Below are 129,530 nucleotides of genomic sequence, written 5' to 3' on the forward strand. Positions count from 1 at the left end.
GCAAGGCTGTGGTGTTTTAAGTTCAGGAGGAAGTTGTGGGGGGGGGGGTGGAGATTACTCGGCAAAAAAAAGCCACCACCATCATCGTGAGCATCGAGCCGGTCAAGCCACTGTTGGAGCGCCTCCTGAAACCGTCGCCGGCATCTCTCGCGATCCTGCGACGTTAATAACCCACCCAGCATTTCATCGCTCCATCTCCTCCCTGCTCGGAACCCCCGGCGGACGCGTTCCATGACATTGGCTGCCCGCGCTCCCGTCTAGCCGTGCCGCGCCGTGCCCGAGAGCCCTCAGGGCTCTTTGCTGCAGGGGGTTTGGGGTGATGCCGGGCAAACCTCGAGTCCAACGCGATCCTTCGTTCTGGATCCCAATTTAACCCCCCCCCCCCCCCCCGTGCACGCATCTCTGCGCTGTGCATGTGCAATGTTAAACAAAAAAACATTCGATGCCTTGGGACATTGGTGGAAGGCGCCTTACACAAATGTAAAGTATTATTAATTAAAAACCAAATGGCAGTTTAATTGTTTCACTTTTCCAGTGTGTCGCGTTCCCATTACAATTGCAGCACGTGACTTGGCAAAAATGATCACAGGGACAATCTCGCTCAGTGGATGAATACGTATATTTTCGTTTTACCAACTCCATTGTATGTACGATTTACAGAAAGGGGGAGGCGGAGAGGGAGGGGAGCGATTGCGTAAACCCGATGCGAAACAAAATAACGAAACCGTGTCGTATGAATTTGTCAAACAAAAAGAAAAAAAAACCACAGGCCCCAGCACAACTGTGAATATGCCAAGTCAAAAAGAAAACGGGAGGGAAAGAGTTACGGGAATTAAAATCACCTAGAATACCAACTACAACGTACTGCACGTCAACGCAAAGATGATAATGACGACGATGATGACTATACAATAATATACTGACACATTCTATAGTCAAAAAATTATTAACGGGCAAGGGGAGGCGTAAAAGCAAGTGGCTTGATTCAAATCTTAAAAACAGGGGGAAACGGTTTTACCAAACCATTAAAAAATAATCCATCTCTTTTTTTCACGATCAAGCGACGCAAACAGTCCACGTGTCGCAGGATCGCGATGCCTCCATCCAGCAGTGGGATTATCACGGCTGCTGATGGTGGCGGTGGTGCTGATAATGGTGGTGGTGATGATGATGATGAAAAGCCACGGCCATCGGTAACATTGTGGACAATGAAGGCAGTGGCGAGGGAGAGTTTCGCACACGGCATTCGCATCACGTGCGCCCCTTAACATTCCCGTGAGACTGAACGGAGCCGCCGCTTTCTTACTAAGCAGTAACCAGGACCTCTCCAAAAGGAGTAAAAATTACAAAGTCCCGTCTATGTTCACGTTAGCATATATATTGTTATCCTATAATTTAAAACAAGTGTGTCCGATGAAAGGAGGAATAATAAATTAATCGGTGAGATAATTGGGCTTCGTGAGCGTGCGTCATTGATGAGTTAGTGCCAGTCGCGGGCAGCTAACGTTTTTAACATACCGTCGGTGTGTGTGCGCGTGTGTGCGAGTGTGTGTGCGCGTACTCATTGCACCTGCTGCTACGTTGGCAGCACTCGCTTGGGCGATTAATAACGTGAAACAAGGTGAACGAAACATCCTCGTTTATCTGCCAATACAGCAACACCAACAACAATAATTTTTGTTTAGTTAAAATAATAATCATTAAATCACTTTGGCAGGCCGCGCACAGCCAGCACTTACATACACAGTACATAATATATAAAGGGCTGCTGTCTTTGTAAATGCTCGCCGCGGATGGATGGACGGTAGAATGGCCGGATTAGTGAACTTATTTGTGGCGCTGCAAATCCAACGACAGTGTAAATGATGAGAAGCCCACCCCACCATCAGAACCGGGGGTGGGGGGATGCATGCCCGGCTGTGCGCCCCGGCAGCGCACGACGAGACTGAACACACGCAAAGCTGTGCGAACAGCAGGAAGGCACAACTCCCATCACACCTTGCGTTGCCATGTGACCTGCCACATTGCTTGTACAATGATCTCAGCCTTGTCCAGACCAGCAACCCCCCCCCGCCCGCACGTCCGCACCCACCCACACACACACAAAAAGCTGCACGTGGCCGTATTGGGGTTTTTTTGTTAGACCATGACCATTAATTCAGTGATGGGCGAAATGGTTTATCTTGCTTTTATTTGGGAACAGTTCTTAAAGTCCTCTGCCGTGTGCTTCATAAACGCAATGCAGCTGCGAAAACGTGGGTGTACCTGTGTTTGCGACTTAGAAAAAACGACTTGGGGGCGCCTCCATCCAGCAGTGGATCGATCATGACGGATGATGAGAATAACGTATTATAAAAGTGACGCCAATTTACAAAGCAGCAGCTGATTTTTTTTCCTACACGTGACCAACACGCGGCCCGCCCCAACCCCTCCGCAATACCCATAATTATATATACTGTACGTACATATACTTATAGTCTTAAATAGCCGGCACCAAGCCATTAAAAGGCATACTTTCTCCGTACACTCAGCAGGTTTACGAGAATAACCTACGCACGTGTTGCTGGTGAGCGTGTGTGATTTGTTGAATATACTTTACACGCATTTCCCCCCTTGCAGCAAGTTTCCACAAGAGCCAATTGACAATGATGCTTCCCCTCCTCCCCCTCCCTTAGCTGGATACAATACTGCCGAATCCAGTGACGGGCAATGCCGACCATAGAACTACAACTCGCGCGTGAACTTTGAAGGAATATTTAAATTATGGCTTTTTTTGTTTGTTTTATATTAACGTTACACTGATATTAAATACTTAACATAACAAAGGTTTAGCGGTTAAACACAGAAATAATAACGCATCTTCTACTGCATTTTAAATTAAGCATTTGTTGCTGTAACATACCCGCATATATATACTGAACTCAGATGTATAACAGTATTTTCTTGTATACCAACGTGCATGCGGGTCAAATGTTAGTTTTGGTTTATAGGGACAATCTTTTATCAGGACGGGGCAGATGCCTGAAGGGCATTCTCTTGAAATGAGCGCTTCCAAAAGGCAGGCATTTGGGTCTCCTGCACATCGCTAACGGGGTGGGGGGGGGATGTAATAAAGTCCCATCACTACACATCTCGTACAGACGACGCCGTCTCGTGGACAGGCTGAATCGTTGTGCCAAGTCAGTTCCGAGGGACTCGTGTTTTATTTCTTTGAGCACTTCAGCCGGCGGTTGGGATCATATCCACAAGATAAGAACCCTAACCGAGTTAAGCACCCGACGAGTTCAGATGTGTCCGCACAGACCTGGTCACATCACCTGTCGGGAAATCACAGGCGTGGGACTCATAAAAGCCACAGAGTTGTTGACGCGTTCGTTGCTGGCCAGACATTCCAATCAATTCGCCCATTTCGCCATTGCACGTCACTGCCTCCTCTTGCAATCGCTTGGGAGTAGAAAACAGACTTGTTTAATGGAGACATGCACACCCCCCCTTCCGCCCCCCCGCCCCCCTATTGGCGTAGATTTCTGTGCGCCGTCGCATGCAAGTTTTTTTTTTAAACGTAGAAAATATACTCTGCGAATTCAAACACTGCTGGCGACTTCCGACTATTTGGTAGTGGCGGTCCGGGAGGAGGGGGGATCAGTTTAATCGTTTGTTTTTTCGCGCGGGCATGTCTTCCCTCTCTCATTGTAGAGACGAAACACACGCAGCAGCAGCAGTCTCGCACATCCCCTGTCAGTCATCACGTGCAAAGGACAGCCCGTCGCTCCGCCAAACTGATTGCCGCCACGCGAATTGCGCAAAAGCCAGTGACAGGCAAACTACAACAATGCGATGCGCGCGTCTCGAGAGGCTGGATTCCGTTATATCAAGTAGGGGCGGACGCGCAGTGGTCGTGGCGAGACGCGGAAGAGGACTGTGCTTGGCTGGAGCCGCCGCTGCTTTGCGAGACGCAGATGGCTCAACTTCTCACGGGACAACCCCCCCATCCCCGCGCCCCCAGGGCTCGCTCGCAATAGACTGGAGAGGTGGCACGCGACTACAGTAGCCAAAGCCGTAGCGACGAGGTATACTGGATGTGGTGCACCGGCTGGCGTGCGGGAATATAACATATTCCGGGTTGCCGACGCGGGATAAACCCGGCTAAAAATTAAGCCCCCGATTAAATAAATACCATTTTGTGGGGGGGAGACGAGCTTACAAACACTGGAACGGGGGGGGGGGTGTTCACGTATTTCTTCTGGCCGCTGTGCCCGTGGTGCTCGGAAGGCCGTGAATCGAGGGCCATGGAGCAACGCGCACCCCCTTCCACGGCGCTGCTGCTCGGCCCGTCGCGATATGCAGAGGACACTAGCTGCGTCGCTTAACACTCGACGCCTCACCGACGGACGCTCTCTCACCAAGCCATTAATGGGAATTATTTAAAAAAAGAAAAAATCGAAAAAAACGTCTTTGGTTAAGACCCAGTGGTAAATGAATGATAACATTATATAAACAAAACAAACAAAAAACGTGTAAGGAAATAAAAACACAAAAACGTACAGCAAAGAAAATTATATCATTTAAAATCTTAAAACTGTGAGCGAGAGAGAGAAACAAAAAAAAATACACGAAATCAATTTTCCTTCTCGGACTTCCGGCAGAGAAACCAGTCATGAACAGTAACTGAGATTTAACACCACAATCGCTGTGCCACGTAGCCAACACCTTAACGCACCGACATTAAATACGAACCGACAAGCAGGGGAGCCCGCCTGCCTCCTGTTCTCGGAGGCCTGGACTGCTTCCCCCTGGCACAAGTAAAACACAGCCAAATTGTAAAACATTCCCTTTGTAAATACATAAACATATATACACTTGCACGTACAATTTACTGGAAAGCCAGTCGTCTTCTGTAATTCTATATAAAAAAAACAAAAATGGAAAGGGGGGAAAAAAATGATTTTTTTTAAAACAATATAAGCCACTAGCAAGATTTTTTTTTTAAAATGCATTACATGCCTGGGAAATTCCAAGGTTGAACACAAAATATACACAAAATGGCAGTTTAGTCGATAACGATGGAAATAATTTCACCCCCCGAAATAAAAAAAAATACTTTTCTTGTATTTTTTTTGTATCCCATTTCTCTAGCATAATGTCACTTGTGTTCTCGTCTTGCTTTGAACCAGGCTGGGATTGCGACGGCATAAGCTTGTCCGCAACGCAGCGTCGACAGCCAATGGCACATCAGGAAGGAGGGTTAACAGAGACGCTGCGAGACAGCACAAGTTCAACGTTGAAACTCGGCGAGTGCGGGGAAAATAAAAACTCAGTGTCCTTGAGTAGAGCCCATCGCTGCGCACCCCCCCCCCCACCCCATTTCGTTTTTCGTAGATATTTGTTTTCCCTATAATCTCAATACAACGCAACATTAATCTCAGAAACTAAGCGTATATTTACATGTACAAATGCGTGAATGCACACGACCCTTGTGCATAAGCTACCGCGCACGCGCGCTTTCACAACAGGGCACGCGCGCGTGTGCACGCGCGCGCACACACACACACAATCCCAGCCCTCGGTGACCCAACCTACACGGATAAAATGACAAGCTAAGCCGAAGGCAACGTTTTGTACTACATGATATACACAGTGATGCAATGCTGACGGATTTTCTATGCCTTGTGTTGTGTTCGCGCTACCGCCGCCGCCGCCGCCACCGCCGCCACCACCACCGTTTCTTCTTAGTCTTCTTCTGCCGCTCACCCACCCACCCACCCGGCAGGCACAGTCACTCTACAATAGTGTTTGCCACAAATTCACATGTGCAGGATTCAGCACCCTGCTGCAGTGGACAGCAACCGCTCCGATGCTTTCAAACACCGCAAAGTAACAAGCCGTCCCCCGTCAGTTCCTTTCCTTCCTCGGCGAACAAAAACAAAAAAAACTGTGAACCTTCCGCGCTTTCTTTCTTCCATACCGTGTAAAAGGTGGACGGGGATGAGTGAATAGCTTTTCCCTCCGCGACTAATATAGTCTATCTATTACCAACAGGTGGATGCAATTGTCCTCTCACCATAAACACCTGTTCGTGTTGACAATACAGCAACGGTGTTGTGTATTCCTTTACTGTCAGTGGCCCACCAAGTGAGATTTACATTAATGCAAGTCATCCCGGTTTTTTTTAATCAAAATGCAGCTCGGATAGGTAAAGTTCAAATCGTTAAGTATGCATCCGTCACGCAAGCTTACAGATTTGTTAACCTGGTCTGAAAGGAAATGTATAAATAAACTGTCATCAAATGAAATTACGGATACACAAATCTTCTACCCTACAGCTATCGTGTAAAATAGCACTTGTACTGTAAAACATTCACGCCATCAGACCCCTCCCGAGGCAAGTTCACAAATGTACACGCGAAGAACGCTTCATTTCCACCACCGCGGCGACGATTCCACTGGCCGAACAACGCCGGCGATCGCCAGCTGGCGGGGGGGGGCCCATGACCGACCCTCCGTGTGGTTAGCGCGGCCGTTTCGTATATATTTACAAGTGTCATTCGCGCAACGTGCTCGCACGTCCGAAACAAAAAGCCCAACAAACGTTAACTCCGCTACGATGTGGAAGCATAAACCTAAGTGACGAAGCTAAACGATGACTGGACACCGGACAGCGGGTGAGAGGGGAGGTGGGTCGGGGACGTTAAAATCACCTTGTTGTCCTGGCACGGTCAAACAGAGTCCTCGCGAGCACTTAAGTTTATTTTGTTGTGTTTAGGAAATTGCAGACCGTTAAACGACCCCCCTTTCCTGTTTACACGAGGTCAACACGGCGCACCCAATAGTAAAAAATAATTGTAGTCTGTCGTATAACTCTGTAGCAGTTCAGCAAGGGCTCCTTCAAAAGAGGTTCTCTTCAAAGCTGGCCATGATGTCACTCTGAAGGTTCATATCAATGGTCCCGGTGAGCTGATGGAAGGAACACACACACAAGAGCTCACGTTAGTCGAGGCAGAGGCTTCACGATCACAAAGTGCAACGCGCGGCCGTGGCAAAATAATAAATGTGTGAACATGCGCAAAAGCTCTGGGGGAGGGTGATAAGCGAGTTATATAAAGTATGAACTTAAGTCAATAACACTACCGGAAATGAGAATATCTAATACTCGATATTTCAGGTAATGCCCCTTTCTTCACTGCAGAGAAACCAACTGCTATTTACGGCCGCTATCCAACATATTGGACTGTCGTCTATGAAAGCCTTTACCTGGAAGACAGGGCGTAGTGTTACTGCATTGTCTGGTTAAACGTGTTGTTAAGGACGAGCAGCAGCAGGTGGCGTCTGGCTGCGAAGGACCCATTTTTAGGTGGCACTAATGCAGGGGTCGGCAACCTATGGGCTCGCGAGCCAGATGTGGCTCTTTTGATGGACTGCATCTGGCTCGCAATTAAATCTTAGCTGACATTTCTTAACACGATAAGTCTTATAAGTCTCATCATGATAAGAAATGTCAGCTAAGATTTATTTGCGAGCCACATGCAGCCATCAAAAGAGCCGCATCTGGCTCGCGAGCCAAAGGTTGCCGACCCCTGCATTGGTGCATGGGGTGGGCAAAACCGCGGCTCCGGAGCCGCGTGCGGCACTTCAACTGCTTCGTGACGTTACTTAAGGACCGCCATCTCGTAACCAACACGTGCAATTCTCATATCGGGGGGGTGGGGGTTTACCGAAATCGAAAAATAAAATGCCTCCTCTTTTGTTATTTTGGTGGCCGACCCCCTGCACTGATGGAACACCCGCAGCACACATCTCATGCCAACCATGCGCGTCAAGTAAGAGCCACAGCTGGGGCTTACACAGCGAACAAGACGGACGGAACAGAGTTGAGGGGATGAACGGCGCCAGCGCGGGGAAGGGCGGGGGGGGGGAGCTCACCGCTTCTCTCCGCCGGCGCTCCTGCTCCCGCTTGCGCGCCAGCTCGCGGTTGCGCGCGGCCTGCGCCGACTGCTGCGCCGCCTGCTCGCGGGCCACCATCTCCTGCGCCGCCTGAGCCGCCTGCGCCGCCACCTGCTCCTCGTGCTGCCTCCGAAGCAGCGCCTCCTCCTGCGCACGCTGCGCCCGCTCGAGCGCCTCCTCCTCGTCGCGCTCCCTGCGTCCAGAGGGCACAGGCGCAAGAGGTTTTCCTTCGGCGTTAATCTCATTGGCCGCAACAGGGGGGGGGGGGGGGGGCGGGGTTGGACACGGGGGTGGGGGGGGGGGCGCCGTCGCGTTTCGGAAGACGCTCGCAACCGAGGTGGTCGAGCGTCTTACTTTTGGTGACCGTTTCACTCTTTTTTTTTCATTGGCATACTGATCGACAACTTAATGAACTGGAAATGCCAGCTCTATTGGAAACAAAGTGAGTGTAGCCACAAGGGCAGTTTGCGTTCGTTTCTTTCTGGGTCTCGCATTCCTGTGAATTGTACAGCTCTTGGTATGCGTTTCATGCCAAGAAGCGCAGGATAACCTCTCTCAGTGTAAGCATACCTACATATTTTGTTAACTAATTACAGGCGTTTGTATATTCTCTACCCCCCCCCCGGTTCTGCACGGGCTCATCCGGGTTCCATTTGCTCCCATAGATAAACAAACACATGTACAACGTAGCTGCCGGTATAAACGAAACTATTTTTTATTTTACCAGGTAAGGCCCTCTGAGCTACATAACCTCTTTTCCAGAAGCAACCTGACCACAAACGATAGCTCAACTGATATCACGTGGAAATGTATAAGGAGCAGCCCAACACACGAAACACAGGTTGCTTCTAAATGTGGAGGGGAAAAACTGTTGGACCCGGAGAAAAATCCACGTGACCACAGGGAGAACACACAAACTCGAAATAAACAGGTGCCAGGGTCGGGATCAAACCCACGACCTCCTGCATACCAGGCGAGGTAGTTAACATCTCGCCACTGTGGTTAATAGGTGGTGCCAACTGCGTAAACCCGCACACAAGTAATACAACCCATCGATGTGGCGCGTTTCAAATGTAAAATTCAAAACGACGCACGAACGATGCGACAGGCCGGTTTCCGAGTTACCACCGGTTTCGCCGCTCACCTCTGCCGCTCCTGCTCGAGGCGCATCCGCTCGCGCTCCGCCTGCACCATCTGCATGCGCCGTTGCTCCTCCAGCAGCTTGAGAGCACGCTCGCGCTCCTCCTTCTCCCGCGCCGCACGCCGGAACTGCTCGAAGCTGTCGCTGCTGGTCTTGGCGCCGCCGCTGCCCGACGATGCCGGCGCCTTGCCCAGGCTGGCCCAGGAGCCCATGTTCTTGATGCGCAGGTCCTGTTGTGGGCAGGACGGCGCTCCTCGCTTTTGCAGGATTGAAAGGAGAAACGTGGAGGGGGTTCAAGTCAGGGACTCCCTCTCGTTGACGCACGACAGACATCGCCACGATATTGTGGATACCCCCGTCGTCATACGACCATTATCGTCATCTCACCGCCATCATACGATCACCATCACCACCATCTTCATAAGACTATCACCACCATCTTTATACGACCACAAAAAACACCATTTTTATTTTGTTTTTGACCATCATCATACAACTTCCATCATCATCATCTTGTTCATCAACTGCCCCATTATGACCACCATTAGCACAATCATCACGATAAACACATGCAAAATCATCATAAAAAAACATTACTGTTAGCAACAATTCCACGCTCAATAACCTTTTGTCAAAGTAAGAGAGCGTCGTGCATGTAAAGCTCTCCTAGGTAAGTGTGTTTGGGTCGTATCACGTCTTTTTGTGCGTGACGTCCGACATTCGATCCACGTGCTGGGAGCTTCTTCAGGAAAAACAGGCTCCCAGGACGTGGAGCAAAACGTCGGACAATGTGCCAAACAACACGTGCAGCACAAGCTAAAAACACATGGGAGCGCTATGCAGAAAAAAACTAAGTATTTGCTGATAACGATAAAAAATGTATTCTTGAGCAAGTACACGCACAAAACATTTTGATCGTGCAGGCGGCTTTGTAAACCGCGAAGCCACCTTTTTTGGAGCAACGGAGATTTTGGGGTCCTGCTGTTTGGGCCGGTTCAGGTTGAGGGCCTGGGGGGGCGGCTGTCCAGGGGGCATGCTGGCAACGGGTCCCCGCTCCTGCAGCTCTCGCTCGGGCTCTGCAACGCGGACACGGGCGCCCAACACACACGCGCTCATCACAAAAACATCCCCCGTGTAGCCTCAACAGCGGCAAGTGCCGCTGGCGAGCGCCTATGAAGGCAAGGTACGGGACACGAGGGGGTGGGTGGAATTGTTTGCGTGCGCGTGCCCCATACTGTGCATGCCGGGCGGCTTGTGGCCTTCGCCCCTGTCCGTGCCGCCGGGGTGCATCTGTGGCAGGTGGGCGGCCGGCGCGTCGGAGCGGAGCGCCGGCGAGCGCCGCTCCTCCTCGCCCAGGTAGGCGGCGCGCGGGGCGCCCAGCGGCTCGGGCCCGCCGGCGCGGAGGCCCCCCGGGGGCATCATGCGTTGCCCGCCGGGGCTGGCGCGCACCTGGTGCGGCTGGGACAGCGGGGACTGTGCCTGTGGCGAGGGGTGGCCTGCGGGGGTCGGGGCACGGGACACACGGGGGAGGGGGGGGGGCGTCACACTCGGGAGCGTTGCGCGGCCATCAACGCCTGTGGCTGGATTTGCCACGGTGTAAGTTTCCCCGGATACGACATTGAATTTTACGATGACCATTATCTCGATAACAGTTTCCCAAGGTTCATGATTACGCGATTCATAATTACGTTTTTTGACGAGGCCACGTGACGATCCAACCAGATGTGTCGTTAAAACCGTCCGCGATCCCACACAGACAAACAAATTAAATTGTGATGTGGACAAGCATTTTAACGTGCCAATTGTTACTGTTTACGCTCAACGGTAAGTTTAAGTACAATCCTTGCAACTAAATTTAGCATTTGGATATGTCAAGCATCATGAGGACAAGATGACGGTATCATAATTATTTTGTAGGTTCGCTTTGTTGTACAACTACAGTACATTCAACATTATAAAAACTTAGTGTTTTTACCAGGTAAGGCCTACTGAGCTATGCAGCTCTTTTTCAGAAGTGACCTGGCCACAAATGATAGCGCAACGAAGTTGCATATCACGTGGAAGTTTATGGACGCCAATTATTCCTAAACGCATGTTTCTAAATGTGAAGGGAAAAAAACGGAGAACCGGAAAAAAATCCACATGACCACGGGGAGAACATGCAAACCCCGAATATACAGCAGGCGTCAAGGTTTGGGATTGAACCCACGACCTCCTGTATTCGTGGCCGTGCTTTAGTCTTATGATCACCGACGCTAACTGTAGCAGGAATTTACACACTGTATTGACGTCAGAGGGAGGCAAAACCTGCATGGCATGTGACATCATCGCCTTGGTAGAAAGCGCTGGTTTATTAGCACCAGGTTTTAAGCGCCAGGTTTTGCCCAAACAGTTTGTTTGCTGGGTGGGTTAATCTCTAACAAACAGGAACGCAACTTTACACAGAATTTCGGTTTGTAAAGGGTGACTGTTACGAGAGTTATCAAGAACTCTCAACCAGTGCCACCCCCCCCGCCCCCCGCTACCAACAGCCAGACAGACAGAGCCAACGCATTAACGCGTTCAACCCTCGCTAAAACTCGCTAATCGAAATCTCGCCACGGGTGCCTCCACGTTTCATCACACGCCGTCATCCAACACACGCACCAGCCACGGACACCGGGTGGGCTGGCTTGCTGGCAGTCTGCGGCTGGTGCGGCCCCGTCTGGTGGTGCTGGATGACCTGCTGCGCCCTGGGCTGGTGGAGGAGCTGCCTCTGACCAGGAGCAGCAAACTGCGCAGCCGCCGACACCGGCTGCGGCGGAGGCGGCGGCGACTGCACCGAACGCAGCGCTGACGACACCGGCGGCTGCTGGAAATGCTGCTGCTGCTGTTGCTGCGGGGAAGGTGGTATTTGCTGGTGCTGCTGCTGCTGCTGTTGCTGCTGCTGCGACCTCTGCTGTGGAGAGCGCTGAGCCCAGGCTGGTGGCGAAGGCTGAGGAGGCGACATCGGTGAAGGGTGCTGCTGATGCTGCTGCTGAGGCTGCTGCTGTTGAGGCGGCGGTTTAACACCGACCCCTCGCCCAGCCATCCCATGCAGGTGCTGAGCAGCTGCTTGTGGCGGCAGCTGGTACTGTGCAGGAGTTCGACCACTCTGCTGCTGCTGCTGCATGGGCCGCCCCTGCTGCTGTTGCTGCTGAGGCGACTGCTGCTGCATGCGCGAGTAAACGTTCTGTGGCGGCTGCTGCTGCTGTTGCTGCTGCAGCTGCCCTCGCTGTTGCTGCACAACGGCGTTTTGATGCTGAAGCTGTTGCTGCTGCTGTGGCGAGGGGGTGACGCGTGACTGCTGCTGCTGCTGTGAAATCGGCGACTGCTGCATGCGCGGCTGTGCCTGCGGGGAAGGGTACTGCGGCGAGAGTTCCGGCGGCGAGCCGTGCTGCGGGGACAGGTGAGGTCGATGCATCACGTGGAGGTGCTGCTGCTGCTGGTGGTGGTGCTGTTGCTGCTGCTGGTGATGGTGCTGCTGCTGCGAAGGAGGAGGAGGCAGAGAGTGCAGCATGTGATGCTGCGGTGAAGGCGGCCGCCCCATGTGATGATGCGCTGGCACCTGCGTGCTGTGCGGGGCTGATGGTCTACCCACTCCATGCTGCTGCTGCTGTTGCGGCGACAGGTGCGGCAGGGCTCTCTGCTGCGGTGGCGACTGCAGAGGGGTCTGGTGCGGTGACGGCATGGACTGGTGGAAGCCATGGTGAGCGTGGCTCTGAGCGTGGAATGACATCTCCTGCATCATCGCTTGCACTCTCGCCTGCTGCTGCTGCTGTTGCTGCTGCTGCTGCTGAGAAGAGTTCTGCATGTGGTGATGTGGCAACGAAGCAAAGGTGGGGAACATGAACTGCTGCTGCGGCTGCATTTGCGGAGGCTGCTGCTGCTGCATCTGCTGCTGCTGCTGCTGCAACAGTGAGTGCGGGAAAAGCTGTGTGGGCTGGATGATGTTGCCCGGTGAAAGGAGCTGCTGTTCTGAAGGTTGTGGCAGCGACTGCCCATATACTTTCTGCTGCTGCTGCTGTTGTTGCTGCTGCTGTTGCTGCTGCTGCTGCTGTTGCTGCTGCAGATGTTGCTTCATGGTCATCGGAGCATCGGCCTCCGGCTGGTGTGACAGCACCCCAGGAAAACCTGCGAGGTAGTGCCACACAAAAGAGTTACCACACACGCTGCGCAAACGACGACAGCGGGAGTGCACTGCAGCCCCGACACCACACGTTCGACATATTAATCATTACAAATGTTTGTCACGGTTGATACACAAGCTAATGAACTTATTGATTTTAGTGATTATTTTTTTAACATTCAGTAAATGACAATTGATTTATTATGTGCCCTATGCCAGACATTACATAGAACTGGATAGGCTCTAGCCCCAATGAATCCAGGTGCGAGCATTATTTACCAGATAACAAGAGTTTCCATTGCATTGCCACAGACCAATGAAGCACGGTTAATCCGCAGGCCGGATAAGCCGCATACAAGTGATGAGGAGAGTCAACTATTGTTGTTACTCTGCCATAGCATTTGATACAGAGGGGATTGATGCCTCCCGTCCCGGCACGCAGGCTTTCCACACCGCTGGGCTCATCCGCGCACAGTACCCGAGGGCATGGCGTCAGCGAGCGGCGATGGCAGCGGCTGCTGGATGACCGACTTGCTGAAGCTGGACAGCCCCTCCAGGCAGCACACGTTGGGCAGCAGCGACTGCATCTGGGGACCCGCCTCGGGAGATGGATCGCACGCCTTCAAATCCTGGAATGCACGCACGAACGCAAGGCCGCGACGGTTAACTCCGTGTGTGTACTGCTCCACCGCCATGGTAACCCCATCACCGAATAAGATCGGGAGGGAGGCGCATTGTCTTGTTTATTTATCTTGTTATTTATATTCTCAACAAGCTCTTGAGATTCCTTCAGTACACAGTGCAGCAACTTTTCCATCACGTACCCTGCCACACAGAGTAATGCTCTTCGCGTGACAGTGAAACATGTTTAAATTCCCAGAGCTTCAAATTTTGAAACAATTAAGTGCGCAGAACCAAATTTCATGTGACAGATGTGTTTTTAGCGCAGTCATTGGGTGACCGTGCCGAGACCATAAACTCACTTGCACTCGACAATGCGGTTTAATAATGGGCAGTGGCTAAAACCTGGATTCGAAGCCAGGATCTGAAGAGTGAGAGATCAGCGCCGTTGCCTGCGAGCCCTCCGACCAGGCTTCCTTTGTCAGTAATAATGTCACTGTGTGTTGCTTCAGTTCGTCTACTCACGGCCATGTGGTTCACCTGCATCATATCCAGGTCGACGCCACCTGCCTGTATGGCCGGCATTACCTTGGCAGTCATTTCTGTTGAAGCAGAGAGAGACAGGGGATCATAGTTAAAATAAGTAAAGCATTTATATAACAAGCTGTTCTCCACAACAAAATCCTCCTTGATTCAAAGCTTAAAATCAAACATCTCAGTTGCACAATATCCAAAAACGGTTTTCTTAATTTCCAAAACGGTTTTCTTAAATTAATCCACAGGTTAAATTTTTATTTAAAGCTTTCGTGACTGCAGTAATTCATATTCTTAGCTCTTTCGGTAAAGTCACGTTGAAGGGAAACAATAAAATAATAATATATATAAAACAAAAAAAATTCTCACGACGTTTGCGTTATGATCGAAACGTCATGAGAATTTTTATTGTTTTTATATATATTTTATTATTTTATTGTTTCCCTTCAACGTGACTTTACCGAAAGAGCTAAGGATATAATCCACAGGTTGTTATATTTTTTTCACTTTGCTTTATTTTACGTGAAGCTTTTATTTCAATACACAGATTCAAACTTGATTTCAAGTTTGAACTTGATTTCAAGTTTGAACCACCTCTACGGGGAGGATGTACGTTTGTTTTCTCTCTCTCTCTGTGTCTCTGTTTGTCAAATTTCGCACTTAACATCTCATTTAGCAATCTCTGGAGAACGTAATCAACCAGGTTATGTGTTAACTGTATGTTGGCCGATTCTCTGCGTTGCATTGCATTTACAAAAAATTGCTAAGTTTTTTTCTCAAACTGCCTATTTCTCTCTCTAAAATTTACCAGGCTCTCATAGGTCCATTTGCTCTTTCTCTCTCCCGGCCACGTCGGGGTGGATTTCCACACAACACACTCTAAAATTCACCAGACTTGCTGGGACTTTCTCTCCCCCGGCCGCTTCGAGGTGGATTTCAACACAGCTCTCTCATTGACATGCTAATTTCTCTGCTCCAGCAGACCCATCTCTCTCTCTCTGCCCCCCACCCCCCTCTCTCCCGAAACACAGAGGCATTGGGTCTCTGTGTGTCTCTGTGTTGTCTCTCTCTGCTTGTGTGTCTGTGTGTCTCCGTGTCTGTGTTTTGTCTCTCAAATTTAGTTCTACCTGATGACGATTGCTTGTTTTGCAATCGAAACATCGTATTCTATTATTACATTTATTTTCTTTCTACGTGACTTTACCGAACGAACCAAAGAGTACACAGACTCAATGACGATGTTTTTGGGTTCCAGGAATGTTTATATATCAAATGAACTTTGAATAAAACGAGGTGGCAAATGAAGGTACAGAAAAAAAGTCCTAAGCCTCACAATTTAGGGCAACAATTCCACCCTCCTTCCCCTACCGTCAATCTTTCACAGGGTAAAAAAAAAGCGGAGAAACTCTGATTAGAACAATTCACATTCTTTACGATGACGCGGTAAATCTTCAAGATTCTAAAGTCGCAGCCTAGCAGCTCGCACACACTGCACTACAAACCTGGCAATCAAGAGTTTGCGTCAAGGTCCAAATTTGCCAAAGAATAGAAGGAACCCGCTGTGCAAAGGTTAATTGGTAAAACCACACAGCAACATCATCCCCTCCCCGCTACTGGCAGACTACACTCGTCTGCCAAACACAGCGCGCCTAGGCGATCGCCTTGCCCTACGTATGTATGTTGAACTTCTTTCGCACCGTACGTAGCCAACCGTGCTAATCGTTGGTGCAGGGGGAAGGATAACAAGAGAGCGGTGCGCAAACACCATGTGTACCACCGAGGTGATTGAACCGATTGAATCGTCACGCCCCTCGGAGGAGAAACGTCATTCCGCTGCGAGTGAGGCCGTCGCAGTGACCTGTCTCGGAGTCGCTCTCCGAAGAGCTGGTGCTCTCGCTGCTGCTCTCTGAGCCCGACGAGCTGCTCGAGCTGCCGCTGAGCCGAGGGGCGCCGACTCCCTCCGCGCTGGGGTCCCTCCGCTCTGCCGGTGGAGAAAAGCGCACGGGCACGCCAGCACGCGTGAGATCGACTCGCACGCACGCACGCCAACACGCGTGAGGCTAGGCTCGAACGCAAGCAAGCACACACGCATGCCAGCGCGCGTGAGCTCGGCTCGTACGTACGCACACCGCGCCTGCCATCCAGCGCTGTAGAGGATAAGGGCTGGTGGACCGCGTGGAATTGTTAACGACTCAAACTAGAACTGTCGCGACAGACCACAGTTGGTATCGTGAATACCGTCATACCCCGCAAACTGATATTGTATGGCACGGTGTGAAAATGTTATCGTGGCAACCTTCAGTGTTATTATCTGGAAGAAAATGATACAAATCGATTCCGTACTCATCGTGTAGAATTATCCACTAGCTAAATATGCAAATGGTTAAATGTACAATTTCTCTAAGGCATTCTTCACTTCAAAAAGTGATGCTTGGCCAGATACCTTTTTGGGGTTTTTTCATGAAGTGCCCACTCGGGTCCAGTAACCGCTTGTCTGCATCCTTCTTGTCATCGGAATCTCTCCGCTTACGTTTTTTTGCTGCAAATGACAAGAAATCAGGCCGAACTTGAAATATATGTTTAAAAATCACCAATACACCAGGTTAAAAAAAATCAATATTAACTTTTTTTTTTGCATAGCCACATTTTTCAAGTCTTACAAAGCCCCATGCCATTGGCTTTAAGACGGACGCCACACAAAGATATAAAAAGCTGTTGAGTATATATGTTGAACGTATTTCACATCGCACGAAGCCAACCACGCTAATCGGAGGTGCGCGTGAAGGATAACAAACTAAATACAGACAGGCACATATGCTGTTTGTCCCTGGGCTGTAGACCAGTACCTATCCATGTCAGGTCATTGGGTCTACAGAGCAGTGCGCTTAACCACCGCGCAGCCACCGCTCCACCCTGACGTGAGCACGAAGCTTCATTAATGACGCTCTCGGTGACAGACGCGTAAACACGTCTGCTTCCAAGCGGTGCGCCCCCCTGTGACCGACCGCAGGCCGTGTGCGAGCCAAATCCGGGCCAAAGGAGCCTGCAAGTTCCCCACTGCCGCTTCCAAACCTAACCACGGGGGGGGGGGGGGGGGGGGGGGATCCGTGTTCCGCGCGAATAAAGGAGAGACGCACAGAAGGGCTTGGGCTGCTTCTTGCGCAGGCACGACACGACGTATCGCTCGAGCTCGCGCAGCGTCGACGGCTTGAGCGTCTCGAAGTCGATCTCGATCTCGTCCGGGTTGGACTCGCGCAGCGAGGGCTCGCGCGCCTGGATGATGTGCACCACGCGGCCCAGCTTGTCGCCCGGCAGCTTGTTGATGTCCAGGCTCAGCTGCCGCTTCTCGTCGTAGGTCATGGGCTGCGAGTCCTCCACGCCGCCGGCGCCAATGGCGGCGACGGCGCCGATGACGCCGCCGCTGATGACGCCGCTGCCGACGCCAACACCGCCGGCATCTTCGCTCAGGGGCGCCTCCTCCTCGGATTCAAACTGCAGAGCGCCAGACTTGAGCTTCTTTGGAGGCCTGTGACAGTGCGGGCGGAGGAGGGGGCAGCAGTTTCATTGTAATTTGTCTCGTCACCATCATCATCAGCCATCATTGATCCACTGACGGATGAAAGCCACCCAAAAGCTGTTGTCATTCCTCGCGCTCCTGCGAGGCAGCAATTATCCAGGCACCTACGTATGTCGTTATTCTCGCCCACAGGCCATCATTCCTTCTCCATGACATGTTCTACCCAAGCTCACTTACATTTTTGAATGGCCAATATGACGTATATCACTCTACGTCCGTCCTTGTGGAAGAGGTACGTAGATGACACGTTCGTCATCTTGCCACATGGCTGACCAGCTCTGAACCAATTCCTCAACCACATTAATTCCATACACCCAGCCATCAAATTCACCATGGAGGTGGAAAAGGATGGCAAGTTACTATTTTTGGATGTTCTATTCAAAAAGAGACCAGATGGCTCAATGGGACAGTCTACAGGAAAGCCACACATACGGATGCCTACCTAAAACCTGACTTCCACCACCATCCATCCCAGAAGAATTCCCTCATCAAAACTCTACACCATAGAGCTCGATGCATCTCCAACCATCGTCACCTACTTTGGTTATTTCGGTAAAGTCACGTAGAACGAGAATAAAATAATAAAATAACACAATAAAATTCTCAGAGATAATTTTGTTGTGTTATTTTATTATTTTATTCGTGACTTTACCGAAAGAACCAAAGAAGATGAATCCTTGCAGTCACGAAAGCTTTAAATCTAAATTTCATCGTCACCTAGCCAGTGAACTGAAACACGTGCACCAAACTCTCAAGATAAATGGATATCCGGACCATACAATCCGTAAAGCTACCACCCCAACCGTTGAGAAAGAACCATCTGAGGACCCAATCAAAACCATCACCTTGCCATACATAGCAGGGGTCACCAAAAATATTTCAAAAATCTTGAGCAAACACAAGATCCAGGCTCGATTTAACACAGTACATAAAATTCGTGATCTGATCCCATCTGTGAAGGGCAGGATCCCTGATAGGCAATACCCTGGCGTGTCTACAATCTAAGCTGTGTCTGCGGCAGCAATTACATTGGGGAAATTAAGCGACATGTCTCGGACCGTGTTCGTGAACATAAGGCAGATCTGAAATACGGTAGGACCAATACCTCAGCCGTGGCTGATCATTGTTCTAATGCGGTGGGCTCATACGAAATTGATTTCTCTAAGACGAAGGTACTTTATAAGCCCAGTGGCTTTCAACAAAGATTTGTTCATGAAGCCATCCATATATACAAAAACAATTTCAAACGAGATAGGTAAAAACTCAGCAATCATTGGGAAGACGTTATTTAAGTCATAACTGGCTCTGATGTTCCCATCCTGCCACGTTCCGATGTAAAAAATTTATTTTTTCCCCGTGGCTTCGGCTCTCCGATTTCACATTAACAGGTTGAATATCTCGCGCCAACGTGGCCACCTCCGGACGCCGACCTCTACGTCGCGGTGGCTCATGCGATCTCACATTAACACGATAATCTCTCACATTAACATGCTAACCCCTCACATTAACACGCTAATCTATCACATTAACACGCTAATTTATCACATTAACATAGCCACCCACGCACTTGTCGCGGATGCCGCTCTCCGGTCTCACATTAACATGCTCATTTCTCACATTAACATCACTCACCCCGCCCACTTCGTTTATGACCCGAGGACTACACCCTATAAAACAGTCTGCATTCAGCAGCTTTCTCCCTCTTTCCTCCTGATGACGATCGCTTGTGTTGTGATCGAAATGTCGTAGTTTTTATTTTACATGTATTCTTTTTATTAATTTATACCTATCTACGTGACTTTACCGAAAGACCCAAATAATTTGTGTAAGGTCTCCACTCCATGCTTAAATCTTCCTCAGTAGAATTCCGAGCACGCACCTAACATTAATAATAATATAACATTCCAAAACACTATTGATACACAACATGCCCAATAAATTACACTCCTATGCCCTGGCCAGCACCCACACCTGGCCAACTTCATCACCATAGTGCTAACGTTTACATACCCCAGCAGGTACTCATTTAAGGTTGCGTCGACCTACAGGAAGCTCAAGCCCAGTAGAGATATTGATCAGTGATGTCAGTTACGAGTGGGCGGGAATCAACCTTGGGTCGACAGGTTTGTAGGGCAGCGCACTAACCACTGGACTGCCGCTTCTCCATCCCCTAATACAACAACCACAGTCGTCATTCGCCACCGAGTGCCGATGACTCCACCACAGCACTTGTGCCAAGCTAGGTGAGTTTTCGAGTCCATCACCCGAAGCGCGGAAGGGCTCGCTGGCAGGGCACCGTGACAGACCCCGACGGCGATCACAATGCGCACACGCACACACAGAGGCACCTGCGCAGGAAGCACGGCAGTGCACCAAATCGAGGGCCTTACTTGCCACTGTTGCTGTTGGGCTTTGCCGCTGGCTTCTTCGGCTGACCCAGGGGCTTGTTCTTCTGCAGCTTAAGCTTCTTGTCGTCCTCTTCAGCGCCCTCCTCCTTCCTGCGGGGTTTCTCCGTGCGCTCGCGATCCTTCTCTTTCTTCTTCTTCTCTTTCTTCTCCTTCTTCTTCTTGGGCTTGGAGATGGGCGCCTGGGACAGCGAGGCCAGCTGCTCGTGCAGTGCCTTCAGCTGTCACAAGACAGAGGTGATTTAACATTTAAAGATGACGGTGAATGCTGCATCGTGGGTACAAAACACTTCGTGACGATCGCACAACCGGCAGGAGAAATCAAGCGAGTCGCGTGCTTTCCAGCGACGCGCGATCGTCCTCAAAATAATTAATTTACCGAGAATGCTACACTCATGGCCGCGACTCGGGACGACGGGTTGAAAATACTACACCCTCAGCCACGCGGGCGAGATGACGTAACACGGCGCGTGGCGTTTGTCGAGTTATTATCTTTGTTCACAACAACTTGGGACAGGAGGCTGCAAAGTCAGGCTAAAGCAAGATGTCATCGGGCAAACAAAAGTTGAGTACGCGTTCACTGAACAAAACGAAGTGATTCTTGGGGGGACACGACATGATGCTTTCCGTATGAAGAGGGCAATAATTGTAGGTGGATCAGGATAAAATTTAAGAAATAACCACTAGGCCACAGCTCCCCAAGTGATCACAACACACCGACACACACACCCTATTTCCACTGCCACAACCGCTGTACGGTTCCTTTTCCATCGGTTATATTCGGAATCAAAAAAAAGACACCTGAATCCAACTGGGGTCGAAGCAGGTCTAGAGCTGGGGCTAATCACGCGTTCATTGTGTGCGACGTCAGTCAGTACGACCACGCGTCGTCTTCGGTGCGCGCAACGTCAACTCGCGCAGTAAAAAAAAAACGAACCTGGCGCCTTCTTGAACCGCGCCGGGCTGGCACGGGCAAGGGCCCGCCGAGGCTCGGCCGTGCAATGGAAAAAGCAGTTAAGAGATAACATTGTTACAGCACCTGCTCCTGCAGCTCGGCGAGCCGATTGGCTCTCTCCTTCTCGGACTCGTCCGAGCTGTCGCTCTCCGAGGTGCTGGGGCTGCTGCTCTCGCTGGACGAGGGCACCACGACCTCGGGGGCAGGCGGCGGAGGGGCGGCCGTGGGGGCGGCAGTCGCGGCGGCGGCGGGTGCCACAGGAGCAGGAGCAGCAGGAGCGGCAGCAGGGGCAGCAGCAGGAGCAGCAGCAGGAGCAGCAGCAGGAGCAGCAGCAGGAGCAGGAGCAGCAGGAGGAGGAGGAGGCTGGGCGACCACCACCGGCTCATCGGGCATCTTAGCGAAGCGCATCTCAAACACGTCCTGCGAGCAAACATTTGAGATTAACGTGAGGACGCAGCCCTGGGTCCCAGAGACCCAGCCAAGACGATGTCTTTGGTATCATAACACACCCTATAAGCTCTTGCAAGACGTTATACTCAAAATTTAACATCATATTACATAAAGGGATGAGTCATATATTGTGAGGCATCATATATTATTGCTTGTAGAGTGTTGTGCGCTTGCATCCTCACGTTAAACATGGTTCAATGTGAGCTTAAAGGGTCTATCAATATAATGATGGTAAATGATAAGTTATCATTTGTCACAGGCATTTCATTTTCATGAAGGACCATTATTATTAGAACCCTCTTGTACACTAGATGTTGATTGTACACATGTATTCATAGATAGCGAAGAGAGGGGAATGCTATTTATCATTGCAAATATAGAAACATAAAATCACTATATTTTGATTTAAAGCTTTCGTGACTGCAGTAATTCATATTCTTAGCTCTTTCGGTAAAGTCACGTTGAAGGGAAACAATAAAATAATAAAATATATAAAACAATAAAAATTCTCACGACGTTTCGACCATAACACAAACGGTCGTCACCTGAAAATTCTCACGACGTTTCGACCATAACACAAATGGTCGTCACCTGATGACGACCGTTTGTGTTATGGTCGAAACGTCGTGAGAATTTTTATTGTTTTATATATATTTTATTATTTTATTGTTTCCCTTCAACGTGACTTTACCGAAAGAGCTAAGAATATAAAATCACTATCTTTCCAATGTTGTCCGTTTGGATAAGCACTGCCGATTCAATTAAACATTCTTTTAAAAACCAACAGATAATCCGCGACTACACAAGACACGGCGTGCCGGGCCGAGAGTGGGAGGTGGGCCGTTACCTGCAGCTTGCGCGCCATAGCCACCACCTCGTGGTCAGGGGGGTTGTACTTGTAGCAGTTGGAGAACATGAGCCTCATGTCGTCTGCAAATTCGTGGGCCGCGGCATATTCCCGATTGTCCAGCTTCACCTGAGCACAGGGGCATTTGCGGGAACAAATCGCAACGCGTCATCGTCGACACCCCTAAGCCTTTTCTAGATTTAAAGCTTTCGCGACTGCTAGGATCCACTCTTTGGTTCTATTGGGTAAAGTCACGTAGGTGAAAATAAAATAACAAAAAATCACGACGTTTCGGCCGCAACACAAGCGGCCTCCATCAGGTGATGTCCTCCAGACAGTCTCGTCCCTTCACCTGATGAAGGCCGCTTGTGTTGTGGCCGAAACGTCATGAGTTTTTGTTATTTTATTTTCACCTACGTGACTTTACCCAATAGAACCAAAGAGTATGGACCCCCAAGCCTCCCGTGAAGCGGTACATCTCGCGGGTGCCGGAACACGTGGGGGTATTTAATTACTCAGTAAGGAAGTGTGATTGCAGAGCAGAATACAATGTTGAAATACAAACAGTGTATACAATACACAGAACAAACGAAAATGCACTAAACTGAAAATGTAAACTTGAGGCTAACTCTTGTTTTGTGTTCACTTCACGAGTCATTAATACGCTATCTGAATATAATGTCTGTAATTTAGTCTTAAACTATTGATTGGTGGCAGCATTCATAATATAATATTTCTGGTACATCTCACCAACCATTCTTGCAATAAAATAGCTCTCATCAGCGGAGCATGATTTGCAGCTTGGAACACAATTTTGCACAATTTCTGCCAATGTAGCATCACAGCTACATATGATCGACATTTTAAATGCATATCTTCTAGATAATTTCCAGCAAAATTTGCAGCTCGCATAGCAGACGAGTGGCTCGATCGTTTTGTTGCATTTTAAGATGAGACTCACCACGTGACATTTTAAACACTTTGCAGCCAGTGGCTGGTTGGCCTGTGGAGAGGGGTGTCCCAAATGCACGTATTTGTAGGAGGGCAATGCATTAAGCCAGCTGTCAAAACTCTGGATTTGAGCCTCAGCAGAAAGACTCTCACTTGCTACCAGATTTCTAGCCATCAATGCCCAACAACAATAACCACCATTCGCCACGAAGTGGCGGTGGACGTCATCACGGCGCTTGTGCCAGGCTGTGTGCACGTTAAGGCCACGTGAAGTGTCGAACTTCCGCTGGTAGGTCACGGGACAGACCCAGGTGCCATGGGTCGACTGACTAAGATGACTGGCCTATGCACCACCTGTGCCCCACAAGTTTAGCTGGATATTTTTCCCGTGGTTTTCTGGTAATTAATTGAAGCTGGAGAGGTTACCAGCCCCTTGCACCCATCCAGAGCCCCCATCAATGCCCACACACACAGAAAAAAAAACCCATTGTTAAAAAGCAGTAACTTTAGCTAAGCCTATCTCAATAAATTACCAAATGTGTCAACCGCATCGGCTGTGGAGAGAGTTCCCCCCCCATCACATCCGCAGCCTCGTGCCCTCACGTAAATCCTGGATCCCCTCCTAATCGCCGATTATGGGCGATGCGGATTTGGCGGTGACACAGCTGCACAATAGCCGGCTCTTGTTAAAATTGCAGAGGATGTGTAACCTTGGCGAGGAGCAAAAGGAATGGCTTTGTTTGGCATCGCCCGCGGATGAAGGGTCGATTCATGACAAAATACCGATGGCATTTGGACGAGCTTTAGATTTACAAAGTGCGCGCGCACACTTTCCTTACTCCCATTCAATAACAGATTTACAACTTGTGACAACATTGGATTTTTGTTAGAGCCACAAATAAACAACATCTCAAGCTTGTCTCCATTAGAGAGTACTCAAGAAAGCACCTACCCTCCAAAAAGGTGGCTTTGGCCTACTCTTCCACACTGGCCAGACATCTAGGCACAGGTGGTAAAAATACCTACATTATACCCTACCACACGCAACCTGCCACTTCACCGTGTTGTGCCCATTTAAAATACTGGGCAAACAGGAGCGGTGAGGATTAAAAGAAACGTGCCCAGATTTTAACCGCCTCGCCGGAAAACGGAATCAAACCGGCGACCTCTGGAATCCAAGTCCAGCGTGATGACCATCACACCGCGGCAGCATCCCTGTGATAAAGGTGCGCGCTGGCCATTATTATAGCTACGTGCCTGCGACAGGGTCCCACCTGCGCTTACCTTAATGGTGCTCAGGTCCATGGGGTGCTTGATAATGTCGTGGTAGTCGTGAAGGCCGAGGGACTCAGCGTCGACCGGCTTGTAAAAGGGCCACGCGTATGCCGCATGCTTCTTCGCAAGCATTTCCTGCAGAGCAAAACACGGTCCATAGGGAATATCGACCGTCACTAACCTCGTGCCATGCGTTCCACTGTGGAAACGTTGGGTCAATGAGATTCTCTATACAAGTGGATCCGTTTACAGTTAGCCTATCGACTTCGAACGATCCCTCTTAATGATTAGAATGTTGTTCGCGAATCAGACGAGCTGTTAGATAAAGCATATCGGTCAAGTGTTCAAAGATTTAGCGAGTGCATTGAGATTGGTGACAGACATGCAGATGCTTTTAAAGACAAAATGTTACTTTCTCCATTGTATTTCCCCATTATTTGAGCGGGGGTATCTATAAACGGACCACTCTGCATTTCAGCCAAGGAATGTTTAAAGCTCGGCAATCGTCCACGAAAAGCCAACCCCTGGCAATTTAGAGACTTAGGCTAAACCTTTTGCATGTAGGCGTGCAGCTCAACAACAATGGCCTACTGTGGTGAGAAATCTAATTGGAATAATAAAGACTGCGAAAGAGACGACTTTTTTGTCGTTAAACAAATGCGTCGCCGATGGATTAACTGGGAACAATGTTGACCGTCGTGTAATGCACACTCAGAGTGGATTTTTAACACTCGTGTTTGTTTAAAAATTTCCGATTTGTGTTAGACTACTAACAGAGACACTGCCACATTACTTTCTCAAAACTAAGTGCCTTTGACACTCAATGAGGCATGAAAGTAAGGCAAATTTTACTCCTAACCCACTCAAGCCCATGGGCCCATGAGGCATGTGGCTTGCTTGGTACCACCTGGGCTGAAATATACTACTAGTGTCCAACCGAGGGAATTGTCCACCACAGGCAGACATATACACCATATGTTTCCCATACACACTTCATATGCCATGCCATACTCCGTTGTGTGTTTCATATCATGTGATTTTTCTATCAAACGAAAAAGAGGTACCCTTCTTTTAACTAAATTTTTCTGCTAAAAAGAAGATACCATGCTGACCTTGTTATCAGACATGTTTCTGATCCAGACATAAAACAAAATTCAAGGAAATAATGGTTAGCATAAGCAGCCCCATGTGGTATCGTTAAATAACTTTTGGCCCAATGCCTCAAGGGAACTAACCGTGCACGTTCGAGATGCTCAGCCGGTACGCCTTCACGAGGCTGATATCTCTTGGCCTACACCGGCAACTGCTCAGCGACACAGTGCGGTCCTGGCGTCAACTAAGCGGGTGTCTGACATCGGGGGTCATTTGAACATCGAGGTCGCGCAAAGGTGGCATCAACGTCGTTGACAGCAAGCGTGGTCAACGTCGGCCCAGTCCTTACTGCCCTACACGCATCCCCCCTTCTCCCACCTTGATGATGGAGCTGCAGTGCTTGAGCTGTTCCGACATCTGCCGCACGCGTCTGCCGTGCCCCGGCTGCTGCGGCGTCTGCTGCGGCGTCGCGTTGGTGACGGTGGCCACCGTCGCTGTTGGCGTGGTGGTGGTGGTCATTGTCATGGTTTTCGTGGAAGCCGCCTGCTGCTGCTGCTGCTGCTGCACCGCAACCACCTGCTGGGGAGCAGCAGCAGCAGCAGCCGCCTGCACCTGTTGCGAGTCGGGGAGGTCTTTGTGCAGCATCTTGGCGGGGCGCGCACTCTCGCGTCGCGCCAGCACCCTGGGCGGCGTGGGCTCTTCGCTGTCTGCCAGCGCCAAGGGCACCGGCGTGGTGGTGTCTGCTTTCCTCTTGACGCCTTTGCGCTGCGCCTGCCCAATTGGTACCACGGGGCGAAAGCGAGATCGTTAAGGGGAAAGCCACACGCTTAACAACAGGGCTCTTATGCTGTGGGAACTGCGGTGCTGTAAATTGGTTAACACGCTGGACTTGTAATCCAAAGGTCGCCGGTTCAATTTAATCTCCCGGAGGGGCAGATGAAATGATGGGGCAGCTCCATTGGAACATCCTTTGCCAGTAGCAAAATATGATAATTGGTTTTTTACCCTTTTATCTGGCAACAAACTGACACCTTTTTAACAAGGAGTCATGTTTGCATTGACCACAATAATGTATATTATCAGAGTTATGAAAGCTGTCTCGGGTGTGGACCAATCAATTTCAAGGACAGTGCATACATCATCAGAGTTATGTTTTTTGTTTGCATTCCGACTGCAGGTATTGTGGTCAATGCAAACATGACTCCTTGTAAAAAAGGTGTCATTTTGTTGCCAGATAAAAGGGTAAAAAAAACAATTATCGATGGAGCAGCTCTCTTAAATATCCCTCTGCCTCTGTCCACCCAGCAGCAGCAGCAGTATATATGGGTTCACCAAGATCAGCCGATCTGAAGGTAGCACGTGGTGAGGTAAAGTGTGGGTGCTCCACGTCTTCCAGGATGCCTGGCTGGCATGGAAGAGTAGGCTGAAGGCCCTCTGACGGGGCTCTCTAGAGCTCGGACCCTTCCTCCAGCAATGACGTGAGCAAGCACCGAGCGCCATGTGAAAAACAAGCGTGAGAAGCGAGCTTGAAATGAAAGATACAGGATTAACAGGTTATGCAATGTTTGACAGGGAACATGTTCATATGCAAAGTTGTCCGACTGCACTCTGGGCACAACTTATGTGATGAACCATGCTTCCTCTAAGTCAGACGTAATGATAACATGTTCCAGTGTCTCCTCAATACCAACAGCGAGTCATGTTTTTTGCCGATTTCATTGAGATATAAATCTGGCCCCAAGTGTTATTAATGTGAAGTAATCTCTGTTTTGTATGGCATGTCATTTATATCGGGAGTCTGTATAGTGCTAGGGGCACCTGCGATACAAGCAAAACACACACAAAACACGGGCAGAACAGAGCTCTGTTTTTTTTGTTTCAATAATCACGGTTCCGGATTACAGGCCCAAAAAAAATGACAAACGCCCAGCACCAAACAGCCAGCCTAAAGATGTAAAACATAAGAATGAAAGTATGTCTTAAAATTGAGCAAGGTTATAAGAACTTGGTAAAAGACATTTAGAGGGAACTCCAAATTCACAGTGATTTCCAAGACTGAATTTCCTCATCTCTTCCGATTCGTGCACAGCCAAGCACTAAATGTATTCTCTATTACTACACAGTTACAATTAGAATTTTGCATATCACCTACCTATATGGAGGGAATTATTCCAGGCTTTTGGAGCAGCCAAGGAGAATGAGCGACCACCCACCAGGGCAGAGTTTGGATGAGGGTGAGATTACAGTCCAAAAAACATTTCTCTAATTGAATCGCAACTCCGGCAAATTGTGAGGATTCTCACTGTGGTCCATAGTCGGCAAGTACAACATAATCACGGCAAACGGAGGGGCCCCGAGGTGGGGGGGGCAAGCCGCCTCACCTTGGACGCTGGCGGTGTGGCGACAGACGGCACCGGCTGCGGCAAGGCTTGGATATTGAGCGGCGTGAGCGACACCATGGGCTGCGACATGAGCTGCGTCTGCGAGGCCGGCTGACTGGACACGGCGCTCGCCACCACGGCGCTGCCCACGCCGGCAGGCACACTGGGGCCCCTCGGTCCGGCCGGCTGGTGCTGCTGCTAGCGCCGCGTACACACAGGATGGAGCCGCAAGTAACGGTTACGAGCGCGCCACAGCTTCGCGCGATCAGTTTTCAGTTCTCTTGACGCGTTTACGTAACGCAGCGGTACGCCGGACTATAGGTGTGGTGAGTGACCAGACTCCTGAAACAACCCTGAAATGCAACTGTGTTATCTCCTTCTGTTAATGTTTAAAAATGGTATTTGTGCAGTTTGTCTGTCTGGGAAAGCCTCACTCTCAATACACTTATTTTCAGTAAAGTCCCGCATTGGGATCTTTATCCAATTCCTTTTCAAGGCGTCTTATGCATGTGGGAGAAAACTGGAATGCCCAGACTACACCGATGTTCATTTCAAAGCATTCAGACGTCTCAATACGCACCTCCGATTAGCATGTGGCTAGGTACGGTGTGATAGAAGTTCAACATACATACATGTAATACACAAATTCATTCTTATTACACTCTCCTCTGTAAGGCACGGAGGAGCTATATCTTTCACAATATTCAATCAGCTGCAGAGAAATCATATGGTCTTTAAAATCAGTGGGGTTATCTATAAATGGGTCACCCTGCACCCTGTGCTGGGATAACTCTCAAGGTCAGCACATACAGGTTCATGAACCCATTAGTGCTGAGTTACAGGTTAGTGCCACCATAGCCGACAAACATTTTAGTCACCCAAGACATTATCATCAAGATCATCATCAGCCAGTCAATCCACTGCTGGATGAATGTCTCCCCAAGCCAGCAAAGTCTCTCTCGATCCTGCGATCTAATAATCCACCTAGTACCTGCACAAGAATGGGTTTATCGCTCCATCTCCTCGGTGGATCTCCTCTTCGACACGTCCCATTACGAAACCCAAGAAATCAGTTGTTTCATTAAAGGATAAAGGCATAGAAAACATGTATTTCTTTCAGTAAGGTGTCCTGAATACTGTGGCTGCCACTAGCAAAACACCCGGTAACTCTACAGCACATAAACCTCAATCTTAATGTTATATCTTATGCCGAACGTTACACATGCATTAGGTTATTACAGCACAACAAATGTTCGGTATAAAAACAAATGGCTGTACATATGGTGAACTTCTTTTGCACCGTATGTAGCCAACCGTGCTAATCGGTGGTGCGGAAAGCTGTCTTTAAAGCTGCAGCTGATGTGAATCACTCAATGAATGACACGATTTAAATCTTTTTCGATTTAAAGCTTTCGTGACTGCAGGAATTCATATTCTTGGTTCTTTCGGTAAAGTCACGTAGAAGGGAAATAATAAAATAATACTGGTAAACCAATTAAATTATTTCACTTCTACGTGACTTTACCGAAAGAACCAAGAATACGATTTAAATCCTCCCAAAATTATGTTTCGAGTGCTCATGATGTCAGAGGAACCCCCCCCCCTCGCGCATTTGTCAATCTGATCATTCCAAATAAAAAAATGTTGTCCACGTGTCCAAAGTATTGTGGTGAGAAGCATGAACATGAAAAAACACACGGAACATTTGGTGCTGGCAAGCAACCCACTTATTATTACCACAAGCATAGACGTTTAGCATCCAGCTAATGGAACACATCGAGTTCGGTTGTGATACAAATGTTCTCTGTGTAGAGGGAAAGGAACAAGTAAAATAAGGGTGTGGGCCATGTTATTAACCCCACGAAGCAAACCTGATCCTCCGTAAGATGCACCACCCAAGTTTAATCGTTATATTTTATTTTAAACAGAGTTGCCGAACAAAGCCCCAGACGGCCAAAACATCAAGCAGTCAGCAACAATCAACACAATCAAACTTTCAACAGATCAATAGTTAACAAGTTTCTCCTTGCAATGGGCAAGGTAATACAAGCTTGGGAAGATTAACTATGGGAGGGAATTCCAAAGTGGAGCAAGTGCTTAGGAAGAAGCAGAAATAGTCACCGTGACTTACAGTGTGGCGAGTGTGTGGGTGGTTGAGTATGTTGTTGTGACTTGCAGTGTAGTGATTAAACACAATGTGGGCGAGACAAAACGGTCGGTCTGGTAGACAGTCCTCAACATGGGTGTCGGAATCAATGAGTGAAGTTGATGTGGACAGTAGCCATGGCAGTAATGATAAAAGAGTGATGTTTACCAATATACGATGTAATGAAGTCAATTTCGGTCCTAGTTGTAGCGTCACGACAAATTATTGTCTTGCAACTGAAAATATTATAGCTTAAAAGTCTATTCGATCTCCGAATTTCAAAAAGTAAAACAATAATCAGCCTCTTGGATTTCCATACCAATATTAACGTTCAACAAAATGTGTTTAAACATACAAACGCTGGGCCAGTTTCAACCTTCCAGGTCTAATCTGCCGAGTGGGGCTTATTATTGGCAAGTGCACACCGTATAAAATCTGGGAGCCCGTAGATCATTATCGAAAATGTATAAAAACAAAGACATAAGGCATAGAAGATTTAAAATACTTTTATCGGCCAGGGTAAGAGTGTTCGTACTGGGAGAACTATTCGAGGCATGTGTAGTAATAACATAACCCAAAAGTAACCAGTCCCAGCTTGAGTCATAACAGTGTAATGCACATTTGTAATGACAATGCTTTTTAAAAAAACAGCTAAACAGGAAGAGCAAGACTTACAGTAACGAACACATTACATCACTGTTATTATCAGTCAGAACCACTTAATGTAATATTAAACTTCCCAAACATCAGTGTTATTGCAGAGTGAAAAACCCAATGTGAAGTTCAGATTGCTTATCAGCACGTGCGCTTGCCGATTTGTGATATACCATTGTCAGAGATGCGTTAAACAAGCACTGGTCATCACTTACTTGAAAACACTTACAAGACCTGTTTCCTTACACACTATCCAAGAGCTTAGCAAATGAGTCACTGAAATATTCCCTGAAAGCAGAATATCATGGTGACGAGTCATCACCCCAAACAGTGCAGACGCGGCTCATGGAGTCCTGCAGAAGCTGACTCACTTCTTCTCTATGCTTGACGTAGGTGACATGTCAAGAAAATATACAATAAACCTGTGACTCATGCGGTTATTACACCAGCGCTCCATACTACTGATGAACAGAGAACAGTACGTGGGGACCAAACCCACATATCAATTATGAATCAGAACTGTGGCTCCAGAACCTGAATAACAAAACACTTCTTCGATGACCAATACTGTAATGTATCTACAATAATAATTTACGATGAATCGAAAACTAAAACTAAACCATTTTTATTTTACCAGGTTAGGCCGCCTGAGCTATGAAACTCTTTTTCAGAAGTCACCTGGCCACAAATTATCGCTCAATGAAATGGCTCATCATGTGGAAATGTATATCAGGTAAATACTCTAAAACGCATGTTTCTAAATGTAAAAGGAATAAACGGAGGACCCAGAGAGAAATCCACGTCACCAGGGGGAGAACATGCAAACTCCCAATCCATACGCTTTGGTTCTTTCGATAAAGTCACGTAGATAGAAAATGAATAGATCACGGCGTTTAGATCGCAACACAAGCAACCGTCATCAGGTGAAACAAACACAGCAGGAGAACTGCTGACGTAGGATAAAGAGCCGCTGCAACAAGAGTCTATATAGGATTTTGGTGGGCCCAACACAAGGGTAAGTGGTCGGAGCTAGAGAAGGAATTTGAACGTAAATGTAAATACGAGAGAGATTAGCATGTCAATGCGAGACGCCCCAGCCAATATATACGCAGAGTCGGGATCGAACCCACAACCTCCTGCATACCAGGCGAGGTAGTTTACATCTTGCCACCGTGGCACCCCAATCCCAAATGAAGGCTTTCCCACACCAATCATGGGGGGCTAGTTGATCAAAATTGTCCATGCTGGTCAATGCGGGAATGTGTTTGAAGCTTATTATATTTAACCTGGTGAGAACTCGAGAGACCAGGATAGTCCACATTGCAATTGTGATTTGCTTCACTAGAATTATAAAGAGAAAACAAACAAAACAAAGGAGAACTGGGCGAGATAGAAACAGTTTGGATATCACTCGCCTCTGATGTTAGCCGTGGCTGGGAATCGAACTCATGTCGCCAGGTTCGCAGCAGTGTGCTAACCACTGCGCCACTGCTCCACCCCAACATCTCTACACTTTTATACGTGATGAAAACATAATAGACAACATATGGTTTGACAAAAGGCAAATACTACTCGGCTATGTACGTTGAACTTCTTTCGCACCGTACATAGCCAACCATGCTAATCGGAGGTGTGGGGAAACTAAACGTAGGCTGCCGCTCCAGCCCATCAATGTACTTGCTGATGCACATGTGCATCCCCCCCTTCCCTTCACGGTGACCTGCAAGGGCACTCGAAACCGCTAATAAGAACCCACCGCACAGCTTTCAAAAAGCTTAATGGGAGGTGAATCCAGTGCGATGACCTCAACCCTTTCCGCATCTGAGAAGCCACCTGCCTTTCATTCTTTCTATTTTAACAGAAATCATGAAAGGACATCAAGCTTTGTGTGAGATTTTATAGTCTAACCGAAAAATCTTGGCTTTTGGTTCAGTCAAAAGCACAATAATCCACATGATGAAATGCGCCTTAAAACTGTACATTATTATTTTATTACTGCTGCTGTGTCTATTTCACATTCCATGGCATCGTAGTGGTTACACTGTGCCTTACAATAAGGGTCTTCAGTTTGGTTCCGGACTCGGGTGCCTTCCTGTAAAGGCGTTTTAGTCCATTCTCTTCCCCCGTGTTCTCCTATGGGTTTCCTCTGGGCTCGCTAGTGTGTCTCCTAAGGTTTAAGCAGCATATGGTATTGAACATCCCAAACGAAAAAAAATTAGCAGAAAAAATCACTCCAATGGAATTACACAACAGCAACATCACCCTCTACTGTGAAACACCTCGCTAGACCCTCCTGAAAAATTATTGAGACTCAGTGAGGCTTTCTTGGATAAACAAGCGTCATAATAATAATGGGTATGATCTGTTATGTAATGCGCATCCCATACCATTAGCGCGATAACACGCGTTGCCTCTTAATGCAATGCTGCATCTGCCCAGCTACTTACAGTACAAAAGCCAGCATCAGGTTTCACACAGTAGTTGGTGAGACCTGTTTGGGACCACGACCAGCCCCCCGTCACCCTCCCCTATTCGTATGGAGAACTCAAAGGTTCTCAAATGAAGAGTTCATTATCCCTTCAGGACTTGAGTTTCTTACTAACTTTGTTATATTACTTAAAATATCATCTCATCGACAGTGTTGTAAAATGAATCACATTCTCTTGCAAATTATAACATGGATATATAATATACACATACTAGGAGTGGCCAACACAAAAGCACATGAAAAGCAGGACACGCACACATACAACAAACCTGTACACACAATAACAAATACACATGTTCACACACAGAACGAGTTGTACACACAGATCACAATACATTTTAGACACACAGATACACACACATAACTACCATGTAAATACACAACTGCACCACACAGACACCTGTCACTCACACATACACAGCTACCCTGCAACAATAACAGCCGCAATTTGCCACGAAGTGGCGGCGACGTCACCACGGCGCTTGTGTCTGCACACACACATACACACACACAGCTCCCTGTACACACATACTCGCCTACACCACCCACACACAGCGCTAACCTGTACAGGCTGGAAGTTAGGATGAGTCTGTATCAGCGGGGCTGGATGCCTTATTGGTGGGACGCCTTGTCGGGGCGGCACAGGTTGCCGGGGTCCCGGAGCAGGCTGCCGGATCGGCGCAGCTTGCCGGATCGGCGCAGCCTGCCTTGGCGGGCCCGGTTGCCTCGGCGGCGCCGGTTGACGGGCCACACTCGGGGCGGGCTGGCGCAGCGGCGCCGGTTGCCTTGGGGGCACCTGCTGCCGCGGCGGCGTGGCCGGCCTCAGCGGTGCGGGCTGCCGAGGAGGGGGCGCGACCTGCCGAGGAGGAGGGGGGGCCAGCGGCGGGGCGATCGCTTGCCGTGGCGTGGCCGGCTGCCGCGGAGGTGCCGGCTGCCGCGGAGGGGCGGGCTGGCGCGGCGGGGTGGCGGCCGGTGGGATGGCGGGGGTGGGGGGAGCGACGGGACGGGCCGGCGTCGAGCGCTGCACCACCTGCGGGAGGGACCGATACGCGACAACCATTACCGCCAACTCGCGACGCGGCAAGCTTGTGTCAAGAAAGTACGGTACTTCGCGGAAGGGCCTTTGCTAGAGGTCCCCTCAGAAGGGTAATTTTGGCCTATGCTTCCACGCTAGCCAGATGTCTTGGTAGAGATGGGAGTGCCCGCACTTTACCCCACCACATGCCACCTGCCGAGCAAGTGCCGAGTGGTAGAGGCGAGAGGATTTAAGAAACTCGCCCCTTTCTTTCAAATATTGCTCCGGGAGGTCAATCGAACCGGTGACCCCAAGATTGCCAGTCCAGTTTTGCCGAAGGCAAATTAGCTCAACGTTGCACTGAAACTAGTACGTTGGAGGATGGAATAGAGAAGATATTTGGGAAATGTTTTTTAGACATTTTGAAGGAGGGATGCCGCAACCATGGGAACTGAAACAAAATAATATTGTACACACAAGGAACGTACGAACAAACCCCGACTATTTCATTAATGTGATTTTACACGTTTCACATTCATGTTGTTGAGCCTAGGCCGCGAGTTACAAGTTGAACCCATGAAAATATTTAAGCAAATTTTTTCGACTTGTGCTTTCTGAGTAATTTAGCATGTAAAGGCACATTTCATGCCAACTACAGCAGCTTTATTTAAAATTTATAAATGGCATACAAACTTTATCAGAAGCCTCTTCCTGATAAACTGGGAGCACTGGTAATGTACATTACTCGTATCTTGACCTGCATTTCACTTCGTTTTAGTGAAAAAAATATCCATGGCATTCTCAACCCACAGCAAACCTCTGTTTAAAGAAATAATCTACCGCAGTTGGATAGTATGTTTATATGGGCTATTGATTCGTTTTAGATCGGCTATCAATTTTAATATATTTTAATACGCAATGGTGCTGTCATATGGGATATTAAAACTCATTACAATTCTTTTGGTCAAAGTAAACCGTAAATGGATGGCAAAAATTATACAGATTTTACGACTCAAATGTAGACCATTACCCATCTGCCCAACTCAAGTCCAGATTTTTGTTACATCATCCACCCCTTCCATAAAGTACTGAATAATACATTTTGCATCTGAGGAGCAGGATTGGTGAAGACCATGGTGCGTGACCAAATGGGGAAAACAAGGACAGGACTTGATATAGGCCTGACTCAGGATGTGATACTGCATACACACACAAAAAAGGCGAGTCAAAAATGCGCTATAAAGGATTTAACTGCTGTGAAATGTGATGTTAGCGAGCACCTATTAAGGCTGGCAAGGCGCAAGAGGGCGTTGTGCGGCCAGCAACCATGCGTGGCCACCTTTGTCTTCCCAGTACTGATGTTTACACAAAACATCATGCAGTGTTGACCTAGGGCAGGCTGATGATCGGTTGAAACATCACTCGTCACCAACCCTGGCTATGGCCTAGAACTCAACATGAGGTCACTGGATTAGGAAGTGCGTGAACGACTACGCCGTCCCTCCACCTCCCACAAAGACAAAGATCACCTCCCGTATAGCCTACATTGGTTATTGGGCCAATCTCTATTTGCGAGCACCTATCGAGTTCAACATGGCGCACGAGGGGGGCGGTGTACCCAGCACCACGCCAGCCGACATACGCACCTCCACACAAATATGCACACGCGCGCGCACACACACACACACACAATCGACCCCTGGGAGGGACCTACATGAGGGGGAGAGTATCCAGACGGGGGCGAGTCTGCGTTGGAGACTTGCTGAGCGCTGGCTGCCGCTGCCGCCAGTGCGGCTGCCCTGGGAGGCCGCTGGGGCGTTGTCTGGCCCGGCAACCGCGTCCCCGCCACTCCGCCCGCCGGCACCGCCTGCTGCTGGCCTAGCCCGCCCGGCGACATGGCGGCTGGGAGGGCGCGAGGGAAAGGTACGTGTTGTTGACAACGCTCACGGCTAGTACGAGTACAAGACACGGCGCTCCCGCTCGTTAATGAAAGTCCGCACAGGGTGAGTCGTTTTCCAATGCCTCAGTTTTTATTTGCCTTAAGCACAGCGACACACAATAGCGACACGAATACACTTGCGCGTTGTAATACCGAGTAAGCCTACACACTACGGCCGAGTAGGTTGTCGCGGGCTGCGCTCTATAGATCTCCGATGTGTTTCCGGACTACAGAGCGTGTCGTTCGGCAAGACGTCCGGCGTTTCGCACCCACGTCAAGGCATCGTGACGAAAAAGCTCCCAGCACGTGGAGCAAAACGTCAGACATTGTGTCGAAGAACGTGCCGTACAATCCAAACAGACACCGGAGAGCTAAGCCTAGAGATGGATTTTCTCTTAATAACTGCATATGAGAGAGTTAAGAACGTAATAGAACCAACTAAAAAAGGTACGTTTCTACAGATAGAAGCACCCATGTTTACAACACTATAGAATCAGTACCAAGTGACAATTACACGCACCTGACAATTCTGTAAGCTACGTTACGTGCAGGAATATAGCTAAAAAGATTTAAAAGTTAAGCGTAAAAAAAAACATCATCCCAGGTTTGTCTGGGTCTGCCACAAAAGTCCTACACTCGAAATTAGAGCTGGGCTATTCAGTCAAAAAGTAGAAATTTATAGATCTGGACAGCAACACTGAGTGGCTTTGACTGAGCTGTGTGGTCAGGATCAAGGTACATATTGCTGTCAGTGTCAATTTAAACATCGTTTAGTGTGCAATGCTAATACACGGAGTGACAATGTCTCAGTATAACGCAACTGAGAATCAATGCCAAACAGGTCAACTTTCAACAATATCCTCAAGTATAAAATTGTACAATATGAATATACATGTGTTTTGAGCTATGTTAACAATTATACTTTGGGTGTATTTTCAAACACGTTAATGCCGTGCACATGATTGTTCAACAGTTCACATAAAAAAGGACGGTTAATTCTTTATTTTGTTTTAACTACATATTTCTTGCTTCTATCGACCAAACATGTTTTCATACGTTTGGATTTTGTTTTGCCATGCTTTGAATCATTACATTATTATTATTTTCTAAAATGATTACAATCGCTGTAATTTATCAATCTAAAGTTTCTACTTATTTAACCCAGATCTCGTTTAAAAAAGTAGATGTTCAGTCTCAATGGTCTGTCGGTTACATGTAAAGCCCTTTTTTGTTATTAATCCATAAGCATTGGTCCCCCCCGAAGCATTTAATTCGTAGTGACAGTAACGTTCCCTCCCGAGCCAGATGGAGATGACGTCACGCGTCACGTACCGTGGGCAAGCGAAGACAGAACATGGCGTGTGACATCAACGCCTTGGCTGAAAGGGCTTAACCATTCAGCCTTTGATCAATAGGGAAGTCCCTAATAGCAACACAACTTTACACAAACATTTTGAGTTGCGTTGGATCATCTTTATGAGTTACCGTGACCCCATGTTAGAGGCAGGCAGGCAGACAGCGCTAATGTAATAATACTGTCAACCTTAATTGTAAAAGCGTTAAAAGGGAAATGTATGCGTGCGTTTGTGTGTATGTGTGTGTTTGTATGCCCAGCGCAGCTCTGACTGGGCAGTAAGGTATCCTGTGTGCCCAGTGTGTGCTGAAAGGGTGGGAAATAGTGGGTGGAGGAGGAGACCATCACGGGGTTTTACCTGTCGACTTGCGACCCCGGCCTCTGGGCCCACGTGGCACGGGCTGCGCCAGCTCTATCTCCTCCACAGGCATCTCGGCCACCTTCTGCAGGAAGAACTTCTCCAGCGTCTGCGCCATGAGCACAATGTCGTCGTTGGGCTGTTGGGCACACGCGCGCGCAAGAAACGCTGCGTGCGTGAGATGCGCGGATATCGCAGAAGCAACGTGTTGGTTCATTGCTGTTGGTAACCAGCTGCAGCGAAGGCGCAGCAAACCCAATGGAAGCACTGTGACAATGCACTGCTGGTGAAACACGTGACAGTTAATCTGGTCAAGTGTGTTTTTTTTGCAAATATGCTACTAGGAAAGGTGAACCTATAACACATTGGAGGAATAAACAATCTCTTCTAACGATTTAATCAATTGCTCTTTCCATGCGTTTTGTACAGTATCTTGAGATGCAGTTGCAATCAGATGCTACATACATCGAAATTATATTGTATCACGATTGCAGTAATTAACTACATTACTTATTTTTTTTTACAAAATGTATCTTTCAAATAATTGTCAAATATCATACATGGGCAGAAAGTATGTCAGTATATGCACTGACATTGCTTTTGCCAGTAGTTAAAAAGTAAATATTGCTATGATGTGAGGAACACAAAGATGCACCGATTAATCCAGGAAATGTGTTTTTGAGATCAATTATTTATGATTCCATGCAAGTGAGGTGTAATGTATAAGCCAAGTTTTAACACTACATTTTGGCCACTGGAGCTAATCCCGCCATATAAGAGATACAGTAAAATCGAAATGGTAAAAAAATAACAAAAACATAAATGTTCCTTGAACAGAATCCAGACACATAATTGTGACAATGTACCAAATATCCGTGAATGAGAAAAGGAGTAACTCGCTACATTCTGAATAGCTATTGTCGCTTTGAAAATATGCTAAGGGATCTGCGAGTCTATACGTTTTAATACATTTCAATTAATTGGATCAAATGAAACGTTGTGCTTAAAATGCAACCTGGAGTAGCAGTACACTACTAGCATGGCATTTCAGTGATCTGAGGAACATTGCAAGCTGCAGGCACTTGTTCACTGCAGTTCCACAAAACAACTTTCTCGCAGCCAGCAAACGGCACGAAAACATTGTTCTCAGCAGAACGTCATTTTCACGAATACAAATTTAAAGCGTTTTTGCGCCACACCATAATTTTTTTCTCAACAACTGCATTTCACCCCAACACAAACATGCCAAATTTCATTCCAGTCAGCGGCAAGCTCCGACGGGAGAAATAATCGTGCCGCGCGTGATGTCACGCACCCACGGCCACAAGCACACACGCGCTCCAATGTTCTCTCGCCTGCTGTCGACAAACACGCGAAGCTAAAATGTTTTCAAGAGGGCCGCGAGAAGCTGTCTGGAGGGGCAAAAATGCGGGTTTGTTAAAAAAATATAAAAATCGCCGAGTGATCCACGCAAAACGTTTCCAAAAGCTGTCGGGAAGCACGACTCGAGATCTCACCGAAACATTTGAAGGACCAATGCATACCACCAAGCCTTATCGTGTGTGAAAGGCATCACAGTCATGCATAACCACTGACTGCAAAGATCGCAAGGAAAAAAAACAGCCTTCTAGGACACCCAAGCTCTCAAACTTATCTTTTATGTATCCTCACTTGTTTGGCAAATAATGTGTCATGTTTTCTCTAACTGAACTTTACTGCGAATGTTTTACGAACTCAACTTGTGTTCCAGAACATTTAATTTAATTTAAGTTGATACACATTTGTGAACAATTTTTTTATTTCTCCTGCGATTGTTTTTATTTTCCTTGCTCTATTTTATCATTATGGAGACACAGGTCACTCTTGTGAATAAAACTCCGATCATGGAAGAATCCTGCCTCTCTTCCGTTCCCACCTGGTTAAACACAGAAATCTAAAGACTGAATGCAATCGACCCATTCTAAACCCATGAAAGGACTGAGCTGATGCAACTTCAAACTGCTAGATCGGCCACTTGATTTTGCTGGAAATGTTCACCATCCATGATTTTTACATCTCAGTGACCAACAAATAAAGTATAATCCATAATAGAGGTTTTGGGGTTAGATCGCGTAAATATATAAATGTGTCGTTAAAACCCGCCACCACACGTTGTCACGTAAACAGAAAGTGGCCAATTCGTCACTAATACAGCACACCGGTGTGTTGGAGAACCAAGCCACAACATTTACAATCTGAATACGACGTTTCGCCAGTAATTACAACTAGCTTCATCAGGCGACAGCCAGATTTACTAGATGACTGTGTCGGGTGGTAGGCGGGTTTTAACGACATTTATATATTTACGCGATCCAACCCAAAAACCTCTATCATGGATGATATTGGTCGCGAAAGCCTACGTGTTAAATAAAGTATATATTCAAACTCCCAAAGGGTTATTCTTTCAGAAAAAAACAAGCAAGAGCAATTTGTCCACATCAGACCATCTTTGTCTTGGATTATTATTATTTGGAATAAATGCAATACATGTAACTTGGATATTTTAGATTTCATTTGGATGTTTAATGTCAATTATGTGACCAGGAAAGCCTCAATTTCCAGACATGTTCGTTCAGGAGGGTGCTGCATTGATAAATTTGGCCAATTCCATTTTAACGAGCATCTAAACACTGAAATCTCCCGGCACGTAGGGGAACTACGTCAACCATCGTGCCGAACACAGCTTGGTGCAAAATGGAAAAAAAAATTAATCGAGTTATTTTACAGCAGAACAATTTGGGAAAATCTACATGGTAGTATTTGTACATTGAGTAAACTAGAACACAGGGAAGGCCCAATCATAGGAATGGCAAAAACACAAAAGCTAACACAGGTGATCAAACCCACTTTCTGTACTACGATCTGCCAAGCCATGTTGGGGAGTTTTACCCCCCTCCGTGACCCACCTATCCCTTCAAGGCAGTGGCTTGCAGGAGTGTACATCAAAGCCTGGCAAAGTAACGTCAAGCAGCCCATAAGTCAATGAAAGGCGTGAAGCTGCACCATGCCCCACTGACCCGATTGTAGATGTAGCAGTTTGTAAACATGGTGCTGAAGTCCTGGATGCACTCCACAGCTGTGAAGTAAAAGTTTGACTCCAGTCTCTTCTTGATGGTTCCCATGTCCATCGGGTTCTTGATAATGTTGTAGTAATCCTTTAAAAACAGAAGACAGTTGCGTGTTAAACGAAGAACAACAAACACTTGTTCTGTGACATGTAAGTTCGCAACTCAGTTTAGCTCAACTAATCGTATCCGATATGTGCAGTAAACAGAAGTGTGTTCAATTGCAAAATAGTATTTTTCAATTCTATAAAACAAAACAATAATGTAAGGCCCTTTGTCAATCTGCTGCTGGATCAATGCCTCCACATGCTTTTCTGTCATGGAGGTTCTATGAATATATTTTACTATGCTGGTCAGTGTTCATTGTATGTATGTTGAAGTTGTTTCGCACCGTATGTAGCCAATCGTGTGAATCGGAGGTGTGGGAGGAGAACAAACAAAACTAGTGAGGGGTACAAACATCAAATATCATTAACCAATTAACTGGGTTCATAGCAGTGCGCTAACCAATCTGCAACTGCTGCACTATCTTACATGAATTAAATAATCACAATCAACTATTAACATTCCGCTGCTAGATTAAGGCCTACAGCAAAGCTCATGTCATGTACAAATAATATTTACTATCCTAATAGCCGATACATGTTTTCGTATACATTACATAACATTCAATATTTTGATGATACTAGCGCTTCTGGTTTGATAAACATTATCTCAATATACGCCTTCTTATCACCTTCCAGTGGTACACTGAACATTTCAAGTGTACCAAGAGCACAGATAATCCAAGCCCATTAGACAGAGGCTAGCGTGTAAATTATTTAGGAGCTACAGTATCTCTCAATAAGCATCGGACAGGGGCACACGAGCTGAGGGAAGTGACACATGTAATCACGCCTCGAACTTTTAACGCAACATCGGATCACACGGAGAACATTGCAGCCCAGGGAGGGGGGCAGGCGGCCAGGGGTTAGAACCAGACATGGCTGTTTGCACACAATCACTGGCAGATAACGGAGAATTAGGTAACAGGAGGTCGTGTAAGCTGCCTGCGCACTAACGACCCTGGGAAAAGCGTCGGCGGTAGAGGCGGTGTTGTCTGCGCACAGGACAAGGTCACTGGCAGAGCAAACGAGGCTGGCCACATCCCCAAGCTGTTTTTTCTCTGCACCGGTTACACTATCTTACAGAGCCGCTGTTACGCGAGCTATAAAACACCACCCGACTCTCCGAGCCACTGCAAAACGGGCGTAGGTGTGTACGTGCACCTGTTGCCCCCCTGAAAAGGTACAGCTCACGATGGGGCGCTCGGTCAATGCGCACGAGACACAGCTTGCCGTAAAGCTGCGTTCAAATTATATAACCGGGCTGTATTACATGACATATCCGAGTCGCTTTGTCAAATTGTAAGTAAACATACATGGAGTATGTCGGCTGCTTTATGAAGCAGAGCGTGAACACCCTCAAAATTGTTTAAAAAGAAAAATCGGAAAGTGCTGCTGCTGTCGAGAGCGTAACTTTCACCGGGTCCAAAGAGCACTGGCCAATGTTCTGAAGAAAGCCTGTCATCATTTCACGCCGGCTGCACCCAGGGAAATGTTGTTAATAGTTGAACACGCCAGGTTTTGTAACACTTCGATTTTGGCAGCAAATGAGTAAAAATTCTCCACACAAAGTGAGGGAACATTCCTACGCAGAGGGGGTAAAAATTTGGCAAAGCGCACTTGGCACATCCACACGACAAGCTTGGCGAAATATTCTAAGTTGGTGAATGCAAATATTATGGGGGCTGGGAGAGGTGAAGCTAAGCGGGGCGCCCCCTTTAGTGCCGCACGGCGTGAAGTGCGTCAAGCAACCTGTCCAGTGTCTCATTTACAGAGAGACGCAAACGATCACAACAGATGCTTGCTATGTGTGCAATCAATTTTTATTTAGAACAGTGCGACAACATATTCCCCTGATCATTGCAAAAATGACAAGAGCTGGGCAAAAACCACACCTCTCACTCGGGAAATCACGTTGTCTATCAGATAAACTGTTAGCCCAACTCAAATTGTACTTTTTAGGGCACCAATGTAAAGTGTCATATTCAACTTTAAGTCAGTCAATCTGTGCCCTCTCTTCTAAAAGGACACTTGCCTGGAATATCAGTCTATTGTATTAATAATTGTGTATACTCTATTATAATACAATGTTATTGGCAGCAGAGAACAGTGGAACAAAACCCTCTGTTGCGCTGTAATGCTATGCTTCCTTTCATCCATCCGCATTGAGCAAGGGAGCAGTGTGTGGTCAAACAACCCCCACGACTTACAGGAGTAGATTACAAAAGAGGTATACATATACATAATGCAATGTTAGTGATGGATCTTATGTACATCTGCCAAACCAGCACTTTGATATTTATTTTGATAAATGTTGCCTATTACTGTAGCGGATAACACACATGATAGCAAGGCTGGAGCATGTTTTACGATAAACACACAACACTATGTACCAGAATGCACTACCCTCACTCCGTTCTTTACCTAATTGGTCAGGATAGATATGCAATGGTCAGATGTGTAATATTGTACTGTATACAATGTTAACTTGTCGCACCTCCGATTTGCACGGTTGGCTACGTACGGTGCGAAGTTCAACATACATACATAGTCAAATGCTCTTTCCTGGCTAACCTAGGATATATCTGGGGTGGTGTGTCCAGTCCCTATCTCACGGTGCTTGATAGAATGCAACATAAGGCAGTCACAGGGTGATTGATGATCCAGCACTCACCGAGTCACTCTGGTCACTCGCTCACTCCAGTTAGTTGCCTCATTTATTCCTCGATCGCTATGGCCATCATTACTATTTCCGTGAGCTTCGCTCTCCCATTCCGCAACCCCATGTTGAGGACTGTCTACCAGAACAACAGTTGTGTCTCATCCGCAGTGTGTTCAGTTACCACAATGCGGGAAAAAACGACTCTCTTTCTGCTTCATGCCTTGCACCGCTCGCCTTTGGAATTCCCTTCCATCATCTATTTTAAGCTTTTATAACCTTGCTCAATTCAAGAAATGTGTCAACTCTCATCTATTACAACCATGATTGTGCTGCTTGTTGCTTGTTGTTTTACATTTTGGCCCTTTGCTCAGCAAAACAAAGACACTCGGTGAACAGAGAAATACTCAGTTGCTTACCGGCAGGTTGAGCTTGGCAGCATCGACGGGATGATGGAAGGGCCAGGCAAACTGATGCTTCCACAAGGCCTTCATGACCACCTTCTGCAGGTACTGCAGCTGATTGGTGAGCCGGCCTGGCTTGACAGGGCTGGATGTCTCGGGGGGAGCCGGGTTGGCACTCTGGCTGGCGGTGGTGGCCGCTGCGGTGGCAGGCTGAGCGCCCTGCGGCGCGGCTGGTATCGCAGACATGCTCTCCTGAGTGTCAGTCAGCCTCTCTCTGGCGCCCGTGCCGTTCAGATGAAGAGCCAGCTGAAAGGTTCACTCACGCCTTGTAGAGATCGACACTTGGTATCCTTGTTATTTTTGTAACTCCGCGGCTTGGATTACATTATCACCAACCTCCCCCTGATGGACAAGTAAAAACAACACAAGGTACGTAGGTTAGAGTTACAGGTGGTGAAGGTGCAGCCCTTTTGCCACTGCTGAATCAAGAACCTCTACTGGAGGGAGCTGTAGAGGACCCCTCTAGCGGGTATTTTGGCCTACTCATATTTGAGGTGATGGTGGATACCAACACTTTACCCCTCCACACTCGACCTGCCAGTCGACTGATGTACCCAATGATAGTCCTGGATGGGCAGAAGTGGGGGCGCGGATTTAAGAAACATGCATAAGAAGCAGACATCACTACCGCGCCGTTAGATCTAACCGGCGACCTCTGGATTGCAGGTTCAGTGTACTAATCCACTGCAAAGCGGCAGCATTCCTCAGTTACATCACTGCACTATTGCTATTATTACACAAGCTGTGTGTAGCAATGTTGAAATCATGTTGCTAAGGTAGCAAGCCATTCAACAAGGAACCTATTTACTTCACAATATTAACGTAAATAATAATGAAAACAGAACCAGAGACGAATGCGATTTCTTATAATATACGGTACGTGGAAAAGCACTCGTGCAACTTAAATAGCTGAAACATAGTTCACCACTGTGGAAGGCTATACCATCGCATCAAGCATGCTTTCAAAGTCCCCTCTGTAACTGACCGATCTCGTCAATTGTGCTAATGCAATATATGTATCACTTCCGTTGTCCGTCTCGACAACAAGATAGCAATAACGCGTTTCGTGGCAGTAAACACTGGATCGCGCAAAACAACAAGACGGCACGGCCATTCTGCCCTGCGAGTCTCTCTCCTCGTGTAGTACGTTAATAACACGTGCGCGCATACAAACACAACCGCTGCTGCACAACATAACAAACCCTGCCACAGCAGGCGAACACAAAACACTCCACCGGACCACCAACACGTGCACAGCCACCACAAGTGAACACACCAACGGTCAGGAAACCTACTTAGGAGACCGTCTGGCGCGTGTGTGCGGGCGTCAGTGTATGTCTGTGTATGTTTAAGTATGTGACAGCACTTACCAAAACAAAATATGTAAGCGATACCGGGGGAATCTGTGCCTTTATAGGTGCTCGGTAACAGCTCTCGTTACAATAGTTTAAGCATACAGGCGCGACGCGTGTTTGTATGTGCGCGTATGCATGCGCATCCAAACGTTTGTTATGAGTTGTCTGTCCGTATGTGATTATATTAAAGTATATATGCGTGCATGCTTATGCGAACATTCCATTTAATTGCTCTGTGGGTTTTCTGCTGTTTTTGGAGGGAAAATAGGAAGCACAAGCGGGGAATGCCAGTCCCCTGAGTCGGTCAACCCAAAAAACCTGGCTGGGTCTGTCCCGTTACCTGCTAGCAATCCTTCGACTTTTCACGTGGCCTCAAGGGGCACCGAGACTGGCACAAGTGCCTGTAGTGACGTCCCGCCACTTAGTGACGACTGGCGGCTGTTTTGTTGTGTGCTTATTTATGTGATTAGGAACACGTGTTTGTGTCTGTCCTGTGTTTCAACATGTGTGATTGTATGTGTTCATCTAAGTACGTACAGTACCTGTATTGTGTCCATTCGTTTGTGTACATCAGCTTTGACGTGTATAAGTTAATGTTTGCGTTTATATGCACGTGTATATCTTTGTTTTTGTTAGTGTTTGTGATTATAGAATACTAAGATGCATGTATTTGTGTATATGTGCATGTTTGTACGTATGTACGTATGTACAAACATCGGAGGTCCAGGAAAAAAAGACAACAAACTAAACCATAAAACGCAGTTTTGTTTATATGTGCTTGCGTTTGTGTGGATGTTTTTTTTGTAAGCATGTGAATGCACGGTGCGTGTGTATGTGAGCGCGTGGGTTTGTGTGCACTGGAAGCGTTTGTGTAAGCACGGCAACTCCCGCGTTTATCGGAAATGTTACGTCTCTGTTGAGACTTGCCGTTTCCTCGCTTGCCATGTTTACAACACGTATTGAGTACCTTTCGGCTATGAATGCTCGGAGACGAGCAGTAAAGGCTCAACTAAGGTCGAGGAAGACTGGCACGCTTACATGCACTTTATTTACAACAACCTATTTTTAAAGTTTATTTTAGAGACACTTGATTTGAATATGGATGCGGTTCAGTTTGTTTCAATATTTATTATAGCGGTTTTATTAAGAGCTCTAGTAAGACCCGGAATTGAATGTCTTAAATGTTGAATATTTGTTACAATTGCAAGCGGTAACACCTTGCGTTATGTGTAATCGGAAGTGAAAGGCGCTCCCAATGCCTAACACGAGTTATAAATACTATAAATACAGAATATAACGTTAATGCATATGCACAACAAACAAAATACGTTAACTATAAAGTAAAATATCAGCCACGATAAATCCACTGCTGGATGAAGGCCTCACTTAAAATGTGCAATATATGCATAATACACGTTCAAAGCACGTACACCTACCTATACATGAAAATATTACATACTAGGAAATACTGATGTACGCTGTGCATGCACGAATGCTTGTGCTCAGCACCAATTCCTTTTAACTATAAATGCGGCTAGGGCGCGAAGTTTACATCTCGGGCCGGATAACGGGAGTCAGAACGAGGACGCGGATACCCTTCTCGGCTCAGCCGGGGCTGGGGCGTACCTTAACCGGCAGTAAAACCAGGCAAACAGAAAGGCTTTGGCCTAGATGCGGGCCTGCGCCCAATAGCAGCGAGCGTCGGCTTCGCGGCACCATGCGCTCCCATCTACCATCTCGACTAACAATTAAACCACCCAGTCACCAAACGACGATCACGGTTACACGTCAACATCGGCGCGAAAACGGGACGGACAAAACCCGCCTTTGCGCTGAGCCGTGCCGATTAAAATGGCGGGCGCGCTGTGGCCCCCGCCAAACCGACGGCGGCCTCGACCCCTCTCATCCCGCGCGCGGCAGCCTCCCTGCGCCCCAACAACCGCAACAAAAGCGCGCACGCAACGGCGCGAGCGACGCGAAAGAAAAGGCCGCGCGCCGAAGGGAAACGCGGCGCCACTTACACCGCCTCGGACTCCCGAACAACGGGGCTCAACCAGTGCTCTCCCTCCCGTGCGCAGCGCCCACCTGATTGGTCCTGGCGGCATCACGTGGGGGTGCTTCGTCAACGCGTACGGGGGGGCTGCGTCATCGCGTAGGTGCGTCTTGACGTCATCGCGCACGGGCCTGTTCCGCCCCTTACGTCAGAGAATCTCGCGCAATTCTGCGGACGCGGAGTGAATCGACGTCATTACGCATGTAGTCCGACGTCATCGCGCAAGAGTGCACGCTTTAAAAGTGGCGTCGGCACCCGCGCGGGTGGCTGCGTCATTACGCGCGGCACGCGGCCTCCTCCGTCCGAGAAACGAGGTCTGTGGAAATTGACGTCACGTCGTAAGCTGGAAGACTTCAACGCGTATGCCCTGACGTCATCGCGTTAGATGCACACTTAATTACATCAATACGCACGCTTGGTTCATGTGGAGAGATGCTGCCAATCAGGTCTGTAAATATAAAAGGTCAAAACCGGTACGGAGTTTGCTTTCTTAAAGGAACGTTGTTGCATAACTTTGGTGTGGAAAGCCGATATAGGCTGATGGACTAAATATTTGTATTTGGAGACAGAACGGAGTAAAAATTTGTTTGCAGATGGCTCTTAACAATAGGTCGTTCCTTTATCTGCTCAAACTTAAAATTGTATTTCCCCCTCCCAAACCGTCCGTGCTCTCGACTCTCTTTGCTCCAGCTCCAGGTGCAGCGACCTCGCTGGAAACCAGCTGCATAAATCTGGCCTTGTTCGCGGTGAATTGACCACGTGGTGTGCAGACCTGTGCGTCGTGACGTCATCGCGCAAGCTCACCTCCCCCACGCCTCGTCACGTATGGCGTCATCGCTCTCGCTTTTGCGGACTGACGTCAAAACGGCATTGATCAATCTTAGTGGGGATGGCGTCACCCACGCAACGACAGCGCGTGAATGAGGGAGGGGGGGGGTGGTGACGTATGACGTTTCGTGCGTGGTGACGTCACTTCTCGTGGCCGGGGAAGAAGGGGGAGAGAAGCCGTGTGGGCTGCGCGCGTCCTCCGCTGTTTGGTTATCGAGGCCGAGAGAGAAGAAGAAGAAGAACAACTCTTCGCACACGCGGCGTGGTGGGAGAATGGCGCGATACGAGAACCTGGATTTCCCTTACTGCGACGAGGTGTCCAAGTACGAGAAGCTGGCGAAGATCGGCCAGGGAACGTTCGGGTAAGCCGGGTGGGTGGCGGGGGAGTGGGTAGGGAGCAGGCGGCCATTGTGGCGTGCGGGACTTGTGGACACGGCGACTTTTCGTCACGAATTGCGGAAGGTTTTTTTTGTGTTCCCCCTCGGTTTATTGTGACTGTGGTGACGGGTACGGTTTAACGCGCACACGATGGGGGCAAGTGGCTTCGCCGACCAGCGGCGATCGGCGTGGTTGAAGGTAGCGGGGGGGTCCGCTGGTGCGTTGACAAAATGGCTGGGCAGTTACGAACAGTGCACTATAGCTTAATGAATATATACTGTACGTGAACTACCATTATTCTATCCCGGGTTGTGTTGTAAAACATATAGTCACGCGAGTGAACACATTACGATAACTTAAATCATATGCTGGTTTAACAATTAAATGTAATGTAGAATTGTGACGTCTCTTACGATAGACATTGTTTTCATATTTGATTGATAATTGTCTTGTGCAGCGTTGTTGAGATGCACCTTAGCATGAACGACGCTATTAAAAAACATACGTGATTAATGTTATCCGCACAAACCAGGGTGGTGAAGTATAGCTTAAATAAAAAATAAAACATACAGCCCACGCGGCGTGCGAAGGCTCTCATCGAGCGGTGGATTGACCAAAATAATTCGGCCGTGGGGATTAAGGTCTTGGTTTACAAACACGACGAATCGCGAAGTGTTAACGCGCCCCATACAATGCACCGTCCATTACATTGCCGGCAAGCTGCCCCGGCACATTACAGTAACAACCTCCCACCACGTGGCCGGCATCAGCGGCCATTGTGCATACGCTGCATGGGTCAGGACAAAAGGTCCTTTGCGAGGCGTCGCCATCTCGCACGCGAAATCTCCATCCCACGGTCTCCGTGTGTCGCCAAGCTCACGGGGTCTGTGGGTGGGGAGGTCTGCGGTCTTACGGCCTCGTTAAGGGCTGCTTCGTGACGTTTATCGACGAGCGGTCTCGTATTCGCGAGCAAATTGCGGCTCTTAAACGTTGAATTGAGGGTTCCCCCCCTCCTTTGCCGATATCGTAGGGGGGGGGGGGGATAGCTCTTGTGATTTTGATTGCCGGAAATCACCACCCCCTGCTCTAGCCTCCTGAACGCGAGCCGAGTTTAAAACGCTCCATCTCCCTCGTCGACGTCCTCGTGTTTTTGGTTTAATCAGGGCTGTGCCTAACCACACCGTCCGATCGTCTCTCGAGCATCCCCCCCCCCCACCCGTGTGTTACTCAATATGCGTTCGCAATTAAAATACGCACCGTCTGCTGCTGCACAATGGACGTTAAAGATCCCTAACATAATTTGTAAGAGGGTGCCGTTGTGTACTATTGCCTAGTATGCAGGAGTAGTGGGGTAGTTCTGACCCTGACGCCTCCATATATATTTGGAGTTTGAATGTTTTCCCCGTGATCGCGTGAATTTTTATTTTGTCCTGGTCCTCCAGTTATTTCCTACATTTAGGAACGTGCGTTGCTATTAGTTAGATTAATTTGGGAAACATGTCCGCTTTTTTGTTGGGCTATCGTTTGTGGTCAGGTCGCTTATGAAAAAAAGTTACTATATCTCTGGGCTTTGCCTGATAGGATGAGGGTGGTTTAGTATGATTGTATGTGTTTGGGTGATTTGTTTACGTTTCTTGTACTTCTACGATTTTTTTGTATCTGTTGCAACGTTCTTACCCGCTTCCACTGGACATTTGTGAAAAATAGCTTTAGAGCTCATCGGATTCCGCCAGTATAAATAAATATTCTGATATCCCCCCCCGTCCTGCAAAAAACATTTCGCGGGGGGAGGGGAGCCCTCCTGAAAACGACTCTAACGAGGCTTGTTAGGCAATGCACTGGACGTGCTAATACAGGGCGGGCAATGTAAACGATCTCGTGCCTGATTGTTGCGCCGTGTGCGTGTGTGTGCCGCTCTCCAGGGAGGTGTTCAAAGCTCGACACAGAGTGACGGGCAAGAAGGTGGCTCTGAAGAAAGTGCTCATGGAGAACGAGAAGGAAGGGGTGAGTGAGAAAAGAGAGGCCCTTTGCACGCCCCCCAAGCTTTGCGTTGTTCATGTATAGTCCGTGTTAGGTGGGTGGTGGGCAACCTACGGCCAATGAGCCAGACGATCTACCAACAAGACATTTGAGCGGTCTCATCGCAAGCGGTGTTGGCCGCGCACTGAATCGTTCACCAGAGAGGAATCGGGTCCGCCTTTGCAACACCCGTGCTCACTAACTTTGAACTCACGTCTTTTACTAACTTTCAACTCGAGTCTCTTTTCAACGGTTTTACTTGACTACTATGTTTGTCGTGGTCAAATCTTGTAATACAAATTTAATCTACTTGTTGTCCAATCAATTCCAAATTTTGCACACGTACTCAGATCCGGTGACAGTGCATGCCTGTATCAAAATCGGTATCAATTAATTGGCTCTTTTAAAGCCATTAACATTTTGTATGAAAGGCTTATTAATTAAATATTTATTTGGGTAGGCCATAAACGCCGGTCCCTAAACTCTTGAATCGCCTCGCCCAAGAAGCAGGCGCCGCGTGCCTCGTCATCAAGATGTCGTCCTCTGCCCATTGTCCAATCGAGTTATTTACTTTTTAGTGCACTTTAAAATAAAACCGTTGTTGAAAAAAAAATTAGGGAGTTTATATTTATTTATCCTGGAGGAATATTGATGAGCTGTCGAAGCTCGTTTTCACAGACGGTCCAGTGTCACTGTGCTAAATGTGACTTGTAAATTTTTTTTCGTTAGTATTCGATAGTGCCTAAGGTGGGTGTTCATGTGAGATTGTCCGACAGTCGTATTGAAAGTTATATTTCTATAAACTAGTGAATATGGAAGCACAATTAATGCACACTTCAAATCAAAGTTTTGGCACGAATCCCATCTTTATGCTTGTGCGTTTTTTGTCAAGTGTGGACATCGCTGTTTGTCCAATTAAATATCTTTGACGAATGTGACTGATTGTGGAGGTGTAGGGGGCATGGTTACCGATGTTTTTTTAAAGCCACCGGTCTTGTCCTCTCTCAGTTCCCCATTACAGCGTTAAGGGAGATCAAAATACTCCAGCTTCTCAAGCATGAAAATGTTGTTAACCTCATTGAGATATGCCGCACTAAAGGTGAGCAAGAAACAGGTCTGTTGTCTTTATTTTTCTGCCACAGTCTATTTTTAAAAATGCACTCGGGATTTCAATTGAATTTTGTCAGCAAATTGCACTTTTTCTGTTACATGGTGTTTGAACTTCCCAAATTGCGTCTAAACCAAATGTTTATTTTCTTCCACGCAGCGACACAATACAACCGCTACAAGGGAAGCATCTACTTGGTCTTTGATTTCTGCGAGCATGACCTTGCCGGACTCTTGAGCAATGCCAATGTGAAATTTACACTCTCGGAAATCAAGAAAGTCATGCAGCAATTGCTTAATGGCTTGTACTACATCCACAGGAATAAGGTATGTAAATGTACGTTCATATTTGCAACCTGCCCCCACCACCCCACCCAACCCCTTAGCCGATGAGCCCAGAGGGTCGTTCACTACCACTTGGGGTGACAAACGCTGCGTTTGTCCACCGTGGGCGGAAGGCTTTGCATTTACTGTGTGCTTTAGAGACGCATCGTCCTTTCTCGTATTCCATAGATGTCTCGTGTCATTTTATTCCAAGACGGATATTCTGTCAAATATACTGTGGTACCTATTTTATATGTATTTTTCTTATTATTAAAGCTACCACGGTAACCCTGTTTAGGGTACTGCTAAGCTAGTTTCTAACGGCTCAAAGGACCCATTGTGAAAAAGGTGCACTCAACTTGTATTACAATCCTTTAATTTTAGGGCCATTGGCAACTGCATTACTTACAAAGTACCACACCGTGACACAGGTTAAGCAATGGCCATAGTTACATGAACGAGAGTTTTTAAGTGCAAAAGATTTACTGAAGCATTGATGAGCATAAAACTACTTTGTTGACATCGGCTTATTGTGAAAGTAAATTGCACAAATTCAATTTTCTTTCATGTAACAATGGCTAGTGTCAAGCGTGTGACCAATTTGTAATGCATGAGGTGTTAGTATTCTATACATGGTTAACCGTGTTACACTTCAGAGTGGTTAGTATTAGGTGAGCACCCAGGTAAATGCAATTGCCTCTGGTTAGGCAGATCTTGCAGCTGTATGCAATCTGTATGCATCTTTGTGCGAAGAACTCCTCCACCTCCCTACTAATTTGAAATAGACGAGGCGTCATTTGAAAGCGTATATAAGGTGTGTTAAATGCGCATGAGATCCTAATGAAATAATCCTTTAATTTGGCTAATCTCATGATCCGAGCTCAATTTAAAATCGCACAATGTGTTGGCGTGCCACTGGAGAAGGAAGGGTGTGTGCGGGGTGGAGTGGGAGCTGTTGAATCTCAGAAGTCTTACCAATATTGCGGTGAGTCAGCTGAGTTGGTGAGGGTCAAGTGACAATGCGTGATGAGTGGTTGGTGTCAGGTGAGTGACGCATGTCAGACGAGGCGGTCAGGTGAGTGTCGCATCACCTCGTCTGTAGGACGGGCCTGCCCGCTATATACGACTATAGAACGGCGTAAGGAAGAAGGTCCTGGCATATTTGCGTGCAGATCCTGCACAGAGACATGAAAGCTGCGAACATCCTGATTACACGCGATGGTGTACTCAAACTGGCCGACTTTGGGCTGGCGCGAGCCTTCAGCATCGCCAAGAACGGCCAGAGCAACCGCTACACCAACCGCGTGGTGACGCTGTGGTACCGCCCGCCGGAGCTGCTGCTGGGTAACGCTGCGCTCACAGCAAAGCCGCCAGCACAGAGGCACATGATGCGTTCAAAACCTCGTCTGTATGCACATCAGCCATCGGCTGTTTGCGAGTCGGCTATAAAAATTATAAAGGGCTAAAACTGCCCAGCCCAGGGGTCACTCCTGGGAAATTTATTTTTGTGCAAACCCATTGTTTGAAGCTTGAGTTGGTCTTCTCAAGCATATCTCTGCATGCATTCAAATGTATGTTTCAACTCTTATAACGTACAAATGTGCAAGGGTTATCTTTCGACTAGTTGTAAAGGGGGGGGGGGAAACCCCTCTCGCAGCAACAAGTGTGAATAGATGAGGTTTTATTGTATCTACGAAACATCTACTATCCCTCTAACATGTGCAGTGTGCATATCCTGTGTACATAAAGTAACTGTGCATAACTGATATGGTGAGTCGCAAAGGTGTTGGTGTTATTCAGCTATATTTGAAAATCCTTGTCAGATCATCGCCGACTGGTAAGCGTTGACGTTAGTCTTTTTTTAAACGGTGCACGATATAAACTAACCCGACCTGTGAAGAAAACCGAGTTTAAGCCGTCGTCCCGTTTCTTTGTTGCAGGAGAGAGAGACTATGGGCCCCCCATAGACATGTGGGGGGCCGGGTGCATCATGGCGGAGATGTGGACTCGAAGCCCCATCATGCAGGGCAACACCGAGCAGCACCAGCTCACGCTCATCAGCCAGCTGTGTGGGTCCATCAATCCCGAGGTGCGTGCCATGCAGCCACACGTGTTTGCGCGTTTGTACACACGCGAAGATTCAAAACGCCGAGTGCAAGGGTCACCCGAGTGGCTCGGTGACTGAGCCGGCACAGTTCGGATATCGGGGCTGTAAATGTTTCACCTGCACATGATTAAACCGCGAATTAGCATGTCGAGTGAGTTGTTGGTCTCGGACCAATCACCAATGACTTGTATGGAGACACCCACAATTGTCTATCTCGCTCTCTTGAGTTGTGATCAAACTTGGACCTGAACTATCATTAGCTTGATGGTCTTCAGTCCAGTCACCAAGGCTGCCTAAATAACTCAAAAAATTAAATTTGTATCTGCGCTTGATGTGCCAAAACGTTCACCCCCGAGTTACTCTGCCACATCTGGAAACTGAAAGAATGAAAAGCGACAACTTTCACGAGAAACGAATTTAACGCCGCACCCACCCACTGTCTTGCGATCTGTGTCCTCCCGTCAGGTGTGGGCCGGCGTCGACCGCTACGAACTCTTCCAGAAGCTTGAGCTGCCCAAGGGCCAGAAGCGTAAGGTAAAGGAGCGGCTCAAGGCCTACGTGAAGGACCCATATGCACTGGACCTCATCGACCGCCTGCTGTGCCTCGACCCGGCGCACCGCACGGACAGCGACGATGCGCTCAACCACGACTTTTTCTGGACCGACCCCATGCCCTCTGACCTCAAGTCCATGCTGTCGGCGCACAACACCTCCATGTTCGAGTACCTGGCACCGCCGCGCCGTCGTGGGCAGGTGCCACAGCAGGGTGCCAACGCTGGGCGCAACCCCGCGGCCATCCAGTCCGAGTTCGACAGAGTCTTCTGACACGTCGTCCTACCACTTGCTGTGGGGGTTTTTTTTTCGGAGACTCCGTCTCCTTTGTTTTACCTGGAGATTCAAGAGCTACTCTTCAAATGCACCACCGTGGAGTTCGCGATGGACGATTGGCATCCGTTGCAACCTGGATTACGTATGCTGAGAGTATTGGCGGACTGACTGTTCAAGTTTAACATACGTTCCGGCTTGCTTTTGCCTCGATTTATATTTTTGCGCACACCAATGTAAGTATGGTTAGTAATAAATATGGATGTTTGCTCACTGTAATCCTCGAGTTCTCGCTAACAAGGATTTGCGGTCTGTTTTGAATGTGCTGCAAGAGTGTAAAAGAGGCCAGCATGAGGAATGCTTAAGCAGGAGCATCTTTATTCAGCCAGCAGCACCGGATACAATATCAGCAGGGAGTTACTGCAAGGTAGACCAAGGAGCTGTTAACCAGGCTTTTTATACTTCTGCCTTTCCCTGCCCCCCCCCCCCTGTCAATCTACCTACCAATCCCCTTTACCAAACCTCAACCTTCCCCTTTCTGCTACCTGTTGTGGTTTAACCAGAGTTGTGCACCTTACATGTGGGGGCCACCCTGCAGCAGGTAACATCTGCTGATGAGACTTGGGAGTTGTAGCCTGTCCAGGGTTTGCGGCCAAGATAGGGGCTCTGAAAGTTGTTACAGAAAAAGCCATTGACAATGGACAGCATAACCCATTGCTGTGAAATGGCCTGCTGATTGTGATACTGTCCCTGGTCAGTTACTCAGGGGCCCTTTAATATGGCAGCCCCCACTTGGCCAAGACAGGATGCACCCTACAACTGGCAGCTGGAGATGCTGGTGTGGCTGACATCAGAGCCACCACATGCAGACGTTTCCCCAACTTTCCATTACAACACTATTCCAAATGTGGTTGGGATGCCCTCTATAGGGGCATAGAGCAGTGGTGAACAACCCAGGGGGGTTCCTGCTTCATTTGTCAGGGCATGGGGGGGGCTCCCAGTTCCATGTGCGTGCAAAGGCCATCACAGGTAGTCCAGGATCTCCGTCTCCATCTCGTTCTCACTTGCTTCCGACACCCCCTCCTCTTCCCCAATCACTTCCTCCTCTTCATCTTCCTCTTCATCCTCTTCCTCCCCCTCATCAGGCCAAGCAAAGTCCTTCTTGTGCCTTCGGTGTGGACTGTCCAGCACCAGACCTGCAGCCACAGGCAGTTAACCACACTTCAATACATGGTTGCCCATCCAAGCGCTATCCAGGCTTAAAGCTGCTTATCTTTTGGGGATCCGACGAGATCAGATGCGTTGCAGCTGAACTGGTAATAGAAAGAATGGGTGAGAAACATTCTTGAACCTGGATTTTAGTAGGGATGGGGAGTCAACATCACGGGTGGGTGGGGGGGACTGAACAGACTGCCAGGTCATGGGGGGAGATAATAAAGTCCCATTTATAATGCAAAATCTCACGGGGTTTGGGGGTGGGAGTTCAACCCATGGGGGCAGCAGAGGAAAAAACGTGACCCCTCATCATCCTTGGCTCACACACAGGCCTCAAGACACGCATTGTGCGGGCACACACCGGGACTCCGCTGGCGGATGTGGTCGCGCACAATGTTCGACATGATGTTCCGAAGCCGGTCGCATGTCCTGGGCAGACACCAGCCATCCTTCTCCGTGCACACCGTCTCCTTGCCATCGTTGCGATGAACTATCTCCTGGAGGCTTCCCAGGAAACAAGAGAGTGGGTGGTGTACATACCCTCACAACAGGCACTCGTACAACCTCCTTGGTCTATCCACTGCTGGACGAGGCCTCCCCCCCCTCTCTTCCAGGCTATGGATGTGGTGTTTAACTGTACTTGACCCCCCCCCCCTCCCCGGCCAAGTTTAAAGAGCGGTCGCAAAAACGAGCACGGTGGCCTCACCAATCGACGTGCAGGTCGCACAGCTGGTAGAACATCTGGCGGTACGGCGGCAGCTGGCCCCGCTGGAAAATGAACGCGGTCGCCTGCAACGACAAGCGGTGACACTCAGCCGGGCTGTGAGGACGCGGCTCTCCGCCACCGGCACCACAGCCACCACAGCCAGCCAGCGCCTGAAAGACTCCAAGCAGAATTTACTTGGCTGAAGTTTACTCTTTCCCACGCTCGCTCAGTTGCTGTTTTAGTCGTTTTCCAAACAAAAAATAAACACGAAAACATTAACACCGTCTGTTCGTCCTTCCGGCCGGCCGGCCGGCCATCAATCTGTCCAGTAGAAAGATCGATTATCTGCTTCGGTCGTGGGCCTCCCCTAGGTCGACTCAGCCTCAAATGAGTACCGTATGTGATGTTGGCCACCCACATTGTGTTCCAGCCTTCAGAGGTGCTACTCGATAACAACACTTATATCGCCTGTTAAAGCTAAATGGGGGATGTTTGTCTTTAGCGAATGCTGTGGTAGTGGTGGTAGTCACCTCCAGCTTGTGCTTGGCAGTCGCCACCGCGGTCCGCCCGTCGGAGGACGGCTCCGCGCTGGAGGAGTCGGCGAGCTGCTGCATGTTCGCTGCGTGCGGGTCTGAGCGACGGAGCAACGTCACGCATGTCGCGCCACACACGCGCGTGTCAACACACAACTTCCGTGTCAAATGCCGACGAATGGCAGCTGTTGCAAGTGGCGGTGACGTCGCCACAGCACTTGTGCCAGGCTAGGTGCACTGAGGTCACGTGAAGTTAGGAAGGCTCGCTGCTGGCAGGTCATCACGAGACAGACCCAGGGGTGCCGTGGGTTGACTGAGATGACCGATAAGAGGCACCACCTGTGCTCCTCACTGCCACATCTCGGTTGTACGCAGTGGGGGGCAATTACATCACGGAAGTGGACATCAGAGCTACCTCCGAGATCCCTTCAGGTGACCTCTGATTCACGCATAAGGGGGGCAGCACTTTCACAGCTGCCGATTTTTTTTAATTCTTAGCTGGAATTTATCTAAATGAAGTGTAGAACGTTTTTTTAATATTCTGTGCAGTCATTGTTCTCTGGGCTGAGACCATCAATTGGCTTCGCTTGAGAAGTCTGCTTATTCAGAGGCTGACAGGGGAATTGAAACTGATCCCAGTGGTGTCGGCGCAGCACCTAGAACCACCCGGGGGGGAGAAGAGGCTGAGTTACGCACTCGGCTTGCTGATGGTGTTGGGGAGGCTGTAATTGAAGGTGCTTCTCTTGGATTTCACGGGAAGGTTTTTGTTGACAAAGCCTGCAGAGAGACAGGGAGGGAGAGGGGCAGACGTCACACGTCCACACCGTCCTCACTCAACCGTGATCAATCCAGTGTATGCGTGCGCGTGTCTATGCATGTGCGCATGCCAATTTTCTGTGTACACGTGTGTGTGTGGAGCGGTAGTGTAGCGGTTAGCGCGCTGCGCTACGAACCCAGCGACCTGAGTTTGATTCCCGCACACGGTCAACACTAGTGACGATTATCTGAACCGGTCCTAGGCCTCCCCTAGGTCGACTCAGCCTCAAAGGAGTACCTGGTGCAATGTGTAAACATCACTAGGGAGACAAAGGCGGCCGGGTCGTGATGTTGGCCACCCACCCCCTTGTGTGCTGTGCCAGCCTTCATAGGTGCTGCTCGCTAACAGCACTTGCCCCAACAGTCTGTTAAGGCTACACGGGGGGTTTTTGTGTGCGTGTGGTAGCATAGTGGTTAGCTCACTGCTCTACGAACCCGGCGTCCCGAGTTTGATTCCCGCTCAAAGCAACATCGGTGACGAATACACTACGTAACACAATTTTTGTTCCTGGGTAGTGTTATTTCGTAATTGCTTATGCCTAAAAAAGTATAGAAAATGGCTATGCCCACAAACTTTGCTTTTGTGACCAGGACAGTGATATTTTTAAATGTATCTATTTTCCAGAACATTCCAGATAGATTCAGTGCTGAGTGAACTTGGAGTAACTTCTAGACCATTCTAGAATTTACCAGTAATATAAATAGTATAAATACAGGGGTCTTAAGCCCACCAGTTCATTATGAGACCTCCTTTGCCAGAAACAAGATATAGGAATAGGTTTTACCCTTTTAACTGGCACAAAAACTGACACCTTTATTCAAGGCATCATGTTTGCAATAACCACAACACAAGCAGTCAAAATTCAAACAAAAAAGACAACTCTGATAATAATATGCACTGTCCTTGAATTTGATTGGTCCACACCCGAGACAGCTTTTCTTAGAGCCTAGTCTCCATTGGTGTTGGACCAGAAGACGCCAACACCAAAGGAAACTAGGCTCTAAGAAAAGCTGTCTTGGGTGTGGACCAATCAAATTCAAGGACAGTGCATATTATTATCAGAGTTGTCTTTTTTGTTTGCATTTTGACTGCTTGTGTTGTGGTTATTGCAAACATGATGCCTTGAATAAAGGTGTCAGTTTTTGTGCCAGTTAAAAGGGTAAAACCTATTCCTATACCCCACCAGTTCAGTTTAGTTCCAGCTGCCTAAGTGGATACATCTGCATTTTTCTGAGATGGCATCAAGAGGCTGCAAGCATCCGGCAGATGCATTTTGATATGTTTGCGGCCAATTTATCAAGACAAGAGTGAAAAAGTACTCTGTGGAAACATGTTAAGATGTGTGATATCAGAACCGGTCTTGGGCCTCAAATGAGTACCTAGTGTGGTGGGTAAACATCGCCACTGGGGAGACAAAGGTGGCTGGGTGTGGTTCTGGCCACCCACCCCCTTGTGTGCCGGTGCCAGCCTTCATAGGTGCTCACTAACAGCACTTGCCCCAACAGTCTGTTAAGGCTACACGGGGGGGGGGGGGCTTTGTCTTTTGTGTGTGCATTAGAGGCCGACCGAAATTCGGTGCCGAAAGTTGGCAAATGGCCTCTTTCGGCATAGTTTCAGTTTCGGCCGAAAGTAAATTTTTTACCTTCGGTCTGGTTTCGTTTTCGGCCGAAACCAGAAATTCAGTTTCGATCGGCCTCTAGTGTGCATGCGCCGCCACTCACCGTATTTGATGCCACAGCGCAGGCGGAAGTCCAGCATCTGATAAACCTTGGAGGAGGCGTCCTTGCGGGGATCGAAGCCAAACAGCACCCACAGGCTCCGCCACGGCCCGGTGAGCTGGTGCAGCAGTACACGGCGAAGCGGGGGACGCACGGGGAGCGAGCGGTGAAACCAAGGCGGGCGGGCGGAGAAATCGCAGCACAGGGCCAGCTGCCGCTGGGGCTGCCGTTTACTCTGCCCGGACGCGTTTCCGGGTCGTGCCGAACAACGCTCGGCACGAGGTCCAACGTTTCGCTCCACTCCGTGGCAGCTCCTGGAACCAAAGCGGCTCCCAGGACAACCCGAAAACACATTGGAGAGCTACGCGAAATTGTGCACGTACGCGAGTCAGAGGCGTCGCGCCGACCGTGAAGAAAGGTCAAGCGGCCTTGGAGAGGACACCTCGCCGCGGCCAAAACTAACGGTGGAAGCGGCAGCCAATGGAAGAAATGTGCATCGTGGAGACCGAGCGGTGAAATCCGCTTGCGTGCAAGGTGCTAGAGGGATCGCCACTGCATCACGGGATGGGGGCGACTTGGGGGGGAGGGGGCTTCATCCAACAGTGGATAGACCTTGGCTTAAGATGATGATGAGCAGAAGATCTATTCCCACTGGGTAGCGCCGTAAGCCCCCGTGGGAACTGCACGCGGCTTGATCGTTGGGGCCAGGAGGCCGAGGGGCGAGGCCAGGAGGCTATGGGGCGGGGCCATAAAGACCGTGGGGCGGGGCCAGGAGACTGTGGGGTGACGCCTCCTCACCGTGTAGTAGGCGACAGTCGGCAGCAGAACCTTGAGCTTCTCTGGGTGCAGGTTGAGCTTTGCCTTGATCGCGTTCTTAGACCACACTGGCCTCTCCTGGAATAGCTGCACAACAAGCCCCTCGCTGAGAGCCGGCACCTCATGCCACTTCTCTAACAATTAATCAGGCGATAGATTGCTCTACAGATGACTCAAGGAATCAATTACTGAATTTATTGAATTGAGAAGAGCGGTGGGCGAGTGCGAGGGGAGAGCGGTGGGAGAGCGAGAGGGGAGTGGTGAGTGAGCGAAAGGGGAGAGCAAAGGGAGAGCAGTGGGCGAGTGAGAGGGGAGAGCGGTGGGCGAGTGAGAGGGGAGAGCGGTGGGCGAGTGAGAGGGGAGAGCGGTGGGCGAGTGAGAGGGGAGAGCGGTGGGCGATTGAGAGGGGAGAGCGGTGGGCGAGTGAGAGGGGAGAGGCGTGCCTTCCTCAACTCCGTCTCTGAGTCACGCTCGCCCGCCTGCAGGTTCAGCTTGCGCCAGTTCTCCACGGCGGCGTCCAGTGGCTGTGCGGGCACACCGGGCTCCTCGAAGGTCATGAAGATGGCGTTGTGCGGGCGCCGCGCGCGCCCGTGTCCGATCAGGTTCTCGCTCGACAGCTTCGGGGGATGCTTGTACCCTTCCCTGGAAACGTTTGCAAACAACGTCGTCGTCGTCACTTTTCGTCGAATTTTATCCCGCTCGTGATTTCGGCGGCACATGACGAGACGAACGATCCGTTCCAACATTTTTAGGAAGCTGCGGTGGTGGTGGTGGCGGCGGCATCTGTGAATCACGCTTGGAGTAAGCTCGAGTTAAGTGTGGTTCCGAGCCGGCAGAGCCAAGCCCGATCCGATGCCTGACTAAGAACAGGGACCAGATTGCCACGCATCACAGTTCCGTGGCCATTCCTCCACCGAACGTGCAAAACGGCGCCCGCCCGCTCGGCCCGCGAACGTCTAGGCCAGTGTTCTTCATTGCAAGGCCCATGGGCCACTGGCAGCCCCTGGTGGCCTTTAGTGCGGCCCCCGACAAAACACAAATGTGAAAACACCCCTTGCAGGCGGTGTGGCGCCCCTCACACTGATGTTTCATCAATGGAAGTGGCCCCACCTGCGAAAACTGGTGAAGAACACTGCTCTAGGCGGTTGTCAAACGCCCTCGTGACCTCCACGGCCGCGTCACGTGCGAGCGCGCCTCGGACCTGTGCTGCACTTCCGGGCGGTAGTAGTAATCGATGGGGTTGTCGAGTCGCGAGAAGATCGGCGGAGGGAGGAAGAGCGGCGCGTCGCGCAGGAAAAACTCGGGGCTCTCCATGTTGCGTAGCAGCACCTGGTCGTAGAGCGACACGCAGGCGCCGTCCGGGCCCGACCGCGTCGCCAGGTACTGGAAATCGGCCATGCCTGCGCACCGCGGGGACAGACACCACAAAAAAAGCTCCACCGTGTAGCCTACAAGGGCTGTTGGGGCAAGTGCTTGTTTGGTAAGGTCTTTGTGCGTTGCTGCTCCACGTTTTTGGAATCCCCTCGTCACCCATCTACAACTTGGTTACCTCCCTTTCCCAGAGCTCACTTGCACCTGTACCTAACTCTTATCTGGCACATCTTGCTTTTACAAAGGGCGACAAATTAAAACGAATCACAGAAAATGCAATGCCCGTAGCTAACATGAGGAAAACCGGATGCCCAGACTGTAACAGAAAACGGAAACCCTTTAGTCAACGTGTTCTCAACGTCAGCCGATAGGCATTCGTTTTGCTGCAATTAATTTTAGCCCGAGCCTTTATAGGCGCTTGCTGGAATTTAAACAAATTAAGTGCAAAAACAAATTTGATGCGATATTTTTTTTGCGCGGTCATTGGTGACCGGGCTGGGACCATCAAGCCACTCACTGCGCGTGAGACCTAGTTTTAGATCGGAGGCAGTGGCTGTAAACAGGATTCCAACCCAGGCCGGCTTTCTCAGCGCTACCAGCTCAGCAGTGCCTCCTTTGGCAGTGGCCAAAGACAACGCGACGCGTCGTTACCCTGGAACTTGTAGGTCGTGTTGATGAGGCCCAGCACCTCGCTGTCGTACTTCACTTCCTCGGGGGCGGCGGCGGCGGCGCTCGTCGACGAGGTGCCGTCTTCATCGCTCCCCGCAGTCGTCCCCCTCGGCCGCCGGCGCCGGCAGCGACGCCGGATCCGCATCAGCAGGCCCGTGGCGGGGAGGCGGTCGCCGCACACCGGGTGGCAGAACGGGTCCCCGGGGCGAAAGCAGAGCTCCAGGCGGCGCGCCGGCTCCGCGTACGTCTGTGCGAGGCACGGCAACCGCTTGCAGAGTCCAACGTGCCAGAGCTCCCGGCACGGCTGCTGCGTTACCAAACTGGCTAAGGAGGCGACGGGGAAGCTCGGGTTTTCCGTTCCGTGCCAATGCCTCGTCAACTCGGAGCAATCGCCGCTGCTGCTGTTGCACAGAGCAAAATTATTCCTGCTGCTGTACACGAAACAGATTCGGCCGAAGTTGGAATCCTGCTGCTGCTGCTGCGATAGTCACATCTGGGGTGGAGCACCTAGCTCCTACCTCACTGCACCACCGGGTGGAATTCAACATCAAGCCGTCAGGGAGACTGGTGGTGCAGGACCACCCACTGATTCACTCCAGTCGCTCGCTCGCCGGTGGGAAGTTGCCTTCTTGTCACTCTTATATCGCTACTGCAATGGTTACTGTTGCCATTATTACCATTACCATGAACTTAAGGAATGGGGAATATCACATTCAGGTATCATTTATATTAACCATGAGAGGATAATCGAACTCGGGTCGCAGTGCACATAGTACAGTACTGCATAGTCATTTAAATGCATGAATCCACCCCCCCCACTTCACGCAACAAGAGCACACAAGTGTTGTCATCACATCTACCCCTCTATTTAAGGAACGAAACAGGAGGACTTCACAAATCTGGCTGCTGCCTGATGAAGCTAGTTGTAATTACTGGCGAAGCATTGTACTCCGATTGTAAATGTTGTGGCTTGGCTCTCAAACACACCGGTGTGCTCTACTAGTAACGAATTGGCATGTTCTGTTGACGTGACAAACCTTACTAATTGGCTATGTCGGGTGGTGGTGGGTTTAGCGACATTTATGCGATGTAACCCAATTAAAAAACTGTATTATGGACTGTACTGCATATTAAAATATTCCTCGAGTATTCAAGATACTCTGAGTGCCTTTGAAATATCCGTGCTCTGCATGTTAACATTTTCGGCTGCAGACTGAGCAGCACAACAGTGGACGCCGCTTGTCGCCTAAACATTAACAACAGGGCGGAGGAAACTCACGGAACGTTAAGACATCACCACACTGGCGCGCTCACGACTACGGCGACCCCACCAACTCCCATTGCCCAACAGCACCGCGGGCCACAGTCCAAACTATGGAACTATATAGTAATCCACACTATAGAACTACACAGTAACCCACACTATGGAACCACACAGTAACCCACACTATGGAACTACACAGTAACCCACACTATGGAACCACATAGTAACCCACACTATGGAACTACACAGTAACCCACACTATGGAACCACATAGTAACCCAAACTATGGAACCACATAGTAACCCACACTATGGAACTACACAGTAACCCACACTATGGAACTACACAGTAACCCACACTATGGAACCACATAGTAACCCAAACTATGGAACCACATAGTAACCCACACTATGGAACTACACAGTAACCCAAACTATGGAACTACACAGTAACCCACACTATGGAACCACATAGTAACCCACACTATGGAACTAAATAGTAACCCACACTATGGAACCACATAGTAACCCACACTATGGATCTACACAGTAACCCACACTATGGAACCACATAGTAACCCACACTATGGAACCACATAGTAGCCCACACTATGGAACTGAACAGTAACCCACACTATGGAACCACATAGTAACCCACACTATGGAACCACACTAACCCACACTATGGAACCACATAGTAACCCACACTATGGAACTACACAGTAACCCACACTATGGAACCACATAGTAGCCCACACTATGGAACTACACAGTAACCCACACTATGGAACCACATAGTAACCGACACTATGGAACCACACTAACCCACACTATGGAACCACATAGTAACCCACACAATGGAACTACACAGTAACCCACACTATGGAACTAAATAGTAACCCAAACTATGGAACCACATAGTAACCCACACTATGGAACTAAATAGTAACCCAAAATATGGAACCACACAGTAACCCACACTATGGAACTACATAGTAACCCACACTATGGAACCACATAGTAACCCACACTATGGAACCACATAGTAACCCACACTATGGAACCACATAGTAACCCACACTATGGAACCACATAGTAACCCACACTATGGAACTACATAGTAACCCACACTATGGAACCACATAGTAACCCACACTATGGAACTAAATAGTAACCCACACTATGGAACCACATAGTAACCCACACTATGGATCTACACAGTAACCCACACTATGGAACCACATAGTAGCCCACACTATGGAACTGAACAGTAACCCACACTATGGAACCACATAGTAACCCACACTATGGAACCACACTAACCCACACTATGGAACTAAATAGTAACCCAAACTATGGAACCACATAGTAACCCACACTATGAAACTAAATAGTAACCCAAAATATGGAACCACAGTAACCCACACTATGGAACTACATAGTAACCCACACTATGGAACCACATAGTAACCCACACTATGGAACCACATAGTAACCCACACTATGGAACCACATAGTAACCCACACTATGGAACTACATAGTAACCCAAACTATGGAACCACATAGTAACCCACACTATGGAACTACACAGTAACCCACACTATGGAACCACATAGTAACCCACACTATGGAACCACATAGTAACCCAAACTATGGAACCACATAGTAACCCAAACTATGGAACTAAATAGTAACTCACACTATGGAACTTAACCCAAACTATGGAACCACATAGTAACCCACACTATGGAACCACATAGTAACCCACACTATGGAACCACATAGTAACCCAAACTATGGAACCACATAGTAACCCACACTATGGAACCACATAGTAACTCACGCAGGTCTGGGTTCCTTCAATGGAGAATATCAAAACCACACGAACTTTCTCCTGAAGCCCTCTCGCCGTGGCTAGCATCACAACCTCGATTTCCCGCACCTCTGATTAACACGGACGGCTACGTGCGGTGCGAAAGAAGTTAAACATACATCGACATTAGCATTTAGCTCCTGACGTTATTATCCTACGCAATAGAATAGTCCGTGGGCAATGTTAGTCGAGTCCAGCGTCCTTCATTGTCAGGCCAGCGGCCCACTGGCGGCCCCTGGTGGCCTTTAGTGCGGCCCCCTCACGTGCGGCCCCCGCAATACAAAATGAGACCCCCCCCCCCATCATCATCGTGCTGCTGTCAAACCCCGCAATGGTTTCAAATGTGTGGCGGCCCTCACACGCATTGTCGATGTCTTCTCGGCGCACCTGCCCCCCCCCCTCTGAAAATGAGTGATTGGCACTGGTACAGCCTCTGGACAATGTTGGTTCATAGTTAGTTCATAGTTCATTTATTTGGTATAGCCCTGTGAGCCATTCGGCTCTTGAATCGGGTGCAACCGCAACAAACAAAAAAACATGAACAAGAAAACATCTTAAAGTGATTATGTGACTGTGCAAACAGAAAATCCAGGGGGGAAAAAAAACATCAAAAATATTCCTGAAATAGCAGGTCTGTGGGTAACGGACCGTACAGGTAAACCACTGCAAGTCTGCAAAACGAGACCAACTCTCACTGCTGAAGCCGTCTCGTCGGGGCCGTCAGCAGGGACCACCTCTACGTCGTGCAAGGAGCAAGAGCCGCGCGGGCTGGCGGCGGACAGGCCGCAACGCTCCACCAACCCACCCCCCCCCCACTCCCCCCCACCGGCGTCACCTTCGAGAGGCTCTCGAGGCCGCCCAGCGTGGCGAGCATCGCGTCCGGGTTGCTCACGACGCCCGGGTACTCGACGCACACGAAGGCCGAGCCCTGCTCGAAGCGCCTCGATCCCGCGGCGGGCCACTCCGACTCCGCCATCCCGGAACGCAAAAGCGCTCCTGTGGCTCGCCACGTGGGTGTTGCACTCACCGGCGTCCGGGCGGAAACCAATCGCAGAAAGGGGCGGTGGGGGGAGCGTTTGTTGTGTTTTGTTTTGGGTTCCGGCCTGCCCCCACCCAGTCTGTGAGTATAGCGAAAGTAATGAATTGCTAAATGTGACTTTGAAATTGTTTAATTACGTTAAATTTTATTTAACAAAGCGGGGGTTGCCGTCTGTGTGTGCGTGCATTTTACAACACTCACCACCTACAACTGCACCAACCCCGCTGTACAACATTGTTTAATACTTTGTACACTACAACATTGTACAATACAACTTTGTATGCTACATTGTACACTACAACAATGTACACTACATTGTACACTACAATATTGTACAATACATTACACTGTACAATACAACATTTTATAATACATCGTACAATACAACATTGTATAATAGATTGTACACTGCAATATTGTAAAATAGATTCATTGTAGAATACATCATTGTAAAATAGATTTTACACTACAACATTGTATAATACATTGCATTGTACAATACAACATTGTATAATAACGCCACTTCAGTAAAGCATTGTGTGACTTAGAACTTTCAACTTACATTTGTGTGAAAGAAAGTGCTGTTTTAAATGCGATTTTAATTGTGTAATGCATAATGTGACCTTCGATTGCTGGCTATATTTGCATTTTACACAGTTCGGGTGCTTTACTGTTTTATTATGCATCAGTAGTGTATTGGTGATGTTTATGATTTTTTAAAATAAATCTTCCTGCAACCCCTGGTAGACCGCACCTCCCCATGTGACCTGCTCGCCGCTCTGAGCTCAATTACCCGAAATAAAACTGAATGACTGCAGTGCCAATAACTGGATTTGTAAACCAGCGCCAGCTGCGAATGAGATACTGAGCGTGAACACGAGAGGGCAGTGCTTGGCAGTGATGTGTAATGTTAAGCAGTAAAAGATGCAGTCACACCAAGACAGTCGTCAGTGATTAAGGAGTGTGTCATGGTTTGGCTCATTGTGAATTTTACACAGGCATTCATACTGGACACAACTCGAATACTGTTAAGTGAAAACACGTGTGGAGCCTAGTACCTAAAAGTTACGTTGCAATGTTATACATTTTATATAATCATGCATATGTATCCGTAGCTTTATCACATTTTTTTTACATCATCTATCCACTGCTGGGATGAAGGGCTTCCAAAGCTACGTCGGTTATGAGAGGTTGTTTGACCATACTTCACCGCAAATCGCCACTGCGGGATGTTGCAAGGGGCGCCCCAAGCCAGCTTCAGATATCACTCGCCACTGATGTCAGCCGGGGTCAGGATCTGAACTCATGTTGCCGCAGTCGAAGCGCAGTGCGTTACCCACTGCGCCCCATCAGTTGCCCAAGTGAAAACGTGCGCGTGAATAATTAAACGTCCCAGCCACTTTCACATTGTCATCACACAACCAGTCGTGCTCAGTAAAACCGATCAATAATCCCTTCGTAGTCCATAAACCAGAGCATACTTTTCTTCCCCATAAATTAGCAAATCTTTAATAGTATCGTTGTATTTTTTAAATGCGCATGCCTGGTGAGAAATCCTTCCCCACACTTCCCGTGTTTGGCTTGCAGTTAATATTTGAAGCAATTGACGGGATCCCGGGGTCCCATCACTGTCGATGGCTCTCTGTCTGAGTCTATGGGTCTCTGTATGGATGTGTCTCTGTGCGAGTCTATGGAAATGTGTCGATGGGTCTCTGTGTGAGTCTATGGGTCTCTGTGTGGATGTGTCTCTGTGCGAGTCTATGGAAATGTGTCTATGGGTCTCTGTGTGAGTCTATGGGTCTCTGTGTGGATGTGTCTCTGTGCGAGTCTATGGAAATGTGTCGATGGATCTCTGTGTGAGTCTATGGGTCTCTGTGTGGATGTGTCTCTGTGCGAGTCTATGGAAATGTGTCGATGGGTCTCTGTGTGGATGTGTCTCTGTGCGAGTCTATGGAAATGTGTCTATGGGTCTCTGTGTGAGTCTATGGGTCTCTGTGTGGATGTGTCTCTGTGCGAGTCTATGGAAATGTGTCGATGGGTCTCTGTGTGAGTCTATGGGTCTCTGTGTGGATGTGTCTCTGTGCGAGTCTATGGACTTCACTGTGAGTCTATGGGTCTCTGTGTGGATGTGTCTCTGTGCGAGTCTATGGACTTCACTGTGAGTCTATGGGTCTCAGCGGGAGTCTATGGTCTCTGTGTAAGTCTGTAGGTCTGTGTGACTGTCACAATCTAATCTAATGTCAGATTGTGGGAGACGGTCAGATCTTGGTAGTCGCTGCGGTCTCCTGTGCAGCAGCAGTTGTGTCATCTGCCGGACGGAAGTGAGGAAGTGCAGTGAAGAGATAAGAACATCCTGTCGCACACACAACATTGATGTTGGAATTGCGAAAATGTGTCACTTGGCAATGCAAAAGGTGTGTTTTAGATTTATGCACGCAAAATAATACCGTGGTTTTTGTTATTCATAATTTGTTTAAGTGATAATATTATAATAATATACACTGCCACATCCTGGCATTATAATCTTGCTTTTTTTTCCAGATTCAATCAATTTTAGGTAAAGCGTTAAGCCCCTCGTGCTGTTACTATCACAAATATGAAGTGCTCTGTTTTTGTCCGGCATGGGAAACGCAGATTCAAATAAAAATTGCTTCACCGTATCTGAAAGAGGCTAGACCTGCCGATTTTCGAGGTGACCATCGGATGGCAGTACAGCAATAGATGGCGGAGTTTTGAGGATTCTCCGGATTCCATCCGCATGCGTGTGAAGCCAAACTCGATGCAATTGACTAAACATGCCAATGTAGCAATGGACATCCTGCAAACCGAGTTTTGGGACTCAGCCGCACTTTGGAATTTGGGGGTGTTCTGGTCATTGGTTAAATGATTACGCCGCGGATCAAGGCCGTAGCCATGGAGTCAACATTGGGGGGGACCAAATCTTCCAGGGGGTCTGGGGTCCCCCCCCAGAAAAAATCAAAATTTGAAAACGAATTTCCTGTCTAAAATATAAAAAAAAATCACTATCACATGGGATGGACTTTTTTTTTTAACAATAATGTCTAATAGTGTATTGTATTACATTGCTCTGTTTTTACTTTTTGTTTACCTTTTCTTGTTTAATTATATGTAATGGCAGAGATTAGGGATTAATAAAGCACAACCATAACTACAATCATATAAACAGAAATCTATTTTATAGCAATATATTGGGGGGGATATCTTGAGCATATTTGAATATTGTAATTACGGCCTTGCCGCGGATCACTGACTGCTGTGACTCGGCACGAAGAAAACGATGATTCTTGTCCAAAATTGTGTGGATGACTCTTTGCCATATCTACACCCGCTGTGGGTGACTCTTTATTGTGGGTGACTGCCGTGGGTGACTCTTTACTATGGGTGACTGTTGTGGGTGACTGCTGTGGATCACTCATCGTTGTGGTTGACTCGTCGCTGTGGGTGACTCTTTGCTGTGGGTGACTGCTGTGGGTCACTCGTCGCTGTGGGTCACTCTTTACTATGGGTGACTGCCGTGGGTGACTGCTGTGGGTCACTCGTCGCTGTAGGTGACTCTTTACTATGGATGACTGCCGTGGGTGACTCTTTGCTGTGGGTGACTGCTGTGGGTCACTCGTCGCTGTGGGTGACTCTTTACTGTGGGTGACTGCCGTGGGTGACTGCTGTGGGTCACTCGTGGCTGTAGGTGACTCTTTACTGTGGATGACTGCCGTGGGTGACTCTTTGCTGTGGGTGACTGTGCTGTGGGTGGATCTTTGCTTTGGGTGACTCTTTGCTGTGGGTGACTGCCGTGGGTCACTCTTCGCTGTAGGTGACTTTTTACTATGGATGACTGCCGTGGGTGACTCTTTGCTGTGGGTGACTGCTGTGGGTCACTCGTTGCTGTAGGTGACTCTTTACTGTGGGTTACTGCTGTGGGTGACTCTTTGCTGTGGATCACTCGTCGCTGTGGGTGCCACGTCGCTGTGGGTGACTATTTGGACTCTTCGGCACATCTAAAAATGTTGGAGGTGACTGGACAAAGACAGACACCCAGGTGTCATGTGTTGACCGAGATGACCGACAGATGCACCAACTGTGCCCCCCAACTGTGTCAACTCGCTGCGTTGTAATCGCCCGGCGCTCCGCTCGTTGTTGTGAGCGTTGCTCCTCCGACCTCTGCCTACTAATGGAGGACGACTGCCTCGAAACCGCCCAGGAGCAGCGTCCTTTACGAGCCTCCTCCTCCACAGAGGCCGATCTTGACACCGCTGAATCCTAGTGGGGGGCGGGGTAGGGTTAATGATTTGTGGAGGGGAGGGAATTTTTTGTCTCCCAGACGATGGCTATAAGTTCCGGGCTCTTTCCCCGTGGTATATAAAGCAGAACAATGCAAAGTGCGTGACGGCGCGGGGGGTGGAGTTGGATGGGGGTGGGATGCCCTTTACGACATTTTATGGTAACGGAAGCTCCGGTGCCTGGCCCCCGAAACGTCGACTCAGCGTGATTCATCTCCCAATCCTGGAAGTAACGAACGGAGGCTGCAACCCTGGAATATAAGGCGAGGAATTATTATCATCATACAACTTTCATCGACTCTGGTAAACGCCGTGTGTGTGTGTGCGTGCGAGACCTAGCGTTGTTGGGGAGCGGTAGTGTAGTGGTTAGCGCGCTGCGGTCAGAACGCGGCGACCCAAGTTCTGTTTCCCGCTCACGGCCAACACCGGTGACGATTATCTGGACCGGTCCTGGGCCTCCCCTAGGTCTACTCATCCTTAAATGAGTACCCGGTGCCGTGTGTAAACATCGCCACTGGGGAGACAAAGGCGGTCGGGCGTGGTGCTGGCCACCCACCCCCTCGTGTGCCGTGCCGGCCTTCATAGGTGCTCGCTAACATCACTTGCCCCAACAGTTTGTTACAGGCTACACGGGGGGGGCTTTGTCTTTGTGCCGTGCGAGACACCGTCGCAGTCCACTTTCAAACCTTGAACGCTGTTGAGGTTTTCAATGGGAATTGCTTTGCAGCGGAGCGCAGCGCATTCCTGTGGACGGTTTTTACCGGCAAGCGTGGCAATGTGCAATCCTTCCTGTGGCAATGTGCAATCCTTCCTATGGCAATCCACTGCTGCATGAGGGCCTACCCGCACACCGTAAGGCTGGTGGGTGTGTGGGGGTGGGGGGGAGTTACTTGACCATACTTCACCACGCCGGTCACCGCGAGTCGGTAAAGTCTGATCGACGTTAAGCTAGTCGCACACGCATTCGTCGTCGGCAGCGCTCAATCCACCGCTGGATTAAGGCCCCCGTTCGTCAGACTCGCAGCTGCACGCGAGGCGATGCTATCGCTCCATCTCCGCGGACTTCGTCCCACGCCTTTGGCTGCCGCTCCGGTGCTCGCCTCGACCGCCCATCCCCTTTTTATGATCGGGTTGTAATTATGCAATCACGCAACCTGGCACATACCGTGTCAACCCGTACGGTTTAACGCCGTATACGCCTTGCACAATGTCTATTTTGTTCGTGATGGGACTTTGTAGCATGAACGTTGGGATTTATAAGGGTACAAGGGTGACCAATAAGGTCTGAATTTGTCTGTAATAAGGTAGGGCATTGGTAAGGGGTTGACAGGTATGTAATAGTGTAGTGTGTCGTGTAATGTATAGTGTAATGTATAGTGTAGTGTATAGTAGTGTAGTGTATAGTAGCATACCTGTAAACCCATACGATTTATTCGTAATGTTGTACAGGGAAATTGAGTTTGCAGGTCCATACGGCGTACAGCCGTTTCAATACGGGTAACAAACATTGTTGTTGTATATTTGTGTTTCTCCCTTGTGATGGGACTTTGTAGGATGAACGTTGAGATTTATAAGGGCACGGGGTGATCAATAAGATCTAAATTGGTCTGTAATCAGGTCGGCGCTGATAAGAGGTCGATAGGTATGGTAATTATGTAAGTTTAGTAATTAATCGGCGTACGTTTTCTCGTTGTCCCGCGCTTTGCAAACGTCGCCCACGAAAAATGCGGATTATTTGTAACAAATCAGCGTCATGATCTTCTTTGGTTCTTTCGGTAAAGTCACGTAGAATGAGAATAAAATAAGAAATTAATAAAATAAAATAACACAATAAAATTCTCACGACGTTTCGGCCACAACACAAGTGACCTTCTTCAGGTGAAAGGAACAGACCTGTCGGGACGACAGAGCTTCAATGGCATTAATGTTTTAATTCATATTGTAGAAGCCACGTAGATAGATCAAATAATTAATAGCAATAATAACAATATCACTATTATTTTATCTGTCTACCTGGATTTTCCGAAAGACCCACAAATAATATGAATCCCTGCAGTCACGAAAGCTTCCAGTCGATATTTATATTGTAGAACTTTAGAACATAGTGCCGTGCATCAGCACATTGAACATCTTAACGCCTGCACTTTTGCCAGAAAGCGTGAAATCCTCTTGTTTAATATCTATTATTATTATTATTCAATATACGTTGTGTCGTTGTCGTCAGATGATCTTCATGGTTTACAAAATGTTCCTGGGGAGCTCCGTAAGGAATCGCCACCGACCCCGTCGAACGCCGCACGTGCGCGCTGCCGCTACCGTGCGGAGTGCCGCTGTGGATGACGGCGCTCATTGATGCCCTAGTTGTCCCCACGTTGCGGACGAGACCCACGTCTGTTTGAGCGGCAAGCCTCGAAGCGGGCGTTGTCCACCCCGTTCATGTGAATTCTATATGCACTATTCCTTGGGTCTTTCGGTAAAGTCACGTCGATCGGGTCAAAGAAAATAGTCCTCGATTTGTCTACGTAGCCCGAGTCCCTTTACCGTTGCAGGCACCCCGACATCGCATTCCCTTTTATAATCACAACGCTCAATGTACCACTTCGCCGTCCCGAAATTAGCCACTCACAAATTGAGCACGATTATCGTGATTGCTGAACTTAGTCTGTCGATGCGTTACACGTGCGTGTCGATCAAACATTCCGTGCGCCGTACAGGAAATTATCGGCTAGCCGCAACACAACGACTGTGCTTAAAATAACTTCACATTACCCGAGTCGCCTGAAGTGTAAGTATCCCGTGGGTCTCAATGGGTTTATCGCATGTCTTTGTTGAATAAAGGATTACCGAGGTGTATATACACCGACTGGCGTACTGGCTACCGCGCTGCGCTTGCAAATGCAGAGAGGATGCCCGGTCGCTCGATCTCCCGGTACGGCAAGCTTTAACAACGGTGCGAGATTTATTCCACCCCCGCTGCTGCCACCACCACCAGTTCCTCCTCCGCAGTCCCACCGCTTCCGTTCACCCAGCTGTGTCAATGTGCAACAACCACAAACCGCGCGTGGTGGTGGTGGTGGTGGGACAACGCGTGGGTACGCTGCGCCTGCACCCCCCTTCCGGGCACTCGTGAGGATTGGGGAGAGTTGAATGGGAGGAGTTGAGGGGAGTGGAACATCGCCTCCCTCTTCCTACGCCTAAGTCGCCTCCTCCTCCGTCCCTCTCTCTTTCGTGCGTGTCGTTATTTGTTGGTGTACATCTTGTGTTGTGCAGGCGAGGCAAGGCCAACAGTCCCAGGTGTATAAATACCTCGACTCGCTCCCACGCGCGGGGTCTTGGGCGAGGGTACAGACCAGCAGGGCTTGCGGTAGCAGCGGCGTCTACTCAAGGTTTCTACTCTCTCGGCGATCCTCGCAACGCACCTGGAGCAGCTAACTCGGCCGGGTCCCACACATCGCCAAGTCATGTCAGGTGAGCCCAAGGCTGCTCCGCGGGCTCCTTCGCTCACTCACTCACTCACCTGCTCACACACAGCTGCCTACAGACTTACACTCACTCACCTGCTCACACACAGCTGCCTACAGACTTACACTCACTCACCTGCTCACACACCTGCCTTGCAGACTTACACTCACTCACCTGCTCACACACACCTGCCTACAGACTTACACTCACTCACCTACTCACACACACACCTACCTACAGACTTACACTCACTCACCTGCTCTCACACACCTGCCTTGCAGACTTACACTCACTCACCTGCTCACACACCTGCCTACAGACTTACACTCACTCACCTGCTCACACACCTGCCTTGCAGACTTACACTCACTCACCTGCTCTCACACACTTGCCTTGCAGACTTACACTCACTCACCTGCTCACACACCTGCCTACAGACTTACACTCACTCACCTGCTCACACACACCTGCCTTGCAGACTTACACTCACTCACCTGCTCACACACCTGCCTTGCAGACTTACACTCACTCACCTACTCACACACACCTACCTACAGACTTACACTCACTCACCTGCTCACCCACCTGCCTTGCAGACTTACACTCACCTGCTCACACACCTGCCTACAGACTTACACTCACTCACCTACTCGCACACCTGCCTTGCAGACTTACACTCACTCACCTGCTCACACACCTGCCTTGCAGACTTACACTCACTCACCTGCTCACACACCTGCCTTGCAGACTTACACTCACTCACCTGCTCACACACCTACCTACAGACTTACTCACCTGTGCGCACACCTACCGATAGACTTGCACTCACTCACCTGCTCACACACCTACCTACAGATACCTGCTCACACACCTACCTACAGACACTTACATACACCTATTCACTTACCTGCTCACACACCTACCTGCTCACTTACCGCAGACTCACAAACTCATACACTCACAGACTCGCAAACTTATCGACACACCCAGTTACCAACCAATCCACTCACAGGCTCGCACACCCACTCATCTGCTCACCTACTCACACACCTACTCACACACCTACTCACACACCCACTCACCTGCTCACCTACTCACACACCTACTCACACACCCACTCACCTGCTCACCTACTCACACGCATCTACCTGCCGTCGGGTTCCTTTCACTTCGAGGTTGTCTCCTCTGGCACCAATGGATAATTACAGACGAGCCACACAGCGCCCACTGCTGCTGCTTTCACCAAACTCAACTGCATCGACCACAGAGCAACGCCACCTGTCCTCACTTAAGGCTATGTGGGGGTCTCTGTGAGTCTTTGGGGTTCCGTGTGAGTCTGTGGGGGTCTCTGTGACTCTACGGGTTCTGTGTGAGTCTGTGGGGTTCTGTGTGAGTCTGTGAGGGTCTCTGTGACTCTACGGGGTTCTGTGTGAGTCTGTGGGATTCTGTGTGAGTCTGTGGGGTTCTGTGTGAGTCTGTGGGGGTCTCTGTGACTCTACGGAGTTCTGTGTGAATCTGTGGGATTCTGTGTGAGTCTGTGGGGGTCTCTGTGACTCTACGGGGTTCTGTGCGAGTCTGTGAGATTTTGTGTGAACCTGTGTGATTCCGTGTGAGTCCCTGGGGTTCCGTGTGAGTCTATGGATCGCAGTGCTAGTCTGCTGATTTCTGCGTGAATCTATTGGCGTATGTATGAGTATGGGGTTCTGTGCGAGACTGTTTCTGTCTTTGTGCGAGTGTGTGGCTTTCTGTACGAGTCTAAGGGGCTCTGTGCGAGTGCATCGATGTCTCCGTGTCACTATGCATTGCTGTATGAATCTATGAATCCCCAGTCCGCGTTGGACACAAACTGTGATGCTCGACGCAGAGTAGCCGCGCATGCTGCCTTGCTGGCCAAAGCATTTCCATGGTGTAGATCAGCGGTTCTTAACCTGGGGTGCGAGACATGGGCACATTTTTTTTTGTTTTAGAATGTAAATCGTCGAAACCGCAAATTAAGCATGGGCTCGTTAAGTACAACTTGCTTCGTTTCATCAAACCCTACGTAGTTATTAACATTATACTTTTTTTACGATTGAGAACCAAAGGGGGATGCCAGGCTGCAGTAAAAGTTAAGAACCACTGGTCTAGATGAATGCACGAGGTGTGATCTGTTGAAATGGATATACAGTATTCTGTGGGTTTCCAGTTTATATAATGATCTACTATATTATATTAAATATTTTGGTGGGTTTTCAAATACAAACGTCTTGTATTTATGGGCAAAAAAACACACTGAGGAGTATTTACATACACGGGGTGGGGAGTGGTGGTGCAGCGGTTAGCGCACTACACGGTGGACCCAGCGAGCTGAGATCATCTCCCAGCTACGGCCAACATCAGTGGCGATGATATCTGAACTGGTCCTGACCCTCCCGTCCCCTTCACCAACGCACGCTGACCAGCGTGGTGAAGTATGGTCAAACAACAACCCACGACTGACGGAGCGATGGGGAGGCCTTCGTGACGTAAATTAATTGTGCGGCTGGGCGGTTGGTGGCTCAGTAGTGACATGCGCCTCGCAGCCAGAAGCTCTCCTGGGTTCGATTGCCCACCCTGGCTTCTGTCTGTGTAGAGTTTGTATGTTCTCTGCCCCTTGTCCTGCATGGGTTTCCTGCGGGTTCCCCGATTTCCTCCTAAAGCTAAACGTCCGCACGTGCAACTTAACCGGTATCGGCCAAACCACATCCCAATGCTGAAAACGTATGTAACTGCAAATCATTCCATTGGATTTACAAATGTCAATATCGCACCCAAGTGCAAACCTTTGGCAGGACCGCCCTGAAAAAGAGGCTTGAGACTCAGTGTGGCATTCCGGCATTCCTGGGTAAATAAGTTGAATCATAATAATAATATTATCAGAACAACTTTATGTATCATGGGAACAAATCGGTATGCGGTTGGCGGGGTGTGACATTGGGACACACAATGATGCTTTAGCTCGGGGCATGGGCTTCCTCAACGCTTATAGTACGAGCCACGCCTGTGCCACTGAGTCTCACACACAAAGACAAAGGCGCGCACACACGCACGCATTCGCTGACACCGCTGCTATCTCGATCCGTGCTGTGCCGCTGGCGGTTGGCACCCGTGAGTGGTTCTCACTCTCGGCACCTCACCCACTCGGCCGGCACCACCGTTGATGCTGCTGCCACGACTATGGCGACGATGATGCACAGGTTCTAAAATTAATACCACAAATAATGTTGTGCGTTCCGTATTCGCCGCCGGTCTCACAGGTGCGGGGGGCTAATCGCGAAGGATGGCGCTGTGTTTCACAGACAGGTTTGGTGCGCCAGTAGCGAGTGTAGTGTGGGATACACCGTTAATTGTAGTGCGTTAACGGAGCGGTGTTACTCTGTGTGATCCCAATTGAGCAATTTACGGATGATTTTTCGAACTTGGAAGCCAGACGGCACGTAGTTTTACGGTTAATACTCACACCGCAGTAATAACCGGGGCGACCTGCCGGATTTGAGCCAAGTTACCACCGACACCGCACCACCGGCGCAAGGTTCCGGGCATAGAGTAAAGACCCCTTGGTGTTTACTTCAAAAGAGTACACCTCTGAGTGTTCCCACAACCAGGCACGGGCTCGGATATTTCTCTCCCGCCACCGATGTTAGCCGCGGCCGGGGATTCAAACTCGGGTTCACAAAAACGACGTCGGATCGCAGTGCATTGACGGTGGCGTTGCTGCTGAGAGGAGGAAGGGCAACGCTCCCGAGTCACCCAGGAAGAGCCACGTGTGCTGCTGTACGACGCAGTCGACGCGTGACGCTTCACAGCGGCTGCCCCTCTGTCGCTAGAGGATGCCTGGAGGCTGTGGCTGGCAGTTGGTGACCTGTAGAGAGTCCGTTGCGACTACTGCCGTACAGCTATTTAGAACCCAGGCTGTCTGTACACGGTGTGTGCGTGTGTGGACGTGATTGCCACAACATAACTACGAGCCATTGCCCATTATTCCACAGGTATGTAAGCTTGCCCGATCAGAGTCTGGTAGAGTGGTGGCAGTGGTAACACCAGTGCTTCACGGCATGGAGGGCCCGGGTTCGAATCCCGATTCAGGCATCTCTGTGTGTGGAGTTAGGTAATAACAAACAGTCAATGTTACCGGTATTGGGCCCCAAACATCGCAATACTGCATATGCTGAAAACTTGGCGGGAATCTCCTGAAAACGAGTCTTGAGCATCAATGAAGCTTTCCCGAGTAAACAAGCATCGTAATAACAAAAACAACAACAACAACAACCCTCTCTGTACCCAGCTCACGTTTAAGCATGGCAATACCGAGCAGGCTGTTCCACACAATCGCCACGCTCCTTTTGCCAATCCACCGCTGGATGTACGTACGTTGAACTTCTTTCGCACCACGCATAGCCGGCCGTGCCCATGACATACTTCGCCACGCTGGTGAGTGCGGGTCGGTGAGGAGGGGGTACACAGGACCGGTTCGGGTACCGCTCGCCACCGATGTTCGCCGCTGGCCGGGCATTGTAGCTCGGCGCCCGGCTGAAAGGAAGCCCCGAGCGCCGTGCCGATGCAAGCGCGGGCTCATTGTCCTCTTAACGTCTTCTCCTCCACAGAGAGGAGGAAGAGCCCCACGAGTCGCCTCCTCGCGCCATGGCTCCTGCTGGCGCTGTGCGCGGTGCTGTGCGGCGCCGCCGCCGAAGGTAGGCCCCCGAGCGACGTCGCCCTCGCGTTTACCGTATGGCGCAGGTCCATCGGTCATTTGTTTCGCGCTCCGCCGACACGATTTTGGGTCGTTCCGCACGGTGTTCCGCGCGTCGTTTGACTTCAGTAACTTGAGGAAGCCCCCCCCCCTCCCCCCCCCGGTACCTGCAGTGAAACGTCAGACATCATTGCAATAAACGCACAGTACAACCCCCGGTAATAACATCACGCAGAAAGCTGTATGAGCAGCGCGACTGGTGAAAAGCCCTGCGTAGTTGCGTCGATAGTGAAGAAGCTCCCGGCACTGGAGCGAAACGTCGAACAACGCGCGGGCCCTCACACGAGCGCTAAATCGTGCGCGGGAGCAGCATCGTGCCCGCTGCGGGGGGGGTTTCACCCCGATGACCCTTGGCGAGTGCGGACAATGGGCGGCCGTTCACGCGGACCTCGGCAAAACATCCCCTCTCGCTGGCCCTCCTGGGGTCTGGCTGCTCGCCCGGCCGTCGCACGCTCGGGCTCGGCACGGGCCTGGCAGGACGTCGCCCGTGCTCTGCGTGCGCGTGTTGTGTGCACGTGCACGCGCGTGCATGTGTGTGCAAGTGCGTGCGTGTGCACGTGCGTGCGTGTGCACGTGCGTGTGTGTGCACGTGCGCGCGTGTACTAGGAAAACGGTGCGTTCCGTTTTGCGCGTCCGTCTAGCCACCATCGATCTCTTCCACAAACAGCTGGTTGACGCAGACTCGATGCCTTGTAGTGATAATGGGTTTGCGCCTATGTGCGAACATCTTAACGCCCCCTGTGCTCTTGGCGGAAATGGCGGTAGCAATAATAAGTGGAACACGTACATATTTGCTTCGGCCAAAAGCAGAATTGCGATTGAGTAAAACAAAACAAAAAAAGCTCCGATGCAGTTCTGGAAGCGTGGCGCGATTCTCCGTGGCGCCCAGGCACGGCACGTGGCCGTGGCGGGCCACGGCTGGAAACGCGAGCGCTCAATTTCACGCAACGGTCTGGCGGCGAAGGGGACGGCACGCAGGGCTGGGGGCGCGGCGCGCAAGGAAACGGCGTGACGTCACGTGGTGTCCCGTGGACAAAACCGAACAGAGCAGGATCTTCAAAACGCCACATTGGGTTACGGCGGCAGTTTAAAAACAACGTCAAAGCCCCCACGCCGCGATGCTGCTTCATCCCCAGTCGGGGCAGGTGGTGCTGGCAAGTTAAACCTTCTTTTACGACGGCACAAATTACGGTGGGAAACGTATTAGTTTTTTTTATAAGCCATGCCGGTTAATAATGAGAAACTGGAAACTTGTTTTGAATGCACCGCACCCCATTCGCGGTGATAATTAAACTTTCTCTCGGGCACCGATTGTGGGCAAAAATCGGCAACCTTGCTTCACCCTGTTGAGCCTCGGGTCGCCACGCCTGGTTAATCCAGGATCATCCTTAAGGCAGCAGCACATTACAAATCACGGCTTTGGTTTGTTGCATAATAACAATAATAACAATGTTAATAGCAACCTTGTGTATAACATAGACAAAGATCATCCCCCCTGTAGCCTTATACTTTTTGGGGCAAGTGCTGTTAGCGAGCACCTAATGAAGGGTTGTATGGCACACGGAGGGGTAGGTGGTCAACACCACGCCCCAGCCGCCTTTCTCTCCTGAGTGGGGATGTTTACACACTGCACCAGGCACTCATTGAAGGCTCAGTCAACCTAGGGGAGGCCCAGGACCGGTTCAGATAATTGTCACCAGTGTTGGCCGTCACACACACACACACACACCTTGTGACTTTCGCTGAGCTATGGGCAACAGAATGAATAAACAGACCAATACGCCCCCTTCCCACCTTTGTTTTTCCTGCTTAAACAAACGTATTTTAGAGATCCCATCGGCCACACAACGCTATTCAGAAGTGCGTTTTCAGTAGCACGGGTCGAACACAAGCAAAACTGGGACGCTTATGGTCTCATTAGCATGGTGAGGCTCTCTTCAAACAATGCCAATGAACTGTCGGACGTCACTAGGCCGTTTCGTGTTAAAGGCAACAGGATACGCAAACTAAACGCGCCCCCTGACAGACAATACGTTGCCACAAACCATCGATGCATTCCAATCGTGGAACTGGATCCCTGGACCGCCATGGGGTGTGGACGCCTTGCCGTGGCACGCGCCAATGATTGCAGAGAATGTTTGGTTGACTGCGCGCTTTGCCTACTGCGTGGCAGGTCGCCGTGCACTTTCGGGGTCGTGCCGCGACCACGTCCGACGTTTCGCCCCACGTGCCGGCGAGATTCGAATTCGGTTCGTGAAGATGCTCCCGTAATACGCCGTTGTTATTTAGCCACCAAAATATATATTTTTTTAATATGCATTTAATCCGTCTACCATAGAAAACATGAGCAGCCTTAGACGTGTACCGTCCGGCCTAAATGAAAGTGAAGTTTGATTTGTCCATCAGTTCCTGAGGAACCCAATCCACGTCCTGGGCATAAACACACGGCGGGGATGTCATTTTGAAGTTTTGGCAACGCAGTGGTGAGCGCTCTGTGTTATGAACCCCAGCAACCCGAGTTCAATTCCTGCCCATGGCTGCCAATGAGACCCAAAAGGTCTAAACCGGCCCAGAGGTTGCTTGTTTAAATGTATACTGATGGATAACGTTGGTCTGAAATGCCAACTGTCCTTTGGTCTCAAGCATATTTGTATTATATTTGCTTTCAACCGAACACTTACAGTTCAAATCCCAGTTGGGGTTAGACCCAGCCCATCATGCCCCCAGGGGCCAATAAAATGAATTTCACTCTGTGAGAATGCCAAAAGTGGTTGTCCAACATGTAGACCAAATTTCGCACATGGGGCACATGAAATTTCCACCACCTCCTCCTTGTCACTCGTCTATCGCTACTATCACGGTTGTCGTTCGCGTGAAACTCACTTATTCATTGCTGAAGTGTATGTATGCATGTTGAACTTTTTTCGCGCCGTACGTGGCCAACCACGCTAATCGAAGGTGCGGTGTATGGTGGTGCCTGCGTGTGTGTGTATATGTGCATACGTGTTCCAGAATTGTGTGTGTGTGGGGAGCGGTGGCGCAGAGGTTAGCGCACTGCGTTACAAACTCGGAGACCCGAGTTCAACTCCTGCACACGACCAACACAAGTGACGAGTATCTGAACTGTTACTAGGCCTCTCCTAGGTCGACTCAGCATTAAACGAGTACCGGTTTGCAGCACGTAAACATCAGCACTGGCGAAACAGAGGTGGCCGGGCGTGGTGCTGGCCACCCACCCCCGATTGCCCCGTTCCAGCATTCATAGGTGCCCCAACAGTCTGTTAGCACCGTGCCGGCCTTCATAGGTGCTACTCGCGAACAACACTTGCCCCAACAGTCCGTCGAGGCGACACGGATCTCTGCATTTTGTTCCAGGAGGAGAGACGACGAATCCCTGCTGTTCCTTCCCGTGCCGGAACAGGGGCGTCTGCACGGAGTACGAGCACGGACGCTACGAGTGCGACTGCACCTACACGGGATACCACGGCAAAAACTGCACCATACGTAAGCAAGCCGCGCCCGTCACGCCGCTCGTCGCCCCATCACCACCGCGCCCCGCTTTGCCCGGGGCATGCCCCGCCACCCCCATTCACTTAATCGGCAGGGAGCCCGGTCGGAATTTCTCACCCGTTACGCACCTCGGTAGCCTTGCGTTTAAGCGCGGTTGACATTAAGTCGTCATAGAGGGGGGGGGGGGGTCCCAATTTAAAATGAGTGACGTCAAAGTTCTGTGAGGCTCAAACAGGGACGCCGCACTGCTCAGCTGGCAGCTGCCCCCTCCATTAGCTCCGCCCACTTTTACATAAGCACGCCCACTGGGCCACGAGCTCTGTTTGTTCGACCACTAGCTCCACCCACTCGGCCTAGCTCCGCCCTGCCCTCTGCGCACATTTAAACTAAAACTGTTTTTTATTGTACCAGGTGAGACCCACTGAGCTATAATAGCTCTTTTTCAGTAGATACCTGGTTACAGCAAATGATTGCTCAGCGAAATGGCTTACAAATACTCTCAACGCATGCTTCTAAATGTGGAGGGAAAAACCAGAGGACCCGGAGAAAAAACTCAAGCGACTACGGGGAGAAAATACAACCTCCAAATATACAGCAGGTGTCAGGGTCAGGATCGAACCCACAACCTCCTGCATACCAAGCGAGACAGTTAAAATTTCGCCACTGCCAACAAACACGAAGCCAGAATGTATTACACCGGTAAGAAAATTAAACATTATTATGAACGTTACAGGGCATCTGGTGAGACATTACCAGGGCATCTGGTGAGACATTACCAGGGCATCTGGTGAGACATTCCTAGGGCATCTGGTGAGACATTACAGGGCATATGGTGAGACATTACCAGGGCATCTGGTGAGACGTTACAGGGCATCTGGTGAGACATTACCAGGGCATCTGGTGAGACATTACCAGGGCATCTGGTGAGACATTACAGGGCATCTGGTGAGACATTACAGGGCATCTGGTGAGACATTACCAGGGCATCTGGTGAGACATTACCAGGGCATCTGGTGAGACATTACAGGGCATCTGGTGAGACATTACAGGGCATCTGGTGAGACGTTACAGGGCATCTGGTGAGATGTTACAGGGCATCTGGTGAGACATTACCAGGGCATCTGGTGAGACATTACCAGGGCATCTGGTGAGACATTACAGGGCATCTGGTGAGACATTACCAGGGCATCTGGTGAGACATTACCAGGGCATCTGGTGAGACATTACAGGGCATCTGGTGAGACATTACCAGGGCATCTGGTGAGACATTACAGGGCATCTGGTGAGACATTACAGGGCATTTGGTGAGATGTTTCAGGGCATCTGGTGAGACATTACCAGGGCATCTGGTGAGACATTACAGGCCATCTGGTGAGACATTACAGGGCATGTGGTGAGACATTACAGGGCATCTGGTGAGACATTACAGGGCATCTGGTCAGACATTACAGGCCATCTGGTGAGACATTACAGGGCATCTGGTGAGACATTACAGGGCATCTGGTGAGACATTACAGGGCATCTGGTGAGACATTACAGGCCATCTGGTGAGACATTACCAGGGCATCTGGTGAGACATTACAGGGCATCTGGTGAGACATTACAGGGCATCTGGTGAGACATTACCAGGGCATCTGGTGAGACATTACCAGGGCATCTGGTGAGATATTACAGGGCATCTGGTGAGATGTTACAGGACATCTAGTGAGATATTACCAGGGCATCTGGTGAGACATTACAGGCCATCTAGTGAGATATTACCAGAGCATCTGGTGAGACATTACAGGGCATCTGGTGAGACGTTACAGGGCATCTGGTGAGACATTACAGGGCATCTGGTGAGACATTACAGGGCATTTGGTGAGACATTACAGGGCATCTGGTGAGACGTTACAGGGCATCTGGTGAGACATTACAGGGCATCTGGTGAGACATTACCAGGGCATCTGGTGAGACATTACAGGGCATCTGGTGAGACGTTACAGGGCATCTGGTGAGACATTACAGGGCATCTGGTGAGACATTACAGGGCATCTGGTGAGACATTACCAGGTCATCTGATGAGACGTTACAGGGCATCTGGTGAGACGTTACAGGGCATCTGGTGAGACTTCCTAAAACCAACTGAGACTGTCACGGCCAAACCAGACCCTGGGTGAAATGTCTCAATCACATCCCCACCATTTGTGTTCCCCTGCTCGTACAGCGGAGCTGCGCACGGCCATCGTAAGGATGCTGAAGCCGAGCCCAGACACGGTGCACTGGATCCTCACCAACTTCCCCGCCGTTTGGGACGTCGTCAACAGCATCTCCTTCCTGCGCGACGCCATCATGCGCTACGTCCTTGTGTGTGCGTCTCGCCTCACGTCCTACAACTTCCCACACGGCGGTGTTGGTGGTGGTGGCGACGGTGGTGGTGGTGGTGGTGGCGGCGACGGTGGTGGTGACGGTGACGGTGGTGATGGTGGCGATGATGGTGGTTGTGGTGGCGATGGTGGTGGTGGCGTTAGTGGTGGTCGTGATGTGAGCGAGCAAGTTGCAGGGTTGCGCATTTCCCTTACGCCTCGCCTGAATGCGTCTACAAACTCGAACGCTTCCTACCATCGTTAGCGTTCACGCGGCTTTACACGTCTGTCCGCGTGTGTGTCTCTGTCAGCGCGCTCGGACCTGATCGACAGCCCACCAACCTACAACTCGGTGTACGGGTACAAGTCGTGGGAGGCGTACTCCAACCTGTCATACTTCACGAGGATCCTGCCGCCCGTGCCGCGGGACTGCCCCACCCCCCTGGGCATCGCAGGTAGCCGACCGAGCATTGCCTTGTGGCGGATTGGTCTCGCTGTAATATTCTGACCCATATTCGTGACCCGCACAAATATTCTCGGTGTATTTTACGAGGTAAACTGAGGTAAATAGTGGCATTTTACGAGGTAAATCGTGAGGTGGAAATGGAAACGGAGGGTAGGCTTCTTCTTTGGTTCTTTCGGTAAAGTCACGTAGAATGAGAATAAAATAATAAATTGATAAAATAAAATAACACAATAATATTCTCACGACGTTTCGGCCACAACACAAGCGGCCTTCATCAGGTGAAGGGACGAGACTGTCTGGTAGGACAGCGCTGGAGTGAAAGAGCCACGTTCAGATCACGGCCTTTAAGCTGTGTGAGAGGAACAAAGCGCCTTGACAAAGGAATTAGCATATAATTTAGCATTGAAATGGCTGAATGATTAGCTTGTGACTGGTCACAGAAATAGCTATGTTAAAAGTTAAAGCATACACATCCGCAGAGGCACCCCTTGATAAAGGAATTAGCATAGAATTTAGCATTGAAATAGCTGAGTGATTAGCTTGTAACTGCTCACAGAAATATCTACGTTAAAGTCAGAGTATACACATTCACCGAGGCACTTAGTACAAATCAAACAGGAGAATTTAGCATTGAAATAACTAGGCGAATTTAGCATTGAAATAACTGAGTGATTAGCTAGTGACTGGTCACAGAAATGACTGTTGAAGTCAAGGCCTACACATCTGAGCTATTCACAGTACTATATAGTGAACCAATAAAAAAACTAAAATATAAATTACCTTAATGTTATCAATAAACTCTATATTCTCCAATCAGCTAAGCTACCAACAATAAGTCGTTATATATCACAATGCTATATGGCGAAAAAATGGGTGGATTCTTACCCTCAACTTTAGCACCACGGATAGCTACGGGCCCCGTTCAGACGGACGAGTTCATCCATGGTCGGAACAGAGGAGGGGGAGAGAGGGTAGGCTTTTCACGTTATATAATTAGTTGATTAATGGACCTGATAATCGATACTTCTTTTATCGAATACTCAAAATAATGCAATAGTTAAAATATGCGAGGGATTAAATCGGACAGGCGGCAACCCCAACGTCAGGGCGCCCGGTGGCAGTTGCACCGCCTGCACACTCGGGCGATGGCTACCGCTGTCGGCCTTTGCGGTTGAGCTCGCAGAACGATGGCAGAGACCGTGGCTGCACGCGGAAATGTCACGTGCGTAAATTGCAGAACGCTGACGGACATTGTTCAATCACCGCCATTGTGTGTGTGGTTTTTGTTGTCATTGCTGCTGTCGCCATGTGTGTGTGTGTGGGGAACGGTAGCTCAGCGGTCGGTGCGCTGTGCTACGAACCCGGCGACCCGAGTTCGATTCCCGCTCATGGCCAACAGCAATGATGATTATTTGAACCGGTCTCGTGCATCCCCTAGGTCGACTCGGCCTCAAATTAGTTTCCTTTTGCAATCTGTAAACATCGCCACTTCGGGAGACAAAGGTGGCTGGGCGTGGTGCTGGCCACCCACCCTCCTGTGTTCCATTCCGCCCTTCATAGGTGCTCGCTAACAGCACTTGCCTCAACAGCCTGTTAAGGCTATACGGGGGTTCTTTGTCTTTGTGTGTGAGAGTTGGTGGCATCCTTCCCCCAGCAACAATGGAGGGCAGAGGAGCGACGCTCACAACAACGGGTGGAGTGCCGAGCGGCTGAAATGCAGAGTTAGCACAGTTGGGGGGGGGGGGCGCAGTTGGTGCATCTGCCAGTCATTTCAGTCGGTCAACCCATGGCACCCCGGGTCTGTCCCGTGACCTCCTGCCAGTGCCAGAGTCGGGCCGGCGTGCCGCGCACCACCAGAGCTCGGCGCACGCAGCGCCACGCAGCGCCACGCCCTGCCACCTTTGTCTCCCTGCTGCCCATGATGATGATAATGACGGTCGCCCGGTACTCGATGCGATACGAACCCGGCGACCTGAGTTTGATTCCGGAATGCGGCCAGGCGTCAGTGGCGAGTGATATCTGAACCGGCCTTAGGCCCCCCGTCGCCCCCGCCTTCCCCTTCACTAACCCGCGCTGACCAGCATGATGATGAAGTATGGTCAAACAACCCCCGCTGCCGTAATCCAGCAGTGGAGTGACAAAGAACTCTGGCCCACTGCTCTGTCTGACAAGTGCCTCCACCGTGTACATTTGAGAGAAACTTGCCGCTCGTTTCAACCGCCGGGAGGTTGAATGGAACCTCTGCGTTGCCGATGATTAATCCAACGACAATCCAGCACGTCACACCGCGTTGGCGGTCGCTCTAAAACTAAACTATTTTATTTTACCGGGAAAAGCCCACGGAGCTGTGTAGCTCTTTTTCAGAAGAGATCTGGCTATCACAAATGATAGCCCAACGAAGTGGCTCGTCATCGTGTGTGGACATTTATCGCAGCCAAATACTCTGAAGGCACGATGTTGATTCTAAATGTGGAGGGCCTGGAGAAAAATCCACGTGACCACGGAGAAAGAGAGAGACACGCAAACTCCAAATATACAGCAGACGTCGGGGTTGGGATTGAACCCACGACCTCCTGTATACCAGGCGAGGTAGTTAACATCTCCTAGCTACCGTGATGATTATGAGAGAAAGAGACACCGCAAACTCTAAATATACAGTAGGCGTTGGGGTCGGGATCGAACCCACGACTTCCTGTATACCAGGCGAGGTAGTTAACATCTCCTAGCCACCGTGATGATGAGAGATCGAGAGAGAGAGACACGCAGACTCCAAATATACAGGAGCAGGTGTCAGGGTCTGGATCGAACCCACGACCTCCTGTATACCAGGCGAGGTAGTTAACATTTTAAGGATGCTGAAGCCCCCGAAAAGGGGGCCCTTCGCGTCCGCTGGTTGCCGTGCGTGCGACTTCGTGCTTCACCTCCCGCCGCTGTGCCACGCTCCTGTGTGTGTTGGTGGTGGTGTGGCGGTGTGGCAGTGGGGAGCGCTGGTGTAGCGGTTAGCGCGCTGAGCTACGAACCCAATGACCCGAGTCTGATTCCCGCTTATGGCCAACACCAGTGACGATTATCCTAAACGGGCATGGGCCTTCCCTAGGTCAACTCGGCCTCATATGAGTACCTGGTGCAGTATGTAAATATTGCCACCAGGTACTCAGACAAAGGCTGCCGGGTGTGGTGCCGGCCACCCACCCCCTCGTGTACCATGTCGGCTTGAACAGGTGCTCGCTACAATCTGTTAAGGCTACATGGGGGGATCTTTGTTGTCTTGGTGCGGCAGGCAAGCCCCAGCTACCCAGCGCCAAGCTCGTGGCCGAGCGGCTGCTGCTTCGCCGTCAGTTCAAGCCCAACCCGCACGGCTCCAACCTCATGTTCGCCTTCTTCGCACAGCACTTCACTCACCAGTTCTTCAACACGGACCCCGTGCGGGGCCCCGCCTTCACGCGCGCGCTGGGCCACGGGGTAAGCGGCACGTACGCGCATGCACACACGTACACACGCACGCACACACGCACAAAGATAAAGACAAAGATCCCCTATATAGCCTTCATAGACTGTTGAGGCAAGTGCTGTCAGCGAGCACCTATTAATGGCCGGAACAGCACACGAGGGGGTGGGTGGCCAGCACCACGCCCGGCCGCCTTTGTCTCCCCAGTGGCGATGTTTTTACGCACCGCGCCAGGTGCTCATTTGAGGCTGAGTCTACCTAGGGGAGGCCCAGGACCGGTTCAGATAATCGTCACTGGTGTTGGCCATGAGCGGGAATCGAACTCGGGTTACCAGGTTCGTAGTGCAGCGCGCTAACCGCTACACTACCAGCCACACGCATACACACGCACGCATGCACACATACAGAGGGTGTGGGGGCGTGGGACGAAGGCATTCCTAAAATGTCAAGCTTTTTAAATGATCTACATAGATCCATGGATATTGCTGCTTTTCTCCGCTCAATTCGTTATCGTTAGCCGTGATCTGTTCGCTTTGACGATGACGACGACGATGTTGTTGAAGTCAACGATTGACGGGGATGACGAGCGACGGGAGCGTGTGACGTGATGATTTCCAGGTCGACCTGAACCACATCTACGGAGGAACGCTTGAGAGACAACACCAGCTGCGGCTCTTCAAAGACGGGAAATTAAAATTCCAGGTTCGCACCCCCCTCTCCCCCTTGGCTGTTCCTCACCACGCTCGCTGCTCACCCTCACAAAGAGAGAAATATCAGGATTGGTTTTACCCTTTTCAGCAATAAAACATTTGTGTTAAGATGTTACAACACCAAACATAAATCTTATGCAAGGAATCATGTCTGCATTGACCACATATACTATCAGAACACGTGTGGTTTATTTTGCGTGTGCGTGTTCATCACAAGTTTGTGTGGTTAATGCAGACATGGTTCCTTGCAAAAGGTTTTTGTTTGGTGTTGTAACATCTTAACACAAGCTGTTTTATTGCCGGAAAGGGTAAAGCTTATTCTTATATTTTGATACTGGCAAAGGAGGTCCCAGAGTAAGAGAATTGTTGTGACCTGGGGTGTGGTCGTGGTTGAACACAGGCTCGTGGTAGTGGTTGCACACAGGGTGGTGGTGGTGGTGATTCGGACGACACGGTGGTGGATGAGACGACGCGGTGGTGGATGAGACGACACGGTCCGTGCCTGGTAGAGACCGAACCCTCAACACGGGCATCGCAATCAACCGAGCGGAGCTCACGGGGGGCACGGTAATCGTCGTAGTGGCGCGAGAAGAGAGCGGCGAGCGAGGGGGCGAACGGCCGATGACGCTCCGATGACGCCGTCCCCAGATGATCGACGGGGAGGCGTACCCGCCGGTGGTGCGCGACGCGCCGGTGCACATGGTGTACCCGGAGCACGTGCCGGCGTCGCTGCGCTTCGCCGTGGGCCACGAGGTATACGGCCTGCTGCCGGGCCTCCTCGTCTACGCCACGGTGTGGCTGCGCGAGCACAACCGCGTGTGTGACGTCCTGCACGCTCGGCACCCGCGCTGGGACGACGAGCGACTCTTCCAGACCGCGCGCCTCATCCTCACCGGTGAGGGGCCGGCGGTAGCCGTGGCGGTGGCGGTTGGTGGTCGTGGTGCTGATGGTGGTAGTGGTCGTAGTGGTGGTGGCGGTGATGGCGGTGGTCGCGGTGGCAGTGATGGTGGTGGTTGTAGTGGTGGTCGTGTTGGTGGCGGCGGTGGTGGTGGTGGTGGTAGTCGTGGTGGTGGTGGTGGTGGTAGTGGTGGTCGTGTTGGTGGTGGAGGTGGTGGTGGTGGTGGTGGCGGTGCTGACGATGACGACGACGATGCCGGTTTGCAGGACTCTCCTGAAAAAAACAATCACGTGACTCTCTCATGCCTTCCTGGGTAAACGAGCACAACAATAACCGTAACAACAACAACAACAAAGTACCGATACCCGCCGCGTGTGGCAAACGCCCCCCTCCCCGCGTGCGCGCAGGCGAGACGATGAAGATCGTGATCGAGGAGTACGTGCAGCACCTCAGCGGCTACAACTTCCACCTCAAGTTCGACCCCACGTTGCTGTTCGGCGTCAACTTCCAGTACAGCAACCGAATGTCGCTCGAGTTCAACCACCTCTACCACTGGCACCCGCTCATGCCGGACTCGCTGCTCATCGACGGGCGCAACTACAGCTACGACGAGTTCCTCTTCAACCCCGGGCTGCTCGCCGACAAGAAGCTCATGCCGCTTGTGCGGAGCTTCATGCGCCAGCGAGCCGGCACGGTGAGGAAGAGGAGGGGGGGGTGGGGGAATGGATCAAATAAATGCACGGTAAAACTTTTTCTGCGAGTGTTTTGCAAGACGAGCACAATTTTTTTTTATAAATATTAATTTGATAAACGAGTGAGGGTCTTGCAATGCGAGTAGTACGTGTATACGCTTTGTCTGCCGAGCGTCACGTGATCACAACTGATATGCGAGTGCTTTGATATACGAGTGCTTTGGATTACGAACACGTTTCCGGAACGAATTATGCTCGCAATCCAAGGTTTTACTGTACGTATACGCGTGTGTGTGTGATGGGACCTCCCTTGCCAATATCCAAATATAAGAATAGGTTTTATTTCCAGAAAGGGTAAAATCTATTCTTATATATGGATATTGGCAAGGGAGGTCCCATGGTGGAGCTGCTCACCACGAGCTCTCAATGTCCTGATAGTGGCATTGTCTTTGTGCTGTTCGCCTTTTGGCGTCCTCTGGCCTAACGCTGTTTGAGACGAGGCTGTAAAAAGAAAGCTGTCTCTGGTGTGGACCAATCAGTTTCAAAGACAATGCATCATACACTACCAGAGCATGTGTTTTTGTTGTTGTTGTTTTCATGTTCACCACAATTATGTGTGGTTAATGTAGACATGATTCCTTGCGAAAGGTTTCAGTTTGGTGTTTTAACATCTTAGCACAACTGTTTAATTGCCAGAAAGGGTTTAACATATTCTTATATGCGTGTGTGTGGGGAGCGGTGGTGCAGTGGTTAGTGTGCTGCGCTACGAACCCGGCAGCCCCTGTTGGATTCCCGCTAACGGCCAACACCAGCAGCGATTATCGGAATCGATCCTGGGCCTCCCCTAGGTCTACTCAGCCCTGAAATTAGTACCTGGTGCGGTGGGTAAACATCGCCACTGGGGAGACGAAGGCGACAGGGCGTGGTGCTGGCCACCCACCCCCTCGTGCGCCGTACCGGCCTTCATAGGTGCTCGCTAACAGCACTTGCCCCAGCAATCTGTTAAGGCTATACGGGGGATCTTTGTCTTTGTTACATGTAAACAACCTGGAGTACATGTGAAACTGCACAGCTCTTTCCAATGTGTGTTTGAATTGGGGTGTTTGAGGGTTCGGGGTGCGGGGGGGGCGTGGGCTGTTTGGCGAGGCCAGGGTGCGGTTTTCAGGCTTGAAGGCACGGTTGGGTCCATTCGCAGGAGGCCGGGGAGGAGAACCAGCCAAACAAACTTACACGCTTTCCCGTCACAGGATGATCGATGGCCCTGTTTGTTACGCTCACTTTTCCTTTCCCCGTGGCCACGGCCGCCCGGAATGCGCCTGGTCTCGTCAGAGCTCGGGAGCCAAGCAGGTGGGAGCCTGCGTAGGGCCTGAGATGGACGGGGCCGGCACCGCGTTGCTAATGGGCGTTACAGCGCTGCGGCGCTACAATGCGCCAACCTTCGTCACTGCCTAAACCGGCGGCTCGCCTGCGCTGACTGGTGCGGTGAGGCGTGGTCAGGATAACCCCCGTGACTGACACGCCATGGGGGGAAGCCTCAATCCAGCAGTGGATTGGCAAACGGCTGTAGGGTATTCTTCGTAACAATCTGTTGTATAACAGCCAGAGTTTCCCTGTAAAAACCGGTGTGGGGCACGCTCATGATTAAATAATGGTATTAGCCAGTCTCTCCATATGCAAACGAACGTTCACTTTCCACAGAGTGGTATGTATTTTATCAGCCCCTGTTTGTAATTTGGTTTATTCCGGCTCTGGAACGCACGGCATGGGGGGAGGCCATCATCCGGCAGTCGGTTGACTGACCGTGTTCTGTGCGGACGCGCGCACGCGTGTTTGTGTGTGCGTGCCTTGGCCAGGTGTCGGGCGGTCGAAACATCAACAAGAACCTCCTGCACGTGGCGACGAGCATCATCGAGCATGGGCGCACGCTGCGCCTGCAGTCGCTCAACCAGTACCGCCACCGCTTCAACATGCGACCCTTCACCTCCTTCCTGGAGCTCACAGGTGCTGCCCTCGCCCATCCCACAACACTGACCCCAACCTTGACTCCAACTTCCACCCTGACCCCAAATCCTGACGACCCTAACCCCGAGCCTGACCTAACCCCATCCCTGACCCCCAACCTGACCCCAACCCCGACTCTGACCCAGACACCGACCCTGAGGCCAACTTTAACCCCCGACCTCAACGCTGACCCCCAACTCCGACCCTGACTCCCAACCCTGACCCCGATCCTGACTCTGAGGCCAAACCTGACCCCAAGCCCTACGACTCCCTTCCCATACTGACCACGGCACTCCCCTCGACACTCGCACCGCCGCTCTCCGCTGAGCTGCCGGCCCACCGGAGGCAGTGATAATTGCCGCGTTGTGGAACAATGCGAGGGTGGTGCCTCCTCTTCCTGCTGACACCAAACGGAGCCGAGAGCCGCGCTGTCATCCCGCTCCCAACGGAGACGACGCACCCGGCGTGCCGGTTCCAATCCATCCCTCGCTCCCTCTCTCTCGCCCTCTCACGCTCTCTCATGCCCTTTCTCACTCTCTCACGCTCTCTCACGCTCTCTCACGCTCTCTCTCACTCTCTCACGCTCTTTCACGCTCTCTCTCGCTCTCTCTCGCTCGCTCTCTCACGCTCTCTCACGCTCTCTCTCGCTCTCTCTCGCTCTCTCTCGCTCTCTCTCGCTCTCTCTCGCTCTCTCTCGCTCTCTCTCGCTCTCTCTCGCTCTCTCTCGCTCTCTCTCGCTCTCTCTCGCTCTCTCACGCTCTCTCACGCTCTCTCTCGCTCTCTCTCGCTCTCTCTCGCTCTCTCTCGCTCTCTCTCGCTCTCTCTCGCTCTCTCTCGCTCTCTCTCGCTCTCTCTCGCTCTCTCTCGCTCTCTCTCGCTCTCTCTAGCTCTCTCTAGCTCTCTCAGGGGCGGGGGGGGGGGGTGGTGAATGGAACCCCATGGCGCACAATTTGGCTATGTGGATATTCGATTTGGCTATTTGGATATTAGACGCAATTACCTCGCTCGTTCATCTCTCCGGTAGTCCGTAGAGGGATGGCAGTGAAACTTGGCATTTATGTCGTGCAACCCCCCACAACATCAACGAAACGTCTCAGTTTTTCTTTTAGCCTAATGGCAGCTCATCACCATCACAATTGGGCGGTGCCACCGGCGGCCCCGGTGGTCGTGGCGCATTCGCCGCTTATCGCGGAGGGTTCGAATCCGGTAGGCCGCGCTGGTTATCACTGCGGGTGCAATAACCGTTAATAACATCGCACGACGTTTCCTTCACAGTGGACGTTAGGGATCCCGTGACGTCCATTCGCAAGGCTAGAGCCACCGTGTGCCACCGGCGTCGTGGTCCAAATTAGCCCAAGTCTAAAATGACACCGCTAAAATGACTCAATCAGGACTATACTCACAGCGACCATCATGTATGTACCTACGTTGAACTTCTTTCGCACCGTACGCAGCCAACCGTGCTAACCATGGGCCCTACTGGCAGCAGACTGATGCCCCCAGGTCACTGTTGAAAAACGAGGCTCCTCTATCCGGCTCGTCCCAACAAAATCACCCTGATGAACCTTGACGCCGCCCTCCTCCCCTCCCATCCCCCGTCCGGTCGTACGCCGGCAGGCGACGAGGCGATGGCAGCCGAGATGGAGGAGCTGTACGGCGACGTGGACGCCGTGGAGTTCTACGTGGGCCTCCTGGCCGAGAAGGCGCGCCAGGGCTCCATGTTCGGCGAGAGCATGGTGGAGATTGGGGCGCCGTTCTCGCTCAAGGGCCTCATGAGTAACCCCGTGTGTTCGCCGCTCTACTGGAAGCCGAGCACCTTCGGCGGCGACGTGGGCTTCGAGATCATCAACACGGCGTCGCTGCGCAAGCTCGTGTGCCAGAACACCGTGGGGCCGTGCCCCCGCATCTCCTTCGCCGTGGCCGAGACCGAGCCGGGGCACCGGTGCGGCGAGGGGGTTCACTGTGAGCTGTGATGACGGAGCGTCGTGTGTCCGTGTGTGTGTGTGTGTGTCCGTGTGTGTGTCGTGTGTGTCGAGTCGGTCGTGTGTCATGCGTGTGTGTCGTGTGTCATGCGTGTGTGTCGTGTGTCATGTGTGTGTCGTGTGTACGTCAGGCAAACGGCAGTGTAGAGGTTAGAGCGTGGAGCTACAAACCCGGTGGCGCAAGTTAAAATGATATAATAACTGATCCCGGTCCTCCCCTAGGTTGACTCAGCCTTAAATGAGTCCCTGGTGCTCAAAGGTTCCCAGAGATGGTGCTGGCCCCACCACCCCTTTGTGTGTTCTACTGAGGTCTCATCGACTCACATAGACACCCACTCACAGACATATATAGAGATCCACACACTCGCATAGACACTCACAGACCTATATAGAGAACCACACACTCGCATAGACACTCACAGACCTATATAGAGACCCACACATTCGCATAGACACCCATTCACAGACCTATATAGAGATCCACACACTCGCATAGACACCCACTCACAGACCTATATAGAGACCCACACACTCGCATAGACACCCACTCACAGACCTATATAGAGACCCACACACTCGCATAGACACCCACTCACAGACCTATATAGAGACCCACACACTCGCATAGACACCCACTCACAGACCTATATAGAGACCCACACACTCGCATAGACACCCACTCACAGACCTATATAGAGACCCACACACTCGCATAGACACCCACTCACAGACCTATATAGAGACCCACACACTCGCATAGACACCCACTCACAGACCTATATAGAGACCCACACACTCGCATAGACACCCACTCACAGACCTATATAGAGACCCACACACTCGCATAGACACCCACTCACAGACCTATATAGAGACCCACACACTCGCATAGACACCCACTCACAGACCTATATAGAGACCCACACACTCGCATAGACACCCAATCACAGACCTATATAGAGACCCACACACTCGCATAGACATCCACTCACAGACCTATTTAGAGATCCACACACTCGCATAGAGACCCACACACTCGCATAGAGACCCACACACTCGCATAGAGACCCATACACTCGTATAGAGACCCACACACCCGCATAGAGACCCACACACTCGCATAGACACCCACTCACAGACATATATAGAGACCCACACGCTCACATAGAGACACAGACATATATAGAGACCCACACACTCGCATAGAGACCCACACGCTCGCATAGAGACCCACACGCTCGCATAGAGACCCACACGCTCGCATAGAGACCCATACGCTCGCATAGAGACACACACACTCGCATAGAGACCCACACTCAGAAATGGCCTTGTGGTAGCCCAATACTGGTGCAGCAATATCATCATCACCCATTGGCTTTGTGTTCCAATTCACAAAGCTGCGCCTACCACACTCTGCACTTACCACACACTCCGCGTACCACACGCATCGCCATCTCGCTTCGAGGATATTTACTGCACACTCCTGATTTGTCCCTTCCAACCAGCACTGGCCCAGTGTCATTACAGCACTGTTATGATAATGAATTCTGAAGTGGGGGTTTTCTCGAGACCTTTGTTTATTGAACGTGGACGCTGTACGCCGACCGTGGGAATCCGCCGTAGAAAACTGGAATGCCCTTGCCGTGCCACACCGTGTTGCTCGATTTCGCCGTAATTTCCAGAGCGAAAAAAAAAACCGCTTGGGAGGCATCGCGCCGAACGGTCCCGCACAACGTTCAGGTTTCGTAGCCCGAGGGCCTTAAATTATTTTTATCCGACGGCGGTTGCGCAATGCGCAGGGAGCTGATCAGCGGCCGATTGTGCATCGTGTCGCGCGCGCGAGCGAGCTGTGAATACGACGAGGCGACGAGAGCGCGGTAATAATAACTTATTGGCGCCGCGTGTTCATAAACGATTATTTAAGCGTTTCCGTCATCGTACATCGCAAAGGGCTGCGGGTGCAGCTCGCGCGACGCTGCAGTGGCGACTCACCCCTGTTGTTAATCGGTGGCCTGCCCAAGCAGCCCACCGCTCTGCGTATTCGGCGAACATCCGGCAGGACTCGAGGTCAGGAACAACGCCGGGCGTATTCTCTCTTCCCTCGACCTGCCGCGCGGAAGGCGGCTCGTTTGTGGCGGTGATTGGTCCCCGCCCGCGAGATGCACTGGGTGACGGACGCACGCGCGCGAACGAGCGTCCTGACGGACGGACAAACGGACGGAAGGACAGACAACTGGCCAAAGAGGTGGGAGTGATGGACAGATGGATGGACGGAGAGACGGTGGGCCAGATAGGACAGACGTAGACACATATGGACAAAGAGATGCTGCCTCTATCATAGGGTGATATAATAATAATAATGATGAGGGCATTATGCATGGACGAGCTGGATTTTAAATCGAAACACGTGGGGGGAGGGGGGGGGAAGAGTTCAGAATGCTGGAATGGATTTAAATTACATGCGAATTACATACGACGCTTTTGTATTTATTTGATGTGTGTAAATAAAGTTGGGATGTTGACACCTGCCTGCGAACGTCGCCGTTGTCTACTTGAGTAGAACGCGCAAGCCGCTCGCCGCGTACACGTGCAAACGTGTGCACGTGCAAACGCGTGCAAACGTGTGCACGTGCAAAAGCGTGCAAACGCGTGTGCACGTGCAAACGTACGAACGTGTGCACGTGCGTCGATGGGGAGCGGTGGTGTAGTAAAAAATAAATGTGAGTGTCCGGTGGCAGGAAACGCTCACGCAGGAAAATGTCACGTGTGCACGAGCCAATGTATATCTATCGTGGGCAGTAATTTAAACTGAACCATTTTTTCGTGTTTACCAGCTGAAGGCCCACCGAGCTTATTGGAGCTCTTTTTCAGAAGCAACCTGGCCACAAATGATAGCTCAACGAAGTGGCTTATCAATGTGGAAATGTGTAGCGGCCACACACTCTAAACCAGTGTTTGATTCTAGAGGGGGGGGGGGAACCGGAGGGCCCGGAGAAAATCCACGCGACCACGGGGAGAAGACGCAGAGTCCAATTATGCAGCGGGCAACAGGGTCGGGATCGAACCCACGAACTCCTGTGTACCAGGCGAGGTAGTTAACATCCCGTTGCCACCGTACTCGTTAACGCCCACGGTCTCTGACACCAGTGACGATTATCTGAACCGGTCCCGGGCCTCCCACTAAGTGGCTCAGCCTCAAACATTGCCACCGGGGAGACAAAGGCGGTGGGGCGTGGGCGCTGGCCACCCACCCCTTCGTGTGTCATGCGCGGCCTTCATAGAGGTGCTACTCGCGAACAGCACTTGCCACGACAGTCTGTTAAGGTTAGAGGGGAGATGGTTTTTGCCGTTGTGTGCGTAGACACGCAACCGGCATCTTGCATCCTTGAGAACACAGCGGCATTCTGCGGTGAGGCGACGCACGCGGCTCTACTTTTTGGCAGATTGGCAGGGCGCAAATAGAAATGCCCTCAGCACTGCCATTTGTGCAGCGTGACGAATATTCATCATTACGATCAGATGGGCATCTGCTTCACTCACCAAAAATAACACGAGATGGAAAAGGAGCCCACGCGTACCGTTTCTACGTAACGTACGACGTCGTTCAAACAGTTTAACACGAAGGAGGCTTTCGCGACCAATATCCATAATGCAGGGGGTTTTTTGGAGTTAGATCGCGTAAATATATAAATGTGTCGTTAAAACCCGCTACTATCCGACACGGGTTGTCAAGTAAACAGAACGTGGCCAATTCGTCACTAGCACAGCACACCGGTGTGTTGAAGAGCCAAGCCACAACATTTACAATCCGTGCTGTCCTCGTGACGAATTGGCATGTTCTGTTTACGTGACAACCCTTACTAATTGGATTTTTATTTTTACCATCTCCCCACCGTTTGGTCGCGTAACAAAATTGAGAAGTCACTGGCGCCAAGACCGTGATGAAGAGTGAATGAGTAATGATGGATAGTGCAGTGGGTGAACACTCGTGCCACTGGCAGCAAGAAGCACCCCTGAGTTCGACTCTTGACCCGGGCGTTTGTACGCTCTCCTCCCTGCCTTGCGTGGGTTTACTCCGGGCTCTCCGGCTTGCACCCATCGCTGACCGCGCGCAATTAGGCACTGGCCAAACATTCAAATGGCAGGAGGACCATCTTGAAAAACAAAAGAATTCATTATTCAGTGCGGGGTTATCCGGGGGTCAATAGGGCGATTCGAGATCAATCTTGCGTTTCACCAGGTGAGACGTCGGGTGTGTACGCGGTAGATCATTGGCGTATGTCACGAATAGACCACAGGCGTACAAACTGACACCGCCACCACGTGCGATCTTGGGGCGAGTTCGAAATGGCTTTGGCGATGTTGCCCCAATTCGCCCGTGGGGTTCCCGTGGGACTCTGCCGTAGCGCGGCGTTCGGGGCAGGGCGGGTTCTGTGCGAGGTGGGGGGGAGTGGAGGGGAGGCGCATCTCCTGATACGATCGCATTCTTAAAAAATCGTCCACGGCGCAAGTGGGGGGGGGGGGGGGTTGTTTTGCCCCAGGCGATGAAGGCCACAGATAGGCGGTTACTTCCCCAACACGGTAACTCGAGGCTCGACTGAAACAACACAACTAAAACTTGTTGCTTTCAAGTGTGGACTGTACCGTGGTACACGCGAGCAGCTGAGAGTCGCGATGCACGTCGCAAGCGAATGATGAGTCGTAAGTTCAACCGGCGAACATGAAGAACCAGTGGCGTCTACATCTACATGAGATTATGTTACTTTTAAAGCCATTCCCCGTGATTGGTGTACATGCCGTGAAACACGTTTGGAATCGACAGGAGTTAAGTTGAACTTGTGAACAAATCGACTTACGAACAGACCTCTGGAACCGAACTCGTTCTTAAGTAGAGGAGTCCCTGTAGATATTAAATATTGTAGCAACAAAACATCACAGCTGTCAACCCATACCGTTCACCCGTATTCTTGCACAAGGAAATTGAGTTTTAAAGTCCATACGGCGTGCAGCCGTTTCAATAGGGCTAAAACAAAGTGTCTATTTGTTTGTGTTTCTCCCTTGTGATGGGACTTTGTAAGATGAACGTTGAGATTTATAAGGGCACGGGATGACCAATAAGGTCTGAATTGGTCTGCAATAAGGTAGGCACTGGTAAGAAGTTGATAAGTATGTAGTAGCGTAGTGTATAGTGGAGTGTATATTGTCGTGTATAGGATGAACGTTGAGATTTATAAGGGCACGGGGTGGCCAAATCGATATGAATTGGTCTGTAATAAGGTAGGGCACTTGAAAGGAGTTGACAGGTGTGTAACATTCTGAAGCCATCAAACATGTATTTTCCTGCGTAAAATTCACAAAAAAAGTACTCGACTCAAGGTGATGTCATCACAACACTAATTTCTCTCAACACACACATTTTATTGTGTTTTTTTGTGTGTTGTTGTTCGCTCTTCCCCGAGCTTCAGCCGCGTTGCCGCGCGAGGTGCAACCGGCGCTGTCACGCACTCGGCACGACCCCCGCCCCTTCCCTCGCCCACCACAAAATCCCATCGGGGCGTTGCTCAACACCCCTCGGTTGGCAATGATGCAGCCACAAGACAAAACGTATAGCCTGACCCAGGTGCCCCCGACGTACCTGGAAAACTGAACACGCCGCCCACTTAAAAGGCGATGTGGGGCAGTGCCGGATTTTCCTCGGAGCAAAAGTCGCATATGCAACGGGCCCCCGCGCTAAATGCTATCAATTCCGCTTCATCTTCTTTGGTTCTTTCGGTAAAGTCACGTAGAATGAGAATAAAATAATAAAATAACACAATAAAATTCTCACGACGTTTCGGCCACAACGCAAGCGGCCGTCTTCAGGTGAAAGGTACAGAACTGTCGGGACGACAGAGCTTCAAAAAAAAAGCTATCAATTCCGGTTCAGTGATTCTGCACTTGCTCTATTACTATAGCACTATACCGCCTTCAACTGTTATGAACGATTGGGTGTTTAAGGTTAACGATTTGTCGTATTATCTGGCTGTATAGCAAATGAAAAAAAATGCAATTAATTTACTATGCAATCCTGATTTGAAGCTTTCGTGACTGCAGGAATCCATACTCTTTGGTGCTTTCGGTAAAGTCACGTGGGTAGAAAAATAAAACAAATCAAGACGTTTCGAACGCAACACAAGCAATCATCATCGGGTGGGAAACCCACAGCTAGAAACAAGTTTTTTTTGTTGAAGTGGGAGAGAGAGATGCCGTGGTAAGAGGTTATATAGCTGAGAAAGGGGGAGGGGCAAGGGGGGAGAGGGGGTGGGGGTAGGGGGAGCGCTGCGTGGACGCTCGGAGAGGGACCACGAGGCTGGGGGGGGGGAAGTGGGCGGGGCTTGAAGTGGGAGGCCGAGAGAGCTGTGGATGCGGGAAGGGAAGTTAACTCGGAAACATCGACCAGTACCCGGCAGGTATGAAAGAAGACAACCACTACAAAGCAGTTAGGGTTTTACCTGGTTAATAACATCCTTCTAATGAGTGCTCAATTTGTATCCATCTTCTCGGTTGAAGTTATGTATATGTTTATATATCTGGATGGCTTCATAAACACACCTTTGATAGTAGCCTGAAGGTTTGCAGAGCACCTTGGAAAAAAACAATATCATGGGAGCCCACAGCGTTATAACAATGGTCAGCTACAGCAGAGGTATTGGTTCTACCGTGTTTCAGATCTGCCTTGTGTTCGTGGCCACGGTCTGAGACATGTCGTTTCGTTTCCCCGATGTAACAGCCGCCACAGGGGCAACTCAGTTTGTAGACTGCAGGATATTGCATGTCAGGAATGACCTCCTTCACAGATGGGATTAGATCACGGATTTTGTGTACTGTATTGAATCGGACCTGGATCTTGTGTTTGTTTAAGATTTTGGAAATATTTTTGGTAACACCTGCTATGTATGGTAACGTGATGGTTTTGATTGGCTTCTCAGGGGGTTGTTTCTCCATGGTTGGAGAAACAGCTTTGCGAATAATGCGGTCCGAGTACCCATTCCTCTTGCCCCTCCCCCCTTTCTTACCTGTACAACCTCTTACCACGGCATCTCTGTCTCCCACTTAGGCAAAAAAAAAGTTTTTCTTGCTGTGGTTTTCCCACCTGATGATGATTGCTTGTGTTGCAATCGAAACGTCGTGATTTATTCTATACCTACGTGACTTTACTACGCAAGTTAAAAAAATGTATGTGTTTTAACATTTATGTGGGTTTTTGTATTTATTTCGGGCCCCTTTATAACAGCCACCACCACTAGATTTAATCCAGCAACTGGGTGTGGAGGCAGCCCTGCCAGCATTGCCAGGCAACGCGCGCGTAACACTCGCGCGCGTGACACTCGCTTTGCCGAGCTCTCGTTAAGTCACGCGCGCCGCTTCGCTCGTAACCCGATAGAGGCGAGGGGCGTGTGCCCACGAGCAGGGCGAGCGGGTGAGTGACGGAGGGCCGCAACTATAAATATAGCTCGCTTCAGGGGTTCTCCCATTGTCTGGTCTGGGCGATGACGGCGCGAATTGAGACGACGAGGAGTCGCTCGCTGCTCATGTCGTGACGATCGGGCCCAGGGCGGCGCCCGCGGTGTTACGCGGCGTTCGTGACTCACGATCACAATGGGTTGCGAGTTCACGTCCCGGGTTGTTGGAAGGAGGTTTTGCTGAGCCCATCATCCGTCCCGGGAGGGGGGGGGGGGTGGGAAAGCGGGGGGGGGGGGGTGGTGGATAAATGGAGTACCGCTTTACGGAGAAATCGAATTTTATTTCGCGTGAAGCAAAATGCGTTCTGATCTCGCGTGGAGCAATGCGACCCTGCGTGGAAGAGAAAAGGCGCGCAGGAGCAGATGTCAAGGAGCTACCTCTGAGATCCCTCCAAGTGACTTCTGGTTTGTAGAGAAGTCATAGAGGCAGATCGGTCCCCGTCATATCAATGTGGAATTTGTACCACAGGCTCAGGCCCACTCGTGGCAATACATCGCTAAACTGCCGTTTGGCAGGAAGACTTTGGCTTTACCATGTGACAGATGTAGCACAATAATAATTTACAGCCCAATGTCAATCCACTGCTGGATGAAGGCCTCCCCACGCCGTGTAAGTCATGGGTGTTATTTGACCATACTTCACCGGGCTGGTCAGTGCGGTTTGGTAAAAAGGGCGAGACGGTTTTCCCCTCCACATTTAGAATCATGCCTTTAGAGGATTTGGCTGCTATACATGTCCACGTGATGATATGCCACTTTCTTTGAGCTATTGTTTGTGGCCAGGTTGCTTCTGAAAAAAATCTCTAGAGCTCAGTGGACCTAACTTGGTAAAAACATTTTTTATATCACTCGCAACTGATGTTAGCCATGGCCGGGAATTTTACTCAAGTTGTTAATCGTACAACGTGCTAACCAAACATCCCAGTGCGACAGGGCCCTCCTGAAAAAAGACTTTTAAGACTCACCGAGGCTTCGCTGGGCAAATGATTGGCTTTGGTTGTATTATTATCGGTTTTATTGTTATTGGTTGTATAATTATAAGTAATTATATCAAGCAAACACCTATGCTGTGCAATCAACTTCACGTGGAGACATTGTCGCTGTCAGGTTTTTCATAACAACCTGTGGCTTGGTATTATCTTGTAATCTCATGCCACTTAAATCAATATTTGCCTCCGTATCAGATTATTTTTCTTTCCGTCGTCCGCGATGGGTGGGGACACGCAGTGTATATTTCAGTTCGCAAAGGCAGGATGAAGGTTTTGTGTGTTTTACTTTTTCAAAATAAGTTTACTTTCTTGAGTTTGTTTAATTTCTGGGAAATGCCAACGGTATGAAGATAAATCAAACAATCGGGCCGACACCAGCACACAGCCTGAGCGCCTGAAAGAATCACGGGGGTCCCCCCTCGTTCACCCTCTGACACAGCACCCTGATTCGCCCGAGCAGCTTTAGAACACCGGTGTCTGAAACTGAGGAATAGAGAAAGGAGAGTTCACGCAAATCTGGGGGCTCCCCTCTCGTGAATGCCACTCCAGAGACTCTGAGTTTACTTGACTGAACTTGAAATGAGACTGACTCCCTACCCCACCTCCCCGCCCTCTTCCCTCCCCTATTCCTTCCCCGAAGAAAAGGGATCTGCCGCGCACCACGTGTCGCACCACGCGCCGGTCCTGCACGTCCGCGTTCGTTGTCTTATCCCGCTATGCACCACTCACCTGGTGCGGAAGTTGTACACCTCGCCCCCCCCCCCCCAACCTGGTTGGATCAATACAAACAATTAACAAAAGAAGCCTCGGTCCCGTCCATTTTTCCCCGATGGATGCCGACGGTAAAAAATACGGCTGAAGTTATGAATATCCGTAAATGCCAAAACACCCCCCCCCCCGCCGCCCCCCCCCCCCCCGTAAGTCTCATTCGATTTCACACGCGTATTTTCACATCCTAGTAAGTGTAACAATTGTTTTTCTTAAATTCCATCCAGCTCCGCTGGCGGAATGGGTATCCACGACCGGGCGCTCTCGAGGGCCCCTCTAGATCGAGGGCATCTTGGTCTACTCTTCCCTGAAGGACAAACGTCTTGGAAGCACCCACACTTTACCCAACCGCACGCGACCTGCCGATCGACTATCTGCGGTGATCAGAATGTGATATGTATTTTTGCATGTTATTATAGATTTAATTACACAACATAAAATGGGCAACAACAAAAATTATAAGAATAATAATGTTGTCAGTCTTATTGGATGCCATATAACCGTTTGAAGTCCGTGGTTATTTATTTTGTATTGCTTTGAAGACCCAGATTGCCTGACAATCCAATTTTTTCCCATGTAATTTACTTGTCGGTCCTTTTCAAATTTGAGATAAGGCCATGCCACTGCGACCACAGTCACATGCTGTACCAAATGTCACAAGGCCTTTTACATCCGGCAACTCGTTTCGTGAAGAAGCTCCCAGCGCAGGGTGCGAAACGTCGGACATGTAAACGTGCAGAACAGCGCGTGGGTGCGACCGGAAAACGCAGCGGAGAGAGCTACGGAGCGTGCTCGGTGTGGTGGATATTAGCACGTGTGGCAACGCACGGTGCGAAAGAACTGATAATGCGGTGTTGACGTGCAGGCCATGAGGTGTACTTCACTGATGACTGCCCCAATACAACACACGTAACCTGGTGGCTGGAACGAGCGGACTACTCCACTCAGCTACCCCCAGATGCCGTGGACTGGTTTACAACATTAAACACACAAATGTAGCCCTCTTGTCTTTCTTTTTTTAAAGGCAATGAGAGGCGAATACTGCAAGCGGTGTCTCGTCAGCAGTGAGCCTCGCTTAAACCAATGCGAGCTGGCTCCCCTTCCCCACACCTCTGATAAGCACAGTTGGCTACATACGGTGCGAAAGAAGTTCAACATACGTACATACGTGGGGATCTGCCAGAGTCGTACAGGCAAGGGCCCCTCTCTCTTAGATGTGGGCCCGAGGTCGACACAAAACTCGACAGAAATAAGCAGCACAGGCCACTGCTTGAGTGCTGGAGCCAGTAAATCATTCGGCTCTCGAGTCGCCGATAGCACCACAATGGCTTACATTTCCAGCCTTAACAAATCCCATCCCGTGCCACACAATGCAATCATATGACGTAGGCCCACTGGATTTCCTGCCACTGGATCTGTAACGCTTAACAAAGCGTAAACCCTTTCGGCTGGAACTGTGGCGCACGGCTCTGTGTAACCACGTGTTCGATTCCCGGTCACGACTTACACCGGTAGTGGGTGAAATCTGAACCAGCCTTGTTGAGTGCGTGGGTTGGTGAATAGATGGGTGGATGAAGTGAGTGGTCGAGTGAGTAGGTGTATGGGTGAGTAGGTGAGTCAGTGGGTGAGTGGGTTTCAGGAAAGGAAATGCGGTTTCAGGAAAGGGCGGTCCTGCACAGATGCCATATTTTCTTTCCGTCTGCTACAGCAGAGGTGTAGGGAATTCCAACAAGACCTACATCTCTGTTTTATTGACCTGGTCAAGGCCTATGATACCATCAGTAGGCCTGGGCTCTGGGTTGTTCTTCGTGCTTTTGGAGTACCTGACCCTCTGCTCACGATCATTAAGAACCTTCATGATGGTGAGCGGGCCCGGAAAAAACTACGTGGCCGGGAGTCAGAGCCATTCCCTGTACACCTTGGGGTGCGACAGGGATGTCCTCTGGCTCCCACATTATTTAACATCTATTTTGACCATGTAGTTTGTGAAGCCTTCATTAGCTGTACCGGGGGAATCTCCATTTGTTACAGATATAATGGGAGGCTGATCGATGCCCGGGTGCGGTCAAGGGATGGCTCCCTATTGCTCAACCACGTTATGTATGCCGATGATTTGGTAATAGCTGCTAATTCAGAGGAGGAGTTGGAGACGCTGCTGCTGAGACTGGAGCGTGCCACTAAGAGATGGGGCCTTACCATCAGCCCTACCAAAACTAAGCACCTGCCTGGGTATTTTGTACCATCAGACACTCCACCCCCACAACTCCCAATCGGTGATGGGGCAGTTGTGGAGAGAGTGGAGAGTTTCCGATGATTTGGTAATAGCTGCTAATTCAGAGGAGGAGTTGGAGACGCTGCTGCTGAGACTGGAGCGTGCCACTAAGAGATGGGGCCTTACCATCAGCCCCACCAAAACTAAGCACCTGCCTGGGTATTTTGTACCATCAGACACTCCACCCCCACAACTCCCAATCGGTGATGGGGCAGTTGTGGAGAGAGTGGAGAGTTCCCATACCTGGGCAGTGTGCTTATGACCGGCTCCAGTTTAACAGCAGAGGTCTCACTCCGAATCAGTCGAGCGGCAATATCTTTTCATCGGTTGTGTAACGCTGTGTGGAAGCTACCTGGTTTGTCGCTCCGCACTAAGCTTCAAGTCTTCTCGGCCACGGTCATTCCCTCCCTTCTCTACGCTTGCGAAACGTGGACCCCCTTAATGGAACATCTTCGCCGGTTAGAAACATTTAGGCTAGCCTGCCTACGATCCATCCTGGATTTAACCAGGCTGGATTGTGTGAGGAGCTCACAAATCCTTGAAAGATCTGGGCAAGGTCCCATCGGTGAGCTCCTCCGGCGGGCAAGGCTGCGATGGCTGGGTCATGTGGCCCGCATGCCCAGCCATCGCATGCCGAAACAGCTTTTGTTCGGCCGGATCGAGGGGGCTAAACGGGCGTGGCACGGGCTAGAGAAGAGATTGAGTGATGTGGTACAGGAGGACGTGGAGCTGAGTAGACTTGCCGATGACTGGTACCAGCGGTCTCAAGATCGGCCTCTGTGGAGGAGGCTCGTGAAGGATGCTACTGGGCAGTCGGAGGCAGTTGCCCTCCAACAACAATGGAGGGCGGAGGAACGACGTTCACAACAACGAGCGGAGCGCCGGGTGGCTAAAGCACAGCAGGTTGGCACAGTAGGGGGCACAGGTGGTGCATCAGCCAGTCATCTCAGTCAGTCGACCCGTGTCACCTGGGTCTGCCCCGTGACCTCCTGCCAGCAGGCGTTTGACACTTCACGTGGCCTCAAGGTGCACATGGCCTGGCACAAGCGTCGTGGTGACGTCACCGCCACTTAGTGGCGAGTGGCAGTTGTTGTTGTTGAGTGGGTGGATGAAGTGAGTGGGCGAATGAGTGGGTGTATGGGTGAGTGGGTGAGTGGATGAAGTGAATGGACGAGTGAGTGGGTGAGTTAGTGGGTGGATGGAGTGGGCGAGTGAGTGGGTGTATGTGTGAGTGGGTGGATGAAGTGAGTGGGCGAATGAGTGGGTTTATTGGTAAATAGGTGAGTGAAGTGAGTGAGCGAGTGAGTGAGTGTTTGTGCGTGTGGATGAGCGGATGAGTGTGGGGGAAAGTGAGTGGGTGGATGGGTGAGTAGGTGGGTCGGTAAATGAATGAGTGAGTCGACTCTTGGTGCGGCCAGGCGTGGTGCTGGCCACCCATCCACTCGTGTGCCATTCCGGACTTCATAGGTGCTCGCGAACAGCACTCGCCCCAACAGTCTGTTCAAGGCTATACGGGGGCTCGTGATATTTGTTTGGATGAGTGGGTAGGTAAGTGAATGGGTGGACCTGCCATGTTACTCTCAGGCGAAGTCAATTGAGTGACTAAACCGCGTACGAGCGAATCTCTTCCTCGTGGATCTCCATAGGTATGTGCGAAAGGAGGAGGTGGAAGAGACATCATTAACGAATGGGCTGTGGAGAAGGCTGCAGTGTGAGAGCCCCGTATCTCGTCCGCAAGTCCTCCCACGCCCTCCGCGTGAGTCACCTGCGAGAATTTCCCAGCGGCCGTGGTGTTGGACAACCACGGCATCGTCGTCGTCATCATCATCAGTCAGGTTCCCCTGCGCTGGCTGACAACGTGCTCGCACACGCAGGGGAAGTTTGTTGTTCCTTCCCTCATACACCTCCGAGTAGCACGGTTGGCTACGTACAGTGCGAAAGAAGTTCAACGTGCATACATACACTCGTCACAACCCTAACATTTCCGAGAAAGAAAACACTCAACATTTCAGAGAAAAAAAAAACACTATTTTTTTGGTTTTGCCCGAACGCCCACCACCCTGCCATCAACGTTACCGTATCATCTGAATAATAAAACGCAGTAATTCTCTGGGGAGGAGAGAGAGGGGGGAGGGAGGAATAGGGAGGGGTGGGGCTGTACATGGGAGATGAGCACCTATGCCTCGACGCTCATCTGAGTGGCGGAAAATCGCTGCGAATTTGACTTTTAAAGTTTGTTAAACAAACATTCATTGAGCCGTGCCTCCCCCCCGTCGCCCCCACCCGCTCCCCGCCCTGAGTGTCTGTGTGCGGGCCCCCTCCCCCCCTTTTAAAAGGGTCACGCTATGGAATTTTGCCCTAACCCCACACGAGCCGAGCCAATCCGTGTCAACAAAATTTCCACTTAAGAGCTCACAGATTCGAGCGTGACATTTAAACTTGTTTTGCAGTTTACCCCCCCCCACGCACCACCCCACGCCGCCGTCTTCAACAACGCAGTCCCCCCACGCGTTCTCATCTTCGCACGCGGCAATTTTCACAGTCGTCGTGAAAACCTTCGCGTCGTATAAATCTCATTTCAGAGATGATGGAACTGCCCGACAGACCGTGTCTTCGCCACGAATCGTTTGCGTGGGTTTGCAAAAGCGGTTTGGATCTTGACCAAATGTGTCACGAACCCACGGGTCACGGGATAGGGCAATGAACCCTGACCCCCCCCTAACACAATGCTGGACAGAATCCACTGCAAGTTCACCCGGCTTAGACAAAAGGTCGCGATTCCTTGCACGCATTCTTCCGGGGAGCGAATCCATCCGTGCGTTGTCATTGCAGGTCAAAGAGCCCGAGAGAGAGGGAGGGGGGAAGAGACAAAGAGCCCCCGCGTGGCCTACACGGGCTGCCGTTAGAGGCAAGTTCTCTCAGCGGGCAGCACCCGCGAAGACAAGAGGCCCTCGCGCACCGCACAAAGACAAACAAAAATTACTTCCGCGCCATTAAAGGGACAGCACAGATGTCGCACGACGCGAAGTCTCCACAAGCAGGGCGGGGGAGGGGGGATTGGTGACCCCGTGCCGCCCGACGCCTTCCGAGGCTCGATGGAGCAGCCCCGGCAAGTTTTCCCTCTCTTCCTCGGTGTTGATCCTCCCGTGTGTGGGAGAGCGGCGCTTCCCCCGAGGGCGCAGGGGCTGCTAGCCGGTGACTTTCCCCCTTAGGCCTTCCTCGAGATGCCTCTCTGGCACGGTCGTTGCACCAGGCTTTGTCTGGTCTTGCCCTGATAAAGTGTAGGGAGGGAATCAATCTTGATTTGAAGCTTTCGTGACTGCAGGAATCCATACTCTTTGGTTCTTTCGCTTGCTGTGGTTTCCCACATGATGGTGATTGCTCGTGTTGCGATCGAAACGTCGTGATTTATTTTATTTTATACCTACGTGACTTTACCGAAAGAGCCAAAGAGTAGGGAGGGAATCGCTTTATGATATGATTCACTCTGCGGTGGTCCATCTTAGCACGGTGTGAACACGGCCTAAAGCCGGCCCCTTTACCCCACACAAACCCCAACACTCCCTCCACCTGAGCCACGCGGCTTTCCCACGGCTCAGCGAGACGGTTCCTCGGCGTGAAAGCCCCCGTGCACTCCTCACTGGCGGCAAGGGAAGGTTTTCTTTTTTAATTAAACTGAGGGCATCCCGTTCGGCCCGATCCCTCTCTGAGAGATTTCTACCTGCCTGTAACGCCAGCACGCCTCTCGCACATCCACGACGCATTTATACTGGTAGGAACCGTCCTGGTTCCACCAGCCCACAGGGGATTATTGTGTCCGTCCGTCCGTCGTGCATCCAAAAATGGGAGGGGTGGGGCTGGGTGGAGAGGGGAGGGTGGGGAGGGGCTGGGTGGGGAGGGTGGGGAGGGAGGGGCTGGGTGGGGAAGGCGGCCACGGCACACACGAGGGGGTGGGTGGCCACCAACCACGCCCGGCCATCTTCACGACATTTTTCCCTCCACGTGGAGAATCAACAGTTTCAGTTTATGTATTTTGGTATAGCCCTGTGAGCCATTCGGCTCTTGAATCGCGTGCAACCACAACAAACAAAAAACAAAAACACGAACAAGAAAATCATCTTAAAGTGACTATGTGACTATGTGACAACATGCGTTTGGAGTTTGCGGCTGCTCTCAATCTCTACATTATACTGGTAGGAATCCTCCTGGTTACACCAGCCCACAGGGGATTATTGTGTCCGTCCGTCGTGCATCCAAAATGGGAGGGGTGGGGCTGGGTGGAGACGGGAGGGTAGGGAGGGGCTGGGTGGGGAGGGGCTGGGTGGGGAGGAGAGGGTGGGGAGGGGCTGGGTGGGGAGGGTGGGAAGGGGCTGGGTGGGGAGGGTGGGGCTGAGTGGGGGGTGGGAGGGGTGGGGGTGGGTGGGGAGGGGCTGGTCACCCCGTGGTGCCCTTACACAACTCAACGTGTAACCTACTCACGCCGGCTTGTGCCCGCCCTCACAGTCGGGCATATTTGTGGAATACACCACGTGGTGCCGCCGTTGACCCTGGCCATTGACCGAGCAACCCAACGTTCCTACCAGCTCCCCCCACAGGAATGTGTTATATTTACGTGACCTGACCTAAAAAAAACCCGTATGTATTATGTGTAACTTTTATTTTCCTATCTCGGGTTTGGCTGTACTTAGGGGCCGTCCATAAATGACGTCACGCGATTTTGGACGATTTTTGACCCCCCCCCTTCGTAACACGGCGTCACAAAAAGTCAGACCCCCCCCTCAAATATGACGTCACAAAGCTCTGCCCCCCCAAAAAATATAAAACATGCTTCAAATCGCTTTAAACTATTGTCACGGTAGTGCATATTTAATGTGGCGCTGCACTCTGATGTTGTAGGAAAAAAACATTTATTAAAAACTATATTTAATTGAGTAGAACGTGTTGTCTCTATTTATTTATAGTTACTCATTTTGATGTGACGTCACATTTCTCACCCCCCCCCCTCGTCACACATCGTCACAAATGTCTGACCCCCCCCCCTCCCTAGGTGCGTGACGTCATTTATGGACGGCCCCTTAGAGGAAATCTCTGGATTGCCACGACCCCTCGTGTGCCCGGCGTGGTGGAACCCAACGCCTTACAGGGATCCTCCTCACGCGTCCATTCCCTGCCACACTCTGGTGCCAAGCCACCCTCCCTCTGCCTCCCCGTTGCTGGTTCCCGCCCACTCCGGGTTCCTCGATCTCTGATTCGCTACCGATTGAGGAGGGGTCGTGCGAGATTCGCCAGCGCCGATCGCGTCACCAAGACCCTGCCCAGCCATCTTTCTTCTTGCTGTGGACCGGCCACGTGTTCGATTCAACATTGAACCGCGTACGTTGGGAAAACGCACAGGCAGCCCTCCAACTTGGAGTAACTTGGCCTAAAAACCTTTGTCCGAGGTGTGGGGAATGGCGGGACAACATTAACCAAGTTGGCAGAGAGAGATCCATAATAGATACTCTTTGGTTATTTCGGTAAAGTCACGTAGATAGAAAATATTACTATAAAAATAAAGTAAATACAAATAATTTTGAAAACTAATGTAGGCTGTAGCCTGGTTCTAAATCGGAGTGAGTGCACTGGCAGTCTATAATGTAGACTGTAGCCTGGTTATTAAGTTTGGTAAGTGTACTGGCAATCTATAATGTAGACTGTAGCAATGGTTATTAAGCTGGGTTAGTGTATTGGCAGTCTATGATGTAGACTGTAGCAATGGTTCTTAACCTCGGTGAGTGAACTTGCAGTCTATAATGTAGACTGTAGCCTGATTCTAACCTGAATAAAAATAAAATAAAGATTAAAAAAACCACGAAGTTTCGATCGTAACACAAGCAGTCATCAGGAAAAAAGGGGGTTAGCCTCTAAAAGCAAACTGTTTATAAAGCAGCAGATCTGCCGGCATGCAAGCCTCCTCTCCTTACAGGACCAGGAACGGGGTCTCCCTGGTGGAGGTATGCGGCTTTGTTCGATAAGCGTACAGCGCGTAGGGCAGGTCCAGGTCCCAGTCTTGCTGGTTCTCGACGGCTAGGTGGGACAGGACCCTGGCCAGGCTACCTTTGAACCACTCAACCCAGGCCGTTGGTTTCGGGGTGATAGGCTGTGTCCTCCGTAACTTCTCGATGTCCAGGCGACTGAAAAGTGACTGGAAAGGGGCTGACTCGAACTCGCTGTCCTGGTCAGTCAGCCCCCTCCCCGGCATGCCGTCCTGCAGAATGTTGACCGACGCGAAGGCCCCGGCCACGGTCTCCGTGCGTTTGTTGTGGATGACCACTGCGACGGGAAAACCCAGTCGGGTACTCCATGGCGACCATGATGTACTTGTTGCCGAGCCCCGTGGTTGGCATCGGCCGGACTTGTTGCCGCGTCGCTGACAGTCCAGGCACCCCTTCACCCAGGCGTCCACATCAGCTGCCGGGCACGGCCACAGGTATAGCGTCGACGTAGCCCGTCTGTCGTTCGTCGCGTACCGTCGTGCCCGGCCAATGGGTGGCCATGGGCTATCCGCAGTAGCTCCGAGCGGAAATGCGCCGGCATGCAGGACCCCCTCGGCTCTGCTCGTCTTGGACGGGGCCTCCCGCGTGACTCCCTCTGCCAGTGTCAGCTGCGGGAACAGGAGCTGCCAAGGGTTGTCGCGAACCTCTGCCTCCGCTGCCAACAGGGGGACCTCCAGACAAACGTTTATTTTTAACATGTAGGCTTTCGCGACCAATATCATCCATAATAGAGTTTTTTTTGGGTTACGCAATCTAGCCCCCCAAAAACTCTATTATAAACGTTCCTTTGTTCATTTGTGTCCCTGTGTGCTTATCTGCATTTGCATGGCTACGTTGGCACGTGCGGGTGTGTGACGATGATCTTAATGTGAGAGCTGCGCCTCATGAGGGGGCCGCCTGCCCTGCTGACATCAGCAGGTACACGTGCAGGGTTTAGCACAGGGCACGGCCCGGTGGTCTATGGATTCACACGGACATGGAACAGAAACAAGCGCTGGGTAACGCTCGTCACTGAGCGATCCCTTGGCACTGACCGTGCGATGGTGTAACACGGAACGAGTCAGGAAAATGAATCATAGCCATTTTCTGTACTTTTGAGGCATAAGCAGTTAAAAAATAACACTTACTACCCAGGAACAAAAATCGTGTTACATAGTGTCTAATAGATTATTCTCTCCGGCCTCGTGTTCCTCGCCTGCCCCGTACCGTTTGTAAAGTTCTGCTCCCTGCCTTTGGCAAAACCCAACAAAAAAAAACAAGCATCATTAGCATCAAATTTGCATATCATTTTCATGTATGCTATTGAGTTGGCAAGTGGCGCGCAGCATAAACACCACGACCTCCACGCGAAAGGAGAGCGCGTGTCTAAGTGACCAGACGTTTCGGGCAACGACCCCCCTGCTCTCACCAAGGTGGGTCACCAAGGAAGGAAAAGCTTCGCCAAGTCTCTCGCCACTTTTGCTCAGCAGGTTCAGTGACCGCAATGAGTGGGTGATGGTTACTTTGTCGTTGTCATTTTATTATTACACGCTTTTATTTTACTCACCGTGTCTGTTGTCGTTGTTGTATCCTCAAATCTTGCAACTCAATTTTAACCCACTTTCCAATGTGGTATCGACTGCAAACTTGGTATACTTATGTCATACTGATGACAATACTATATTCTATCATTAAAACATAAAAAATAAACTATTTTAAAAATTTCTTTACACTGTTATGTTTCGGCTTGGCTCTAATTGTCCACGGTAAACTGACATTGGCTGTAAATGACGATGGTTCCTTACGCTATGGCAAGCTTCGGGGCCACTTCCTGGAGTCCTGCACTGATTTCATAACGACAGTACATTCATGTTTGCGATGTGACGATGTATCTACTGCTGAATGGCTAAACACGCTTTTCGGTAATGTACAAAAAAGTTTAAAATCACATATATTTTATATATATGCTCTGTTTTGCATACGGTGTAATTGTCGATGCTCAACACACGTTGCCAGTAATTGGCCACTCTCTGTTACGTAATGGCAAGTCTTTTGTTTTCAGCTTTTGAAGCAATTGACGGGACCCCGGGGTCCCATCACTGCCCCGGGGTGGGAAAACCCACGTAGCGACACGAGTCTTGCCTTACCGACAACAAAACTAGCGGTCAATCGATTGGCCTCGTCAAGAGCTACTCGGGGCACTAAGTTTCGTAAAAAGTTGAAAAATTACACAAACACGTTAAATTCACCGCCTGGGGTGGCGGTGGGGCTCGCCTTGGCAAAGAAGCCGAGGATCGACGGCTGACCGGAGGGCGTCGGACGCCCCCCGGGGCTCGCGTTTGCCCGGTGGGGTGGCGCCCATCGTGTTGATCGCCGCCTGCTGCTGGCGCTTGTTGGCACGAGTCTGGGCGGGCGGCGCGTTGCTGGTGGGGTCACGTAGTGGGGCGGACTGCAAAATAATCATTATTGACCTGATTTTTGCGGGACCCCGGGGTCTCGCCAAATCATTCATTTCTACACACTTATTTGATGTCATACATTTTCGATGTTCAATAATGCCTTTTATTGATCATTTACTGTCCTTAATGATACACGTCCAATCATTTTATAACATTATATATTAAAAAAATTGCACATATACTAAAAACAAAAACTGATAAATCGCTAGCACACCATTACACACTAATGATGACTTTATATTCTTTGTTGACACAAAGTTTATTTGTTTACTGCACATTTTATTTATGAGGGCATGGGTACTGTAGTTGCACTCTACTGCCGTCATATGCACATGCATCTTTTAGTTTTTGTTTTACAATGTAGATGTACGGTATCATCGTGTAGCTCACGGAAAAGGAGCCGTGCAACACTGCTGCCCCGAGAAGAAATGGGACGAATGAGAAAGTACGACCCCTATCAAGAGAACAATTATTAGCCTTCATCAAAATGCTTTAATACTTATAAATGTTTTAACTTTTGTACATAATTAAGCAAATATCATTTGGTAACAATATTTGACGCCACTAAAAAGTACTAAATAAAATATAGATTTTTTAAAAACTTTTTTTTTAACACGCTTTTATGAAATGTACTAAAAGGTTTTAAATAAATATTTTATTTTCAAGTACTTTGCATTATTGATGTTTCATATACTGTTGTTGTAACTGACTCTAAATACAAGCGTGGGGCGCTCATTAACGCCTTTAAAACTTTCGGTAACAATTACAACATATGAGCAGTTTCTTCCCATTGTCAATCCACATACTGTATTTACTAGACAAACCGCCTTAAAAACGTAACCTTGTAATTAGAACATATTAACAAATATATACAGCTTAAAAACTTAACGTTTAAATTACAACGTATTAACTAACATATCACCAGTTAATTTTCATTATCAATGCACACATATTCACACAAATAAACGGCTTTAAAACAAAACATTTTAATAACAACATTAACTACATATGACCAGTTACTTTCCATTGCGAATCCTGACATATTAGCTAACAAAAACGCCATACAAACTTACAGTTAGAATTACAACATATTAACTACATATGGACAGTTACTTTACATTGGCAATTCAGACATTAACACAAATAAACTGCATAAAATACTTAACGATTACATTTGAACATATTCCCAACATATGAGCAGTTACCTTCCATTGCCAATGCAGACATTCACAACAATAAACGGCTTTAAATGTATACGTTCCAATTACAATATATTAACAACATGAGCAGTTACTTTCTATTGCCAATACAGACATTCACAAAAATAAAAAGGCTTAAAAACTTAACGTTTACGTTTGAACATATTAACAAGATATGAACACTTGCTTCCCATTGTGAATACAAACATTTTTGCTCAAAAATAGTACGCGCGCCCCACGCTTTTATTTAGAGTCAGTTACAACAACAGTATATGAAACATCTATAATGCAATTCTAGATTTGAAGCTTTCGTGACTGCAAGGATCCATACTCTTTGGTTCTATTCGGTAAAGCCACGTAGGTAAAAAATTAAACAACAAAAATCACGACGTTTCGGCCACAACACAAGCGGCCTTCATCAGGTGAAGGGACCAGACTGTCTCGAAGACTGCGCTGGAGTGAAACAGAGCCAAGCTCAGACCACGGCCTTTAAGCTGTGTGAGAGGGATTAAGGTGCCTTGACAAAGGAATTAGCATAAAAAATTTTGCATTTAATTGGCGGACTTAGCATGATGATAGGTGTGTTCACCCCCTCTACACCTTTCATCATGCTAAGTCCGCCAATTAAAAATTTTCAAGTAGTGGTACCCCAAACTTTCGCAGCACATGCGGATGCATGTGCACCTGCATGTTCACCCTCTCTACACCTTTCATCATGCTAAGCCTGCCAATTAAATGCTAATTTTTATGCTAATTCCTTTGTCAAGGCACCTTAATCCCTCTCGCACAGCTTAAAGGCCGTGGTCTGAGCTTGCCTGTGTTTCACTCCAGCGCAGTCTTCGAGACAGTCTGGTCCCTTCACCTGATGAAGGCCGCTTGTGTTGTGGCCGAAACGTCGTGATTTTAGTTTTATTTTTTACCTACGTGACTTTACCGAATAGAACCAAAGAGTATCTATAATGCAAAGTACTTAACAGAAAATATTTATTTTAAACTTTTTAGTACATTTCATTAAAGCGTGTTTTTAAAAAAGTTTTTTTTTTAATATATTTTATTAACACGTAGGCTTTCGCGACCAATATCATCCATAATAGAGGTTTTTTGGGGTTACCCAATCTAACCCCCCAAAAACTCTATTATAAACGTTCCTTTGTTCATTTGTGTCCCTGTGTGCTTATCTGCATTTGCATGGCTACGTTGGCACGTGCAGGTGTGTGACGATGATCTCAATGTGAGAGCTGCGCCTCATGAGGGGGCCGCCTGCCCTGCTGACATCAGCAGGTACACGTGCAGGGTTTAGCACAGGGCACGGCCCGGTGGTCTATGGATTCACACGGACATGGAACAGAAACAAGCGCTGGGTAACGCACGTCACTGAGCGATCCCTTGGCACTGACCGTGCGATGGTGTAACACGGAACGAGTCAGGAAAATGAATCAGTGCGGTAAGAAAACAAAGCCCACTCTGTCCGGGAGTTACGTATCCTTTCATTTGCTTAAAATATAATCATTGTTGTTGTTCGGCCAGCGCACAACGGCGCCGTGGGTCTCTGACACGGAACATTAGCGCGGCACTAAAGGTGGCACTTGTGCAGAGGAGCGACGTCGAGGCAGATAACGGATAAGGCTCTGGAATGCGGCAGAGCGAACCGAGATTGCGCGGCACCACAGTGACATTCGCAGCTTCGTATTCTTTGGGTCTTTCGGTAAAGCTCTCTCGCTATGTTTTTCACCTGCTGACGATTGCTTGTGTTGCGATCGAAACGTCGTGATAATTGTATTATTTTTCTATCTACGTGGCTTCACCGAAAGACCCAAAGAAGATGAATTCCTGCAGTCCACCAAAAGCTTTAAGTCGAGATTCGCAGCTTCGTTGAACGCCGAATCGCCGGGGGGCCGCGTGGACACAGCGGTCACGGGCTCGATGCACGCACGCACGCTACGGCCAATTGAAAAGTGCGCAGAGAACCGTGGTGGGGGTGGGAGGGGGGCCGGGAGAGAGGGGGGGGGGGAGACGCATGCTTGGAATTGCACAGAGAATACAGAGACAGGAACGCACGGAGAACTGAGAACGCACGCTGGTGAATGTCATCGTCATCATCACCCAAACTGTTGAGACCACGTGAGTGGGGCTTGGGCAGGAGGTGTCGTGGCCAAAAGGGACTATGGCCGGTAGGCTGAATTATTTTAGCTGCAGAGCACCCACAGGCAGACGGTGGTGGCTGTTGCGCCGCACGCGTCTGCCTGTGATCCAGCGTTCTGGAGGCAGGAGCAGCTGCTGGTGGGGGGGGGGGGCGATGGATCGCCGTGTTAGCGTCGTGAAAATGCCTTCCCAGTGGCGGGCGTTGAGGAGGAGTCGTACTTTGGCTCACCAGGAGAAGGCGCTAACAGCTAAATGTCGACTCATCTCTCCATGTTTGGGGATAGAGTTGTTACCCACTCGCACGCTGTTTCCTCTCACTTGTCTGGCTATATAACTGCCCCACAATAATAACGAGAATTGTCGTCACAATAACAATGGCCATTTGGCTTAATTGCCCCACGTTGCCCTGGGAGGAAACTTCGGAGATGCATTCAAGGCCCTCTGCTGACATCTCAGCTCTTTTTTTCAGAAGCGACCAGCTCACAAATGATGGCTTCACAAAGTGGCTTACCGCATGGAAATTTATCGCAGCCAAATCATCTGCACGCATATTTCTAAAAACGTGGAGGAAAAAAACTGGAGGACTCGGGAGAAAAATCCACGCGACCACGGGGAGAACATCTATTTGTTCCATCTGTACGGGTATAGAGCGTTGCCCCTTCGCACAAGGCGTGGGTTTTCTCCGGCTGCTCCGGTGTCCTCCCGCCCACGTGAATAATAAACACGACTCCTCATTGTTTGAAGCAAGTCACACAAAAAACCCCAATGCAGTCAGTGACATCCTGAACATGAGACCCTGGAATCAGTGTGGCTCAACATTTCCAAGGAAATTATCTGACGAGAGCGAGTATGGATCCTTGCAGTCACGAAAGCTTAAAATCTAGAAGACATCTAGAATACATTCTGGGGGATTTGTCCAAATACAATGGAGTGATTGTTACTGTATTCTCCAGATGAAAAGGTGCCCCGCTAACTTTTTCTTGAAAACGTATCTCACAATCCACAGATTAACTGCGTTTTATAATTCAGAGAATACCGTATTCTTGGCGGCAGAGTGGAGGGCGTTCGGGAAATGTAAAAAAATTGTGTTTTCTTTCTCAGAAATGTTAGGGTTGTGACGAATGTATGCACGCATGTTGAACTTATTTCCCACCGTATGTAGCCAGCCATGCTAATCGGAGGTGTAGGAGGGAAGGACAACAAACTAGACACGAAAGATCAGTGACCCCAGAAGAGGAAATGGCGATGGGAAGTCTCACAGAGACGCATTTACACAACGTGCAGTCGGGCACAAGTGTCGCACGAAGTACTGCAAGTGCTGAACCAGTGTCAGACGAATTAACTAACAAGGTGGCCCGGTGGCTCAGAGGTCAGAGCTGGCACCCCCGAGGACCTGGGTTCGAATTCGGGTGTCAGCCACTGCCCGTAGTTCTCAAGTACAGCGAGTTGATGGTGTCAGCCAGGCCACCAGTGACTTACATAGACACCCATAGACTTCCACGTAGAGACACATAGGGTCACTGAGATATCCCTAGCATCACCTGACTTGAGTTGTGATTAAACTGGGTTCTCAAGTGTCGCGAGTTGATTGTACCGGGCCGGTCACCAATGACCGACTACTAGTGCCGGATTAAGCTAGTGCGGGGCCTGTAGCATATGGCCCTAAAAACATAAATATTAAAACATACAGTTTTTTACTTGCATAGTAAAGTAATTGTATTTTTCATTTGCTATACATCCAGATAATACTAAAAATCGCTAACCTTAAACACCCAGTCGTTCAAAAAAGTGGAAGGCGGTATAGTCCTGTAGTAATAGAGCAAATGCAGAATCACTGAACCGGAATTGATAGCTTGAAAGAATTTAGCGCGGGGCCCTTGAAAGAGTGGGGCCCGTAGCATTATGTAGCTACTTGGGCTACTAGGATCATCCGGCACTGCTTACCACCAGCAACCACGGCAGTAGCGATAACAGTGATGATGGGGCGGCTGACCGCCAGTGAACGAGTGACTGCATGGAGTGACTCAGCGAGTGATGTATCCTAGAAGTGATCGTGACTGAAACAACAACAAAAATAGTTCAGGGTACGTTGCGAACGCTCAGCATTCACGGGCATCCCGACAGGGGCGACACTGTCAAATGTGACACAGCCAGCTAATCCGTCAGCCTCTGCGTCCGTACGTCCCCGGACTCTTGAAACATGCGGGGGGGAGAGGGGGAGAGGGAGGGTGCGTTTCCCTTTGGATAAATCGCCTCGACCGCTCCCTTCCCTTTCCCACACGCGTCGCTCTTCCCGCCCTCCTCTCTCCAGGGCACCGCCGCTTGGCCTCGCCTCGGGCACCGCGTTGGTGTGGTAGCCCCCTGTGGCTTGGCGGCGGCGGCAGCAGCAGCAGCGAGCGGGGAGCGTGGCCACTCTAGGTGTTTGTTTACCACTTATAGGAAGTAGAAGCCAGTTTTATATGGCGCCATTCACACACGGACTCAACAAGCGCCTAACAACAGATTCACAGTACGTATATATATTATTTAAAAACCACCTTAATATTAAAACTAAGAGGAAAACAACCCCGCACAGACGGGATACGCAAGCGAAAATAAACGTGGATTTCAGACGTGCCCCTAAAAAAAAAAACCTCGACTGACAGAGCGTCCCTAACGGACTGGGGTGCAAGGCATTTCACTAGCGAGGCGCCTGACTACTGAGCGTTCTATCAGCACCCACTGAATGCAGACTTTGTTTTCCATGGCACGCTCAGGGGTGCCCGGCTTTGATGGATCCGAGTTGCCCGACAGGGGCATGCGGTTTCAGCAAATCGCCGAGATGTGATGGAGTTAACCGCCTCCGTGAGCCTTGAGAGTCAATCAAATAACTTTTAAAACATTCGATCGGGAACGAAGAAACGGTGTGGCGTGCGCGTATTTCTCCACTCCACACAAAACCCGGGCAGCAGAGTTTTGGACAAGCTGCCATCGATTTAGAACATTCCGTGTTGTGCCACTAATCAGGGCATTGCAGGAATTAAGTCTTGACGAAACTAAAGCATGTACCACCAGTCTCTTAGCATGCGGCATTGAGATAATTAAATGCTAAAACATGTTTGTTTATGTTATCAGGTAAGGCCCACTGAGCTGTACATATCTTTTTCAGAAGTGACCTGGCGACTTACAAATGATAGCTCAACGAAGTGGCTTATCGTCGTGCGTGAATTTATAGCAGCCAAATACTCGAAGCGCACGTTTCTAAATGTGGAGGGGAAAACCGGAGGACCTGGAGAAAATGCCACGCGACCACGGGGTGAACACGCAAATTCCAAATATAGAGGCGTCAAGGTTGGGTTCGAACCCACGACCTCTTGTATACCAGGCGAGGAAGTTGGACAGACGTCCTGGAAGAGGTGGGAATACCCACACTCTACCCCCACCACCACACGCGACCTGCCAATAATAGACTCACTTGTGAACCCATTTGCACGACTTGGCGGACAGAAGCGGCGAATTGAAAGAAACTTGCACCGCTCTTTCAACTTCCGCGTCAGGAGATCGGAGCAGAAGTTTCTTCTTTGCCAAGTGCGGTGCGCTCACCTGTGCACCACGGCATCGTCTCCATAACGTTGACAGCAACAACAATAATTACAATAATAACACTGCTACTCGGGAAAGCTTCACTGAATCTCAAGACCGTTTCAGGAGGGTCCTGGTACGTGGGGAATTTTTGACCAATTCCATCTTTGTCAGAGTGCGGCTTCTTGTGCGAGGAAACTGGAGAATCCCGAGCGAGAGAAACCCCATCACGCGTACGAGAGGCCAGCACTCTAAGCTCCGCACAGATAGATTAACCAGCCCCCCCCCCCCCCCCCCCAGCTGAGCTACCATCTCCTGGTCAGCCACAACGCGCGGAATTGCCACGCAGTCCACCGTCCCCACTCGCCAACGAGCCAGGGATCACCATTCAACGAGCCCCCTCGACTCCCGGGATGCCGACACGAGGTCGTGAGAGGACCCCTCGGCTCATCCCGAGGCGCGCGTCACGTGGACGCGCTGACCCCCCACCCCCTTCGCTTCTTAATCCACGAGATACTTCATCGGATGAACCGACAATCCGCGGCGGCTTCCGCCTCCGACGCTTCTGCGTCGACTGCCACGAGCGAACGATCGCTGGCGGCGGAGTCGCGTGTGACCGGCGGCGGGTTGGGGTGGGGGGAATAAAAACAAAAATAAAACCGATGTGAAACGTGAACGTCACGCGCGCCCTCGGCGTGCTTCGCTAAAGGTGACGGCTCGGGCCTGCCGACACGTTATCCCGCGAACGGCGATAACCTTTCGGGGTGAAAGGGAGATTTATTGGCAGCTGCTCTCTGGGGGGGGGGGGGGGGCGGTGTTGGGGGGGGGGGTTGCCGTGCGAAGTCGCCGCACGAGGGTGACGGCGGTGCCGAGGGCTCTGCCGGATTCTCCCCCCCCCCACCACCTCCACCCCCCCCACCACCTCCACCCCCCCCCCACCACCTCCACCCCCCCGCGGGCGATCCGCGCGCGGCGGTGACTCACGCATCGCGGTGCGCGCGCGGCCTCCTTCATGTGGCAACGCGATCAAAAGCGAAGGTGGGCGGCGGCGGCGGGGGGTGTAATATTATTAGACGTCGTCTGTTTTGAAACCTGGGTAGGGCAAGGGACGCTGACGCATAACGCAGACATCTCGTGTAAGAGATATCTCCCCCCCCCCACCCCCCACTGCCACTCGTGACCCAATGACCCCCTGCACCACCTCGCGAGGGCCAAGTGTAAACCGAGCGATCGCCTCTTCGCTGTTGGTCACCAAGTCCAGGGAGGCGTAGGTCAGCTGATAATGCGGCTTCTTGTTACCACAAGTCTCCCGCAGTACCCCTTGCCCACTGGCACAACCGAGTCGAGCTAGCGCGGGACTCTCGCGGTACGGGTAGTTTTCCACTGGCTGTTTGCCGAGCCGAGCTGGAACCAACAACCATCTGGCTTGGGGCCGAGTAGGGCCAGGGGCGGGGATAATGATGCGGTTGTTGCGTGTGACGTCAGTCAGTACGCTGGAAGGACAAAGCGAGTGTTTTTTTAAGTTTTCTTTCTTAATCGTTGTCTCCCAATTTCATCATGAGACGACGAAACTATTCAAGACAGTGTATAACCCCTGTGTTCGAGCATTGTCCGCGGAAACAGATATCACAGAGCTGTTTAACATGTCGGCTTTCTCGACCAATATTTTATTCTGGCAAATCGCCCGATGATGCTGGTTGATGTAATGACCAGCGAAACGTCGTACGACTCAAATTGTAAATGTTGTGGATTTACTCTCCAACACACCGGTGGGCTGAAGTAGTAAACTAATTGTCACGTTTTGTTTACGAGACAAATCTCTTACTAATTGGCTGTGTCGGGTGGTGGAGGGTTACGACACATTTATACTTACGCGATCGAACCCAAAAATATTGATAATGAATCACAGAGCTGCTTGTGAGATCCCCAACGTGAACCTCCGTGCCACGCACCCACACTGATGCGGAGACGTATTTGTCGCAAATTGATCGTGTGCGTTCTCAAAAAGGTGGAATTCAGACAACGCAAGTTTAGAACCAAATATAACCGCAATGGGAATCGTTTGTGCATTGGAACCCAAGATCGCAGAGATGCTACTCTGATCTCTGAGTCACCCAGCCGCCTCTGTGGTTTTAACATTTTGCCAAAAATAAATTCCAGCTGACTAAAAACACACGTGCGAGAGAGAAGTCAATGAGAGTTCCTCCTCAAATGAGTACCAAAGCTGGTGCTTATATCCCCTGTCTCAAGCCCAGTGTTCCCCGATTTCAGGGCCGCTCATTCCACATTTCCTCAGCGGAGGCCCGTCCCTCCGCCGAGGGGAAAGCATCCCCACGAAACTGTTCCTCGTTTCATCGACGCCGGAAAGACGACGGTGCCGAGACGGTGCCGAGACATTGCCGAGACGGCGCTGTCTCGAGCCCACGGTTAACTTGGAACTCGCTTATGCGCAGAGAACCGCGCAAGGAATGTTAGTTTAGTGACGGAGGGGGACAGCTGCACAAGGCAAGCAGACAATGATTGATTGATGATGATGACGATGCTGATGGCCTTCGGTGATCTTCCGTTCCAAATCAAAGCGTGCAGAGACCCTGTGCCATTCACCACCCAAGCGGGCAGGAAACGCTCGCCGTGACCCAGAACGCACGGTGGGGAGGGGGGGGATAAGTTACAACATCACAGCTCCATATCACGCATGCAAATGTGACGTGTGCACTAGACAATGTATCTGTCGTGGGCAGTAATTTAAACCGAATGATATATATATTTTTTATTTTACCAGGTAAGGCCCGCTCAGCTGTGAGGCTCTTTTATCTGAAGCGAACCTGGCTACAAAATGATATTACTCTTTGGTTTTTTCGGTAAAGTCACGTATAAATAATAAATAATAATAATTCCTGCAGTCACGAAAGCGCCTAATCAAGTACAAAATGATATCTCGACGAAGTGGCTCATTGCGTGGAGATGTAGAGCAGCCAACAAATAATCTAGACGTGTGTTTTCAATCTAAATGTGGAGGGGAAAGCCCGGAGGACCCGGAGAAAAATCCATGCAACCACGGAGAGAGAGAGACGAAAACTCCAAATGTACAACAGGCGTCAGGGTCGGAATCGAACCCACGACCTCCTGTATACCAGGCGAGGTAGTTAACATCTCCTAGCCACCGTGATGATGATGAGAGAGAGACACGCAAACTCCAAATGTACAACAGGCGTCAGGGTCGGGATCGAACCCACGACCCTCCTGTATACCACGCGAGGTAGTTAACATCTCCTAACCACCGTGATGATGATGAGAGAGAGAGACACGCAAACTCCAAATGTATAACAGGCGTCAGGGTCGGGATCGAACCCACGACCTTCCTGTATACCAGGCGAGGTAGTTTAACATCTCACCACCATACTCATCACGAGCCATGGTCAATCTACTGCTGTATGATGGAATACCCGAGCCGCTGCTACCTCTTACGATCCTGCGATGTAACAATCCGTCACGAACTGATTTAATTGCTCCATCTCCTCCTTAGAGGACGGCGTAATTCTGGACCGTCGGACTAGCGATGCGTCCAGCCCATTCCCACTCACACAGCCGAGATAATTAACCAATTACAACACAATGGACATTGGTGGCCCCCCCTCTGAGTGGGAGGTGGTGGGTGGGTGGGTGGGTGGAAGGAATGCTGTCCGCCCGGTCTCTGCTGCCCGAAGAGTCGGCCTAATGAGTTAGCCCTTGTAGCCCAGACCAGATTTCGCTGGGTCCCGACCGAGGTGGTAATCAGCCTCTCGCTGTCTTTAACGTGGTCAATAAAAGTTAATCCTCTCCTGAAGTCCTCTCGGCGTGGCGAGCGGAGCTCGACATTTGGCATTTAGCTCCTGTGACACATTGCCACACGCAAGAGGAGAATGTTGAAGTCTGCGCTAATCGTTAGAAATATGTGGATTGTTAAATAATTTCACTATTATTTCACAAAACAAATATAGTACTTTGCTATTACGAAAGTTTTTATAAATCAGGCGCTGCCAATTTCTGCCCTGGCCCATACATTAAACGGCGTAAATACAACCATGAGATTCCAGCGCTTTGGGTAAGGATCTAATCTCGATCTGGACTCTACCAACTCAGCCGGAGTGGGGGGTGTTGGGTTGGGCGCGAACTTTGACCAACGCATTAACATGTATTGATCTGTTTCAGCAGCGCGTTCATTTACAAGGATAATAACACAGCGACGTTATCGAGATATAGTTGTTATGCGTATATCCGCAGGCCTTTGCCACAATTCTATCGAGCATATTTATCCACCCGCGTACCGTTTTGGAGAGACGCAGAGCGTGTAGGACGGACACTGGCGAATCCGGGATGAACACGAAGACAACGCTCCGGCAAGCCGCCCCGAGACTCGGCCGTGGTTCCTTCCGAAAAAAAACTCGGTCCGGTTTTCACTCCCGCCTCGCTCGGTCCCATTTCTAACCCTGGGTGTCTCTTGCCGCGGCGGGGTAGGGGGGTCCGGACCCCCCAAGACCGCCACAAATTATATATAACATTTACGCAGAGTGGGATGGCGATTGCGTCGATATTGCGATGCGTGCGTGGGGAGGTGGATTGAGCGGAGCGGCAGTATAGCGGTTAGCGCGCTGCGCTACGAACCTGGCGACCCGAGTTCGATTCCCGCTCACGATTATCTGAACTGGTCCTGGGCCGCCCTTAGATCGACTTAGCCTCAAATAAGTACCTGGTGCGGTGTGTAAAGTAAAAAAAAAACATCGCCGCTGGGGAGACAAAGGCGGCCGGGCGTGGTGCTGGCCACCCACCACCTCGTGTGCCGTGCCGGCCTTCATAGGTGCTTGCAAACAGCACTTGCCCCAACTGTCTGTTACAGGCTACACGGGGGATCTTTGTCTTTGGATTGATCGCCATCTCACCCCGGCCTTGGCGGGTTCTCGTGGTGCTTTCCAATTGGATGCAATTGGCAGTAAAACGTCACAATGCAACCAGTGAGACGCACGTGCGCGCGTGTGCGTCACGGGGAGCGGTGGCGCAGTGGTGTGGTGCACTGCGCTACAAATCTAACACCGATGGCGATTATCTGAACCGGTCCGGGGCCTCTCGACTCAACCTCAAATGAGTACCTGGTGCGGTGCGTGAACATCGCCGTTGTGGAGACAAAGATGGTCGGGCGTGGTGCTGGCCACTCACCCCATCGTGTGCCGTGCCGGCCTTCATAGGTGCTCGCTAACAGCACTTGTCCCAAAAGTCTGTTAAGGCTATACGGGGGGTCTTTGTCTTTGGTGTGTTTTTTTCTTTTCCCCACTCCCACCCCCCGTTGCTGAAGAATTGCACTCGGATTGCACTCCGTTGCGTTTCGATTGCACGCACCTCACCATTCTCAAATGACACAGTGAGACCTACATTACCACCTCTTTGTGGTTTACGCATGCAGGTGAATTATCTGTACACTACATGCACCGGATTGATAATCGCAGTATATATGGTGACATGTTATACAGTACTATTGATAGTCTCTACGACGGCACCAGTGGCGATGTTGTGTTGCGTATGATATAATTTAAAGACGAACTGGGCGTTGATGCTTTTGTTGTCACCTTCAAAGACAACGCGTGTATTATTATCAGAGCGTGTTTTGTGCTTTCATGTTCACCACAAGTATCGTGTGTGGTTATTTCAGACTTGATTCCTTGCCAAAAGGTTTTCCATTTGGTGTTTGAGCATCTTAACAGATCCTGTTGTAGTGCCAGACAGGGTACAACCTTTCGATTTCAAGCTTTCGCGACTGCAGGGATTCATATTCTTGCGGTAAAGTCACGTAGAAGGGAAATTTTCTTGCTGTGGTTTTCACACCTGATGATGATTGCCTGTGTTGCAATCGAAACGTCGTGAGAATTTAATTGTTTTATTTGTATTATTTGTATTCTTTCCCTTCTACGTGACTTTACCGAAAGAACCAAGAATAGGGTACAACCTATTATTATTTTCATACTTTGATACTGGCAAAAAAGTATCCCATGATATCGCTGTCGCTGCTGCTTAATCCGAGCTAAAAGTGCTCTGACACGTGTGGCAGTGTCTTTGTGCTGTTCGCCTTTTGGCGTTGTTCTCTGGTCTGACACTGGTGGTGAGACGAGACCATGAAGAATGCCGTCTCTGGGGTAGACAAATACATTTCAAAGACAATGCCAATATATTATTATTATCAGCGCATGTTTTGTTTGCATGTTCACCACCAGGTACTGCGTGTGGTTAATGCAGACTTGTGTGAACATCTTAACATCCTGTTGTATTGCCAGAGAGGGTTAAACCTATTCCTATTTAACACTGTGTGCGGGACCTTTAAAAGGAAAAACAAAATATGATTAATAGGCGACGTTTCGGGTAATGTCCTTTTTCCATAGTACGTAAATGGTGTAAGT

At 50.0% G+C, this 129,530-nt stretch overlaps 4 protein-coding genes across 14 annotated transcripts; 2 read left to right on the forward strand and 2 right to left on the reverse strand.

The window, feature by feature from the left end:
- Positions 1-600: 600 nt before the first annotated feature.
- LOC116953123 (uncharacterized) lies at positions 601-48,164 on the reverse strand. 9 transcript variants are annotated; one of them, XM_076074767.1, is made up of 24 exons: positions 47,979-48,161; positions 44,558-44,944; positions 41,328-41,465; positions 38,272-38,410; positions 36,335-36,522; positions 34,168-34,635; positions 28,318-28,515; positions 26,549-26,707; positions 26,315-26,485; positions 24,854-24,979; positions 22,619-22,747; positions 21,406-21,741; positions 20,352-20,587; positions 17,522-17,910; positions 16,828-16,923; positions 16,243-16,365; positions 14,376-14,452; positions 13,708-13,858; positions 11,729-13,234; positions 10,318-10,578; positions 10,031-10,158; positions 9,086-9,339; positions 7,921-8,134; positions 601-6,954 (listed from the first exon to the last, which is right to left on the reverse strand). In XM_076074767.1, the coding sequence occupies exons 2-24, from the start codon at positions 44,786-44,788 to the stop codon at positions 6,886-6,888; spliced, it is 5,787 nt and encodes a 1,928-aa protein (XP_075930882.1). In that variant the 5' UTR covers positions 44,789-44,944; positions 47,979-48,161; the 3' UTR covers positions 601-6,885. The 9 variants fall into 9 exon arrangements, with proteins under 9 accessions (XP_075930882.1, XP_075930881.1, XP_075930879.1 ...); XM_076074766.1 differs by having other exon boundaries at positions 26,315-26,488; XM_076074764.1 differs by having other exon boundaries at positions 26,315-26,491.
- Positions 48,165-48,701: 537 nt separating this feature from the next.
- On the forward strand, positions 48,702-55,877 carry CDK9 (cyclin dependent kinase 9). 2 transcript variants are annotated; one of them, XM_032972989.2, is made up of 7 exons: positions 48,702-49,200; positions 51,139-51,220; positions 52,244-52,349; positions 52,503-52,669; positions 53,839-54,010; positions 54,607-54,755; positions 55,239-55,877. In XM_032972989.2, the coding sequence occupies exons 1-7, from the start codon at positions 49,112-49,114 to the stop codon at positions 55,596-55,598; spliced, it is 1,125 nt and encodes a 374-aa protein (XP_032828880.1). In that variant the 5' UTR covers positions 48,702-49,111; the 3' UTR covers positions 55,599-55,877. The 2 variants fall into 2 exon arrangements, with proteins under 2 accessions (XP_032828880.1, XP_032828881.1); XM_032972990.2 differs by having other exon boundaries at positions 48,705-49,200; positions 52,244-52,334.
- Positions 55,878-55,959: 82 nt separating this feature from the next.
- On the reverse strand, positions 55,960-67,614 carry GTF3C5 (general transcription factor IIIC subunit 5). Its single transcript, XM_032972988.2, has 11 exons — positions 67,416-67,614; positions 63,426-63,690; positions 62,605-62,803; positions 61,847-62,045; positions 61,386-61,490; positions 60,591-60,705; positions 58,749-58,829; positions 58,050-58,150; positions 57,520-57,602; positions 57,175-57,317; positions 55,960-56,794 (listed from the first exon to the last, which is right to left on the reverse strand). The coding sequence occupies exons 1-11, from the start codon at positions 67,554-67,556 to the stop codon at positions 56,622-56,624; spliced, it is 1,605 nt and encodes a 534-aa protein (XP_032828879.1). The 5' UTR covers positions 67,557-67,614; the 3' UTR covers positions 55,960-56,621.
- A 4,380-nt stretch (positions 67,615-71,994) lies between these two features.
- LOC103091789 (prostaglandin G/H synthase 2) lies at positions 71,995-98,727 on the forward strand. 2 transcript variants are annotated; one of them, XM_032973025.2, is made up of 12 exons: positions 71,995-72,220; positions 75,188-75,385; positions 80,002-80,088; positions 83,523-83,651; positions 85,864-86,007; positions 86,314-86,457; positions 89,749-89,930; positions 90,535-90,618; positions 91,275-91,521; positions 91,932-92,218; positions 94,070-94,217; positions 95,835-98,727. In XM_032973025.2, the coding sequence occupies exons 2-12, from the start codon at positions 75,379-75,381 to the stop codon at positions 96,188-96,190; spliced, it is 1,815 nt and encodes a 604-aa protein (XP_032828916.2). In that variant the 5' UTR covers positions 71,995-72,220; positions 75,188-75,378; the 3' UTR covers positions 96,191-98,727. The 2 variants fall into 2 exon arrangements, with proteins under 2 accessions (XP_032828916.2, XP_075930883.1); XM_076074768.1 differs by having other exon boundaries at positions 71,995-72,180.
- Positions 98,728-129,530: the final 30,803 nt, after the last annotated feature.

The sequence above is a fragment of the Petromyzon marinus genome, chromosome 50, assembly GCF_048934315.1.
Source record: "Petromyzon marinus isolate PM22_M1 ecotype Great Lakes invasive population chromosome 50, UKy_Petmar_22M1.pri1.0, whole genome shotgun sequence".
NCBI classification, from domain to species: Eukaryota; Metazoa; Chordata; class Hyperoartia; order Petromyzontiformes; family Petromyzontidae; genus Petromyzon; species Petromyzon marinus.

Excerpts from the sequence above, each read along its gene's own strand:
- GTF3C5 (XM_032972988.2), bottom strand. The coding sequence starts at position 67,556 with ATGGCGGAGTCGGAGTGGCCCGCCGCGGGATCGAGGCGCTTCGAGCAG. Across the intron at positions 62,804-63,425 it reads CACGACCTACAAGTTCCAGG|GCATGGCCGATTTCCAGTAC; the intron begins GTAACGACGCGT and ends CGCGGTGCGCAG. Across the intron at positions 58,830-60,590 it reads GCGCTGTGGCATCAAATACG|GCTTTGTCAACAAAAACCTT; the intron begins GTGAGTGGCGGC and ends GTCTCTCTGCAG.
- LOC116953123 (XM_076074760.1), bottom strand. The coding sequence starts at position 44,788 with ATGTCTGCGATACCAGCCGCGCCGCAGGGCGCTCAGCCTGCCACCGCA. Across the intron at positions 41,466-44,557 it reads CTGCCAAGCTCAACCTGCCG|GATTACTACAACATTATCAA; the intron begins GTAAGCAACTGA and ends CTGTTTTTAAAG. Across the intron at positions 13,859-14,375 it reads TGCAGGTGAACCACATGGCC|GATTTGAAGGCGTGCGATCC; the intron begins GTGAGTAGACGA and ends CGTGCATTCCAG.
- CDK9 (XM_032972989.2), top strand. The coding sequence starts at position 49,112 with ATGGCGCGATACGAGAACCTGGATTTCCCTTACTGCGACGAGGTGTCC. Across the intron at positions 51,221-52,243 it reads TGGAGAACGAGAAGGAAGGG|TTCCCCATTACAGCGTTAAG; the intron begins GTGAGTGAGAAA and ends GTCCTCTCTCAG. Across the intron at positions 52,670-53,838 it reads ACTACATCCACAGGAATAAG|ATCCTGCACAGAGACATGAA; the intron begins GTATGTAAATGT and ends ATTTGCGTGCAG.
- LOC103091789 (XM_032973025.2), top strand. Across the intron at positions 86,458-89,748 it reads CACCCCCCTGGGCATCGCAG|GCAAGCCCCAGCTACCCAGC; the intron begins GTAGCCGACCGA and ends TTGGTGCGGCAG. Across the intron at positions 91,522-91,931 it reads CGCGCGCCTCATCCTCACCG|GCGAGACGATGAAGATCGTG; the intron begins GTGAGGGGCCGG and ends GCGTGCGCGCAG.